Source organism: Neltuma alba, unplaced genomic scaffold (genome assembly GCF_004799145.2).
Source record: "Neltuma alba isolate B1F8T4 unplaced genomic scaffold, ASM479914v2 tig00012185_pilon, whole genome shotgun sequence".
Lineage (NCBI taxonomy): Eukaryota > Viridiplantae > Streptophyta > Magnoliopsida > Fabales > Fabaceae > Neltuma > Neltuma alba.
The window spans coordinates 599,129-727,214 of record NW_021636727.1 but is presented as its reverse complement, the minus strand read 5'-3'; the positions used below and the strand labels follow the sequence as shown (position 1 = coordinate 727,214).

At 32.9% G+C, this 128,086-nt stretch overlaps 14 protein-coding genes and 1 pseudogene across 15 annotated transcripts in view; 6 read left to right on the top strand and 9 right to left on the bottom strand.

Moving 5' to 3' along the window:
- Positions 1-10,400: 10,400 nt before the first annotated feature.
- LOC114724372 (isoflavone-7-O-methyltransferase 9-like) lies at positions 10,401-11,546 on the bottom strand. The gene is made up of 2 exons (XM_028910711.1): positions 11,328-11,546; positions 10,401-10,742 (listed from the first exon to the last, which is right to left on the bottom strand). The coding sequence occupies exons 1-2, from the start codon at positions 11,544-11,546 to the stop codon at positions 10,401-10,403; spliced, it is 561 nt and encodes a 186-aa protein (XP_028766544.1).
- A 12-nt stretch (positions 11,547-11,558) lies between these two features.
- Positions 11,559-12,095, bottom strand: LOC114724371 (trans-resveratrol di-O-methyltransferase-like). Its single transcript, XM_028910710.1, has one exon. The coding sequence runs from the start codon at positions 12,093-12,095 to the stop codon at positions 11,559-11,561; it is 537 nt and encodes a 178-aa protein (XP_028766543.1).
- Positions 12,096-22,855: 10,760 nt separating this feature from the next.
- LOC114724370 (isoflavone 7-O-methyltransferase-like) lies at positions 22,856-24,998 on the top strand (annotated as a pseudogene).
- A 2,424-nt stretch (positions 24,999-27,422) lies between these two features.
- LOC114724369 (probable glucan endo-1,3-beta-glucosidase A6) lies at positions 27,423-28,285 on the top strand. The gene is made up of 3 exons (XM_028910709.1): positions 27,423-27,468; positions 27,563-28,062; positions 28,235-28,285. The coding sequence occupies exons 1-3, from the start codon at positions 27,423-27,425 to the stop codon at positions 28,283-28,285; spliced, it is 597 nt and encodes a 198-aa protein (XP_028766542.1).
- Positions 28,286-32,900: 4,615 nt separating this feature from the next.
- On the bottom strand, positions 32,901-34,127 carry LOC114724368 (isoflavone-7-O-methyltransferase 9-like). The gene is made up of 2 exons (XM_028910708.1): positions 33,738-34,127; positions 32,901-33,110 (listed from the first exon to the last, which is right to left on the bottom strand). Exons 1-2 carry the CDS (start codon positions 34,125-34,127, stop codon positions 32,901-32,903), a joined length of 600 nt encoding a protein of 199 aa, XP_028766541.1.
- Positions 34,128-37,676: 3,549 nt separating this feature from the next.
- Positions 37,677-39,356, bottom strand: LOC114724314 ((+)-6a-hydroxymaackiain 3-O-methyltransferase 2-like). Its single transcript, XM_028910645.1, has 3 exons — positions 39,026-39,356; positions 38,583-38,800; positions 37,677-37,982 (listed from the first exon to the last, which is right to left on the bottom strand). The coding sequence occupies exons 1-3, from the start codon at positions 39,354-39,356 to the stop codon at positions 37,677-37,679; spliced, it is 855 nt and encodes a 284-aa protein (XP_028766478.1).
- A 6,766-nt stretch (positions 39,357-46,122) lies between these two features.
- On the top strand, positions 46,123-46,653 carry LOC114724367 (isoflavone 4'-O-methyltransferase-like; the record flags this gene model as incomplete). Its single annotated transcript, XM_028910707.1, has 1 exon — positions 46,123-46,653. A coding segment is annotated over exon 1 (531 nt), but the record flags the coding sequence as incomplete, so codon positions are not given.
- Positions 46,654-46,655: 2 nt separating this feature from the next.
- On the top strand, positions 46,656-47,935 carry LOC114724366 (isoflavone-7-O-methyltransferase 9-like). The gene is made up of 2 exons (XM_028910705.1): positions 46,656-46,895; positions 47,450-47,935. Exons 1-2 carry the CDS (start codon positions 46,656-46,658, stop codon positions 47,750-47,752), a joined length of 543 nt encoding a protein of 180 aa, XP_028766538.1. The 3' UTR covers positions 47,753-47,935.
- Positions 47,936-50,647: 2,712 nt separating this feature from the next.
- Positions 50,648-52,039, top strand: LOC114724365 (probable glucan endo-1,3-beta-glucosidase A6). The gene is made up of 2 exons (XM_028910704.1): positions 50,648-50,672; positions 50,769-52,039. Exon 2 carries the CDS (start codon positions 50,861-50,863, stop codon positions 52,037-52,039), a length of 1,179 nt encoding a protein of 392 aa, XP_028766537.1. The 5' UTR covers positions 50,648-50,672; positions 50,769-50,860.
- A 3,389-nt stretch (positions 52,040-55,428) lies between these two features.
- Positions 55,429-61,205, bottom strand: LOC114724309 (glycerol-3-phosphate acyltransferase 9). Its single transcript, XM_028910641.1, has 14 exons — positions 61,074-61,205; positions 60,760-60,958; positions 60,172-60,325; positions 59,921-59,978; positions 59,179-59,297; positions 58,839-58,938; positions 57,680-57,775; positions 57,224-57,320; positions 56,988-57,075; positions 56,816-56,912; positions 56,564-56,649; positions 56,349-56,468; positions 56,130-56,228; positions 55,429-55,629 (listed from the first exon to the last, which is right to left on the bottom strand). The coding sequence occupies exons 3-14, from the start codon at positions 60,291-60,293 to the stop codon at positions 55,581-55,583; spliced, it is 1,131 nt and encodes a 376-aa protein (XP_028766474.1). The 5' UTR covers positions 60,294-60,325; positions 60,760-60,958; positions 61,074-61,205; the 3' UTR covers positions 55,429-55,580.
- Positions 61,206-68,210: 7,005 nt separating this feature from the next.
- Positions 68,211-70,222, bottom strand: LOC114724364 (serine/threonine-protein phosphatase 7 long form homolog). The gene is made up of 3 exons (XM_028910703.1): positions 69,507-70,222; positions 68,926-69,418; positions 68,211-68,840 (listed from the first exon to the last, which is right to left on the bottom strand). Exons 1-3 carry the CDS (start codon positions 70,220-70,222, stop codon positions 68,211-68,213), a joined length of 1,839 nt encoding a protein of 612 aa, XP_028766536.1.
- Positions 70,223-77,297: 7,075 nt separating this feature from the next.
- LOC114724382 (histone H3.2) lies at positions 77,298-77,921 on the bottom strand. Its single transcript, XM_028910718.1, has one exon. It carries the CDS (start codon positions 77,858-77,860, stop codon positions 77,450-77,452), a length of 411 nt encoding a protein of 136 aa, XP_028766551.1. The 5' UTR covers positions 77,861-77,921; the 3' UTR covers positions 77,298-77,449.
- Positions 77,922-86,654: 8,733 nt separating this feature from the next.
- LOC114724336 (14 kDa proline-rich protein DC2.15-like) lies at positions 86,655-87,161 on the bottom strand. Its single transcript, XM_028910676.1, has 2 exons — positions 87,026-87,161; positions 86,655-86,908 (listed from the first exon to the last, which is right to left on the bottom strand). Exons 1-2 carry the CDS (start codon positions 87,159-87,161, stop codon positions 86,655-86,657), a joined length of 390 nt encoding a protein of 129 aa, XP_028766509.1.
- A 31,918-nt stretch (positions 87,162-119,079) lies between these two features.
- On the bottom strand, positions 119,080-119,424 carry LOC114724362 (uncharacterized). The gene has a single exon (XM_028910701.1). It carries the CDS (start codon positions 119,422-119,424, stop codon positions 119,080-119,082), a length of 345 nt encoding a protein of 114 aa, XP_028766534.1.
- Positions 119,425-127,060: 7,636 nt separating this feature from the next.
- The window catches only part of LOC114724381 (transcription factor VOZ1), a 5,059-nt gene continuing 4,033 nt past the window's right edge, over positions 127,061-128,086 (top strand). The window contains exons 1-2 of one of the 2 annotated variants that reach the window (XM_028910716.1): positions 127,061-127,148; positions 127,760-128,019. In XM_028910716.1, the coding sequence (XP_028766549.1) occupies positions 127,792-128,019 (228 nt within the window). In that variant the 5' untranslated portion in view covers positions 127,061-127,148; positions 127,760-127,791. The remainder of the gene's footprint in view (positions 127,149-127,759; positions 128,020-128,086) is intronic. The other variant, XM_028910717.1, reaches the window with a different exon arrangement.

Genomic DNA, 128,086 nt, shown 5'->3' with positions numbered 1-128,086 from the left:
TTCCCTTCCTCATCTTTTTTCTTGCTCTTCTTGCAAGTCCACATGTAGTTTTGATAAAGTAGACTTACTATGCGATGTGGAAGCAGGGGGAGAATCTTTAATGATAGCTTCCTCCTCATCCTTTGAAGCATAGGTAGTGACGGCATCTGCGGAGGTAATTGAATTTCTGCTTCTGAGAGATATAGCATTAACTCCACCAATGTTAGGATTCTGCTGGGTGCCAACATTAGGGTTAACTACTACTTGAGATGGCAGCTTCCCTGAGCCTTGACTTTGCATGTTACTAAGTGTATTAGATAACTGCCCAATCTGAGTTTGAAGATTTTAAATTTCTTGGCTTTGTTGCAAATCCTTTTGTTCAAACTTATCCATCAGGAGTTTCATCATGCCTTCTAACTTTGAACTCTCATCTTGATTGGGCATAGTTTGCCTAACTTTTGCACATTTTACCACCAGAAAGAAGTTGCACCTTTATTGAACTGTGATTATTGAGGCTGGCCACTCCCATATCTGAGATTTGGATGGTCACGCCATCCAGAGTTATAGTATTTGGGTAAGGATCATATTTCTGGCCACCTTGAGTCATAGGCTTAGTGTTATATTGCATTTACAAGAGTCAACTCCATCATTCAGGTAAGGGCAAGAGTCAGTGGTATGAGTAGCTAAAGAGCAAATAGAGCACAGCGGTCCAATTAAAGCTGTAGAGTCAGCTTGTGGGATGAAAAGGGAAGAAGATCTCACAGAAGGAGCCATATTTTGGGAGTTTTTCATCTGAAATACAATCATTTTCTCCATAGTAGATGCTAACTTATCAATTTTGCTCTCAAGGTGAGACTCAGAATAAGATGAATGTAATCCAACTTCATTTACTATAGCTTGTTGCCTAGTACCAAACTGTTGGGTATTTTCAGCTTTCTTTTCAATCAATCTCCAAGCAGCTTCAACAGTCAAGTCAAGAAGAGTACCTCCAGCATCAAAATCTAGTAAATCTCTCTCAAGAGGCAAGAGCCCTTCATGAAAATATTGAATCAGCAATGTATTTGAAATTTGGTGGTGAGGGCAACTGGATAACAATGCCTTAAAGCGCTCATAATACTCATATAAGGATTCTCCAGACATTTGTCGGCAGCCACAAATATCCTTCCTAATGGAGGAAGTACGAGATGCTGGGAAATACTTTTCCAAAAACAGCCTTTTTAGCTGGTCCCATGAAGTAATGAATCCAGGAGGTAATCGAAGAAGCCAATTCTTCGCAGAACTTTCCAAAGAAAATGGGAAGGCACACATCTTAATATGATCCTCAGACACACCAATAGGTTTCATAGTAGTACATATCATATGAAAAGTCTTCAAGTAATTGTAGGGATCCTCACCTGCAAGGCCATTGAATTTCGGAAGTAAGTGAATCAATCCAGACTTTAACTCAAATCAGTGTCAATATCAGGATAATTAATACACACACCATTTTGAAAATGCAAATTAGGTGAAACCAATTCCTTGATAGTCCTAGCAAGATTAGCCATGCTACTGTCAGAATGAGAAGAGTCAGAAGAATTAGAGGAATCAGCAATTAACTTAATAAAAGAATCACTTTCTATAAGATTGCTAGCTTGAGCTCTCCTTCTTTGATGAAAAGTCCTCTCAATCTCAGGATCAAATTCAAACAATTCTTTGCTAGAGGATCTAGTCATGCACTAAGCAACTATCACAAATCAAAGTGAAATGAAAAGAAAAAAATGAAAAGCATAAAAAAAAACGTAGAGAAATATGCAAAATCACCTAAAACTCAAACCTAAAGTTTAACCATTGCTCCCCGACAACGGCGCCAAAATTGATGATGCCTCTTATCGTCAAAGCACTCAATTAAACTAGGTCCTAATTAATTTGTAGCTTAGGATCGACCTAGGTCATTACTTCCAAGGAGCAAGTTATGGGTTTCTTTAGGTAAAAATTTAGGTGATGAAAAATGTAATAAAATGGACCTAAACTAAAATGCAAAATTCTAATTCTAAATGAAAGATGCAAATGTCCTAAAATCTATATGAAAATTAAAGTAAACTAAATGAATGCAAATGTAATTTGGAGGGGGGGTTTAGAAGGAAAATAAAAATGATGAATAAAGAAGATTAACTAGAAAGCAAAGAAAATTGAGAAGTAAAAATTGAGAAGTTCTCTTCGGTAAGGTAGAGGGGACAACTTAGGATTCGCATGGATTTGACCTTCATAACCTTAATCAGTTAATTAGACCAAAGGGAAGTGATAAGAGAGTGGAATTAATAAATTTAATTACCTATTTGAAACAAAAGGAACCCTCAATTTCAAAAAGCCTTAAACTATTAGAGAACTCATAACAGTATAAGGTTGGTTAATTAAGCTTATTAAACCAATGAAAATAATTAATTCTAGAAATTATTTTTGAAATTATCCAATTAAACAATCAGATAATCAACCAACTTAATTAAACAATTAAGAGGTAAAAGAACCCAAATTTTGCAATTAAAACCACACTGATAATTAAACTCATCATGAAACTCAAAACCAATTATAAATTCAATTAACAATGCAAAGGTCTAAACATAAATTCCAACAAGTGTCTCAATACAAACAAAATCCAAATATCAATCCAATCCAAGAATAAAGTGACAATCTAGAACTAAATTGTCTCACAAAAATACAAGTCAAAATTATTTAAAAATTAAATAATCTCAAGTCCTTGAATTAAAAAGATAAATGGAATATCACTCCCTTGTGGTCTTCAAGTGCTAGCCCAAGGCTCAAGCCTCCTCCATGCTCCTCCCAAGTTGCCTCCCTAACAAGCTTAAGCCTCCATGAAAATTATCTTCCCTCCAAAATCATTAGATGCCGCAGCCATGAGGAGTAAAAGAAGAAGATGATTATTATGTGGAATGTACGTGGATTAAAAGAAGAGGATGTGAAGTAATGATGGTGAAAGAGGATGGTGATTTTTTTGAATATAGGACGAAGGAAATAGGGTGCAAGGCGTCAGGTTGGAGGGATTTTGTTTCGGAAGTCAAGGACGTGTTGCTCCCCTTGTGACCGTGGAATCTAGCAAATATATGAGGGGATATATCGGATATATGGCGTTGAATTGTCCTCTCAAATAAGGAAAATATTTTAATGGGAGAAAAGGAAATTTTTATGAATCCAAACTCAAACCCATTAGTAATTAATTGACCCACTTGATATTAGTCATTGATTATGCTTAAACTCCAAGAAACAATCTTGGATATATCGGATATATGAGGGGATATATCGGATATATGGCGTTGAATTGTCCTCTCAAATAAGGAAAATATTTTAATGGGAGAAAAGAAATTTTATGAATCCAATCAAAGCTGAAGCCCATTAGTAATTAATTGACCCACTTGATATTAGTCATTAGATTGTGCTTAAACTCCAAGAAACAATCTTGCACCATTGGATTTCCCATATGCTTTTTCTTGACCTACAAGAATTTAAGTACATCCATTAATGTAGATTATATCCAAATATAATCTCTATCAAAATTAAATATTAGATATGCACAAAAATTAGGCAAGAAATTGCAAAACTTTCTAAAAATAATCTTTCTAAAAATATGAGACTTGTTTCCAAGAAATAAGAAAAATTAATTCCAAGTCAAAAATAGGAAATCACAAAATATCTATATTTTTAATTCAAAATCTCAATTTTTATGCAAAATCCAAAAATCAACCAATTTATCCAATTATGCATAAAAATCCAATTAAGCTCAAAATCATCATTTAAATCCTAAATTAATGTGGGATAAAATATATAAAAATTGGGCTTTATCAGTCATTACCGACAAAATTAGCAACGGAAAATTATTCTGTCACTAATTTCCTACGGATTACCAATGAAAATTCTGTCACTAAATTTAGTGATGGATTAGCAACAGAATTTTTTTTGTCGCTAATATTAGAGACAAAATTTCTATTTGTTGCTAAATTTTATTGCTAATCCGTCAAAAAATCGTCAATAAATAATTTAGTGACTGAATTTTTTTTGGTCAGAAATTTTCGACTCTAAATTGTTTTTCACAGAAGTTTCCGTCACTAATTCCGTCGCTAATTCTATTTTGTTACAATTCCATCGCTAATTTTAAATTTCATTATTTTAGATTATAATCTTACAACAATCTTGATTATTAATAATTAAAAAAATATAATAAGAATATTAATAACTTTCTTATATAAACTGATATAAGAAAGAAAAATTTTATCATATGTACAATATATTGAAAGACAAAATATATAATAGAAATTCAAAAACTGAAAAATGAATTTATATGAACACAAACTTATATTGAAGCAAATTTTGAATTTCAATCATTAAAAAATAAAATTTAATCATGATATAAGTAACACCCATGATATAGATTGATTTTGGTCTTCAATATAAAAACAAATGGTATATACAAAGAATTTTGAGAAAATAAATTACAGAGGATACATATACAAGTAGAAGAATATTGTCTATCATAATCTATTCAAATCATTTAATTTTTTATATAGAATAATTTATTAAATTTTATTATAGTAGTTATTTTAACAAGATTTTTTGACTAATTGTAAATAGTTTTCATCAAATATATAAAACACACATAGATAATATAATATAATGTAATATAATACATATATAATTAAATTGTATTCTCAACATTAATTAAAAAATAAATTTAAAATTATTTATAAAAAATTATTTATGATTTAAAATTCAAAAATAGTGTCATTAGAAACTAAAATTATATTTAAATATTTTTTAAAAATAAAAAATTATAAAATAAATATAAAAAAATATTTAAAAAATTATTTTGTCATTAAATAGTTATGATTAAAATTATCATATAGTTTATTTTAGTTTTTAATAATATATATTTATATATAATTTTTGTGTAAAATAATATTATATATTTAATTTTACATAATAAGTCAATAGGTTCATTGCAACTCAACTGATAAAACCGCACGCACGCACAGGTGAGGTCTTGGGTTCAAGCCAGCCATGGAGAAGTCACTTTGATGAAAGAATTATATGATGGCGACACATGATATGCAAAGGTAAGGTGACAGCAGACGTGGCAGACAGAGGTGAGGTGGCAATGACATATAGAAGTGCCATGTGGTGGTAGTTTGTGGGTTAAATGGAATTATTGATTTGTGAGTGGGGTTTTGATTGTTTCACGTTTTGAATTGTATTATATTGTTGCTATGTGTTTACACTGTTTTGATTATGATCGTTAATAGTGAATGGTTAAGAATTAAAAAGAATAGCGAAAGGGATAAGAAATGATGGGAATGACATTGTTTTAAACTCACATGAATGATAATTTTATGTGTTGGGTTTTCTGACTTGAAATTGTTTTGCTAGTTTGGTGTTTAATGATTTATTTCTTGAAATTAAAATAGTAGAAAGGGAAGGTTCAAGGCCTGGGAAGTACTTGTTTTAAGCCGTTATGCTATAGAATTTTTTCTAATAGAAATGGAGAGATGACTGAATTTAGATGGCATTATTTCTAAATTCAATGGCTTTTTTTTTAGTATGAAAATTAAAATTTCATGTAAGTTAGTTGAAATTCAATCCTCTCCTTTTCCTTTGCTTATAAACACTATGAGAACTTCATCTCCTGGATCCCTCTCGTTGGCTACTGTTGGGCGTTGGTGTGGTGGTTATTATTAGTGTGGTAGATTCGAGTGCATGGCAGTTAAAGTGCTGTCATCGCTAATAAATCAGAAAGGTCTTTCTTTCCTTTCCTTGCCTTCTTCAGCTTTTTCTTCTCTATTCTTCCTCATCTCTTTAATTTCCTTCTTTGTCAGATTCAGTTCTGAGATCTTGCCCCGTATGAATTGCTCGATTTGGACCAAAAAAATTCAAGGAAGGAGGAAAAGCATGAGATGAGAGGTTTCAAAGGTGGGATTTTTTTTTAGTCTTTTTATGTTCTCATATTTTTTATCTTCTAAGGTCTGCTTGCTACTCACTCTCCCTAACTAATGTCTCTCAGATATTTTTGACTTAGAGAGCATCAACCTCGGTTTGCTTGACACTAACATCAACTAAAAATGTCTTTTTTCTAGAACACATAATTTAGAGAATTAAAAAGGAGGTATAAGAAATTACTTTGTAATTTGGCAAATATGAGTATTGCAATAATTCATTTTCAAGGCCTCGTAACAATTCTACAGAATGTTTGTTGTTTTACTTTTCATGCTTCCTTTATTGTGTTCCACATCTGTTACACATGTTGACATTGGTTAGTCTTTTATTATCTACTGTGCTCATATCTAGCAGAATGTGAATGTTATAATTTTTTTTTTACCCTTTTTGTAAGTATAAATTTGAGGCTATCATTTTTCTTCCTTGGACTGCTAAAGGTATTGAGCATGGTATTGGGTAATATCTGCAAGGCAATGTGTTAATTGGTAAAGTTTATTTGCCTGGCACTTGGTGATGTGCAGCTTTCTTGTGCGTTTCGTGTAAGCAAAAGATTTATCCCCTACCTTTTTATTCAAAAGTTCATGTTGTTAACCAAACTCGGGATGTAATCATCAAAACTCAATGGCACTTGCCCACTGGTTCCAATGTTGAACTAGGAAGTTGAAGATAAGGAAGAAAGTCTACGTACAAAGCGAAACAGAGGATGGTCCTTGGGGTGGTTTAGGTTCATTAAAGTGGGGGGCACAGCAGGACAGTGTAGGCCGCCACACAAACCAACACGATATCACTATTCACATACTTCCAGTTAAATGCGCCGACCCCTCCTCACTCAAATTTTTGGAACTACTTTCGATAATTTTTCATATGGGAATCTTCTTAGATGGTTGTAATTTAATTTAATTTTTTATTTTTATTTATTCAAAATAATTATTCTAATATAAATAGAATTTAAAATAAAGATAATATCTTAATTATAATTCTGTCAAAAAAATATTTTTATTTAAAAATAATTAATTAAATATTCTAAATTTAGACTGTTCAAATTAAATATAGACGATTCAAATATGATGAGCTTAGAATGCTTATCAAAGTGATAAGCAAGAAACTGGTTGACACATTTTAAATTCTTCCTGTTTATCTCAAAGGGAGTCAATTCTAGTTTCTAAAAAGAATCAAGTTTATTATTAGCGATTATTATTTTCAAACGATTGAAATGCCCTCATGGCCTTTAAAAAAGAGGAAAAAGTAATTGAAGCCTTTACCTATGGAAAAAGTTGACAAATTATTGCATATTTTATACGAGATCTTGTTTATTATAAAAATTGCTTTCCATGATTTACGAGGGGTCTTGGACAAAGTTTAAACACTTGGATTCATAGGAAGAAATCGTAAGAAGTACTCTTGCTTGATTGCAAAAGTACTGCACAAAGTTTAACACATTTGGAACGTAACAAATTTATTAGAAACCTCACATAATTTACAAAAGCCTTGCTTGCTTTACAATGTGTCAACTTCCAAGAGTTACAAGTGGTCTTACATCAAGTTTAAAATATTTGGAGTCCAAAAATTCACATGAACATAGGCGGTTAAAGTATTCAAAAAGAGCATTTCAATTGTGATTTGTAGTGTATGGAATAAGTATATGAAAGGAGTTTTGTCTCGACTTACATAAAAACACTTATAATAAGCAGCTCCAAGCCTCTAAACAAGCACTATATCTTTTAGAAATAAAAACGTATCTTAACAACATTTTTTTAATGGATACCGAAGTTTCAATAACTTACTCGAAACCTCACTTTTCCTTATATAGATCAATGTCTTTTCAACTTCCTTATTATGATCGACTTATATGTAATTAGTCCATGAAATAACTGTAAGTGCTTATCTCATAAAAATATGGCAAATAATTAAAAGAACTGGACCAAACTTTATTCACTTAATTACTCTCTCACATCACCAATATAGGTAATGTGTGTAACATCCTAAGTTTAATCGGGTTTTGATAGCCTCTTTTGGGTTGATTTTGAGGATAGATTAGTGATTTAATCTTGATCTTGGTGTTTAGGTTGGATTTGAGGTTGGTTGGAGGAATAGGTGAACGTACCCCTCTCAGGGTATGTTCGCCGCGGCGAACCGGGGGTTTCAGAGGGGAGTGTCTTCTCGGGAAGGTTTGGCCGCGGCGAAGTCTTGGGGATGCCGCGGCGAAGTTGTTCTAGTGAGCGAGGCTTCCCTCTCGGGAAGGTTTCGCCGCGGCGAAGGTAGGGTATGCCGCGGCGAAGGTTGTCTGGGCGAGCGAGAGTTTCCTCTCGGGAAGCTTTCGCCGCGGCGAAGATTGAAGTTCGCCGCGGCGAAGTCGGTTTTTCAGGCGAGTAATCCCTCTCGGGATTAGTTCGCCGCGGCGAAGATGGAGTTCGCCGCGGCGAAAGGTCGCGATTCTATATAATCGCTGAAGGGTTCAGATGTGCGAAAATTGGAAAATCTGAAGGAGGAGAGAGAAGCTCTGCTAGGGTTTCGTGGAGGAGGCTTGAGAAAGGCATTTCTAAGGATCCATTACCTCAAGTAAGTGATTTTAACCTCTAATCTTCTTTCTTTCTTGAAATTCCATGGAATTTATGAGGATTTTTGGTGGAACCCTAGGATTTTCTAGGTTGTGATGGAATTGAGGTTTTTGACCGATTGTTTTGAGTTTAATTGATTGCATTGGGTTAGTTTAAGTATTTAATCGGTGTAGTTTTCTTAGATTTAAAGAATCTTGAATTTTGGAGTTAGGGTTTATGAAATTGGATGATTTGGGATTGAGGATGATAATGTAGAGATTGATTTTTGAGTTTTGTGAATTGGGTTATGTTAAGGAGGGTTAATTGGATGTTTAATCGGTTTAGATTTGTTGTTGGGACCTTAATTGCTCAAATGGGTTGTTGGAGGTTGAATTCCTATAGTGGGCCCTTGAGGTTTGAACTATAATTGATGCTTGGAAGGAGACTTGATGTTTTAATAGACTTTGAGGACTTTGGAGTGTTGTTTTGATAGTTATACCCCTTGAGTTGGGTAGAGTTTTGATGGGAGATAGGAATTTTGTGTCCCCAAGTGTTGTTTTGGCCACATTATTAGTTTGAATGCTAATATATGTTGGTTGTGTGTTTGTGTGCTTGTGTAGACCGGTTGTGAGTCTTGGTGGTGCACGGGGCCACTTTGTTGATTGTTATTCCTTGCTCAGGCGAGAGGTAACCACTTTCCAATCCTTAGTACTTGCTTCTGTGGTATTGTGAGTAGATCTGTGTTTTGTGCTCCAAATAGTAATTGTGTTCGAACTATATGTTGTATATAAAAATGGAAAACCGTCTTGTGGGGTTTGGATTTATGATGAATGAAATTGTGGAATTGTGAAAGATATGCCACCGAATGAGATTAATTGTGAAATGATTATTACTCTTGATTATGATTTGAGCATGATGCATTAATTGGGAAATTTGGTGAGAGTTTGATAGTTACTACCACGTGGTAAGGCCTCCATTAATGCATGATGGTTGGCTCTTTTACGTCCCCCATAGTGAGGGATAGGCCTTCGGGCTCATTACGTCCCCCAGAGTGAGGGATAGGCCTTTATGGCTCCTTACGTCCCCCATAGTGAGGGATAGGCCGGGTTCGGCTCCTGAAAATCCCCCAAAGTGAGGGATTTGGTTGATGGGATTGCATCATTGCACTTGCATAAATTGTTGTGGCTATCATTATGTATTATTTGTGAACTGCCCCACTTGACACCTCGCGAGCACCTATTTGTAGTACCTAGTATTGGAAAGGCTGGTTACTGGGACTTTGTCTCACCCCGTGGTTTACAATATTTTCAGGTGAAGGTTCTAGGCGTGCACCTTCGGGAAGAGACGCAGAGGCTTGAGCTGGGTTAGCTTTAGGCCTCTAGCATTTGTATATGTATGAGTAGTAGTTATATTGCCACATTTAGGACCGCTTTTTGGTATCTTTGATTTCCCGGCCTTGTTGTAAACTGAATAGAATGTATCTCCCTATTTTGGTTGGCCGGAGGCCATTGCTATTGTTTTATGGAATTGTTTTACTTGGTGGAAAACCAATTGAATGGGCTGATTTTTGGGTGTATGTTGTTACCCGGGCCAGAGGCTCGGAGGCCCAGTGAATATGAATGGATTATTTTAGCTGCGTGCAACGTTTTACGGGTTGACCCGAGTTTGAAAGTTAATTTCTAAAAATATGAAATTTTCCTTCTACTATGGTAGCTTGTTTTAACAATCTTCCTTTTCTACCATAGTAGTGGTGTTATGATGAGATTATAATGTATTGAGGTTAGGGGTTTTACAATGTGCGAGCCTATGCATGGCATTATTATTACAGAAGTACGTAGCAGAAAACATACAATTTTAAAATACTAATTAAATTTCATCCTAGAAATTTCGTCAAACCACAGATAATGGTTAGGGATAAGCCTCAATGATTGACCTAAAACTAAAAAGAGGAGTAATCTTATGATGTTTGAAGCCTGCAGAGACAAGAAGTTTGTTCCATTCTTTCTCAGTTCTCTCTTTTCCATTGAGAGTACTCATCATCAAAATGTCAAACAAGAGTTTCACTTGTGCCATGTCATTGTCATCTTCCTTTTCCTTTAGCACTGCGTCAATGATGATCACTTTTCCTCCTTCTTCATCTTTCTTTGAAATTGCCTCCTTACATTGGTTCAATATCTTTATGGAACTTTCATCATCCCAGTTGTGTAATATCCAGTGCACAACATCAACAACAGGTAATGTTACATCCCTCTGTTCGGTGATTAAATTAAATATTAGTCAATATAAAGCATTATTATTAATATGAAATCTAAAATCTATAGCAATTATATATATAAGAAGAGAATTTATTAAAAATCTGATTTGCATAACTTTATACCTATGTTTGCTCTGATCTGACCGGTTTGGGACTCAATATATCTTTTGAAAATGGGTTGGGATAAAAACGAATTTAAGAAATTGCAGAATTTTACACCTATGTGTTATGACTTGGTAGATTATGGGGTGTTTGGATTAGCTTTTTCTTTTCTTTTCTTTTCTTTTTTTAGTAAAGTTTGGATTAACTTTTTGAAAATGATTTTACAGACTTGGAACTAAATATATGAGAGAAGTTTTATTTCAACTTACGTGAAAACACTTTTTTAAGTGCTTTTGAGCGTTTTCAAATAATTTATCTTTGAAAATGGTTGCGTTGATATCAGAAAGAATTTAAGAAACTAGTTAGTAAAATTTTACAACTATATGGTCTAATATGACCAATTCGATTTACATTAGTTTGGAAAAGGGTTATTTAAAAAAGGAAGAGAATTGAAGAAAACAACTTGCTTTCAACAAAACAGCATCAGCAGAAGGGATGGATTCAAACATGCTGCCACCAACATAGCTCAAGTTATGGCTTCCTGAAGAGTTTTCAACAATTTGTGGAAGATCAAACACTATGCACTTCAAATTAGGATATCTCTCAGAGATTATCCTACGAGTGGTTCCTGTGCCACCTCCAACATCAACCAGGGTTTCAAGTCCATTGAAGATTGACTTGCAATCTCTAAGTGCCATGTTCATCATCTGTCAATCACTAGCCATTCCCTCATTAAAAGACTTCATATATTGATGATCATGTTCGAGCAGATCCCAAAACCCTAACCCAAAGGCACTCTCAACTATCGTCTTCTCCTCCCCTTTAAACCACCTTCCCAGAAAATCAAACGAAGCCATGAGACCAGTGTCGAGACACCCTAACACCATTGGTGCTAGGTTAGGTTCCAAGCCATTGATGAGTAGTTTAGAAGATGGAGTGAGAGAATATGCCTCTTTTTCTTCTTCTTCCTCCTCGTTCACCTTGGTTTGTGCTAAGAAACCATTGTGCACCAGTAAGCGAACAAGCCTCTCAATAGAGGCAGTTTTAGTTGGATGAACTTCAAGTTTGGAGGCTAATTGAGGAATAGTAAGGGGTTGGCCATGGCTATGGATTATGTCTGGAATTCTTAGCTGAACAGCACACTTAAGAATTGCACCATTAATGTGGCTGAAAATGTGTTTATACAAGTGAGCTTGAGCTTCAAAGGACTCACTTGCTGGGTTGGCTTGAATTGAACCCTTAACCATGCAATGATTTTTTTGGGTAATGAGCTCTTCTAAATCTGTATGCTCAGCTAGTAGTTGGGGCTTGAAATAACTTACTTGGATGTTGTTTCAATAACATAAAGAGTACCCTACTTATATAGAGCAGATTGATCAAGAAAATTCAAATAAATAATTGAGTAAGAATGTTTCTTCGTGTGTTTGCGGAATTTATTTCTTGCTCGGTTCATCACTGTTCTTTTTCAGTATCTTTTTCTTACTAGCTTTAATTTGCTGCACATTCTTGACTCCTAGTTTCTATGTCCCCACTATAGATGGCTCCAGAGAGTGAGATGATTGTGCTTTTGTATTGCTTTTATCATACTTTTAAGGAATAATACCATTATCAGTCCTTTTATCGAATTTTAGTTTTAACACCTATACTTTCATCGAATTTTAGTTTTGCATTGTTGTAGTTTCATTTCATTGAATTTTAGCTTGAATTCAAATGTTAGAAAATAAAATCTAATTTCCAACATTTGAATACATGATATGTTTTCTCACTTTCAATTTGAAATGGTGCAATCATTTTTATCCAATATAACTAAAATAACTCTATTTCAGCTATGCGCAATATATGTTTAATTATGTGCAAATGACTTTCATATTGAAAGCATTTACACAAAGTTAGAGATATGTTGTATACAATTGAAAAAAGTTAAACCCATTAAAAATGATTGCATTAAGGTCCTCTAGACCAAAAAAAATTTGCCAAATGGAAAATTTCACAATTTTCCCTAAAAAGGGAAATTTTTACTTTTTAATGAGTTTTGGTTCTACTACACCATCTACTTTTATTGAATTTTGGTTTTAGTCCCTATGAGTTTTAGCTTTAATCCTTATATTTTTAATAAGTTTTAGTTTTGATCCTATGCATAATGACATCAATTAAAGTTAATACCGTTAAACTTAAATCAAGTTCCTATAAAACTATAGGAACTAATGTTTTGGATGAAAGAAATTTTAGGGAGAAGAAACCACAATTTGAAACTACTGGAATCAAAATCAAAATTTGATTAAGCTGTAAAGATCAACGTATTAACCCTACTTCTAATTTGTTAATTCTCTAACATAGTACTTAAATCCTTTGATATATGAACAACTTATGCTTACTATTTTTTAATGTAATTATTAATCATCAGTTTTTAAATTATTGACCATACCTTTTTTATTTTACGTTGCCACATTTTGAAAATATACTCCATCTATTTCAAAATATGAGAAGTCTTCTAGAAGAAAATTTTAATCCAAAATGTAAGAAATTAACAGGACATTTAACGACGATCTTCTACTTTTACCCCTTGTTAAAGGGGAGAGGGTTTTAGATACAAGAGAGAGAGAACAAAGGTGATATATAGATAATAAAAGCATGTTGAAAAAAGCAATTTTATTATATTTTCCTATAACATTTTCTAATAAGGGGTAAAATAGGTAAATTTTATCAATTTAAGATATATTTAATGACTTAGCTAACATTTTTTGGTGGGTGTGAATATTAGTTAGGAATATCTTATATTTTGGATTGGAGGGAGTATTTTCAATAAAATTTAAATGATGTTCGTTTATAATGAGATGGTAGAACTTATTGTGTTAAAAAAGATCCTAGAGCGCCCACTTAAAGATAAGATATAAGAGGATTATAGATAAGTCGGTCATTATCAATATAAAGTTGTACAATTTGTAACAAGTCATAGTATCTTCAAGCGACGATGAATAATGTAATTGACCTCTAACTTTGTTGAATATATTAAAAGGTATGTCTAATTATAAGAAAATATTAATTTACTATTATATAAATGGTACGAGTAGTATCCTAGTTTAATACTCCTCCGGTCCTTAATATAGGACCCAATTGCTGAGTTGGTTTTGGTCCTAAATATAAGACCCATTTCTCATATTTATCAATTTTCTCTGAATTACCCCTATGGATACTCCTTCAACCATAATTAAGTAGAAGAGGAAGATAGGGTATTAAGAAAGATGATTATGGTATTTTAGGAAAAACGTGTCACATTTCTTATAATTAACTAACTTACCTAACTTCCTTAATCTAATCAAATTAGTTAAATGGGTCTTATATTAAGGACCGGAGGAGTACTACATTTGGTCCTCAATGTAAAAGTTAGAAAAAACTAATTTACAAGTATTAAAAAAATTAGTTGAGTTAGTTATTTATAATAAATGGGTATTATTTTTTTCAAAATACTGTGTTGTTAACATGTACAATAATTATAGAGATTATCTGAGTGCCAAATGAATAAATATGAGAGAAAAAATAATATAAATTGAAGACTTGTATTTGAATCATGTAACATCCCACTCTATATACCTTTATGAAAGCAGATTTAAAAACTATGGTTGAGAGTTTACACTAAAAAGGTGGTATTTTTAAAACCTTTTTATCTACTTTGACTCAAAACTTATAACTTTAAACTTTGAAAGTTTTATATGATATAATAAGACATGAAATCGTACTACCGTGATCTAATAGCAACAACAATTTATCAAAGCTGTACAGATGTTTCTACAGAAAACTCTACTTTCCTGTTTCAGCTCTAATAAATCATACTTGGTAAATCCTAAACCATTCATACTATAGAAAGGTCATTAATATATGCATATATGTATGCTAAGTACCCAGTCATGCTAAGTTACCCCCAAAACGCTACTCCTTATAGAGGTACATACATCCCATAAGTGGAAATTACATAACCTCACAAAATGAAATATAAGCATAACAAAAGGAAGGGGAAAACAAACACAAAAACATTCCAGATTAATTAACTAACTAAACACTAAGCTCTTCTTTCCTTCCAACTTAGCTAAGCTTCCACCAGCTCCTCTTTTCCTTTGGATGAACTGGGCCCTATAGTTAAATAGAAAGGAGGGGTGAGATTCAAAGAATCCCAGTAGCAGTAATCATATTTCATATATTATGCATGGTATAAAACTGAGCATGCAAAATAAGCCATGGAAAACAACGCCTTACAAAATAACTGAACTGAGTAACTAACTGAGGCATATTCGCTGTTATTTAACTGAATCTCATATAACTGTTGCGCATAACTGAGTAACTGAATAACTAAGCAGCTGCTAACTGATTAACTGAATAACTGTGCAGCTGTTATCTGATTAACTGAATAACTGTGTAGCTGCTATTTGATTAACTGGATAACTGTGCAGCTATTAAATGTGCATATACTGGACAGCGAAATGCATGCACATGGCCATGGCAATTTACATGTTCTCATGCTTAGCTATAGCATTATGGCACAAACAGACATGCAACCAAAGCAAAACATATAAAATAATGATGAAAGCTACCTTCCGCCTGCTCTCCTGTGCGAGTACCTTGCTCTTGGTTTCTTCTTAGTAAGCTAGGACGCCAATTAAATTCTAACATTTCAAGTACATATATAGGATGAGTTAAAATTGGGATTCTGGTTAACCCATAACTAGCTAAATCTTTTTATAACCCCTGCTCAGGTGTACTCTCTTCTCTTAAGGTAGCTGGTCATTTTGGCCCAAAATTTACACTTCATCTACGTATTTCTAAAAGTTTCTAACACTTCCCCTTTCTTATGTTTCTCTTAACTTCTTATTCTATTATGATTTAGCTAAGACAATACGATTTAACTTAGTTATTAACTCTTCATGCTTCTTAAATAATTGCTTAGCATACAGGAACACAAAACAACAAACTTAAATCATCATTCAAATACTCTTCGATCATAAATAGCTATATAGAACATTAACTTGACATTTAGAGATATTTAAAAGGAAATTCAAATTAGTTCCTCAGGTCTAATTCACTCTTATACATTTCACAAACATGGATGGTTTCATCAATCATTTCGGTTTCCTTTATTATCTGTTTTGAACATTTAATCTCACTCACATAGCTAAGAATAACAGTTTAACATCTAAACATATAATTCAGCAACTATACTTGAGCATTTGTTTAACACTATATATCAGCAACTTTATCTTTATAATACCAAACAGCAACTTCTGTTGGATCTTTAGCTCTAAGCCTTTTACTCTCTTCATTATATTAAGCCTTTAATAATTCACACACTGTCATTCTTAATAAAACAGTGACCGTTTTATGTCCTTAACCTTTAAATTACAAAACATGAGATTGTAGGAGTAACATAATCAATTCTCACGCAGCAATCGTGACTACTACTCTTAATAGAATTGAGAATTCCTTACTTTCAGTTATCACATATCACTCTAACCATTATAAATAGCGGGTAGCATTTATCATTGGTAATAGCTACAACAAGTTTATATCAATTTCCAACATTCAAATTCAATGAGCAAGTATCGGCACATCCATTATGTCACATTCATACAACTTTATAATCATCTCATTCAAGTACGTTGCGCATTTCTCATTCATCAAGTATTTTCCAGATTATTCAGCAAACTTTTCCAAATTTAATATCATTCTTCAAATTGCCAATTAGTCATATGTTTTAGTTTTCTAAATGTTAGTTCTTTCATGAACAGCACCCATTTTAATATCTTCAAACACACAAAGCTGTCATTATCATCTACCAGCAGCATATTTAACAATCTGAATACTCATCTAATATTTCAGGTATTATATAGAAATTTATCACCACTTTTCTTGCTTCAATTACAAACTCAAAACATTAGAATAGTTCAAATGTCCACAGATATAATAATCCAATTTGAAACACGAATCAGCAAAATTCACATCAATAGCATTCTCAACATATTTCAACTTCCAAAACAGCAATTAACAAGTTCAAATCAATTTTCAGCATCCATCTCATCCAGCAACAATAATAAAACACGCATATATTTATATATATACATATATAGCTTAGTTATTTGAGCTTCAATAATTTAGTTTGGCCTCATGACAGCATCCTTGTTAAATCTGAATTATCATCCTCATTTACTAGCTATCATCATTTTCACTTAGCTTGATTATCATCCAACAGTCTCACCGGTTCCCTTAAGAAATCTAGCAGCATTTTAATAGTTTAAACCACTGTTGTAATATCAATAATAGCAGCATTTTGAAAGTTATATCAAAATACTCCAGCTTCACGTATCCAGATCACACAACCATACACATATATAGTTCTTATTCCTACGCTTCCTTGAATTGAAGGTGATGGCGCGCACATAGACAGCAACAAAGACAGTACATTCTGCTATATTTTCAACTTTCAAAGTACTTACATATATAATATATATACATGTACACACCGATTCAGAAAGTGGCAAGTTGCAACACAGACATGTATACCAGTTTAAATTCACATGCAATCTGAGAGCATAGATGAGCCCAGATTTCAATCAGTAATCCTTCAAAGTATTCAATAATGCAATTTCAGTTTCAGCAACTTGGACACCGCAGAAGATCAAATAGGGGTGTCCTTGCTATGGCTAAATACCAAAACAGATTTAAAAACACAAAGCTTCAATCTTGGCAATATGACCCAGAATTTGAATGACATCTACCATCAGTGTTCAAATCTTTTCTTAAGTTTACTCGGTAAATTATTTTCCTTTAGTTTTAATCGCCTCTAATGCCCCCAAAACATCACCTAGAATCCCATGGCCCTCTCCCAACTCAGACCACTCTAATCAAAGAAATCAAGGACGGGAAGAGGCTGAACGGCTTACCTTGATTAGACTCTAGTGTTGCATGTGGAATTCGGCCACTCTTCTCTCCTCCGCTGCACACTTTGATCTCTCTCTCTCTCGTTCTTAATCTCTCAATCGGCCTCCCACTGTCTCTCAGACTCTCACTCCAATATACACCATCAAGCTTATTGGATACGATTCTTGTCTGACAAAAAGAAGGGAAGCGTGTTGAAGGAAATCTGATGCAAGGAAACAGGTGTTTGAAGGTAGTGAAAAGGAGGCAGAGAACGTGACACGGAGGTAAAAATTTGGGAATGACCATCGAGGGGAAAGACACGTATAATTGGGGAAAAAGGCAAAAATTTATTTAATTTTTATTTTCACAAGATAACTTATCTTAATTCTCCCCTTTTCTAAATTTTTACTCTAATCTTAAATAGTTTTTAAAATTGATCTTCAGCATTTTGTAGGAGTTTTCTTTCTTTTTAGCTTCTTTGCTCACTAAATAACTTTTCTAAATTTTGGAGGCTGAAAATTAACCTATAACTATTTTTTTTTATTTCTCAGGAAAATAAGCCTTTTATTTAGGAAAATAGATTTTAAATTATCTCTACCCTTTTATTCATCCATAAACACATTTATCTCCCAAAATAGTCATCTATAATTCTTTTCTTAGTTATTTTAGGTCACTATATATTTTTAATAATTATTCCTTCTTTATTTTCCTATATTTCTTACTCAATAGTAGACTTCATAGAATAATTATTTTCCTGAGGCCTTAACTAAATATTTATGCCTCTCAAACATCTTATAAATTTGTAGCTACAAAATTTGGGATATTACAAATCAAATTAAATCTATAATTATTTCTTATATTAAGGACTAGAAGTAATATATTAATAAGTAATTATAAGAAAACCAAAAAAATCAGGCCTACAAAAAAGAAATTAAAGAAGAACAAAAAGGAAAATGTTTAATTTTCAGCGTCTTTCTTGCAGTAGGAAACCAATGGTTCGTGGGGTAAAAAGAACAAAAACAAAAATCTAGACGCAGGGAGCGGGAAGAAACCTAGAAATTTCAAATGGGCATGTGTGGGTATTAATCAAATCCGTTAACCTAATGAACATGGTCAACAGATAATGACTGAATATTTTTCAATCCTTATACTTTGACTAACATAATGTTGAATAAAAGGACATTTCCATTCAAATTTCTGGAATTCCAATGTTGTATTAATTGAATGCAGACGTTTTCTATTCACATGAAAATGGTTGGCATATTTTCTAGCGATCTATGCAAATTAAACCCAAGGTAAGCTGTATATATTAATGGTTTCAAAATAGTATAACTTGTCATAGATTTCTTTTTTTTAAAAAAAAAAAAAAGGCGAATGACATTGATGATGATTAGAATATTAAAATTTTCAATTTTTTGGTAGTTATTAATGCATACCAATTCAACTAACTCGTTACGGATCAAATTCTTTTATTTAATTTTCATTCACATGAACTGGAGTTCAACTATATTTTAATGACAGGTTTACTTTATTCAAATTTAAACCTTTATAGTATAAGAATATTGTTGGCAGGTAAATTATGAAAATGTGGAAATTTCTAGAGAATTCGTACAGGACCACGGGGTTCATGTTTCCTTGAAAAGCACTTCGGAATGTTGAACCCTGTGAAGTTTGCTTAACTAAAAATATTATGGTCATTTTTCTCACGTCACTAATTTGTTGTCAGGCTCTTGCTCAGTAATTGGCCCCACCTTTTTTTTTTTTTACCAGAATTGGCCCCACCTACTTGCTAGGCTGTTGAAATATTATTTCCATGAATGACAAAAAAAAACAAAAAGAAAACCGGTCGAAATATGAGAATTGTATATAGGGACCAGTTTAAAAAAATTATCATCAAAATCCATGCTAATGTAATGTTTTCATGGGTCCTAATTTGTAATCTTTTTATTTTAATGTCTTCTTTTGCCATTTTTCCTAAAAATTAAGGTGATTGATATACTAAAAATAATATTAAGGTACTTGATGGGCTATCAACAATATTAAAATACTTGATGTGCATGAAAAATAAAATCAAGATGCTAGATACATCTTCAGCTTTATATTTAATTGTTATGACTCATGACACTAGGACCATGTTGTTTTATTTTTCCGTTTAAAATATTGTTAACAAACCAAATTGATACTTTGAATTATTTTGGATAGTTTGTTGTTGGATTGGTGTCACTACGGCAAAGTCCCTAAGCTCTTGTGAGATTTGGTTGATTGAGTTGCAAGTCTACATGCCGTTGAATGAGGGTGTTACAAAAAACATGCTTAGGATTTAATCATTTAATATAATTTCTTTATATATTGAAAGATGAGTCATTGATGTTAAAAATCAGACAACGGTTTTATTTTAAATATTTTTCAATTTGCAAATTTTTAATTAAAAATTAATATGTGAATATTTAATTGCAAATTACGTTGTTTAAATTCATTGAGTCAATAATTTTTATTAACCAGACAAACAGTGTTAATATTTTTTTCACCACCAAATAGTGTTAACATTAAATGATTAAAAATACACCTTACAAATTAAAGAAACTAAATTAAAACTTGATATAAATTTAAAAGACCAAACATATACATTAATTTATTACCCATAAACTTATTATTATTGTAATAAAATTTAATAGATTATTTTATGCCGAAACTGAAAAAAAAAATTAAAAAATATATAATATTTGATGCACTTCCACGAACAGATGATTTGATAACAGTAGCATGGCCCAACCACAAAAGGTAACGATGGTTATGTAAATTCAATGATTGTGTCATTTTTAATTTTTGTTTTGATTTTACAAAATTTATGGGTATTTTTATACCTTCAAAAAGCATATAATGTTGCGCGCACTTTGAATAAAACTTTAGGATATTTTTACACCTTTACCAAAAAATTACTCATAAATAAACTTAAGATGTATTAATTACTGTATACTTTTTGAAAAATATAAAAATAAGCATGAAAGTGCAAAATTAAAAAAAAAATGACACAACTATTAAAAGTATCATAAGGGATGTTACTTTCTATGATAGGATACGTCATTTGAAAAGATAAAAAGACAAAAAGACCTTAGAAATTGATAAATTGTGTACAGGACCCGTTCAAAAAAATTATTATCAAAATTTATATTATTATTATCAAAACTAATACTAATATTATTATAGACCCTATTTATAATTTCTCTGTTTTAGTGATTTTTTAACGTTTTTTTCGTAAATAAATCTTTAGTCAAAACACCACTTGAAAGTACACGGATGAATCTGACTATGTTACACTGTTACTGCACAAATATCTTCAAGTCATTGGAAAAAAACCCAGAAGCTTCAAAATATGTCCAAGTCATTGGAAAAAAACCCAGAAGCTTCAAAGAAAGACAGCGACAGTTGAAGATGAATCAGCAACTTCCTCTACTTTCCGCCATGCCCTCCATCTTGCTGCCTCCAATCAAGACGATGTCACCGTACTCCTCTTACCTGATTGAATCCAATGTTTCATCAAAAATAGTATAAGATTAATTTTTATTTATATTAATTGGAATTCAATTATAGTATAAGATTGTTGGCAAGGGAATTCCGAAAATGTGGACATTTCCAGATAATTTGTACGGAGTTCATATTGCATTGAAAAGCGCTCTGCAATATTGAACTCTCAGAACCTCTTTTGCTTGACTAAGAATTTAAATTGGCCTCGTTTTACATGTTAGGTTGTGGAATCCGCTCGCAAATTAGGTGAGGCATAAGAACAGTAATTAAAAAAGAAAAGGGGAAGTGATAAATAAGGATTGAATAAGACCGGTAATTACAATTTAGAACCTCGAAATAGTGGAATTCAATTTAAAGATTAAGATCCTTAATTGTAATTAAGAGAATTCCTATGCCAAAAAAATTAGGTTACTAATACGTGCTCCTTGCAATATAATTTAGGGCCAAAAATATATACTTTAACACTATTTTATATTGGTTGACTTGTATGCCTATGAATATAATAACATTGAATCATACTAATCATTGGCTTTTAAAATTCCAAGGTTCTTGGTTCTGTCAATCACACTTTCTGTGCAAGTTAACTTTTAAGAACTATGCAACCTGAAAATTCACGTAGCATTTGCTTGTTTAATTTTCACAAGCATATATAGTTACACATTATTAATTTTGAATTAAGAAAGTAAGTTTGACACATTCAAAATTTTTTATGAGATTGTAAACGATTTATGTTTAATTTTTAATTACTATTTTAATATCATTTTCCAAATATTGATCGTCAGAAAAATACTTTTATTTTATTTTCATTACTTCTTAAAGGAATAACTTTTTCAAAAGAAATTATTTCTTTTTATATATTTAATAACTTTCGGTCATGGTTTAGAGGAAGTTTTTGTTTTTGGCCAAAAGTTTAGAGGAAGTATTGGGTGTATTGAAATTGCTACTACTTAATTTGAATTATTAATGTGTATATATATAGAGAGAGAGATGCCAGGAAATACCTGCGATGCTAGAAAATCAAGCATGACTAATTGCTTATTACATAGGATTCAGCAAATTCATAGAAGTAGAATTGGGAAATACCACTTCCCCCCATGGTATTCCTCAATCCTACATACATGGGTTTGTTTAATTCCAGGTAACAAGAAATTTATCATGCTAAAAACTTGTTTAATAGATTTTTTTTTCAATCCTAATCCCAATCCTTAGCTCTTATTTTTCAATGTTTCATATCAAAAGGTACCAAACAATTCTTCCTTTGAATCCCCTTTCAATGGAGACAGAATAAAATGGGTGAAAATTAGAAGTTAATAATTTTCATCAAGTCATAACAAAAACAGTAACAAACAAACTAAAGTGGCGATGGTCTACCCAAGAATTATGAATTCCACACAAGCATGTATTTAATTATAAAAACGAATTTTCTTAGTCAACATTTAGAATTCTCTTGCTTTGTGAATCTGCTCTATATAAGGGAACTCAATCTTCGCCATTAACGAAAAGCACCATACAAGTATAGAGAGTTCTTTCAAATCAAGTTTGAAGAGCTCAAGGAAATCCCTATATGGTTTTATATATGGATTCCATTATTGAAGCCAACCCAATAACAAGTGAGTTCTTTGAAGCTCAAGCTCACCTATACAAACATATTTTCAGCCACATTAATGGAATGGTTCTGAAATGTGCCATTCAATTAAACATCCCAGACATAATCCACAACCATGGCCAACCCATTACTATTCGTCAATTGATCTCCAAACTTGAAATTCACCCAACCAAAACTGCCTGTGTAGAGAGGCTTGTTCGTTTCTTGGTTCACAATGGCTTCTTATCAGAAACCAAAGTGAACGATGAGGAAGATGAGGAGGGAGAAAATGAGGCATTCGTTCTCACTCCTTCTTCTACATTGCTTGTTAAGGGCTTGGAACCCAACCTAACACCAATGGTTTTGGCAACTTTTCACACTGATATGATTGCTTCCTTGGATTTGCTAGGGAAGTGGTTCAAAGGGAAGGAGAAGACAGTTTCTGAGAGTGCCTTTGGTTTAGGGATATGGGATCTGCTTGAAAGTGATCCTCAAAGACTTAAGTCTTTTAATGAAGGGATGGCTAGTGATTCCCAAATGGTTGACGTGGCACTCAAAGACTGCAAGTCAATTTTCCAAGGACTTGAAACCCTAGTTGATGTAGGAGGTGGCACAGGCACAACATGTAGGATCATCTCTGAGAGACATCCTAATATGAAATGCATAGTGTTTGATCTTCCACAAGTTGTTCAAAACTCTTCAGGAAGCAATAATCTGAGTTATGTTTGGTGGTGGCAGCATGTTTGAATTCATCCCTTCTGCTGATGCTATTTTGTTGAAGGCAAGTTATTTCTTAAATCCCATTTTGCTCAATATGTTTTCATATACTATATGGTTCTAAATATACAAGTTATCTAACTAATTTATAAAGATTAAAAAAACTAATTGAATTAGTTATTTGACTTTGGTTTAGGGATATGGGATCTGCTGAAAAGTGATCCTCAAAGACTTAAGTCTTTTAATGAAGGGATGGCTAGTGATTCCCAGATGGTTGACGTGGCACTCAGAACTGCAAGTCAATTTTCCAAGGACTTGAAACCCTAGTTGATGTAGGAGGTGGCACAGGCACACATGTAGGATCATCTCTGAGAGACATCCTAATATGAAATGCATAGTGTTTGATCTTCCACAAGTTGTTCAAAACTCTTCAGGAAGCAATAATCTGAGTTATGTTGGGGCAGCATGTTTGAATTCATCCCTTCTGCTGATGCTATTTTGTTGAAGGCAAGTTATTTCTTAAATCCCATTTTGCTCAATAATGTTTTCATATACTATATGGTTCTAAATATACAAGTTATCTAACTAATTTATAAAGATTAAAAAAACTAATTGAATTAGTTATTTGACAAAAAAAAATTGTGTTAGTTTTCATGAAATACACCTATATCATCTGCAACGAAAACTATTCATTTAAACTCTTTCAAATAGAAGTGGTTTTGGTGCAAATCAACGATGAGCACTATATTAAAATTACTCCTCTATAATATGTGTGATCATTGGGAATAGTTAAAAGGAAAAAAGTTATTAATTGAAGAAATAAAATAAATTAAGATCTTACAGGATTAAATCAAAATTTTCAATTAACTCCTATATTAAGAACTAAAGAAAGTATCAAAGTGAGTCTTGACTAATTTAGGTATCGAGTACTCGATGAGATCACTTGGGTGTAAGACTTTCCAATCAATTTCCTAAAATAATATATTGATATATTAGATATTGAAATTAATAGTTGAAAAGGTTTGTAACATTTGTTTGTCATGATTTGATTTTGTGCAGTGGATATTACATAACTGGGATGATGAGAGCTGCATAAAAATACTGAGCAAATGTAAGGAGGCAGTGACAAAGAAAGGTGAAGCAGGAAAAGTGATAGTCATAGATGCAGTGATAAAGGAGAAGGAAGAAAAGAATGAAATGAGAGAAGTGAAACTTTTGTTCGATATTATGATGATGACTTCCTTCAATGGAAAAGAAAGAACTGAGAAAGAATGGAACAACCTTCTTGTTTCTGCAGGCTTCAAGCATCACAAGATTACTCCTCTCTTCGGTTTTAGGTCAATTATTGAAGCTTATCCTTAATTAATTATTACTATATATATCCTCTGGTTTTCACGACTTAATTCAGAAATTAAAGTTTGCGTTTAAAATTTTATATTTCGTTCTACTTTTGTAATAATAAGTAGCCATGCAGTGTGTGCTGTTGGTGAGAGATATTATTCATTTGCAATTGCAAGGAAATAACATTGTTCGTCTATCTTTAATTGGTCGCGTACGTTTTCTTTTGATTTTTTTTTTTTCAATTTATGACTCTAGATCTAACATTTCAAATAAGCACGTTCTGTTATTCAGTTAAGAAAAAAATTAATATGTAGGTGTTTACCTTATTTTTGATTCGGTTCTTATAGTTGTTTCCCTTCTTTATTGAGCTTCTCAATCATAAACATTGGTTCATATTCTCATAATTTATTAATTTGTAAGAAAAAACACATTTAGTCTGTTCCAACGTACAATTGAATTAATTTTGCCACATGGATCTAAATAAAATAAAAACCAACCAAATTACACGTTATACATAGATGCAAGGAAATAACTATGAGCATATAATAGTTTTTACTATGTTGATACTAATAAATTTAATTATAAAAATCTCTTTTTCATTTTATATATATTTTGTGGTAACTTACCTATCATGTATCAACCTTAGCATCAGCCATATTTAATGGATTATAAAGTATAAAAACTAATGCCTATAATTGAACAAACTATATATGTGGGCTCAATACAAAAAATTGAACATAATTAATTATCTGGTGAAACTATAAGTGTTTCCGAAGTATAATTTTTCCTTTAATTAATAGACAACGGGATGTTAAGGATATTTTCATGCCATAAATTAAAATATTTCACGTTATATATTCACAATTATATAGAGTTTATAATAATCTTTTTCGTCTTGTTGCATTACATACTACAAGCCCATCACAAAGTCATTAAAGATCAACTAAGATTGGTTAATTATTTAGGCATTAAAAGGGTTAACATATCATTTGGAAAACGATTATTCAAACCTAATTCTAATTGAATGTTTAATTGGTGGAAAACCAACAGAGTTGATTTAGTGGTATAAGGCGTTGTTAGATCTTTCTAAGTCCCAAGTTCAAATCCCAAAAGAAACACCTCTGTTTAGAGTTGAGAGGAGAGGCCACGAACCTCAAACTGGATTAATTGGTTGCTCAGATATTTGGTAGTAGGACCCAAATAAAAGAGCTAAATACCGGATAATAATATCAAGAAAAATTGATGGAAAAAAATTGGCGGTCAAAACTGATGGCAGCCCTCGCCTGCTTATATACTACTAATGTATTTTTAAATTACAAAAAATGAAGAGTTAATATCATTGTTAATTATTATAATTTGATCTAATTTTGGTTTCTGGCTTCCATAGTTAATTTCATAAGGACTTAGTTCTCATGGGAGTTTTTTTTTTTTTTAACTTAACTATTTTTAACAATGTTCTTGATATAAAATAGTTAATAAATCCACGTAACAACAAGAGGCACAAGAATTGTATACATTTCCCCGTTTCACAACTGATGCGTGACATCATTTATTTGGGTCACACGCTACGTTCCTTCAGATGTAACTACCTTTCTTGGCCTTAACCCCCCCCCCCCCGGGGGGGGGGAGGGAGAAGAAGCCAAGTCAAGTTTTACAACAAAAAATTAACCAAAGAACCTCACACCCTTTTCTCTTCAGCCAGTATTACTAGCTCAGGAATTAGATGTCAACTTTCTTTCTGTTTTTTTGAGTAAGAAAAATTTAATTTTTTACTAAAATTTTTTATTAATTACACATATTAGAAGGAGTTTTTATTTCTAAAATTAATTTTCAATGTAAATAATTAAAAAGAATATTATAAAGAAACCAACACATATTTATTACAAATATCTAATTTTAACTGATTTTTTTAATATTGATAAATTAGTTACTTGGCTCGCGTTCCTACATCTCAAAGTGGAGGGAATACACAAAAATGCAATATATATATAATTAAAAATTATTTTCTGTTTTAAAAAATAATTTTTCTTTTTCTTAATTTTGTAAAAAAATACAACAAATGTATAACAAAAATGTGGACCTTTTCTATTGTTATTTATTATTAATTTGAAATTAGATTATCATTTAGGTGGATTTAGGCTTGTTTGCATTTTTTTATCACATATTTATTTCATATTCTGCAAATTACAATTTGTATTAAACAGCCTGCCGAATGAATTGCATGGACATTAAAGCAAAAGATTTCTTGGTTTTACTATTTTTTTCTTTTTAATGTCATCCTGAAGATGCTTGACTTTGATGCAGTCTTTATTTCATTTTCTTCTTTCTATCTATCCCTCTCTGTTTTTTTTTTTTTTTTTGTTTGGGTAGGACCTCATTTCCTTTACATCTCATCTTTCTCTCCCCTTTTAAAGCATCTGAATGCATTACAAAATCAAATCGTTGTGTCACCAGGCGGGAAAGCAATTATCATAAACCTATAGAACTACAAGTTAGAATAATGGATGTTCTGGCTATCTCTCTCTTCTCTTTACTCTCAATATCAAGTCTGAAACATTCCCTTCTTCTATATTTTCATCAATTTTCTTCAAAGCAAATCTTCTGCACTATGTAACACCAGTTTCTTTTTTCATTCTACAGAAGCAGAAATCTCAACCAAGATCGGCGTAAACTATGGCCGAGTCGGGAACAACCTGCCTTCTCCAGCTCAATCCATTGAGCTACTAACAACAATGAAAGCAGGACGTGTGAAGCTGTATGATGCAAACCCAGAAATTCTGAATCTTCTATCAGAAACCAAGTTTGAAGTTTCCGTTATGGTCCATAACAGTGAAATCTCAAGCATTGCTTCAAACCAAAGCATATCAGATGAATGGGTGAGGCAGAATGTCTTGCCTTACTACCCCAAAACCTTGATTCGCTTTTTGCCTGTAGGTAATGAAGTGCTGAGTGATTATTCAGTACAAGGCCAAAAGATATGGCTTCATCTTGTGCCAGCAGTGAGAAGGATCAAAAGGTCTCTCATTTCTCAGAGCAGTACAAATATCAATGTTAGTACATCACTAGCCATGGATGTTTTAGAGACAACTTTCCCGCTGTCATCTGGGGCATTCCGGTCCGGGATAAGAGACACTGTGGTGGTACCAATGCTTGAGTTCCTTTACAGAACCAATTCATTCTTCTTCATTGATGCATATACTTATTTTCCTACAAGAGACATTATATCAAATTGTATTTAAACATGATATTACTTATCCATATATTGTATTATGTCTGATCCTATGTATATGTGGGCTTCCTTATATTATGCAGAAAACCAAAAGGAAGCAATGGGAAAGGAGGAAGAAGGACTTGCCTGCATGATTCTTTGAACCCATTTATTTCTGTTATGGTTCTCATGCCCCATGCTTGTAGTGTGAGGAGGATGAAGGTACCTCTATGAAGGAGATATAGGTGGTAACCAAGCATGATGAGCAATCCCCAAGGGACCAGAACCAGATCAAGGTGCTCCTTCTGGGAATGGAACTCCATGATTAATTATTATTCGACAGCTAACCAGAGCCATGAAATTTACTCGTGCCAATGCCTTATGGTAACTCGAACTCTGTAAGTCCAAATTCTGTTTCTTTTCCTATTTCTATAGTTTCCTATAGACATATAGAGCGGGTGATTAGTGTGGGTTAAGCTTATATTTATCTCTATGCTCCTCATTTTTTCCTCTATGAATATATTTTAGTTTTTAAAAATAAAATTATTAAAATTTATTTACTTTTTTTCCAGGCACATGTATCTTCTTATTAAAAACAATCTTGTTCGAGATAGTATCTAGCACTACACGTAAATATTTTTCTCAGCGAGGTTTCAAAGCTTATTAATATTTATTTTGAACGTTAAATTATTTAATAATCATATTTGTTAAAAATCAATTTAGTTTCTCAGTGTAATAATGATAATGATTATAATAAATCAATCGAGATGGACCAAGTATTACGGAGGAAAATGGATTAGCCCCATCAATTCAGTCTTCACGTGGCGCAACTCGGTCAAGCCGACGATTTAAGCGATTCAAACGGTTGGTGTTTATGTTTTTTTTTTTTTTTCCTTGAACACTGAAATGATGTGTTTTGGCCAAGTTAATATTACATGTAATTCTTAAAATAAGAGTTGGTTTGATATAAATATAAGATCCTAGCTAATCCACTTTGTCTCTTATATATATGTATATATATTTTTTTAAGGTGGTCATCATAGTAGTTGTACATGTTAAATATTTCATCAAATGGTAGTTCTAATACACATAACTAGCAAAGATATTTTAAAAAAATATCTATTTATTACAAATAACTAACTTAACTAATTTTTTTAATTCACTCAAATTAGCCAACTAGCTCTTATATTAAGTGTCAGAGATAGCAAATTTTTTTGGGCTAAAAATTTGTGCTGAATTTAAAATAAATTCATGGTAAGATTATACCTTACAAATATAAATTGCTTTTATAATTAAATAAATATCTTCTGATCTTTCAATACCCTGTTTAAAATACTAAATCTACATCCTCATCATCAATGTTCTTTTCTTTACCAGTCCTGTTTCGTCCTACAGTGATTATTGTGGGTCTCTATCAAAGTGTTTGTAGAGACAAAAACTGTTGTTTTAAAAAATTCCAGAGATAAGGACTTGAGCCCATTCTCATAGAGCCCACAGGAAGAAGACCCAGCCCAATAGTGTTAGCAAACTTCATAATGAACTATCGTCTGTTACCCCCATTGGACTTCGATCCTCTATCTTCTTTTCTCCTCGCTCTCCCTTCTTTGTTTCAGTTATAATAATATCATTAAGATTTGAATTAAACATATAATTATATTTCATTCACTTTTATTACTTAAGTTTCAATAGTCTACCTTTTATTTATTTATTGATTTACAATTTAATTAAATTATGTTTTTTTTAAAAAAGGATAATCTTTTTAGGGTATTTGTGCTTTGATTTTTAGTTTTATCAAGGAAATATAGTACATTCACCAATTCAAAATACCAAAGTGTCGCCATTAGGGGTGTTGAAGGGACGAGAGGGGGGCATCCTCTTGGTCTAGTGGTGCTGAACGTGTTCCTGGTGGCAAAAGAACACGGGTTCGATCTGCTCTCTTGTAATCTGAAAAAAGAGATGAGAACAAAATAATCCTGTTCTGTAATCAAGAAAAGACGGTCTTTTCATCTCATGTCTCATTTCATATCGATCAATATCAAAGCACAATTAAAAAAAGAAATTTAGATTCCACTAATTAAGACTTAAATCATTAATAATGTCAAATATAACATTTACATAAAATTGAGAACATAATAGTTGTGTCTTCGAATTCCATATAATTAACACACGAGAGTTGATTTGACTCAAGGATAAACTTCAATGAGGGACCTTAAACCCAATAGAGGTGTAATCTTGTAGTGACTAAATCCAGCTTCTAAGAAGAGCTTCTTCCATTGTTTTTCATCCCTTTCTTCTCCATTCACCAAACACATCATCATCACATCAAAATAAAGATTGGCTTCTGTCGTTTCCTGCTTGTCTTTCTCTTCTTTGATGACTATGTCTATTATTATTACTTTCCCTTTGCTTGAAATGGCTTCTCTGCATTTCTTCAATACCTTCTCGCACTTCATCATTTAATGTGTGCAAAACCAGCTGCCATTTAATGGCGATTTAGATTTTCATCACTCATGTGAACATGTTTTATAAACAAAACTCATAAAGCACAAACAAAAGAAGCCATCCTGCTGGTCCTAAATACAAGAGATAGATAACTAATTTGTAAAAATTAAAAATATTAGTTAAATTAGTTATTTGTAAAAAAAAAATATTCATCTCTCTAATGTATCCATTTAATTGTCATTATTTTCTTGTAGTGGATCATTTTGTTTACTTTAATTTTCATTAATTTATAATATCAATTTGATCAAATATGCACACGTCGTTATTTAAATAGTGGAGTAGTTGAAGACAAAATCTTTTGTACTTTTTTCCCCACCAAAATATGTCTTCATTTGATGATTGGATTAATTTAAAAATATATATTATCTTTAAGAAGCAGCCTAGAACAAGGTGTGAGTTCATAACCCTGTTCTTCTTCTTCATCATTATCATCTTCTTTGGGGATTTTGGTTGAAGTGAAGATTCCAGAGTGAACCAGTAAGCGCATGAGCCTGTGGACATGGCTGGACCTTGAAGGGTTGATTTTTAGGGCTGAGACTACCTGAGGAAGAGTTATGGGTCTGCCATGGTTGAAGATTGTGTCTGGTATGCCAATCTGGATGGCACTTTTGAGGCACATAGATCTTACAAAACTGAATATGTGTTTGAACAAATCTGCTTGAATGATTGTATGGGATCTGATTCCCCTGAGTTTTAATTTTCCTTGTTGGGCTTAGCCCTCTTTTGTACCAAAAAAAAAAATCTGCTTGAGCTTCAAATAACTCTACTTCTCCTTTGATCTGCTCTTGTTTGCCTTCCATTTTCTTGCAGATATTTTCACTTTCTGCAGATGTGTTTGTGTTCTTGCTACTCAGTTTCTGTTTATAGTGGAAAAATGGGTCAATAAGTTGGGAGAAAAATTCAGAAGTGTTGAATTATTTTGTGAGTAGAATATCACCATTATACCCTTTGCTTTTTTACAAGGCACGTCATAGTTAATATAATATTTCAGGATTAGGATTTGTGTTTTCCGTGCAAAAGATTATTCTTCGTGGGTAAGTGATAGATTTTGTTGTAATATTTTATTTTCTCCATGGAACACATTTTAGTGATGCTTGTCTGTCCCGATTCTTAAATTGTCGCCTGGTTGATTACTTTTCATTGCCATTTTTTTTTAACAGAATCTTTACGGGTCAATTCGAAAGATTATGTGCTTATTAAAATAAGATTATTTTATTGGCTAAATTAATATGCATCCAACATCTTAATTTTTTTTTTTTATGGGCATCCAGTGTCCTGAATTTATTTTTTTGTGCATTCAGTACTGTAATATTATTTTTAGTGTATCCCGCACCCTATAGATTATATAGATTAGGATGTTGGATGTAACTAAAAAAATAATATCAAGGTATTGGATGCACAAAATTTAACACATTTGAAATGTAACAAATTTATTACAAATCTCGCATAATTTACAAAAAGTCTTTCTTACTTTACAATGTGTCCACTTCCATAACTTACGAGGTGGTCCTACTCAAGTGTAAAACATTTGACTCCAAAAATTTACATGAATATAGGACTTGTTTGGAATGGCTATTAAAGCCTTCAAAAATAGTTTTTCAATTATGAGTTACAGTATACAAAGTAAAAGTGTGCAAGGGGTTTTATTGCAATTTACATAAACATGCTTATAATAAGCAACTCCAAGCCTCCAAACAAGCATTATATCTTATCTTTTTTAGAAACGGGAACATCTCTAAGTGCAACTACTCTTCTAATGTTCATAATAACTATGTTATGCTATATTAATTAATAACTACATTTTTTCAATGGATGCCGAAGTTTCAACAACTTACTCAAGATCACTTTCCCTTATATAGATCGGTATCTTTTCAACTTCCTTATTATGATCAACTTATATGTAATTAGTCCATAAAATAATGGAACGTGCTTATCTCATAAAAATATTGCAAATAATTAAAAGAACCGGGCAAAATTTTATTCATTTAATTACTAACTAATATCTCACATCACCAATATCAGTAATGCGGTAAACTATGCATGGCTAATTATTATTTTTATTACAGATGTACATAGAAAAAAGCATTCAATTTTAAAAGACAAAATTTCGTCTTAGAAATTTCAAACCAGATAATGATTAGGCATAGGCTTCAATGATTGACCTAAAACCAAAATGAGGAGTAATATTTTGATGTTTGAAGCCTGCAAAGACAAGAAGTTTGTTCCATTCTTTCTCAGTTCTCTCTTTTCCATTGACAGCACTCATCATCAAAATGTCAAACAAGAGTTTACTGGTGCCATGTCACTGTGATCTTCCTTTTCCTTTATCATTGCGTCAATGATTATCACTTTTCCTCCTCCTTCAGCTTTCTTTGAAATTGCCTCCTTACATTTGTTTAGTATCTTTATGGAGCTTTCATCAACCCAATCATGTAATATCCACAGCACAAAATCAGAAACAGATAACTTTACATCCCTCTATTCAATAATTAAATTAAATATTATTCAACACTGCATCTGATTCCTAATATAAGAGCTAGTTGACTAGTTTGAGTAAATTAAGAAAATTAGCTAAGTTAGTTATTTGTAATAAATAGGTATTGTCTTCCCTAAAATACCCTTGCTAGTCATGTATATTAGGCAGAATTGTCATTTAATAAAACATTTAACATGTGTAACTGTTACAACAACTATCTTGAAAAAATAAGAATAAATATGAGAGATAGTGGATTAGAGTCTTATATTTAGGACCAAGTTGAATGTCAAACTAGTTCTTATATTAAGGATTGGAAATAGTATGTCATTATTAATATGAAATATAAAACCTGTAGCAATTATATATATATATATAAGAAGCAAATTTATTAAGAGTCTGATTTGCATAACTCTACACTTATGTGTAGTCTGATCTGACCGGTTTGATTTAGATTACCTGGGACTCAATATATCTTTTGATAATGGGTTGGTATAAAAGGAGAATTTAAGAAAATAGTTAGTAAAATTTTACTGCTATGTGGTCTTATTTGAACGATTCGTTAGGACCCAGTTTATCTTTTGGAAATGGGTTAATTTTAAAAAGGAAGACAAGTTAAGAAAATGACTTGCCTTTAATAGAACAGCATCAACAAAAGGGATGGATTCAAACATGCTGCTAGCAACATAACTCAAGTTATTACTTGCTGAACAGTTTTCAACAACTTGTGGAAGATCAAACACTATGCATTTCAGATTAGGATATGTCTCAAAGATGATCCTACATGTGGTTCCTGTGCCACCTCCAACATCAACGAGGGTTTCAAGTCCGTCGAAGATTGACTTGCAATCTCTAAGTGCCATGTTGATCATCTGTGAATCACTAGCCATTCCCTCATTAAAAGACTTTATATATTGATGATCACGTTCGAGCAGATCCCAAAAACCTAACCCAAAGGCACTCTCAACTATCGTCTTCTCCTCCCCTTTGAACCACCTTCCCAGAAAATCAAACGAGGCCATGAAACCAGTGTCGACAAACCCTAACACACCATTGGTGCTAGGTTAGGTTCCAAGCCATTCACGAGCAGTTTAGAAGATGGAGTGAGAGAATATGCTTCCTTTTCTTCTTCCTCGCTCACCTTGGTTTGTGCTAAGAAACCATTGTGCACCAGTAAGCGAGCAAGCCTCTCAATAGAGGTAGTTTTGGTTGGATATGAACTTCAAGTTTGGAGGCTAATTGAGGAATAGCAATGGGTTGGCCATGGCTGTGAATTATGTTTGGAATTCTTAGCTAAATAGCACACTTAAGAACTGTGCCATTAATGCAGCTGAGGATATGTTTATACAAGTGAGCTTGAGATTCAAAGAACTCACTGGCTAGGTTGGCTTCAATTGAATCCACCATAACTGTACAGTGTTTTTTTTGTTTGTTATAGCTTTTCTAAATATGTATTATCAGTTTGGGCTTGAAATAACTTACTTGGATGTTGTTTCAATAATGTAGAGAGTACCCTTATATAGAGCAGATTGACCAAGATAATTCAAATAAGTGACTAAGAAAGTTAGGCGTTTGTGGAATTTATTTCCTACTGGGTCCATCATTTTTAATTTATTTGTTAGTATTTTTTCTTGACAACTTTAATTTGCTACACATTCTTGATTTCTAGTCTTGATGTCCCCACTAGGAGGCTCTTGAGAGGAAGAAGAGTTATGTTCTTGTATTTCTTTTATCATACTTTCATGGGGTTATACTATTGTTAGTTCTTTTATTGAATTTTAGTGTTAACTCACTACTACAGATTTAATATTTGATGTCAAATATTTGACAATTATTTTAAAAAATGTCAAATAAGAGGAGGCGCTAATGAGCGGAATAATACTTAACATTTATTCTTAATAACTGTCAAGTATCTGTTTCAAATACTTGACGCTTTTTTGGTTATTGAGAATAACCATTAAGTATTTCATTTTAAAATTCTTAATATGTTCATTTCACCGCAACTCCATTTGAAATTTCTGTTGTAGTTTCTCTCTTGTGTGCTCTCCCCACACGTTTGAACAGTCGAATCTCTCATCCCCACCTAATGTTCGCACGTTTCCCATTAATTTTGTGGTGCTCTTCCATTGTGGTTGCATTTTCTGCTTTGTTCTCACTTTTTTTGGGTTATGCTTGTTTTCTTCTTCCCTCTCAGCTGTCTCTCATGCTCGTGTTTGGTTCTGCTTGTTACTGCAGGCTGGTCACGATTCCTCCTCTTCTTTAGAGTTCATGGTGGGTGGAATGACCGTTTTTCTCATTCAATTTATGGTTCTTCTCTTCTTTGCTTATGCCTTGTTGATTATTGAATGTTCTGAGTTGGTCTTTTGCAGGTTAAATGAAATTATTGATTTTTGTGAGTGGGTTCTGATTGTTTCTAGTTTTGAATTGCATTGTTGCTCTGCATTTACACTGTTTTGATTGTTCTAATTGTTAATGGTGAATGGTAAGAATAAAAAAGAATAGAGAAAGGGAATAAGAAATGATGGGAATGACATTGTTTTAGATAGTTTTAGGTTATTTAGATTTAATTAAACTCACATGAATGATAATTTTAGGTATTGGGTTTTCTAAATTAAAATTGTCTTGCAAGTTTGGTGTTTAATGATTCATTTCTTGAAGTCAAAATAGTGGAAAGAGAAGGTTCAAGGCCTGGGAAATACTCATTTTAAGCTGTTATGCTATCAAATTTTTTCTAATTGGAATGGAGACATGATTGAATTTAGATGGCATTATTTCTAAATTCAATGGCTTTTGTTTTTAGTATGAAAAATTAAACTTTCATGCAAGTTAATTGAAATTCAATGGCTTTGTTTTTCTTCAAGAAATCACTACTCCTTTTCCTTTGCTTATAAACACTATGAGAACTTGGAGTTTGCCATCTCCTGCGTCCCTCTCGTTGGCTACCGTTGGGTGTTGGTGTGGTGGTTATCATTAGTGCAGTGAGGAAGAAGGAAAAGCATGAGATGAGAGGCTTCAAAGGTGGGATTTTTTTTATTCTTTTTAAGTTCTCATATTTTTCATCTTTCAAGGTCTGCTTGCTACTCACTCTCCCTACCTAATGTCTCTCATATATTTTCGACTTGAGAGCATCAGCCTGGGTTTGCTTGACACTATCATCAACTCAAGATGTCTTCTTTCTAGAACAGATGGTTTAGAGAATTAAAAAAGAGGTATAAGAAATTACTCTGTAATTTGGGCAAATATGATATTGTATTGCAATAATTCATCTTCAGGGACCTCGCAACAATTCTGCAGAATGTTTGTTGTTTTATTTTTCATACTTCCTTTATTGTGTTCCACATTTGTTACGCATATTGGTTAGTCTTTTATCATCTACCTGTGTTCATATCTAGCAGACTGTGAATGTTATGATTTTTTTTATAATCCTTTTTGTAAGTATAAGTTTGAGGCTATCATTTTTCTTCACTGGACTGCTAAAGGTATTGAGTATGGTATTGGGTAATATCTGCAAGGCAATGTGTTAATTAGTAAAGCTTTATTTGCCTGGCAGTTGGTGATGTGCAGCTTCCTTGTGAGTTTCGTGTAAGCAAAGGATTTGTCCCATACCTCTTTATTCAAAACTTCATGTTAACCAAATTGAGTAGGTAATTATCAAAAGTCAATGGTACTTACCCACTGGTTCCAATGTTGAACTAGGCAGTTGAAGAGAAGGAAGCTGTACGTACAAAGCGAAATAGAGGATGGTCCTTGAACTAGGCAGTAGGCAGTTAAATTATTGCATATTTTATACGAGATCTTGTTTATTGTAAAAATTGCTTTCCGTGATTTATGAGAGGTCTTGGACAAAGTCTAAACACTTGGATTTATAGGAAGAAATCATAAGAAGTACTCTTGCTTGATTACAAAGATACTACACAAAGTTTAACACAGTTGGAAAGTAACAAATTTAAATCTCACATAATTTACAAAAGCCTTGCTTGCTTTACAATGTGTCAACTTGCAAGAGTTACAAGTGGTCTTACATCAAGTTTAAAATATTTGGATTCCAAAAATTCACATGACGATACGTGATTAAAGTATTCAAAAACAGCATCTCAATTGTGATTTGTAGTGTACGAAGTAAGTACACGAAAGGAGTTTTGTCTCGGCTTATATGAATATGCTTATAATAAGCCACTCCAAGCCTCGAAACAAGCACTATATCTTTTAGAAATGGGAATGTTTCTTAACTACATTTTTTTAATGGATACCGAAGTTTCAATAACTTACCCAAAACCTCACTTTCCCTTATACATATCAATGTCTTTTCAACTTTCTTATTATGATCAACTTATATGTAATTAGTCCATAAAATAACTGTACGTGCTTATCTCATAAAAATATTGCAAATAATTAAAAGAACCGATCAAATTTTATTCACTTAATGACTATCTCACATCACCAATATGAGTAATGCGCCAGCCTTTGCATGGCTAATTATTATTATTACAAAAGTACGTAGCAGAAAACATACAATTTTAAAAGACTAATTAAATTTAATCCCAAAAATTTCGTCCAACCACAAATAATGATTAAGGATAAGCCTCAATGATTGACCTAAAACCAAAAAGAGGAGTAATCTTGTGGTGTTTGAAGCCCGCAGAGACCAGAAGTTTGTTCCATTCTTTCTCAGTTCTCTCTTTTCCATTGAGAGTACTCATCATCAAAATGTCAAACAAGAGTTTCACTTGTGTCATGTCATTCTCATCTTCCTTTTCCTTTATCACTGCATCAATGATTATCACTTTTCCTCCTTCTTCATCTTTCTTTGAAATTGCCTCCTTACATTTGTTCAGTATCTTTATGGAGCTTTCATCATCCCAGTTGTGTAATATCCACTGCACAAAATCAACAACAGGTAATGTTACATCCCTCTGGTCGGTGATTAAATTAAATATTAGTCAATATATAGCATTAGTATTAATATGAAATCTAAAATCTATAGCAATTATATATATAAGAAGAGAATTTATTAAAAATCTGATTTGCATAACTTTACACTCATGTTTGCTCTGATCTGACCGGTTTGGGACTCAATATATCTTTTGAAAATGGATTGGGATAAAAAAAATTTAAGAAATTGGTTGCAGAATTTTACACCTATGTGTTATGACTTGGTAGATTATAGGGTGTTTCGATTAGCTCTTTTTTTTTTGGAGCAAAGTTTGGATTAACTTTTTGAAAGTGATTTTACGGACTTAAAAGTGAATATGTAAGAGATGTTTTATCTCAACTTACGTAAAAACACTTTTTTAAATGCTTTTGAGCATTTTCCAATAATTTATCCTTTGGAAATGGTCAAGTTGATCTCAGAAAGAATTTAAGAAACTAGTTTGTGAAATTTTACACCTATGTGGTCTAGTATGACCGATTCCATTTAGATTAGTTTGGAAAAGGGTTATTTAAAAAAAGGAAGAGAACTAAAGAAAATAACTTGCCTTTAACAAAATAGCATCAGCAGAAGGGATGGATTCAAACATGCTGCCACTAACATAGCTCAAGTTGTGGCTTCCTGAAGAGTTTTCAACAACTTGCGGAAGATCAAACACTATGCATTTCAAATTTGGATATCTCTCAGAGATTATCCTACAAGTGGTTCCTATTCCACCTCCTACATCAACCAGGGTTTCAAGTCCGTCGAAGATTGACTTGCAATCTCTAAGTGCCATGTTGATCATCTGTGAATCACTAGCCATTCCCTCATTAAAAGACTTCATATATTGATGATCACGTTTGAGCATATCCCAAAACCCTAACCCAAAGGCACTCTCAACTATCGTCTTCTCCTCCCCTTTGAACCACCTTCCTAGAAAATCAAACGAAGCCATGAAACCAGTGTCAACAAACCCTAACACCATTGGTGCTAGGTTAGGTTCCAAGCCATTGACGAGTAGTTTAGAAGATGGAGTGAGAGAATATGCCTTTTTTTCTTCTTCTTCCTCCTCGTTCACCTTGGTTTGTGCTAAGAAACCATTGTGCACCAGTAAGCGAACAAGCCTCTCAATAGAGGCAGTTTTGGTTGGATGAACTTCAAGTTTGGAGGCTAATTGAGGAATAGTAAGGGGTTGGCCATGGCTGTGGATTATGTCTGGAATTCTTAGCTGAACAGCACACTTAAGAACTGCACCATTAATGTGGCTGAAAATGTGTTTATACAAGTGAGCTTGAGCTTCAAAGGACTCACTTGCTGGGTTGGCTTGAATTGAACCCATAACTATGCAATGATTTTTTTTGGTAATGAGCTCTTCTAAATCTGTATGCTCAGCTAGTAGTTGGGGCTTGAAATAACTTACTTGGATGTTGTTTCAATAACATAAAGAGTACCCTACTTATATAGAGCAAATTGATCAAGAAAATTCAAATAAATAATTGAGTAAGAAGGTTTCTTCGTACGTTTGCAGAATTTATTTCCGGCTGGGTCCATCAATTTTCTTTGTTAGTATTTTTCCTTGATATCTTTAATTTGCTGTACATTCTTGACTTTTAGTTTCTATGTCTCCACTAGATGGTTCCTGAGAGTAAGACGATTGTGCTTTTGTATTGCTTTTATCGTACTTTTAAGGAATTATACTATTATCAGTACTTTTATCGAATTTTAGTTTTAACACCTATACTTTCATTGAATTTTAGTTTTGCATTGTTGTAGTTTCATTTCATTGAATTTTAGCATGAATTCAAATGTTAGAAAATAAAATCTAATTTCTAACGTTTGAATACATGATATGTTTTCTTACTTTAATTTCAATTTGAAATGGTGCAATCATTTTTATCTAGTATAACTAAAATAACTCTATTTCAGCTATGCGCAACATATGTTTAATTATGTGCAAAATGACTTTCATATTGAAAGCATTTACACAAAGTTAGAGATATGTTATATGCAATTGAAAAAAGTTAAACCCATTAAAAATGATTGCACTAAGGTCCTCTAGACACAAAAAAAAGTGCCAAATGGAAAATTTCCCAATTTTCCCTAAAAAGGGGAATTTTTACTTTTTAATGAGTTTTGGTTCTACTACACCATCTACTTTTATTGAATTTTGCTTTTAGTCCCCATGAGTTTTAGCTTTAATCCTTATATTTTTAATAAGTTTTAGTTTTGATCCCATGCATAATGACGTCAATTAAAGTTAATACCGTTAAACTTAAATCAAGTTCTTATAAAACTATAGGAACTAATGTTTTGGATGAAAGAAATTTTACGGAGAAGAAACCACAATTTGATACTATAGGAATCAAAATCAAAATTTGATTAAGCTGTAAAGATCAAGGTATTAACCTTACTTCTAATTTGTTAATTCTCTAACATAGTACTTAAATCCTTTGATACATGAACAACTTATACTTACTATTTTTTAATGTAATTATTAATCATCAGTTTTTAAATTATTGAACCATAATTTTTTTTATTTTACGTTGCTACATTTTGAAAATATACTCCATCTATTTCAAAATATAAGTCTTCTAGAAGAAAATTTTAATCCAAAATATAAAAAATTAACAGGATATTTAATGACGATTTTCTACTTTTACCCCTTGTTAAAGAGGAAAGGGTTTTAGATATAGGGGAGAGAGAACAAAGGTGATATATAGATAATAAAAGCATGGTCAAAAACACAATTTTATTATATTTTCCAATCACATTTTCTAATAAAGGGTAAAATAGGTAACTTTTATCAATTTAAGATATATTTAAGGGAAAATTCCAGAAAAAGCCCTTGGAATATAGAAAATTTTATATTTGGTCTTGAAATTTTGAAAATGACAGAAAGGGTCAATGGCTCAATCAGTCATTTGCAAAATCAATAGGAATTGACAACTTTGCCCTCATTTGTATTTACTACAATGATTTAAAGAATCACTATAAGGGTTTAGGTGTTACCTAGATTTGTGTAAGAATAACTACTCACTTTTGTTATTAACTATAAGGCACTTAACTACTCACCAGAGATAATATATTAATAACTAATTATAAGAAAACCAAAAAAATTAGGCCCGCAAAAAGAAATTAAAGAAGAACAAGAAGGAAAATGTTTAATTTTCAGCTTCTTTCTTGCAGTAGAAAACCAATAGTTCGTGGGGAAAAAAAAACAAAACAAAAACAAATATCTAGACGCAGGCAGCTGGAAGAAACGTAGAAATTTCAGATGGGTATGTGTGGGTATTAATCCGATCCGTTAACTGAATGGACATGGTCGAAAGATATTGACTGAATACTTTTCAATCCTTATACTTTGACTAACATAATGTTGAATAAAAGGACATTTCCATTCAAATTTCTGGAATTCCAATGTTGTATTAATTGAATGAAGACGTTCTCTCTGCAAATTAAACCCAAGTAAGCTGTATATATATTAATGGTTGCAAAATAGGACAACTTGTCATAGATTTTTTTCTTAAAAAAAAAAAAGGCGAATGACATTGATGATGATTAGAATATCAAACTTTTCAATTTTTTAGTAGTTATTAATGCATACCAATTTAACTAACTCGTTACAGATCAAATTCTTTTATTTAATTTTCATTCACATGAACTGGAGTTCAACTATATTTTAATGGCAGATTTACCTTATTCATATTTAAAGCCTTATAATATAGGAATATTGTTGGCAAGTGAATTATGGAAATGTGGAAATTTCTGGAGAATTCGTACGGGACCACGGGTTCCTGTTTCATTGAAAAGCAATTCGGAATGTTTAAGTCTGTGAACCTCGTTTGCTTGACTAAAAATATTATGATCATTTTTCTCACTTGCTCAGAAATTGGCCCGACGTACTTGCTGGGTTGTTGAAATATTATTGCTATGTAAAGATTAAAGTGATTAATGTACTAAAAATAATAAAAATAATATCAGGACACTGAATGTATTATTAAAAATATTAAAGTGTTGGATGCATATGAAAAATAAAATCAAGATGCTAGATGCATCTTTAGCTTTATATTTAATTGTTTTCATGACTCTAGGACCATGTTGTTTTATTTTTCTATTTAAAATATTTTTAACAAACTAAATTGATACTTTGAATTATTTTAAATAGTTTGTTGTGCGGCAAAGTCCCTTGGCTCTTGTGAGATTTGGTTAATTGAATTGTAAGTCTACATGCTGTTAGATGAGGTGTTACAAAAAACATGCTTAAGATTTAATCATTTAGTATAATATTTTTATATATTAAAAGATGAGTCATTGATGTTAGAAATCAGATGACATCTTTATTAGGTTTTATTTTAAATATTTTTCAATTTTCAAATTTTTAATTAAAAATTAATATGTGAATATTCAATTGCAAAGTACGTTGTTTAAATTCATTGAGTCAATAATTTTTGTTAATGAGACAAAAAATATTGTTAACATTTTTTCTCACCAACAAACAGTGTTAACATTAAAAGACTAAAAATACATTTTGTAAATTAAAAGAAGTAAATTAAAACTTAATGTAAACTTAAAAGACCAAATATACACATTAATTCATTAACCATAAACTTATTATTATTATTATTATTATTATTATAATATAATAAAATTTAATAGAGTTTTTTTTGGCCAAAACTAAAAAAATTAAAAAAACATATGATATTTGATGCACTTCCACGAACACATGCTTTTATAACAATAACATGCATGGCCTAACCACAAAAAGTAACAATTGTAATGTAAATTTAATAACTGCGTCATTTTTTTTATTTTTGCTTTGATTTTATAAAATTTATGTGTATTTTTATATTTTCAAAAAGCATATGATATTGCACACACCTTGGGTAAAACTTTAGGATATTTTTACACCTTTATCAAAAAAATACTCATAAATTTTTACTTAAAGCGTATCAAACACTATATACCTTTTAGATGTATAAAAAAATACATGAAAGTGCAAAATTAAAGATAAATGACACAACTATTAAACCTAAAAAGGATCGCAAGGGATGCTATAATAGTCAAAACACGACGTGAAAGTCCACTGATCTACACAAATATCTCCAAGTCATTGGAAAAAACAAGAAGCTTCAGACAAAGACAACCACACTTGAAGAGGAGTCTAGCAACTTCCTCTACTTTCCACATTGAAGATGATGTCACCGTCCACCTCTTCCCTTATTGGATCCAATGTTTCAACAAAAAGCGAAATTCCTTTTTTTTACTCCGAATATTTTTTTCGGGTAGCTGGTATATTCCAATTAAACTAACTAAATGTGGATCAAATTCTTTTATTTAATTTTTATTTATATTAATTGGAATTCAACTATATTTTAATGATATATTTACTCTATTCAAATTTAGACAATTATAGTATAAGATTGTTGGCAAGGGAATTCTGAAAATGTGGATATTTCTAGATAATTTGTACGGAGTTCATATTCCATTGAAATGCACTTTGCAATATTGAGCCCTCGGAACCTCTTTTCTTGACTGAGAATTTAAATTGGCCTCGTCTTACATGTTAGGTTGTGGAATCCACTCGCAACTTAGGTGAGGGATAAGAACAGTAATTAAAAAAGAAAAGGAGAAATGATAAATAAGGATTGCATAAACCTGGTAATTACAATTTAAATCCTTAATTGTAACTAAGAAAATTCCTATGCCAAAAAAATTAGGATACTAATACGTGCTCTTTGCAGTATAATTTAGGGCCAAAAATATATACTTTAACACTATTTTATTTTGGTTGGCTTGTATGTCTATAATAACATTGAATCATAATTATTGACTTTTAAAATTCGAAGGGGCTTGTTTCTATCAATCACACTTCCTGTGCAAGTTAACTTTTTAAGAACTACGCAACCTAAAAATTCACGTCGCGTTTGCTTGTTGAATTTTCATGAGCATATATAGTTGCCCATTATTAACTTTGAATTAAGAAAGTAAGTTTGACACATTCAAAAAATTTTATGAGATCGTAAACGATTTATGTTTAATTTTTGTAATTACTATTTTAATATCATTTTTCAAATATTGACTGTTAGAAAAATCTTTTTATTTTATTTTCATTACTTCTTAAAGAAATAACTTTCTTCAAAAGAAATGATTTCTTTTTATGTACTACCTCCGGTCTTATTTATAAGACCTCGTTTGTAAACTACAAACGAGATCTTATAAATAGGACCGGAGGTAGTATTTCATAACTTTTGGTCATGGTTTAGGGGAAGTTTTTGTTTTTGGCCAGAAGTTTAGAGGAAGTATTGGATGTATTGAAATTGTTATTACTTGACTTGAATTATTAATGTGTGTGTGTATAGAAAGAAAGAGAGATGCCAGAAAATATGTAGGATGCCAGAAAATCAAGTATAAATAATTGCTTGTTATATGAGATTAAACAAATTTATAGAGGTAGTACTACAAAGAAACATGGTTTTAGCGACGGAATTTAGTGACGGAATTAGCGACGGATTAGTGACGGATTTTCCGTCGCTAATTACCGACGGAATTTTTCCGTCGCAAATCCGTCGCTAACTCGATTTTTTTTAAAATAAAATAAAATGCCACGTGGCACCTTTACCAATTGCCACGTCATCACTGAGAACACCTCCACGTGTCGCTGCCACGTCACATCTACTGCCACGTGTGCGCCACGTGTCACCACCACATAATTCCCTTCTTAAAGTGACTTCTCCATGGCTTGAACCCAGGACCTCCTCCGTGCGCATGTGCGGCTTTACCAGTTGAGTTGCAATGAACCTGTTGACTTATTATGTAAAATTAAATATATATTATATTATTTTACACAAACAATTATATATACATATATATTATTAAAAACTAAAAATATACTAGATGATAATTTTAATAATAACTATTTTAATGAAAAAATATTTTTTAAATATTTTTTTTACTATTTTTATAATTTTTTATTTTTTAAAAATCTTTTTAATATAATTTTAATTTCTAACGACACTAATTTTGAATTTTACATCATAAATAATTTTTCATAAATATTTTTTAAATTTATTTTTAATTAACATTGATAAGATATATAATTTAATTATATATATTATATTACATTATATTATATATGTATATGTGGTTTATATATTTGAAGAAAATCATTTACAATTAGTCAAAAAATCTTGTTATTCAAAAATTCAAAAAATAACTACTATAATAAAATCTAATAAATTATTTTATATAAAAAATTAAATGATTTAAATAGATTATGATAAACAGTATTTTCCTACTTGTATATATATCCTATGTAATTTATTTTCTTAAACTTTGCGACGGAAACAAATTCTGTTGCTAATTTCTGACGGAATTGCGACGGAATTTCCGTCGCTAATTTTTTTGCCAGATTAGCGACGGAATTATCTGACAGAAAAAGATTCCGTCACTAAATACGGATTAGCGACGGACAGAAATTCCGTCGCTAATCTGTCAAAAAAATTAGCGACGGAATTTCCGTCGCAAATTCCGTTGCAAATTCCGTCGCAAATTAGTGACGGAATTTGTTTCCGTCGCAAATTTCGTCGCTAATTCGCTGTTTTTTTGTAGTGTAGGATTGGAAAATATTATTTCCTCCCACGGTATTTCTTAATCTTACATACATGGATTTGTCTAATCTCATATGACAAGTAATTTATCATGCTAAACACTCTTTTAATAAAAAAAATTTTCAATTTCAATCCCAATCTCTCATTTTTCAATGCTTCGTATCAAACGGTACCAAAAAGTTCTCCCTTTGAATTCTCTTCTAATGGAGACAGAATAAAATGGGTGAAAATTAGAGGTTAAAAATTTTCATCAAGTCATAACAAAAATAGTAACAAACAAACTAAAGTGGCGATGGTCTATCCAAGAATTATGAATTACATGTATTTAATTATAAAAACGAATTTTCTTAGTCAACATTTAGAATTCGATTGCTTTGTGAATCTGCTCTATGTAAGGGAACTCCATCTTTGCCATTAACGAAAGACACCATACAAGCATAGAGAGTTCTTTCAAATCAAGTTTGAAGAGCTCAAGGAAATCCCTATATGGTTTTATATATGGATTCCATTATTGAAGCCAACCCAATAACACGTGAGTTCTTTGAAGCTCAAGCTCACTTGTATAAACATATTTTCAGCCACATCAATGGAATGGTTCTGAAATGTGCCATTCAATTAAACATCCCAGACATAATCCACAACCATGGCCAACCCATTACTATTCCTCAATTGATCTCCAAACTTGAAATTCACCCAACCAAAACTGCTTGTGTAGAGAGGCTTGTTCGTTTCTTGGTTCACAATGGCTTCTTATCAAAAACCAAAGTGAACGATGAGGAAGATGAGGAGGGAGAAAATGAGGCATTCGTTCTCACTCCTTCTTCTACATTGCTTGTTAAGGGCTTGGAACCTAACCTAATACCAATGGTTTTAGCAACTTTTCACACTGATGTGATTGCTTCATTGGATTTGCTGGGGAAGTGGTTCAAAGGGAAGGAGAAGACAGTTTCTGAGAGTGCCTTTGGTTTAGGGATATGGGATCTGCTTGAAAGTGAAAGACTTAAGATGAAGGGATGGCTAGCGATTCGCAGATGGTTGCCATGGCACTCAGAGAGTGCAAGTCAATTTTCCAAGGACTTGAAACCCTAGTTGATGTAGGAGGTGGCACAGGCACAACATGTAGGATCATCTCTGAGAGACATCCTAATATGAAATGCATAGTGTTTGATCTTCCACAAGTTGTTCAAAACTCTTCAGGAAGCAATAATCTGAGTTATGTTGGTGGCAGCATGTTTGAATTCATCCCTTCTGCTGATGTTGTTTTGTTGAAGGCACGTTATTTCTTAAATTCCATTTTGGTCAATATGTTTTCATATACTCTATGGTTCTAAATATACAAGTTATATAACTAATTTATAAAGCTTAAGAAAACTAATTGAATTAGTTATTTGACAAAAAAAATTATGTGTTAGTTTTCATGAAATACCCTATAATCATCTGTAACGAAAACTATTTCATTTAAAGCTCTTTCAATAGGAATTGGTTTTGGTGCAAATCAACGATGAGCACTATATTCAAATTACTCCTCTATAATATGTGCGATCACTAGGAATAGTTAAAAGGAAAAAAGTTATTAATTGAAGAAATAAAATAAATTAAGATCTTACAAGATTAAATCAAAATTTTCAATTAGCTCCTATATTAAGAACTAAAGAAAGTATCAAAGTGAGTCTTGACTAATTTATATATCGAGTACTCGATGAGATCACTTGGGTGTAAGACTTTCCAATCAATTTCCTAAAATAATATATTGATATATTAGATATTGAAATTAATAGTTGAAAAGGTTTGTAACATTTGTTTGTCATGATTTGATTTTGTGCAGTGGATATTACATAACTGGGATGATGAGAGCTGCATAAAAATACTGAGCAAATGTAAGGAGGCAGTGACAAAGAAAGGCGAAGCAGGAAAAGTGATAATCATAGATGCAGTGATAAAGGAGAAGGAAGAAAAGAATGAAATGAGAGAAGTGAAACTTTTGTTCGATATTATGATGATGACTTCCTTCAATGGAAAAGAAAGAACTGAGAAAGAATGGAACAACCTTCTTGTTTCTGTAGGCTTTAAGCATCACAAGATTACTCCTCTTTTCGGTTTTAGGTCAATTATTATAGCATACCCTTAATCAGTTATTACTATATATATCCTCTGGTTTTCACGACTTAGTTCAGAGATTAAAGTTTGCGCTCAAAATTTTATAATTCGTTCTACTACTGATAATAACAAGTAGCCATGCAGTGTGTACTGTTGGTGAGAGGTAGTATTCATTTGCAATTGCAAGGAAATAACATTGTTCGTTTATCTTTAATTGCTTACGTATGTTTTTCTTTTTTTTTTGTTTTTGTTTTTATTTATGACTCTAGATCTAAAATTTCAAATAAGCACGTTCTGTTATTTAATTAAGAAAAAATTAATATCTAGGTGTTTAGCTTATTTTTGATCTGGTTCTTATATTTTTTTTCCCCTTCTTTATTGAGTCTCCTCAATTATAAACATTAGTTCATAATCTCATGATTTATTAATTCGCAAAAAAAAAAAAAACCATTGGTCTGTCTTAACGTATAATTGAATTAAATTTGCCACATGGACCTAATAAAAACCAACCAAATTATATATTATTATATATAGATACAAGGAGATAATTATGAGCATATAATAATTTTTACTATTTTGATCATAAATAAATTTTATTATATTATTTTACTTCTTAAAAAATCTCTTTTTTATTTTATATATATTGTGTGGTAACTTACATGTCATGTATCAACCTTAGCATCAGCCCCATTTAATAGATTATAAGTACAAAAACTAATGCCTATAACTGAAGAAACTATAAATGTGGGATCTATACAAAAAATTGAACACAATTAATTATCTAGTGAAACTATAAGGTTGCGTTTAGCAGGAAATATTGAAAATTAGGGATAGAAATTAATATTAGAATTGAAAAAAATCTATTAAAAAGACATTTAGCATAAGAGATTGCTTGTAACATGTGATTAGTCAAACCCCATGCATGTGGAATTGGAGAATACCATGTAGGGAAGTGGTAATCTCCAATCCCACCTCTATGAGTTTGCCTAATCTTATAGAACAAATAATTATTCATGTTAAATATTATTTTAATAATTTTTTTTAATTACAATTCTAATTTCTATCCCTCATTTTTAATACTTCATACCAAACGGGACATAATGTTCACGAAGTATAATTTTTCCTTTAAGTAATAGATAACGGATAAGTATGTGTGGCAGTATAAAATTGCAACTCACAGAATGTTAAGGGATATTTTCATGCCATAAATTAAAATATGTTCCCGTTATATATTCACAATTATATAGAGTTTAGAATAATCTTTTTTGTATCGTTGTATTACGTACTATAAACCCATCACAAAGTCATTAAAAGATCAACTAAGATTGGTTAATCATTTAGGTATTAAAAGGGTTAACATATCATTTGGAAAATGATTGTTCAAACCTAATTCTAATTGAATGTGTTTAATTGATGGAAAACAAAGAGTTGGTTTAGTGGTATAAGGCCTTGTTAGATCTCTCAAGTCTTGAGTTCAAATCTCAAAGGAGACACCTCTATTGAAAGGAGAGTCCACAAACTCTAAATCGGATTAATTGGTTGCTATCAAAACGGGTGGTGGCCCTCACCTACTTATATACTGCTAATGTATTTTTAAATTATAAAAAATGAAGAGTTAATATTATTGTTCATCATTATAGTTTGTTCTATTTTTTATTTTTGGTTTCTGTACATAATTTTATATAATTCATTTTGGTACCTATAATTTCATAAGGACTTAGTTCCCATAGGATTCTTTTTTTAACTTAACTATTTTTAACAATGTTCTGGATATAAAATAGTTAATAAATCCATGTAACAACAAGAAGCACAAGGCTGGTCCAAAAAAAAAAAAAGAAGCACAAGAATTGTATACATAAATTGCCCCATTTCACAACTAATGCATGACATCATTTATTTGGGTCACATATGACGTTCCTTCTGATGTAACTACCTTTCTTGGCCTTATCAGAAAAAAAACTACCTTTCTTGGAATCTAACACACAAGAAGCCATGTCAGGTTTTACAACAAACAATTAACCAAAGAACCCTCACACCCTTTTCTCCACAGCCAGTATCGCTGGCTCAGAAATTAGATATCAACTTTCCTTCTTCTTTTTTTAAAGTTAAAAAATTTTATTAATTAAAAAGAGTTTTATTAATTACACATATTAGAAGGATTTTTTATTTCTAAAATTAATTTTCAATGTAAATAATTAAAAAGAATATTCTAAAGAAACCAACACATATTTATTATAAATACCTAATTTTAACTGATTTTTTTAATACTGATAAATTAGTTATTTGGCTCTCATTCCTACATCTCAAATTGGAGGGAATACACAAAAGTGTAATATATACACACACACATAATTAAAAATTATTTTATGTTTTAAAAAATAATTTTTCTTGTTCTTAATTTTGTGAAAAAAAATACAACAAATATATAACAAAATGTGGATCTTTTCTATTTTTATTTATTATTAATTTTGAAATTAGATTATCATTAAGGTGGATTTCAGCTTGTTTGCATTTCTTTATTTTAAGAGCTTATAAGCATTTTCATGTAAGTTGAAACGAAACTCTTCTCACATATTTATTTCATATTCCACAAACTACATTCGCATTAAACACCCTACTGAATGAACTGCATGGACATTAAAGCAAAAGATTTCCCGCTTTTACTATTTTTTTTCTTTTTAATGTCACTTCTAAAGATGCTTGAATTTGATGCAGTCTTTATTTCATTTCTTTCTTTCTTTCTTTCCTGTTTTCTTTTTTTTTTTTTTTGGGTAGTGCTTCATTTCCTTTACATCTCATCTTTCTTTCCCCTTTAAAAGCGTCTGAATGCATTACAAAATTAAATCTTTGTATCACCTGGTGGGAAAGCAATTATCATCAACTTACAGAACTACATGTTAGAATAATGGATGTTCTGGCTATCTTTATCTTCTCTGTACTCTCAATATCAAGTCTGAAACATTCCCTTCCTCTTTATTTTCATCAATTTTTTCTTCAAAGCATATCTTCTGCACTATGTAACACCAGTTTCTTTTTTCATTCTACAGAAGCAGAAATCTCAAGTAAGATCGGCGTAAACTATGGCCGAGTCGGGAACAACCTGCCTTCTCCAGCTCAATCCGTTGGGCTACTAACAACAATGAAAGCAGGACGTGTGAAGCTGTATGATGCAAACCCAGAAATTCTGAATCTTCTATCAGAAACCAAGTTTGAAGTCTCCATTATGGTCCCTAACAGCGAAATCTCAAGCATTGCTTCAAACCAAAGCATATCAGATGAATGGGTGAGGCAGAATGTCTTGCCTTACTACCCCAAAACCTTGATTCGCTTTTTGCTTGTAGGTAATGAAGTGCTGAGTGATTATTCAGTACAAGGCCAAAAGATATGGCTTCATCTTGTGCCAGCAATGAGAAGGATCAAAAGGTCTCTCAATGCTCAGAACATTACCAATATCAAAGTTAGTACACCAGTAGCCATGGACGTTTTAGAGACCACTTTCCCGCCGTCGTCTGGGGCATTCCAATCCAGGATAAAAGACACTGTGATGGTACCAATGCTTGAGTTCCTTCACAGAACCAATTCATTCTTCTTCATTGATGCATATACTTATTTTCCGTGGTCATCCAACCCCAACAATATTAGCCTAGATTTTGCCCTTCTTGGAGGAAATTTCACTACCACTGACCCTGTCAGTGGCTTCTTCTACACCAATTTACTGGACCAAATGCTTGACTCAGTTATCTTTGCCATGTCCAAACTCGGGTTCCCTGGCATCAGGTTGGTGATATCTGAAACCGGGTGGCCTAATTCCGGCGACATGGATGAAGCCGGTGCAAATATATACAATGCAGCAATGTACAACCGGAATCTCATCAAGAAAATCACAGCAAAACCACCCCTTGGGACCCCGGCTCGTCCTGGTGTTGTTATTCCAACCTTCATCTTCTCCTTGTACGATGAGAACCTGAAGAATGGGCCAGAAATAGAGCGACATTGGGGACTGTTACATCCAGATGGGACACCACTGTATGAAATTGACTTAACGGGTAAAAGGGCTCCATCAGATTTTGCACCATTACCTTCTCCAATGAACAATTCATCATACAGAGGAAAGGTTTGGTGTATGGCAGCAAGAGGAGCAAACCCCAGTAAGCTCTCTCGTGTCCTAAAATCCTACACCAAAAGAAAAAAGCTAATAACTTGTATGTTCGTTTGCTGTCATTTTGCAATTTTGATGTCTCAGTTATTTTGGTTGATGAAGCAGGTCGTGGATCTTGCAACTTCCCAAATGTCTGAAGACAATGAAGCAGAACACTAAAGGTGGAAACAAATATTTCCGAGATATTGCAATTTAAAACTACCCTAAATAAGGGCTAACACAATTTCTCAACTTTGTTCTTATGAATAAGTTACCTTATTCCCGATCATCGGTGATAAACAAATGTTTGAAGCATCCTGAATAAGATATTTTGATGCGCCTACAAGACCAACCCACAGAGTTGTGCTATAATACCTCCTGAGCAGAACTAATCTGCACTGTAAAGCCAGCATGATTGTCACATCAAGATTGCTTCACATAACATAGCATCATAATGATGGCCTCAATGGCCATGTACATGTATTTTCTTGTCATAAGAAATGATGATTTAACTTCTGTTCTATGGACACGCTACTAGAATATTATTAACAACTACAAGTTATGATTATCAATTTTTTCGCATTCCTTTAGGACAGTCGAAAAATGCATGAATCTAGAATAGAAGTCTAAGAAGGGCATAAAATTGAAATCTCGCTCAATCTCACAATCAGAACATTGCATTTCATCCAACCATCAATCACACAAATAGCGCTGAATTTCACTCCCACCCCGACTTTGAGGAGTTGAAGTTCAACCATAGCAAGCACAGCAGGTGGTCACTTTAGTGAATCAAACCAGAGCAAACAAACCGCAACACCAACAACTCCCGACGTCCAATATGATTAAAGAAGTGAAATCCCATTATGGTATGCATTGTGATCGTGATCGCTAATTTAGGGTAAAAGAATCAAAAATTATCGAAGAAGAGAGAAGAACCTTTGAGAGAAACATCGATGTTTTGGTCGGCTTTAAGGAAATTATGTGAAAATGACCCCAGCCTGCCAAAGGGAAGGGATAATGGGGCTTCCATGCATAATACTAAGTTGCGAGTTCGAGAGGGAGGCCCCTCCGGTGGGTCTCGAATAAGTACTGTAATCAACTAAACAACCAAAACAAAACAAAGAACATAAGTCTACTTGGACAGGGATACAAAAATAATTAAAATTATGTGTCGTCCTGGCTAGATAATCAGCAATAATAATGTTTTGTCTAGAAGTGGGTTTAGGGGGGAAAAAATTCAAATGGGATTATAGTATTTGAGTAGGTCGAACATCAAGAAGGAAAATTTCCCAACTTTTTTAAATCAACACTCTCCCCGCTTCGGATCTGGTGAAAAGGAATTGATCACAAACAAGTCACTACAGCTCGTCCGGCTTCAAACGGACAACAATCATTGCATAATGAGAGGCAATAAATTAAAGGGAGCCAAAAATTAATATTATTAGTTTATTTTTTAAGGAGAAAAGCCTATTAAAAATCACATGTAATTGGAAAAGTATAAATATAAATCAATTGATAAATATTCCAAATCCCTAATTAGTGCATGGACGTAATTTGGGATTTGAAAATTTAGGCATTTTACTTCATTGTTTCTTTTTTTTTTTTTGTCCAATGACACTCTTGTTAATGAGGCAACGATTGGCTGCCACTTCGTCAGCGATTGGAGCTCCAACAACAAAGATTGAACTCTAACAATAATGGCTAAAGCTCTAACGACAACTTTATTACAAAATATTTTTATGAATAGCTAATAAAATTTAAATTGTTAAATTGTATTTGCTAATTTTTAAGCCTATATTGTGATTAAATTACAACAAAAGTTTATTAAAGAATTGCAAATATTTTGTTATAAATAACTAATAAGAACTTTGAATTACTAAATTGAACTTATTAATTTCTAGATTTGTTTTGTAGTTGAATAACAGCAATTTTATTATGAATAGTTAATGGGGAATTATGAATCTTGTTAATTTCTAAAACAAGCATAGAACAGCATAGTATTCACATTAATGATAAGTACAAATTATGAGCATAGAAAGTAGCTGTTATAATTAAAAAAAATCAATAAGGATTAGGATATTAATTATTTTTATAAAGCAATAAAATCAATTATACTCTTCATTCTTTTTCTTTTTGCTTTTTGTGCTGGGTATAGATAGAACATTGAAATCAATGTTTTAAAAGCTGGACTGAAAGTCAAGCCAAAGAAACTAGCGAATCATGATTCAAACAGTCGGATCAATCAGACCGGTGCGATAATTAAATAAAAAATATTATAATTTATTGAAAAAGAAAAAAAGGGTAAAATGAAAAAGGAGGTTTTATTTTTTTTTTCCGCTTTATTCTTTTTTTCTTTTCAATTTTTGAGATGCTCTAGTGCTTTTTGACCTTCCATGGACGCTTTTGGGATTTGTATTTATTTTTAAGTATTTCAAGATACCTCTTCCTTTTAACCATTGAATTAAACTATCATGTAACATCTTGCAGCCATCGATATATTTTCAATTGAAAAAGTTTTCAACTCCAACCATTCACTTCAGTTTCGGCGACCTCAAGATCCACCTTCGACTGTTCTTTATATCTTACGCTTCTGGTGCAGATTTTTTTTTTTTTTTGCTACTATTTTCAAAGATAGATCAAGGTTTGTGGCTGAGGCTAAGTAGATTTGAGTAAGTTATTTATCATAATTTAAACTGAATTTTCTCATATAACCTTCTAAATATTTTTATCTTTCCTCAACCCTCTTCATCTTCTTTTCCATTTGACATTTGACGATGGTGACGCATTCCTGTCTGGCCTGTTCCTGTCTAACTCCAACTCCCGGCTAAATGGCCATCCAGAAACGGTCCAAAACGGCCTAACTAATTAAGTAATCAAACCATAAAAACGAGCCGAAAAACTCTCCAATCACTGACAGGACCAGTCCAACAGTCCGGCTTTTAATTCATTGATTGAAATACAAAGAGAGGCAACGGACATGCAGCAGAAAGGAAAAATACTACTATTTTTCTATTAAAAACCATAGATGCAGTGTCAGATATTAAAGGTGAACAATTCTTTTGATGAAAATTTGAACATTTATTCCCTTCCGTTCGACTCAACCTACCCCAACTTATTGGTTAATGCAATCAATCTCTCATGTACTATTTAAACAAGAAGAAAAAAAACATGATATGTGGACATTAGATCCCCAATATTGGCGGGTTATGCATGCTTCTTCAACCCCTCTACTTGGGCAGCCTTGCTCTTCATGATGCTTTGAAAGAAATTGGAGTACCTACTCATTCATCCATTTAATGGAATAATTATCAAAAAGAGAGTATGGTTATTGGGAGAAAATTGACCAGTCCTTAGATTTCTAAACATCAACGTTTTTTAACAAAACAAAGAGTTTAAACGATAATTCTGGAACGAAGGGAGTATATCCTCAAAGCCAGTGACTATATTACATGATAAAAGTCAAATTAAATATAATATATGATAAAATTTTCTAGGGTGTCAACGATTTAAATGACATGTAAATAGTCAAAAGACTTTCAAATCAAGCTTGGTCCTGCACAATATAGCAGTTCCAAGACAGAGCAAGCATCATAAGATTAAAGGCAACTTATTCATATCAATCTGTATATATGATTAAAGGTGAATATAAAGTTTACGTCAAGGGAAAAGAAAAACAGGTTGAAAGAGTACAAAGTAAATGCGATATACAAAATGTTGCGCATCATTTTTCCTCCAGGCGCCGTAGCATTGACTCAGCAAAGTTTTGTTGCCTACAAATGCCCAGTAACCAACCAGTAAGTGCCATGACTCAGATTTCTCAAAACCCATATTTTTTTAATCTAATTTAGTATCATGATCCAGCATTTGCCAAATATAGAAAGCACAATCAATTAATTACTCTACAAAGTAACCATTTCATTTGAAACACCAAAAAGCGCAAAGTAAGAAGCAATTTACAAATCTTATCTAATATTTATGCATTCAACACATCTTACCAGTAATACAAATAGATAAAACAGTGCCAAAGCAAGAGATTTGCAACCTAGAAAACCATAAGTGCAAAAAAATAGAACAACAAACTAACTAAATGTATACCCCAAACTAGGTGGGCCCAATGTATTCATCCACACTGTTAACGACTAATGAATTGTGAGAATTTTCCTAAATTAGATGGTTTCTACTGATATTACTATCAACTATAACACCTAGATTATCGGCCATATTATAGCAAAAGGGTGCGCCCCAAGAGAAACTAAGAAATAGAACTTACTTTCCTTCTTTCAGCTTTGGGCTAGGACGAGAATACTTCAGATATCCATCCCAAGGAACCTTTTTAAGACCAGCTCGAACTGAGATTATGTCTCTCACCCTACATTAAAGTAAAATACAGACGGTCTCAACACATTAAAGATGCCAAGCATAGACTTTCATGCACAACCGTTTGCACTACACAACTTTCTTCTTATAATTAAAGAGGAAAATTATTTACCTCTCAGCAAACTCAATGGCTGTTTCTCCTGGCTTCAGATTCTGTGGCTCCAAGTACCAAACATCACAAACAACAGCCCAAGATGTCATTAGCTGCAGCAGATGCATAGTGAATGATTGCCTGCAAATGAATGAAATCCAACCATTACTCCTCTAATACAGCAGTGGGATCCATGCAAGTATAGAAGTAATTAACATCAAAAGGCATAACCTTACTTTCGACTATTCCAAAAAGCATCCACAAATATTTTATTGTATTTTATTGCGACTGGGCAAACTGTGCAGTCAAGCTCAAATGCACCCTAAACATCAATAAAAAGTTAAATGCTTTGATGACAAATTAAGAATACAACTAGAGTAGAAATCAATGTGGGGGTGCGGGGGAGTATTAGAAACAAAAGAAAGAAAGAACGCCCATTGCATAAGCCTATATGTGTACACAACTGCATTTTTCACAGATTCACGTACCTTCTTGAACATGACTGTGTAGTGATTATTTACACAAGTTCCCTCGGGAAATATGAGAAGAGGGTTATTGTCAATTCCCTGGACATGATCCCTCAATCTGAAGAATGTAAAACAGAAAAGTCAAAACAAATGAAATCAGATAGACGTTTCCTCAGTTTTCAATTAAGCTCACTTCTTGGCAACAATTTCTCGATCCTTTGCCTCAGAACGATTGAACCAGATACATCCTACACTCTCCAAAATGGTGCTCTGCAATAATCCTACACAAAACAGCCAATATTTATGAAATACATGAATTACTGAAACCAAATTACCCAAATATGGCTTGTCATAATACTATATATGCATAATAAATTATCATATTACATGTGAATAAACAAACAGGTTTTAATTTAGCAAGATGCTTACCAACCCATCCAGGATGCTTCTGCATAATTACAGCAAATGCAGTCATCTGTTCTAAAATAATGAAATCAATCATGGAAGTATGGTTGGCCACAAAAACCTGTTCAAGGAACTCATATTATCAGTCAATAACATTCACATTTACTTAAATACTACCTCCAATCCTAATTATAAGAGCTAGTTGACTAATTTGAAGAGATTAAGGAAAGAAGTTAAGTTAGTTATTTGTCATAAATAGGTATTGTCTTTTTTAAAATATCCTTACTAATCAAGTGTATTGGCTAGAACTACTATTGTTAGAAAGACTATCTTGAAAAAAAATACATAAATATTATGGACAAAGTAAATTGGGATCTTATATTTAGAACCAAAATAAAAGTCAAACGAGGTTGTATATTAAGGACCAGAGGTAGTATACAGATAAGGTGACATCTGGCAATCGATATATCTTAGACATACCTGCTTTGGTCTTATGCTAGGACGTGGCCCATGATATTTGACAACCCCAGTCCATGATGCAACAAAAAAACTGCACATCATCTCTACCAAAGATCTCTGAAGGACAAGTTCAATTTGCATCATATCCAATTTGATGTATAAAAGTCACATCGGAATTGTACAACAGGGAGAAAATATGAAAGACAGCAATTTGGAGTCTTGAGACAGTATGTGCTATAATATCACAGGTTGGACTACAACTAGTCCCATGCATTCCACTGTATACAGCATCCTTCAAATAGATGAGTTCATGAAAAACATAAACTATTAATTGAAATTATGTCCGCCAATAAATTGGCCAACCTTTACAGTATGAACGATATATTATAAAAATGACAGCCATTCACTTGTGTTTGGTTTTGTACAAAACTTTAGATTAGTCTGATTAGTAATATAATTGTATAGGCACTTGTTTAACAAAATTATCTTCTCCCAGTAGTTTAAATTGTTAATGGAAAATTCTTCGACTTCAATGGAAGCAATCAGAAGTGAAGAAAATATACGTGCCATGTCTTTCATTCTATGCGGAGCAAAATGAATTGAAGTCTACCAGGCAATAGGTACTCAAAATTAACAGAAAATTAAACAAATATTCACTAAATATTCCAATAAAAGTAGAGGCGCGTACCTCCTCAAATGAGTACTTTTAAAATATAAGCCAATTGTACATCGTTTCTCATTTTTTGCTAAAAATATAAAGGCATTCCCTCTATTTTCAAAACATACACTTGTCCAATTTTTATTTTTTTTGGAGTTGAATAAAAACAATTTGGACTAAAATAACCTCCATACAAAATAGGTAAGCGTGTCCTTTTGCCAGAATACATGAAAGGATTGATGGAGGACATTTTAGTCCAGAAAAACAATTAAAACTGGATTAAAGTGTATACTTTAAGATTAAAGGGGATGCTTCTGCAATTGCAGCTAAACTTGAGATGCCTATGCCATTTATTTTTGAACTATGTATTTTAAGAACTACAAACCAAAAATTATTTTGTGCTTTAAAATTATTCAAAACAACAGTTTTAAGCCTTCTTCGTTCTTTTTATGGCATATATGAAAAACGAGGGAGAAAACTACAAATTGGATGGTATAACATTGCATGTGGGTAAATAGGCACCTCAATCTTTCTCCTCAACTTGTCATGTCTCTTCAATAGGAAATGCACAGGAATGAAGGATGAAAGAAATATTATCCATCCTATTGTCAACACTATGACCCTGTAAGTTCAAATAAAAAGTATCAGAAGGCCAGACGTAATCAACAGTAAACGAGTTTATGAATGAGAGACACAATGGAGATCCATAAATCAGGTTTAAAATGGAAATTTGATGTAATCAAAGTTGAAATTCAAATTTTATATAATATTTAGCCAAGTGGACTCCAAAATAACAAGACTCATCGTTACTGCGCCATGCATAACATGATTGCGACTAAATATTGCAAAGGTGTACGCTAACCTTGCAGGGAACAGTATCAAATATCGAACGAAGACTCCAAAACACCACAAAGGGAACAGATAAACATTCCAATTCCAAGGTTCAGGAGGATTTGACTTGAAGCATCTTGTGAATGAATCCTATACAACACAGAAATTTTCAACCTAGAGCAAACACCCGAATGTAACAAAGGTCAAAAACAAGGGATTGAAAAACATCTCCATTAGTGTGTGCGTGTGCACATACCCACACATTTTATGAGCTTCAGAATAAATTGCAGATTCTTAACGCAAGCCTAAATACCTGAGAACAGAACCCAAAAGAAATCCTAAGGAGAAGCAGTACACAAGCTAGTCCATGTGCTATTTTTTAAGCCTCAATCTGATGTGTCAATCAAAGTAGACATGGGATTAGACTTTTATTAGGTGGTTATGGTAGTTATCAGGTTAAGAGGTAGCTAGTTAGTTATGGTTGTCAATTGGCCATCAGAAAGCTTTGCCTACAAAAGGAAAGCAACTGTAAGTTAGATGCTATGCTTATTATGAGCTATTCAGCACACTATCCAGTTAGAACCCCTCTCTCTCGACTCTCTAATCCCATCCTCCCTCTCAACCCCCCCCCCCCCCCACAAAAGGGCGGGGGCAGCTTTCCTTTTCTTTCCTCATTCTTTCTACCACACAACACAGTGCCTCATGATTTTTAATATCCGGTAATCATTCATCTAAAAATAATGGTGGGGCACCAAAGAAAGGGCAAATCTTACATCTACAATGGCACCAGCTGCCTCGGATAAAGTGGGAGAAATGTTGAGCAAGTCACGCCTGAAAACCAATAATCAAATAGCAAAATCTAAAAATGTTGAATGAACAGAGAGGAGGAGTTGAAATTTTACATGAGCAAGTAAATCTCAATGCTTCAGCAGCATCAATTGAATAAAAACTGCTCCTATCTAACAACTCGCTCTTATTTAACATCCAACTAAACAGTAGTCACACTAAAGAGAAAGAGGCATACAGGCAAAGCTTGCCATGAGGTTCTTGTTGAATGGTCGTCCCAGAAGGGAGGTAATCTTCGATGTTGGGTCGATCAAGGTCCAATTCAGAACTAGAAGATTTGAGCTTCCCAGTAGTACCCATCGCTGTTTGGCTTTCACCACTGCCAGAGATTTCTGAAAGATAAAGTTAAGGTTAAATCAGTTGATCATTAAATCAGAAACCTTATCAATCGAGTTCACCCGATAATTAAAGATTCTGATTGGATCCTTGAAAATTTTCAATCAGATTCAACTCCAGATGGAACATGTCAAGTGCCCAAAAAAAAATTGCTTACTTTAGAAGAAAAGAGTTGGTAACTTGTTTTGTTGTCCATTTACCAACTTCGACGCTAAGGTGACGAATTTCAAACACACAAAACTCCTTTCATCTTGGGCATAGTCAAAGTTCGAAGTTCGTCACAAAGTTGGTGAGCGAAAAGCACAAGTTAACAACTCTTTTCTAAAGTAAGGCATCAACTTTTTGCACTTAACATATTCCATTTGGAATTGTACAACCGGAAAGTAGATGATGCTAGGAAAAATTCTGCTGAACAAGTAAACAATTTTACCAGTGCTCAGCCGCAAATAACTTCTACGAGTCAGAAATCTCGGACGAGAATCAAAGAAATGCTACCACTCAGTCGAGCAATCAGGCATCGCATCCCAGAGATTCACCGTCGGAGGAAGAGTTCTGCGAGATGATGATTGTTCGAAGGCAGATCAAAACCCGGCACTTTCACGCACCAACGGATAAATTTGAGAAACAACCTGCAACGAGCCCAAGGAACGATACTTGAGGCAATGTTTCAGACATCAAAATCACGATGTGAAGCAATTGCTGATCTTAATCATGAAACCATGCAAGGCATTAGGGAAGCCACACCTAAATCCGAGAAACACCCATCCCACGACAAGAAGGCGAAGAAGCAGGTTTGAGAAAGAGTGAGCAGGTACGAAGAGAAATCGTCATGTAGAGGCTGAAATGTCAGACAAGATGATGACAACGGCTAGAGCTAGCAAAGTGGCAAAGGGGAAAGCGAGACGCAACAGATTGAAGAGGATTGATTCAACGAAAGCCTCAAATGGAAAGACCCAAAAGACTTTGTCCAAAGCCACTCACATGAAAATAAACCAACAATTGAACAAACAGCTCTTGATCATAGGCCCAACGTGAGGAAAACGAAGGCTTTAGTGATAGTTCAGGAATTGGGCTCAAATAGGCCCATTGGATCAAAATAACAAGGAAAATCAGAATAGGCTTTTCTGGCCCACTGGAGTTCGGGCATCTGGTGGTGTCAATAGCCGCCAACCAGTAGTGGAGGAAATTGTTTTTTCTTTTACATACAAGAGCAATTAGGTCACTTCACAAAACATTTAATTTCAAAATAGTCGTTAAAAGACTGAATTAGTTGCGTTTTTATCTAAGGATTTGAATAAACTCACTCACCCATGTGGTTATTAGGTTGAGTTCGTCTTGTTATCAAAATTATGTTTTTTCATATCTTTCTTTCCCCCATTGATGGCAGAAAAGCTCGTGATTCTCAAAGCCGAAACCCAAGAGGACGAAAACAATGTTTTTTCTATGGGATGAGGCGAATTAGATAGTCTTGGAATATGGGCCAGCCCGCCCGTTGCACTGAATTGAAGTAGCCTGTGACAGTGTGACTTGAAGAGCCGGCGGGTTAGCGAGCTGCTACCAGTGCGTCAGTATTTTTCTTAAAACCTGATTTTTTTTTTTCCATTCAAATTTATCAAAATCCCAAATATACACGAGTCTGCATCACATTTTTTATTGGAAAAATCGCAAAAAAATCTGTCCAAATAAAAAAATTGCAAATAGAAACCCACGACAATATTAGTATGTTTTTTTTTATAAAAAAACATTAGTATGGGTTTTGAAAATAATTTTTATGAATGGGTCTTTATATGCAATTTTTTAATTTTGGTGATCTTTTTTTGTAATTTTTTCTTTTTTATTCATTACTCTATAAAGTTATATAGGGGTTGAGATATATCCAACACCCTGAAATATTTTTTCGGATACATCCAATACTCTGAAATATTTTGTGGTGTATCTAGCATCCTAATATTTTTGGGTGCCGGATGCATCTTAGAAAAACATTTTGATGTGCTGAATGTACTAAAAAAAAAATACTCACGGTGCTGAACGTATCTAAAAAATATTTCAAAATATTGAATATATCACAAAATATTTTAGGATATTGGGTGCACCTGAGAAAATAGTTTGGGATGCTGAATGTACCTTAACCAATTATAAAAGATTAATACAACTTTTATTCTTTTAAATTTGACCCCTTTTTTTTTTTGATACCTCATGATCTTTCAAATTTTTTTCGGTCTAAAGAATTGATCCCTACAAGTTAATAAAAATTTGCACCATTTTTCTCTTGAACCAAAACTCAATTTCAGCAGTTAAAACCAAAATTTATACAACGATGAAAGATTATAGTTACCCAATTATAAAAAGCAACAATATTGTAACTGAAACAGAGAGGATAACATTCTAATTCCTTAAACAAGCAATGATGCATGTATACATGAGCCTAGATCAATTGAAACTAAACAAACCCCATCCTAATCTAATCCCAGTGATTAAGAGCCCATCCTAATAATTAAGAACCTGTTTGAAACACCTTATAAATAATTTATAAGAAATTTTTTTAATAGTAATTTACGAAATACGAGATAAATATGTGAGAGAAGTTTTATCTCGACTTACATAAAATGTGTTTATAAGAACTTTTTACCGTGGTGCCAAACAGGCACTAAATAGGATAACTTTCTAATTCCTTAAGCAGAAAGTATATTAAACATGATATAGTTTGAGTTAAAATAAATCAGACTACCAGCCAAGGATATCCTTAACTTAAAAGAATGATGAAACGAAGAGGAACCGATCAGGAAGTAGCTGGCCTAGTTATCACTGATCAGCAAATAAAAAGCAGAACGGGGTATGACTCGAGGAGCACACTTACACGATTGAAGATGTAGGCTAAAGGAAATGAGATGAGATTGTGGACCTCACTGAGATTCACGATCACCCATCAACAAAGCCGTAGAACCATTACTAGTTTGAGCCATTGAGGGAATAGGACGAGGTGGAGAGGAGAGGCCGAGCAAAGCAATCCTTTGCGGCGTCAAGCAAAGACAGAGCACGCTGCGACTGAGAGAGGTGGGCGACGGCTGAGAGGCGAGCTACGGCGTGCCGCGTGCGTGAGCCGTGAAGCCGTGAGGTGTGATTGTGCGTGAGGGTGAGGGACGACGGCGTGAGCCGTGAGCCGTGAGGCAGCTGTGAGATGAGAGGTGAGATTGAGAAGGGGACACTCGGAGACGGAGAGAACCAGAGAGGGGCCGCCGTGAGATTGAGGAGGGAAGAGTCGGAGATGTAGAGAGGGGTTAGGGATTGCGGGGAGGCAAGAAGCAAGATGCAGTAAGAACATGGAACAAGATGATGCTCCTCGTGAGGGCGGCGCAAGCGACCAGATTCTTGCCATCTTTTTTCTTTTCTTTTCTTTTTTTTCCTTTTTTTTAATTATTTACTCCTCCGGTCCTTATTATAAAACCCAATTTGACTTTTTATTTGGTCCTAATTATAAAACCCCAATCCATTTTATCTCTTATATTTATGCATTTTTTTCCAAGATAATCCTTATAATAATGATAGTTTTAGCCAATATACTTGATTAGCAAGGATATTTTAGGAATGACAACACTTATTTATTATAAATAACAAACTTAACTTACTTCCTTAATCTCCTCAAATAAGTCAATTGGGTCTTATAATTAGGATCGGAAGAGTATTATGAATCGTGAATAGTCTTAAGGGAAAATTGGGGATGACTGGTAAATAATACTTGCAGAATCTGTGTAACTTAACTTTTCTCATGTGCAATTTATCTTTCCTTATATACAATCACATTTTTTTGTGTCACATATTTTCTTGTGTGCAACTCATTTTTTTTTATGTGCAAGTTATTATCTTTATGTGTAAGTCAGTCTTTTGTATCTAAATATTGTTTTGTGTAAACCATTTTCTTTATGTGCAACGCAACTTTTATGTGCAACCTATCTTTCTTCTTATAACTCATTAAATTAAAGACAATTTGCCAATTAATTTTTCAATAAGAGATTTATTTCCAATTTTTCTGTCTGTTAATTAAAAATAGAGCTACCGATGAGATTATTAGAAAACTAAGAATTGTTTAGTTTCTTATTTTGAAAATATATTTTTTTTTAAAAACTTGTCTATTGATTTATTTTTAATTAAGTGTTTCAAAAAAGCAGTAATATATTTTTAAAAAAATTTTAATTCAGTTATTTTTAATTTTTAATTAAGTTGTTTTTGCATTTCTAATTTTTTATTTTGAAAAATTGGGGGGAAAAAAATTTTCCCCACGCACTTACTACCCATCATGTGCCCTTACTTACCACTACCATCTGACCACTAACAATGGCTGCTGCCCGCCATGTGCCCTTGTCGACTGTCATTCTCTCACCGCTAACAGGCGGAAGATGGGGTAGGAGCAGGTAGCTGTCGCAGAATTTTTCTAGTCAAACTCTGCCTTTTGTTCACCAAGAAACAATTGTTTTTTCAGTAGCAAAATTGTAAGTATTTCCCTTTTTAAATCTGTGTCTGGTACTAAATTGGTAAATTTATAAATACTTTTATATGGTTCTGAAATTATAGCATGCAATGTTTCATTTAACAATCACTTATTTCTTTCACTGCAATATTTTATAATTTTATTTTTCTGGATGTCGAAAATAAGTTGTGTCTTTTTCCAATGTAATTTTTAAAATTATTATCCAAACAAATTTTTGTTTTTTTTCCAAACCTTGTTTTGAAAAAAATTAATTTTGTACAATTGTTTTGAAGAATTAAAATTAAAAAAAAGCCCCTACGTTTCTCTGAGAGGATTCGCTTTGAAGCTACTGGGTTCTTTGGGGGAATTGGGTTGCTCTGTAATGATCAAAGTCGATGTGATTATTTTTATTCTCTGCTCCAATATTCAAACTTTATTGCAAAATTTATTTTAAGTCTGATAGTACTCAGTATCTTCTTTCTTGCGTTCATGGTGACTTGCAGCCTTATCATCATAGACTTCTTTAGGATGCTATTATGAATTTGGTTGCTACTATAACTGAGCTCTGACTTGTTCTTTGAGATTTCTCGCACCCCACCTGCCGACAAACACAGACGTATCCTTGTAACCTCAGCTTTGTGTCCTCTTGCAACTTTGATGCTTCAATTCTCAATATCTTCTTCATTTTTGATGGATGGATCAGGTCCACGATCTTGCAAGTTCCCCTGGCGTGACTGTCTGGTCAGAACTAAGCAGAACACAAGGTGTATACACAGAGTTCCGAAAATATTGCAGTTTAAAATTACTTCTTTTTTTTTCTAGACATGAGTATTCTCTTATTAAAAGCAACATGTTCAAGACATTATCAATACTAAACGTGGACAACTCTTTTAATGAAGATTCAAAAATTGATTTGTTGTGTTACGAGGAACTAACTTCCTCTACTATAGCTTTAAAATTATTGTTTTAAAAATACTATTACGATGTACGAAATAAATATGTAAAGGAGTATGTTTTGATTTGCGAAAAAATATTTTTATTTTTTTAAGTAATCCAAACACCCCAAAACCAACCCCTTTTGATGGTTCAAAATTGCTTTAAATTCAAATTACTTTCAATAAAGGGATGTGACACAATTCTACAACTTTGCTCTCATGAATAACTTACCTTATTCTCCATCATCTGTGACAAGTGTTTTAAGCATCTCAAATAAGATCTTTCGATGGGGCATAAAAACTAGCCCAGCAAGTTATCCAATCTGCCGTGGCTACTTTACATCTTGATTTTTGAAAAATGTTTTCTTCATCTCCATCTATCAATTCGGCTTCTTCCTCTTCTTAGGCCAATCCTTTTGTCCACCAGTGCTTCCTCTTCCTCTAATTTTATATCTATCAATAATAAGAACTATGCTACTATCTTCTGAGAATTAGTTAGAAATTCAATTTAGTGTTACATATAAAATTTTAATTTATTTTGTCTCTCCAATTTATTGATTTTTTTACAAATAATATTTTAAAAAAATAACACTCATTTATTACAAATAATTAATTTAACTAATTTTTTAATATTTATAAATTAATTATGTAACTTCTATATTAGAGTTAAAGTGCAATCCACCCCCGAGGTTTTTCGTTTGTCGCAATTTCAACCTAGACCTATTTTGAGGTGCAATTTTTGTCACGTCGTATTTTTAAATGGGAAAATGTTCAGCCTATTGGACGATTTGGCTACGTTGACTGTGAATACTTGAGAAGACCAAAGACTAGTTCTTGAATATGTATTCGAGAAAACCAATTCTCAAATATATATTAGACAAAAACAGTTTAGAGAAAAGTAATTTAGCAAAATGTAAGAAGCTTCTCAAATATGTACTCACGAAGACCAAATCTTGAATATATAGTAGAGAAAACTGATCAAGAAATATTCTTAGGCCATGGTTTTGCTAAAAATTATAAATTTAGAAAATACATTTGTCATCAGTAAAACATAAATTCTGACAACTCATACATATCCCAAATAACAAGTAACAAACAAAGTACAATTCCCAAATCTAACCAACAAAATACACATCGAAAATGCAATTTTGATTCACTCCAACATGGGCTTTTTTACCAAAATACGATAAACAGTAAAACTTTTTACCAAAATGCTACACTTTTAAAACTATTTACCAATATGCTATACTTAAAATCGTTCTTGGGAAGAACGATTTTCAAATTACACACAAGTCGTTCTTGGCGTGAACGATTTCACTTTTAAATTTTTTTAAAATCAAAAGGTGAAATCGTTCTTGGCGTGAACGATTTCAGAAATCGTTCACGCCAAGAACGATTTCACCCTTGCATGCAAAAATAAAAATCCCTGATGATGCTCCCGCAAGGCTACGACATACTCCTCTGGTCCTATTTATAGAGCAGAGAGAGAAGGTATTTTTTGGTCCTATTTATAGGGTACTAAGAGAAATTTTTTATATGGATGTACAATTTTACCCCTCATTTATTATTGTGTTGACTTTATTTATATGAGGTATAATGTATATTAAATAGGGATAAAGTTGAAAATTCATTAAATTTTAAATAAGAGTTAATGAAGTTTAAAGTTTTTCTTGGTCTGTGTGAAACATGTTGGAAGTGCCTTATAAATAGGACCAGAAGAGTATATAGTAAATTTTACTTCATCTAACTTATATTTGATTAAAATTTGAAAACCCCGGTTTTTTTTTGAATTTTTTTTCAAATAGAGCTTGATGAAATTTTCTATCATTTCCTCTTCTTTTTATCTATCTCATACCAAACAGTACGTAACAAAAAAGGTTATGTTTTGATTGTAAATTTTTAATTGTAGCAATTAAGTTGTAAGACTAAATTATTATTATTATTATTTTGGTCATAGGCATAAAAGGCCCATGCCCAATACTTGATTTCTTGTCAAACCGAACAAATACCACACGACAGGCTTTTTTACCAAAATACTACAAACTGTAAAATTATACATCAATATGCTGCACTTTTAAAAGTATTTACTAATATATTACACTTAAAATAGGTCTTCAGGTGAATAATTTTTAAAGTCATTTATCTGGTGAACGACTTCTTCATAATCCGTCCTTGATGTGCATGAGGTGAATGAAAATCGTTCTTCTGGTGAACAACTTCAAAACTTCATCTGCTGTTGAATGACTTCTCCCCTTCTCTCTTGATTAAAATGATTAGTATAATGATTTATCAATCATTTGAATGACAAAATCATGACTATATAATGAGAGAAAAATGTTATAATGATGTTAAAACTAATTGTGAAATAAGTATAAGATTAAAAACAAAAAGTAATAAATAAAGTTTAAGTTTATAAAGAAAAAATTATCCACCTCACTGATAGTGACTTCCAGTACCACATCTTGGCCTTCTTCTCCTACGTTATGGGCGTTGTTGTTGTATGTCAATTTCTTGAGCTTCAAATGTCTCATTTGTTTGTATAGTTGGCGTGTTCAAATCAAACCAGGGTGATTCATTTAAATGTATAGATTGTCGAGGAGTGACAAATGCTTCATTTGATGGTCCACCATGTTCAAAAGTAGAAGCATTGTATTCAGCTGAAAATAATGCAGGATTATCTAATAAAGTCATGAATGGTTGAAATTGAGAAGGATTGGCTGAGTTGGAAGGGGATGATGATGAGGGTGCCATGTAACGAGACTCAAGTTGTGTAGGATCGATAGAGATGAAGGGGGATGATGGTGACAGTGATATGTCAGAAGCCTGAGTAAAAATTGGAGGTTCCTGTTCCCTTGCATTTTCGTTTTCAATTATAGGTTGGGTAGACAAGTAACCACCTCGTCGCTTGCTTGGTCTATCACGAGGAATTTGTGGCCGAGGCAACTCAATTGTTGGTGGAGCAGGCTGAGGGTTTACATTAAAACATTGTTCTCTAAGTGCAAGTAAAATGTTACGCTGGTCGTGAGCAACCCTATCTCGATAATCAACACAACTAGGGCATGTTGAACGAGAATTAATTGAAAGCCTGTATAGCTCCTCTGCTATGTCAGACTGAAAAAAAATAATAAGATATAAGATAATAAAACTTTTTGTGTAAAATAAAATAATATTAATGGTGAAAAAATGAAAAACTTACCGCACGACCTGTATCACTACTGATACGTTGAATCCATCGTCTTGTATGTCTCCAATACCATTGCATGTACTGAGATATTCGATCAAGTTCATCAAATGCTATAGGAGCATTAACAATTACATGTGGCCATCTATCCCATGCTTGAATGAAATCTGCGTATTTGTCAATCCAATTTGTAGTTGTTTTACCTCGTAATTGGATCGTGTGGTAATTTCTCAAATGAACAGGCATGGAAGGAATTGGTTGCTGACGACCAAATTGCTGTAGTACACGGTCAGGATGATGCCATTCTATAATATTAAAACATATTAAAGGAACTGAAGCACGCCAAATTTCGGGTATTGTCAAGCAATACTCAGGAATCAATTGGCGCACATAAGGAGATTCATATGGCTGCCATATTATCTCATCATCGGTCATTTTATCCAGAAAGCTCCTATATCGGATTAAAGACGCAGCAAGTGGACGTGGGTTTTGTCTAACATTTTTCCATCTGTTATTACAAAAAAGTAATGTTAAAAATTATATAATTTTAATAATATAAGAGCATAACAAATAGTTAGTTAATAAATTTAGCATACCTAAAACCCAAAGGAGGTAAGAGAGGGTAGATATCAGATTGTGGATCTGGATACCTAGGTTGTTGTGGTGCTAGCATAGGAAAACGATCCCATGCCCATAAATGAAGTAATGATAAGCATCCTCCAATCCCATCCTCAGTTGGGTTAGTAGCATTACACAATTCTCTGTATAGGTGAGCTAAAACTGCTGATCCCCAACTGTATTTTCCAGCTTCTTGAAGATCATAAAGTAGTGGAAGGTACATTAGATACACCCTGCTACCCGATCTATCTGGCATGAGATATCCACCAATCAACCTGAGGATATATGCACGAGTGAATTGTTGAACTTGTACATCATCCGCATTATCAGGTAGGTGATTAAAGTTCTCTTCCAACCAACTTATAAGTAGTCGCTGCCCACTTAGTCTATCTGCAGATGGTCTAATACCTAGAAAACATTCACATATGTCTTGCCAATTAAAGTCAGTTCGGCCAATAACTGCCATTCCTTCACATGGAAGGCCCAATTGTTTAGCTACATCCTCTAATGTTATGGTGCATTCTCCACGTGTAGTGTGAAATGTATGAGTCTCAGGACGCCACCTCTCAACTAGTGCTGAGACCAAACCTCGATCATAATCAAACTGTCCTACTCGAGCAGCACCATAAAATCCAGCTAATATAAGATATTCAATTATTTGATTAGGTGGGTTAATCATTTGATTAGAGTGCATGACTCGTCTAGTGTGTAGGACCCTGTTAACCTATAGTGGAAAAGGGAAAAAATATTATTATAGAAACATCAATGAAATAATATATAAGAAATAGATTTTACTTACATTATTATTCCACACATGTTCGGAAATATGTTGGGTTTGCAAGTACAAAAGAGAGTTATCCTCTGGGCCAGGATTTATCACCTCTTCTGGAAGTTGTGCCATTTTAAAATGTCTCTGCATAAGGTAAAGGACAAATTCCAAATAATATAAAAGAAATCAAACTAATTATAATATAATCTTCATAAAACATAATGTTTTTATTACAAAAGTGAAATACATAATTTATTGTCGAGATGCTACACTTTGTGGACAAGTAGAACGGTTATGACCAACTTGTCGACATAATCCACACTTGTTAGGTTCATTGGGTGTGGTCCAATCCATCTCATTTCTTATGCGACTTGAGCAAGGACGTCCTTTATCTCTAATCATTGATGGGTTAGGTATTAGAAGACAATCAATCTGTGGCCAGTACATCTCATCTCCCACTGGTTGGAACTCATTATTATAAACCATTTGCATAGTTTCCAACCGAAAAACAGGATCCACATATTGTAAATGGTCTATGCCTACTCGTGCACAAGCAGCAATGGCATGCATACATGGAAACTTTTCTGCTTGAAACTCTCCACAATCACATTTTCTGTCAATCGAATTCACCTTGCAACACCGACGAAATTGACGACATCGAACATTATATGGCTCCATAACCTCAAATGATGTTGCTATTCTGTTAAAATCTTGAACTATACAAGCAGATGCACTTTGTGTTGCTATATCTAACTTCTTTGTCATTGTCTCGGAAAATACCTTACCAACCATAATTTGAGCATGAACTTGTTGGGCACGTTTGACAAAATAATTATTGACTCTATACATGGTTGCCTTAACTAAACCTGTTATTGGTAGACTTCGAACACCTTTAAATACATTATTCATGCACTCTGCAAGATTGGTTGTCATGTGTCCAAAACGAAGACCTTCAAAGTCATATGCACGTGACCATTTCTCTTTTGGGATGGCTCCGATCCATCTAGCTGCAGGAGTATGGTGCAATGCTATTTCTGCTAATTCTCTGTCAACAACATGACGTTCATAAGCATACCCTACATATTATTATTAGCACTTGTTAGAATGATTATAAAATCAAATAGTTATAAGATCATAAAAAGCACAAGGAATCTCACCAATATTTATAAACTTCTCTTTTAACCAATTTGTTCCATGTGCTTTGTGAAGATTTGAAGCCACGTGTCATAGACAAAAAACATGATGTCCATGTGGTGGTTGCCATCCAACTTGGGGTTGAGCAACAGCAGCCAAAATTGAACGATGTCTATCTGAAATTAAGCAAATTCCTGTTCTATCTTTTACAACACATTGGCGTACAAGGTGTAAGAACCATGCCCAAGCAGATCTTGTTTCCCCTTCAACTATAGCAAATGCAAGTGGCACAACATTTCGATCGCCATCTTGTGATATTGCCATAAGCAATGTGCCCTTATATTTTCCATATAAGAATGTTCCATCAACTTGTATAATGGGCTTTAAATACGGAAACGCATCTATGCATGGCTTGAATGTCCAAAAAACACGATGAAACATTTCAATCGGTTGACCGTTTGTATTGACTTGAGAGCATTGTTTGTTTGAAAAATATATGCATGACCCAGGCATGAAGTGTTGAACTGCAGCTAACCATCTTGGGAGCAAGGAATATGAGGTCTCCCAATTTCCAAAGGCAATCGCAATTGCTAATTGTTTTGCCTTCCATGCTTTCCTATATGACACAGTATAACCAAACATTGATTGCATCCTCTCAATAATTTGTGACACTTTCACATCTGGTTTGTCAGTTACCATTGCCACAATGCAGGATGATATAACATCTGCGTCCAACTTTGGATGGTCTTGAGTTAATGACGTGCTCAAGCATACGTGAGGCCCCCCATATTTTGTAATTTGCCAATAGTTCTTGCTTTCCTTTTTGCAAGCCCTCACTCTCCAATTGCAATTATCTCCATAGTTAACACAACGATATTCTTCATACTTTTTACAAGAATAATAGACCTTAAATGTATGATGAACACGAACAGAATATAGCTTGACTGCACGTCTTAAAACTTGGACATTGCTAAATATTTTCCCAACATTTAACTCTTCATTATCACTAACATGCAGAATATCTTCTAATTCACCAAATTCAGGAGTTGTAACTGACTCAACATGAATTTGTGACAAGGAAGCATTTGTAACCTGATTTTGCTCATTCATCTCGTCATATTCATTGTCATTGTCACCATTATCATCCCCATTACCAGCATTTAAATAAGAATCATATTCTTCCTCATCCTCTGATTCATCCATGATATCTTCTACGTGAGGAAGAGAACATGATGATATAATGTTCCCACCATCTATGGGGAGTTCAAATGGTTGGAAACTTTCCATGTCATCACTAAACATAGATTCTTGTTCCATCATGTTCACCCTATTGCTACTTGATGGGGGCATATTTTCGACATAATCACCTATGGGTTGTGACTCAATATGGTGATTATCTGGTAAATCACATATGTTAGCATACAACTCTGCACATGTTAATTGAGTTGAAAATCTTCTAGTCACTTGCCACATTTGTTTTATATCTGTATCATCTTCCAAATTGCATGCTTGGTATTGTGGTGGATTTATGCATGTAGGATACCTATATACTAAATTTGTCACGTTTTGATAGGGAGGAAGTCGCAACTTTCGTCCAATAACTTGCTTCAATTTGCCCAAGGTAATGTTTTCATCAACTTTGATAATTTTCACATTATCAGATTCAAATGTTACACCAGCTGGGCCATTAAAAATTCGTCCATTTGCGAATACACACACGAACTCCTTTCTATGATCCATTCTACTTCCTAATCATTTCATTATAATCATTAGTCAAGTAAGATTAAATTATACAAATAAATTAACTCCACTATACCATTGCTTTTTTGTAAAATCAATATTTATTATTAGCTCAAATATCCTATATAACCAAACACATAATGAAATCCATATCTAAGGGGAAAAAATATATAATGAAAACTGCATAAATCCAAATTAAAAACTACTATAAAAGATGTGTTATTGCTATTATTGTCAAAATCTGTTAAAGTATAGTAAACAAACTTGATTACAAATTTAGTAATTTTCAGAACTTTTTAATCATTTTTTGTAAATTATTTATTTGCAATTAAAATAAATAAATAAGTTTAAGAAATAGATTTTTTTTCCTTTTGTTTCTTTTTGTATTTCTATAATTTTATTTACATCAAGTATTAATTAATATATTATTGCACTATATAAAATACATTAAACATATTTTTTTTAATATTAAATTCTTTCTTGTAATATTATTTTAATAATAACATATCATGAAGATTTTTTTTTCATTTTACACATATATATTATTTATACCTTATAATACCTATTTATTATTTCATTATTTTTGTAAAATTTAATTTAATAAATATTAATTTATTGCATGAAATTAAACATTTAATTGGACTAAAATCTTTTAGACCATTGGGTTGAAATGAAGGGTTCAAAAATAAAGATTTTTTCTCTAGTTTATCACATTCATTAAAAATTATTTACTTTAATTTCTTTTAAATTGTAAAAATATATTTCAAATTCCTAGTTTTTATTTATCATAGAATTTAAATGATATAAGTTTAAAAGATTTTATAAGTTATTTCAATTTATAATTCAAAACTTTTAAACACTTCTTTATTACAAAGATTTATAAACATACTTAGTTAAATATATATATTTATTATAAAAAATTAGTTAAAATTTTAATCAAATCTTTTATGTTTGCCTTAACTGATTGAAATTAATGTAACTATAAAAATATAATTTAAGACTTTATTAGAATCAGAAGTAAAATAGTAAATAAATTTTATTTTAATATAAATTTCAGTTAAAAATAATATTTTTAGAATCTTTTTAGAATACTTCTATTAATAGTGTTAACTAATTGGACTAGATGTATGCTTTTAAAATAGAGGAAAGATCTATGTAATTGATGCAAACTAGAAGAATAGTCAGAGTATTTTATTCTTGATTCAAAACACTCATATCATGACATGTCATCATCAATTAAAAAATACAACATAACAAATAGCATGGAAAAGGCAAAATGAAAAAAAGAAATTATGAGTGCTCTTCATTCATTTCAATTTTACTTACACCTTATTTTTACCTACAAAATATATGAAAGCAATGGTTCATTAGAAGTGGGTAGAAGACTTTTTTTTTTTAATTTACCAACTAAATATATACCACATATTTGATATTTAGGGCGTATATATAATTATTTTTCAATTTTATCTTACCAAATTTAAACTTCTCGAGAAGTATACTTTCATAACAAAAAATAATAATCATATACCAAGAAAAAATGAAGCTTATATCAAAATCTTAACATCTTAAAACAATATAACAGATGATAGTTTTACCGTTAAAATAAGAGGCACCTAGCTTAGAAAGAGTACAAATATTCCAGATTGTTGAACCCACCACTCACTTCCTGAAAATTAGAACAATGAAATATTAACTCATCAAGGATAGTATGGATGAAAAATCAAATTGTATATCACAACTGTAAATTTTTTAAAAGAAAAAATAGAAGAGAAACAACATACCTACAGCAGCAGTAAAAGAGCTTGTCTTGTTTGGAAACAAGAGTGAAAAATTAATAGTACAGGAGAATAATGAAAATGAAACAACAAGTGAGAAGAAGAAGAAAAGAGAACTCGGCGAAGAAGAAGAAGAAGAAGTGAAGAGGTGTGAAGGGAAGGAATTCACGTATCATATATATAAAGCCATAGTTGTAGCCTCACGGGATTCTCGCATGCTATGTCAAAATGTTTACAGAGCACACATAATTGGTTGGTCTTGCACGCATTATTGGTGGAAATTCATACGCATAATTGGTTGGTTTTGCATGCATAATTGGTGGAAATTCAGACGCATAATTGGTTGGTTTTGCATGCATAATTGGCAAAAATTCAGACGCATGATTTTGCACACATAATTGGCAGCAATTCAAATGTATGGGGAAAGGAGAAAGTGAAAAAGTGAAATCGTTCTTGGCGTGAACGATTTCAGAAATCGTTCACGCCAAGAACGATTTCACTTTTTCATTTTAAAAAAAAATTAAAAAGTGAAATCGTTCACGCCAAGAACGATTTGTGTGTAATTTGAAAATCGTTCTTGCCAAGAACGATTTTAAGTGTAGTATATTGGTAAATAGTTTTAAAAGTGCAGTATTTTGATAAAAAGTTTTACTGTTTATCGTATTTCGGTAAAAAAGCCCTCCAACATGGTTACGTTACAAGTACCACAACATTACTGACTTGAAATGACAAAAAAATAACACCCATGATATGATTAGATCCATTGTTACTATGTCCAGCTTCTTCTTCAAGAGCGCTAGCTCCTTCTCTTGTTGCATCTACACTTTCTTCATTTCACCATACACCGCAATAATACCTTCGTTTCTTTTGTTTAGACTTTCTTCCCTCGCAATCTCTCGCATCGGCATCCTCACATTTTCAATATAAGTTTTTATCTCATGTTCCACAAGCGCATTAATCACAACCTTCAACCTTTCATCTACATCTTCCTCGTGCCACGCAAAATACACACATTCCCCCACACAATATCGCAAAAAATTACAACCCCTTTTACTAACCCAACAACATAAAACACACATGCATCCCAATAGTTAGGGCACCCACAGAATCTTCTCCCAGGGTTCCTCTCTGTCCATGAAGTCCAGCGTGGGACAGCCAAACCGCAGTGACAGTACCTCTAATCCCTTTTGTATTCCGACTCCGCACCCTCCCTCAGCATCAACGCTCTCGTCCTAATGCTTCTTATCGGGGGATGACACAGATTCTTCCATCACCTTTGCCACATAAGTCCCCCGAACTGGTTGCTCTCCTGATAATATTTCGCATTTCGTGTGCCCTCGACTGAGTTTCAAATGGCATCTGTCTCTTTTAATGAGTTCATCCGACAAGGCCAACCTGTATATTTGCTGTGTCCCCTATTGAATGACGTGTCAATTAGTTTCTTTCCAGCATGGGAGCTTTTTGACACCATTTAGCCAAACCATCTAATAGGCCGAATATTGCCCCACTTGGAAATATGCATGACAAAAATTACAACTCAAAATACTTCTGAGTTGAAATTGCGCAAATAAAAGACCTTGGGAGTGGATTACACTTTAACCCTTTATATTAATAGCTTGAAATAGTATTAGGAAACTCAAATGATATCTATGTCTCGCCAATGGAGCACCAAATCCAAAACATCTCCCTTGGTTACAAAAAAATCAAATGGTCGACTCTAGTTTGATTGTTCACTTGTTCTTTGACAGGTCAATGGAATAAAAACAAAACTGCCAGATCCATGACAGGTCCTTATAACTGTTCGCCCAAAAAATTCAAACTAGGCTTCTTCATCTTCATGAAAACTCGCTACGAGGTCAGAAAAGGCCTAGCACGTTATGCCACATTACCTCCTGAGCAGAGCCAGTCTAAACAGTAAACCAGGAACGAATGAAAGATCAATATTGCTCCCCCTTACAATAGCATACTTGAGAAGACCTCAACGACAAAACATTTTTACAGTCCCGATTAATTGCAGTTCTACACAATGCTGTTAGAATTTTAATACTAATTCCGTCCGGCACTGATTACCAATCCTAATTATAAAATTTTTTTTTTTTTTACTTATAAAACCCTAGATCTTATTAATTAAAACCAAGTGTAGTAACAATCTTCTTCCGCAAATCCTAGAGGAATCTTGAAGATGCACGAATCCCAATTAACTAAAAACAGAGGTACAAGCAAGAGACAAAATTGAGAATCCTTACCCCGGCTTACTGATTCACTATCACCAGGTTGCATTCCAGTCAACGATGAATCATACTAAAACCCCCGAATTCTTAAATTTTCACATAGCAGAAGAACAGAAGAAATTAACTGAACAGAACATCTTGTTTTGATTCATAAGGAAACTATTACACCGGCACTTGCTTACAAAAGCTCCAAAAGGTAAATCCATCTAAGTCAAATTAACTATGCCAATTAAGCATTAGGCAGGCCACGCTATACAAATCTAACTGAATGCTCAAGCACGCTCACCCCTAATACGCCTCGCCAGCTGAATATCCTTAGGCATAATAGTGACTCTCTTAGCGTGAATAGCACAAAGGTTAGTGTCTTCGAAGAGTCCGACTAGATAAGCCTCAGCAGCTTCCTGAAGGGCGGCGACGGCGGAGCTCTGGAATCGGAGATCCGTCTTGAAGTCCTGAGCGATCTCACGAACCAGACGCTGGAAAGGAAGCTTCCGGATCAGAAGCTCAGTGCTCTTCTGGTACTTTCGGATCTCACGAAGCGCCACCGTACCGGGCCTGAAACGGTGAGGCTTCTTCACACCACCAGTGGCCGGAGCCGACTTCCGAGCAGCCTTGGTTGCCAGTTGCTTCCTAGGAGCCTTACCGCCGGTGGACTTGCGAGCCGTTTGCTTGGTTCGTGCCATTGCAAGGATTCAATTACAATGCTACCTTGAAAGTGGGATGCGATCAATAAGAGGATGGTGGCTCTACTCTTGCAAGAGTGTGGTTTTTATCCATGGTTTTATACACGGCATTCGACCGGGAATTTTGCGCGCCGAGTTCTAGATAATGCAGACCGTTGATTCCATTAATCAATCGACGGCCTTTGTTTACTGCAGGGCTGATAGCTGCGGATCACGGCAGTGTGCTTGTTATTGATGACCGTTGATATATTTCAATGTACGGTTTGGATGAAATCTTGTCATCGACAAGGATCGATGAGTTGGCATATGTGCCCGCTCGACCAAATCGAGGAATCATTTTTCTAAAAGAAAATCGAATGATCAGTTGGGTAAATTCTGAAAAAATTATCTAAATGTATCTAAATTTTCAATTTCGTTCTTTTTTTGGCCAGATCTAAATTTTGTTCTTATAATTATGCTTTCAATATTTATAAGCTTTCATTTATGAAAATATTTAGTTAATATGTGTAAGCTAATATAATTTTTTTTGGCCAAAGTAAACTAATATAATTTGAATGCCAATAAATTTTGAATCAGCAAAATCTAGTTTATAATTTAAGCCGATCTAGATAGAGTATTACCTCCGGTCCTTAATATAAGATCTTAGGTTATTTTTATTTTGGTTTTAAATATAAGATCTCAATCCACTTTATCTCTCATATTTATATATTTTTTTAAGGTAATCCTTCTAATAATAGTAATTCTAGTCAATACACTTGATTAGCAAAGATATTTTAGAAAAGCCAACACTAACTAACTTAATTTATTTTTTTAATCTCCTCAAATTAGTCAACTAGATTTTATAATTAGAACCGGAAGTAGTAATATATTAAGAAGCGGGCAGCTTTTTTTTAATTCAATAATTTTTCAATTTAAAAAAATTACTGATTTGAGCCCATGTTTGATTCCATTGACAAAAGAAAATAATTGAATGATTTTAATCTTCAAATAAATTATTGACTAAAGAAAATTTTCATATTACTCAATATAAAATTTAGAATTACCATATTCCAAAATAAAATATGAATATTCATCGGGCGTGTAACTATGCACTATACAATACTTTTATAGAATAATGATAATACTCTCAAGGTCCTTAATATAAGATCCATTTAACTAATTTGATTATATTAAAGAAGTTAGTTAATTATAAGAAAAGTGACACATTTTTCCTAAAACACCATAATCATCTTTCTTAATACCCCATCTCACTCTTCAACTTGATTATGGTTGAGAGAGTTTCCATAAGGATAATTTAGAAAAAATTGATAAATATAAAAAATAAGTCTTATATTTAAAATCCAAACTAATTTAAGAATTGAATCATAAATTAAGGACCGGAGAAATAGTTATTAACTCAAGACCAAGGAGTGCTAAATTTTTAGAATCATGGGAATAATTGTGTAACTTTTAAAGAAGGGACAGAGTCCTAGCATGAAAGTAAGAATAGTCTGTCATAGCAAAGAAAACAATAAAATATAGCATTCTGAATATTATATTTCTTGATGTTGATTGCTGTACAGTGGAGTGTATATATAGTTAAATGTGCGCAAGTGACGTGGGTGAGAAAGGTGAGAAAAGAAAGGAGCCAAAGGACGCGTAGTCCTAGAGAACTAATCAGAATATTATAATAGACCATATCATCTTTTATCCATGATGGGCTTGGGCTCTTGTATTGTTACTCTAACAACTTTTACGGTTTTTCTGATGGCAAAAGAAAACACTTATACGATTTTTTCAAAAAGAAATTATTTTCTTTAAATTTAAAAATAAAATTGGTAGCCGCTTATACAACTATTCACATAATTTGTACTAGTTTTCATCTTAATATAAGAACTAAATCACTAATCTATTTATAAATATTTAAAAAATTAGTTAAATTAATTATTTATAATAAATATTTCTTCTTCTCTGTAAACTATATTTCTAAGCATCTCCATTTAAACTATTTTTTGAGCGGGAGTCTCAGTAATTAATAAAAAAATTTTGAGTAAAAAATTATAAATTTGAAAGACAAATTAGATTAAAATATTTTTTTAAATCAAACTAAATTATTTATTTAACTTGTATATTCAAGACCGAATGTAATAATCAAGTGTAACTAAAGAAAATCATGTGTAAAACTTAGAAATATAACAATTGCATGCAATTGAAAAAAAGAAAAAGAAAAAAGAGTTATCAAAATAAATGTATTGTTGTATGATAGAGTTGATCTATAATGGAGCTTTATTTTGGTTTCTTATCAAAATCTTCCATATGAAACATGCTTCCAATGCAAGCGTGCCAATTTTCCAATTGACAGTAACACTCCTTTCGTCCTTGTAAGAAGCAGTTAATCCAAAAAATAAAATAAAAAACCAATTTTAATCATATTTAATAACATGAGTTACATTCAAAAAATTATAGAAATTGTAACCAATTAATAAGATTTTTAATAGGGTAATCTCGAAAAAATGTAATTAAGATCTTATTTAGTGGCTTACAATAAGTATTATCTCCGGTCCTTAACATAAGGGTGAGGTGAAAGATTATGTTCTGTCTTAAATATAAGATTTTAATATATTTTATCTCTCAAATTTATAACTTTTTTTTCTAAAATATTCCTATCAACGGTAAGAAATTCTCACCAAATAGTAGTTTTATTGCATATGATTAAAAATGGTGGTTTAAGAAAATCAACACACATTTATTATAATTAACTAACTAAATTAATTTTTTTAATCCTCTCAAATTAGTTATGTAATAACGTTTATATTAAGTATCAGAAATAGTATTATTTATTTCTTTTGAAAGATGTCATATAAGAAAGATGAGATTTTAAGAAGAAAAATGATGAAGAAGGATACATGATTTGTAGTTTTTTTTTCCCTTTTCAACAAAATAATATAATTAAGGATCAATAAATATAATTTTCTTTTATTTCAACAAAATCATCGAAGGATTTTATTTCCTTTCAACATGACCTTCTAAATAGTTAAAATATGCATGATAGATTCCGCGTGAATTATTATTTCTTTTGACAACCATGTCTAATTTCAAATACCATCCAATGGTTGTGTGGAAATTGTTTGGTAGTGTTACCTTGGGACCCTTCAATTAATATACTCCCCCAATTCTTAATATAAAAATTATTTAATTTATTTGCATAAATTAAGAAAGATAAATAAAAGATTATGCAAACTGGTAAAGCCCAATTTTTATACATTTTATCCCACATTAAATTAGGATTTAAATAATAATTTTGAGCTTAAATGAATTTTTTATGCATTATTGAATTAATTGGTTGATTCTTGGATTTTGCATAAAAATTGAGATTTTGGATTAAAAATATAAATATTTTGTGCTTTCCTATTTTTGACTCGGAATTGATTTTTCCTATTTCTTTGGAAACAAGTCTCATATTTTTAGAAAGATTATTTTTAGAAAGTTTTGCAATTTCTTGCCTAATTTTTGTGCATATCTGATATTTAATTTTTAATTATATTTGGATATAATCTACATTAATGGATGCATTTAAATTCTTATAGGTCAAGAAAGGGGCACATAGAAAATCTAATGGTGCAAAATTGTTTCTTGGAATCTAAGCACAATCCAATAGCTAAAATCAAGTGGGTCAATTAATTAATAATGGGCTTGAGCTTTGGATCTACAAAAATTTCCTTTTCTCCCATTAAACTATTTTCCTTATTTGGGGAGCAAGGATTCAGGGGGAGGAGGACCTTTCTTTTCTTTCTCCATTCTGCCGCTAGACATCAACAACTTCAATATATTAATTCGCGGTTAGACTTTAGGTTTGAGTTCTAGGTGATTCTGCATATTTCCTATGCATTTTTTTGTGCAAATTTTTTTTTTTCATTTCACTTTGATTTGTGATAACTGCTCAATGCATGACTAGATCCTCTAGCAAGGAATTGTTTGAATTTGATCCTGAGATTGAGAGGACTTTTCATCAAAGAAGGAGGGCTCAAGCTAGCAATCTTATAGAAAGTGATTCTTGTGTTAAGTTAACTGCTGATTCCTCTAATTTTCCTGACTCTTCTCATTCTGACAGTAGCATTGCTAATCCTGCTAGGACTATCAAGGAATTGGTTTCACCTGATCTGCATTTTCAAAATTGGTGCATTAATTATCCTGATATTGACACTGATTTTGAGTTAAAGTCTGGATTGATTCACTAACTTCCAAAATTTAATGGTCTTGCAGGCGAGGATCCATACAATCACTTGAAGACTTTTCATATGATCTGTACTGCTATGAAGCCTACTGGTATGTCTGAGGATCAGATTAAGATGCGTGCCTTCCCATTTTCTTTGGAAAATTCTGCGAAGAATTGGCTTCTTCGGTTACCTCCTGGATTCATTACTTCATGGGACCAGCTAAAAAGGTTGTTTTTGGAAAAATATTTCCCAGCATCACGTACTTCCTCCATCAGGAAGGATATTTGTGGCTGCCGACAAATGTCTGGGGAATCCTTATATGAGTATTATGAGCGCTTTAAGGCATTGTTATCCAGTTGCCCTCACCACTAAATTTCAGATACATTGTTGATTCAATATTTTCATGAAGGGCTCTTGCCTCTTGAGAGAGATTTACTAGATTCTGCTGCTGGAGGTGCTCTTCTTGACTTGACTGTTGAAGTTGCTTGGAGATTGATTGAAAAGAAAGCTGAAAATACCCAACAGTTTGGTACTAGGCAGCAAGCTAGAGTAAATGAAGTTGGATTGCATTCATCTTATTCTGAGTCTCGCCTTGAGAGCAAAATTGATAAGTTAACATCTGCTATGGAGAAAATAGTTGTATTTCAGATGAAAAACTCCCAAAATGTGGCTCCTTCTATGGGATCTTCCTCTGCTTTCATCCCACAAGCTGACTCTACAGCTCTAATTGGGCCACTTTGCTCTATTTGCTCTCTAGCTACTCACAACACTGACTCTTGCCCTTACCTAAATGATGGAGTTGACTCGTGTAATGCAATATACCACACTAAGCCTATGACTCAAGGTGGCCAGAAATATGATCCTTACTCAAATACATACAACCCTGGATGGCGTGACCATCCAAATCTCAAATATGGGAGTGGCCAGCCTCAACAATCACAGATCAATCAAGGCATAAACTCTTCTGGTAGTAAAATGTTCTAACAAGTTAGGCAAACTATGCCCAATCAAGATGAGAGTTCAAAGTTAGAAGGCATGATGAAACTCCTGATGGATAAGTTTGAAAAAAAGGATTTGCAACATAGCCAAGAAATTCAGAATCTTCAAACTCAGATTGGGCAGTTATCTAATACACTTAGTAACATGCAAAGTCAAGGCTCGGGGAAGTTGCCATCTCAAGTAGTAGTTAACCCTAATGTTGACACCCAGCAGAATCCTGACATTGGTGGAGTTAATGCTATATCTCTTAGAAGCGGAAATTCAATTACCTCTGCAGATTCTGTCACTACCCATGCTTCAATGGACAAGGAAGCTATCATTAAAGATTCTCCCCCTGCTTCCATATCAGATAATAAGTCCACTTTATTAACTTGAAAATTTTTGCTCAGGAGCAATGTTATTTTAAAAGTTTTTTTTTGTTTAATGTCACCCCGAATATTTTAAAATGTAATAATATTATCCCATTCCCATTAAATAACTAATATTGACAATTAATATTTTTAACAGCAACATGCAACATTGTTCTATTTTGAAACTTTTAAGGTGACATTCAGTTCAAAAAAACTTTTGGGGCAACATTGCTCCTGAGTAAAAGTTTTCAAGAAAAATTTACACTTTAACCCATAAATAAATTGCTAAATTTTAATAAATATGACATGATATTTCTAAAATATCCTTACATAACATTGGATCATATATCAATCTATATGTTAGATAAATCAATTTAGGAACGAATGATAAAATATGATAGACAAATAGGTTTGTTGTACATATAGGACTAAGAGTAACTCTTACATTTAGAACGAAAAGAATATATATAATAATCATATTCTGGATCTACTTGTTTCTCTCATGCCTTTACCAGTGTCATTTTCCTTCATGATTTAGGGGGTGTTTAGGTAGAATTAAAATTATTATTAAAAGTATTTTTATGATATATGAAGTAAATAAGTGGATGAGTTTGTCTTGATTTTCAAAAAAGTGTTTTTGGGGACACTTTGCTGGGTACATGACTCGTGCTGGCCCTTTGCTTGCCAATACGTTATTCATATACGTACCGTATGCGTATTAAACCTTAGAATACACATATATTATTAGATTTTGTTCATTCTTATGTCTATGTGCTACGTGGGTCGGTCACTTACCTTGTCGTGCCATATCAAGAGATGTAAGTAGAGCTTCAAAAGTAACTGGAAGATGCTGGGGGTAGTTTGTGGTGTTGTGTTCATATAGGTCATGTTTGGTAACGGAGTATTAAAAATAAGGGATATGGATTAAGATTGAAAATACAAAACTATATTAAAAGGAAGTTTTTTTTTTGTCTAAACCATCCGGTATCCAACCGCGCTTTTTTTTAGCCCTATTACTAGGTGCCCGAGCGATCGACTAGTCCGGATTCGGGCCGGGCGGCCGGGCGACAAGTAAAGCCCTCCCTGGTATCCTTTTTAACAAGTGAGGATTCGAACCCCCGCCCTCAAAGAGCAGAGACTCGCCTCACTTGTGACCTAGCCAGCCACCACTAGGCCAGGAGTAGTCAGGTATATTAAAAGGATGTTTAGTATGAGTAATTGTATGATAGACAAACTCATATATGTGGGATTGGGCAATACCATGAGGGGAGATGGTATTCTCTAATCCTATCTATATGGAATTACCTAAACCTAGGTGATAAGAAATCACTCATGCTAAGCATCCTTTTAATATATGTTTTCAATCCCAATTTCAATCCTTATTTCTCATTTTCAATGCTCCGCACCAAACCTAACCATAATTTATATGTTGCTACTTCCTATTTCCTCGTGTTGCAATGCACTTATGAGATAATGGATTATTTGTTATTGTATAATGACATCAGGAGCGGGAAGAGGCTATCCTTTAGCTAAATAAATATGAGCTTATAACAGAGATCTAAAGCCTGAGTCTATATACAGCGATTGGCTCAATAGAATATTTAATAAAACAATTGGCTTAATAAAATAATATTAAATTAATAAATAATTAATTTAGTATTTATTAAATTAAATTAACTGAATAAAAAATCATATTTGAATTTATCTTATCAAAATGCAAGATGTTATATTTGATTAAGATATTATAATTGAAAAATATTCTTAATATCAACCTCTTATGCAATATTGGAATGGTGGAAAAAATATGTTATATGTCGTGAGGTGCATCTCTCTGCATTTTGAGTCTCTTGACTCTCTTGACTCTCTTGAGTCTTGACATGGTTTTGAATCCAATTTTTTATCCTAAGTAGAAATTTAAAAAAATTAATATTTTAATAAGCAAAATTAAGAATTAAGGGGAATATAGAAAAAAATTTTCAAAAAGGTTTACAAAATTCTTCATTGTAAAATTTTGTGGCAACTCCGTTTCATTTGATTTTCATTTTGGAGATTAAGATTACATACGACACCTAATAAGCCAATTTAGTCAATGCAGGGTGCTTATCTAGTACTCATTACTTAAAAGTTCTCAATTAATCATATTTAAATTCTAAATTTATCTTTTTGAAAAACATGATAGTTAGCTAATTATCTTTATTTTAAATTATGCATCTATTTAATAAAAATACTAAAAGTATTGCGCGTGTGAGAAATCAATTATATTGAGGGAAACTATATGCATGGAGCCATATATGAGTTAATGAGTTACATTAAATTAAATGTTTTCGAATATAAGATTTGCCCAAGTAAAGTGAAATAGTAAGGAGGCAGGGCAGACTTTTGTCTTTTGATGTATTCAATCCTTTTTTATAAAATCGAAACAATTATTTCTACATGAATTTCTTAATTGCTCCCTCTGGTTTAAAATATAAGATAAACTTTGTTGGAGGGGCTTATTTTTATAAGATAATATTCACTTTTGTCTAAATATTTAATGATTTCTTTTCAATTTTGTCCTCATATAGTCTCTTTCCTCTTTAATTTATTTATTGCATCTTTCTTTATTTTCTCATTGATAAGGATATATTTGAAAAAAAAAATGCATTACAGATTTATTGTTTTAAAGTGATTTTAATTAATTTCTTAATAAACATAATATATAAAATTTATGTTATATTTTGAACCAGAGAGAGTATTAAGAAGCCACAAAAGCACACATGCACATAAGCATGACAAATGGCGTGGTTACTAGAGCAACTTGCCATTGACGAGGAACAGTCAATATTTTAATTTAAGTGACATTTTTAAAAATATATATACAATAGAGGATTACAATGAGGAGAAAAAATAATTTTGAAGTTAATAAATATGAAAATACGAAAAGTTATAATAATGATATATGATCAAGAGTGAAATGAATTCTAATCGAATGAATATAAAGCATAAGAAAAATTTAAGCTAATCGATAAATAAATAATGATGAGCACAATATATATATATATATATATATATATATATAGAGTATATAAGTAACTAACTTTATTCCAGAAGTTATCAGAAGTTATGATAATGATTATTGGCATTAATTAAAAGGGCCTGCAGCAACGGGACCCTATACCCAAAACACACAACAAAATAAGAAAAACAAACTTAATGAAACAAACATCCACGACAAACTATATATAAAACAAGATTAAGTATTAAAAATAATTAATTGCACTGGAAGCCAGAGTTGTTCATTCCACAGTTGTTGAGAATCACACTCAATGAGATTGGAATGTTGAGGTTGATGCCAAGAACATTAGCTTTAAGGGCAGTGCAAAGGCATGTAGCAGCTTCAAAACCAACCATGCCAGTAATAAGACTGCAACATGGGATTGTTGGTGGCGATCCTACAGTAACATTGAACAAGTTCAGCAAATTGGTACACACGCCAAATTTAAGGGCATCTATAGGACAATGGGCCTGAGAGCAGGAGGAAGAAGGGGGGCAAGAAGAAGGAGGAGAAGGCTTTGGAAACATAAGGGGCGGTCGGAGTTCCCGGTGTCGGGGTCGGCATTGGCGGTGTCGGGGTCGGCATTGGCGGTGTCGGGGTCGGTGTTGGTGGTGTCGGGGGAGTCGGTTTGGTGGTGTGCATGGAGCACATGAGGTAACCATGGTGAGGAAGACAAGGTTGAGAGTGAGAAGAAGAGAGGTTGCAAGAGGCTTTGAAGCCATCTTCACAGCAAGGATAACACTAAATGTGGTTATTTATGAGTATTGGCTTAAGTGTATGAAGATTGAGAAGGCAATGGAAGGGTATTTATAGTTGAGGATTTTTGTGAGTTTGTGCTGTATTTGAGTGGAGACCATGTGAACATGTTAGCATTCAAAATGTAGTGCCAACTTCTAGAGAAAGGTTAATATATGATGATAATCAAAATTGTCGTCTAGTTTTATTGTTTTTTTTATATTTCAAAATTACATTTATTTATTTCATGCTTTAGGAACAGGAAAAATAGGAGAAATCATTATAAGATTCCAAATAAAAAAAATATAATTACCAAAAAATAGTAATAACAAGTGATGTTATTTCCTGAAATGAAATTTGTGATTTACTTATAGGATTTTTTTTTATAATTATATTCTTTTTCATGGACCACATTATAATTTTCCTGTAAAAAATATTGCCTCTAGATTTTGATTTATGGATTTTTATGTTGGACAATAAACTTCTAGAGAATTCCGTCTATACAGTTTTTGGATATGATAAATACTTTTTCAGTGCTAAATGTAAGAGTTAGCAAAAAAAATTTGCTCTGGTCTTTGAAATTTATAATTTGTTCTGCAAATTATTCCTATTGGTTATTAAGAGGATTTGTATCAGACGTTGTTTCGTCTGTTTTTCAAACAACCTGCAATTAATATCAAAACGCACCGTTTTATACTGGAAGAACGATGCGATTCATAGCCTTTGATCAACACCTAGTTGACTTTCATGTTTCGAAGCAAGAATAACCAAATTAACTTGACGATTATATTTTTCCAATTTTCCATCCCCTTTAATCATCATGCATATATAAAATAAAATAGGGTTAAAATGTAATTTTAACTCTGATCTTATTTTTTAGATACAATTTTACCGTTGATTTTTTTAATAGTACAATTTTGACTCCTACAGGCAAATTGCACTAGAAGATCAGAGGTAAAATTGTACTCAAACAAAAAAAATCAAGGCAAAATTACACTTGAGAAGTAAATCGATGTCAAAATTGCATCTAAACTCAATAAGAACTACCTTTACTCCTTGATATTGGGAATTAGATTTAGTCATAGATATAGGATCTAATTAAATTCATTTTGTCTTTCAAATTTTAATTTATTCTTTAAAGTATTCATATTGATTATACATGTTAGGGGTTTTCATCTAAGAGTAGTCATAATTAAAAGGGGTACTTTGAGGAATCAAGTTTGATTTGTTACAAATAACTAACTTAACTAATTTTCTTAATATATTTCAATTAGTTAAATTATTTTTATATTAAACATTGGAGCTAGTACTTTCTACTAATAGGAATTCATATGAAAAATATGATGGGGGAGTTGTTTTGGAGTTTTTTGTTAAAATATAAAATCAATGACCTTGTAATTTAGTGACGAAGGCGCGTGTTCATTATCGTAGATAGTACGAATCAAAGACTTGACCCTGGCATTAGTAGTCCCCTTCAAGCATGGTGTGTCCCTTTCCTTCAAATCAGCTTCGTCATAACTTCATCCACCGATTCTCTAAAACAAATGGAAGTACCATATGACTTGAAATTCATGCACCTTTTGCTTCTCTCTCATTTTATTACCCGCCACCTCCTTTCAAAGTTGCCCTTGTATAAGAAACCATCATGGTGACTTAGCACTTGACTTGATGAATATTATAATTTCTTCTTTCTTCATTTTCGGTCAACAACTAACTCCTCCTCCTCATTTAACAACTTAGGAAGTTGCATATATAATATATACATGTCAAGAGAAGGAGTAGTGATTGGAATGACTAGGACATTATATTGTAGCAAGCTAAGCATTACTCATTTTATAGGATGCGTTAGTGCATTATTAAATTATAGTTGTATTTAATTATTATTGAATGAGAATTAATAGGGATAGTTTTAGGAAAAAAATACATATGAGAAATAAATCTTATATGTAGGATCAACACCAACTCCTTAATTAAATCCATATTAAAAGACTAGAGGTGTAGACCGTTCTAATGTTTAGTTGAATAACTAATTTAATTAATTATTTTAGTTTTTACAAATTATTTATCTAGCATTTATAGTTAGAATCAGAGAGAGTTTTAAGTTATATTTTGGACAGGGTGAATAAGAGGTAAGTATTTAGTGCATTGTGAGCAGTATTACAAAATATGCTATTTTTGTCTATTATAGAGCCCAGTATTTGTTTGTTTAGGGATAGCATTGATTGAAAAGGTGTAGATAGTAATCATATATTTATCTATTTTAAAATAGATTAATATGAGTACCCTTATATTCTTCTGATCTGAAACAGATAAATATGGGCATTCATATTCATCTATTCTAGATAAAACATACGAATATGTTGGCTCCATATTCGTCTGTTCTCTAAAACAGATGAAAATAGACATATGTTTTTCCCAAAAGAAAAAAGTAGAATATTTGCATGGACAATTTTTATTCGACCTGCAACTTAACAATTCAGCAAAACCAAAAGTAGAACAAAAATAGACTACAAATAATGACAGTAATTTGGCAGAATTAAATCTATCATGTTATGCTTTCCATACAACAATAATATTCTAATTAATTCCAAATAAGGTTAGGCTAATCATACATGAAACATATAATATCCACACTCTATAATTCTTGGTTGGCAATGACACTATAAATCAAAAGTGTATTAGTATAGATGAATAAAGGTATATATAAACACTTACCATCGATTAGTGCTAAGTCATCTTCCATGTTTGCCTGGCACTTCTTACCCCGTATACAATATGTCTTCAAAAACTTATGACCAAATGGAAATGATGACAAGACATTAAAATAATTTAATGAAGTAAGAAAACCAAGTATATGATGATAAAACTCACGTGTTGAAGACAACTTCGATTTCACCACTTAGACATTCACCCAAGAAATCAAACTAGTAAATGACATTATCTACGGGGCAAACAACGTACAATGACCAATGTTTACTGCCATATGAAAATAAATGAAACTAGTAAATTCTTTGAAAATTGAATATATACATATATATGTATATATTTATATATTTATATTGATATAACCTAGTTATTCTTCAATAATTTGTGCAAAATAACAAAGCAATTGGGTCTCTTCCATCGTCGATGTAAATTCTTTTAACAAATATGGTTATATACAATCACATTTTAAAGAAGTCATACACACACAGAGAGGCACACACATACATATATATATATATATTAAAATGACATATAAAGCTTTCTAAAATTCAATATATACATTAAACATTGACAATACTCAATTAATTATTATATTTTAATCAACACATATACACATATATAAACACATGTTCAAATAACATCTAAAGCTTTCTAAATTGAACATAGAGATTAAACATTGACAATACTCAATTAACTATTATGTTATATACATGTTCAAATAACATCTAAAGCTTTCTGAAATTCCATATAGAGATTAAACATTGAGAATACTTAATTAACTACCATATGCCAATCACATTTCTCTTCTAGACATTTTCACAAACACCTCATATGCATTAAGATTCAAACAAGTTTACCAAGTTTTTTAATCTTCAAATGCAACCCAATCAATGTTGAATACTTCTTAAATGCAATTCTTACCAACAATCAATGTAAATAGAAAACCTAAACACCCACATGACACTTACATTGATCTATTTCAAAACCCTTAAAACCCATATAATATACAAGCCACAAACCTACATACTTTGTGTGGAAGAAGAGGAGCTGGTGGGCATCGTTGTAGAAGAAAAGAATGTGTCTCCACTACTGGAAGAAAGAACCCACTTTCATGCAATTTAAAGAGCTCTGGGCATATGGGTGTTAGGCTAGAAGACGAGAAGTTGCAAGAATATGGAGTCTTAGTTCGTGGCGAAAGTTGAGAGGTTGTAGGAGAAGAGAAAAAATGAAGGAGAAGACAAGGAAGAGAAGAGAAAAGCAAAAGGAAAAGAGAAGAGAAGCTATTAAAAGAGAGGAGCTTGGGGCAAAGAAGAGAATGGCACTGCTGTGTTACGGCAATATGATCAAAGATACTGAGCAAAATTTAAAAAAAAAGTTTTTGAAAGTTGAGAGGTTGTAGGAGAAGAGAAAAAATGAAGGAGAAGACAAGGAAGAGAAGAGAAAAGCAAAAGGAAAAGAGAAGAGAAGCTATTAAAAGAGAGGAGCTTCGGGCAAAGAAGAGAATGGCACTACTGTGTTACGGCAATATGATCAAAGATACTGAGCAAAATTTTTTTAAAAAAAAGTTTTTGTCTGTTACTTTAAGTAACAGACAAGTATTGTTACTCATACTCATCTATTGCTTGTAATAGATGAGTATGTGCTAGTAACTAGGAGTATTCAAATTGTCCCATCCCAGTGGGTTTGTCTCAGTCCTGATCACTTTGGGACGGGACAAGACAAGACAACAATTTTTAGGATAGGACAAAATGCTGAACGGGACGGGACATGGACGCAACATCATTTTGGTCTCATCTCGAGATATGTAATTTTAAAAAAATTGTAAATGTTAAAATATACAAAGAAAAACATATGCCTGAAATTCTAATACTATTCCATCTCCCTCTTGACCTCTCAATTTCCAGACTCCAGGCCTCACTTGTGACTCCTTCTCGCCTTTGCTCTGAACTGATTGTTAGTCTCCCTGTCGTTGTATCGCTGTGTAGGCCTAGTACTCATTATCCTTCTTGTCTTCGCTTCGCTCTGTTAGTGTCATTGCATTGCCATGAAATTTCTCATCCTAGATTATTCTCCCCGCGTCAACATGAATCGCCACTCCCCCAGCCGTCGTGTCACAGTGAGTAAGCTCATTCCTTCTTGCCTTCACTCTGCTATCTTTAATTGTGTTGTCATGATTCTCGCCCTGTCTCTCCCTATAATCGCCTTTGCTTTGAACTCCCCGTGAGCTTGCTGCCATGATTCCTTCTTGCCTTCGCTCTGAATTGTCCCCACATCACGTGATAGATTCTTCTCGCCTTCACCTAACACCTGAATCAATTCATCTCGGCTTGCAAGTAGAGGTCTGAACTCTGTTCACACATTCCATGTTCTTTTTTCTTTTTTTAATTCGGACAACTGTGACCTTTTTGTCTCTGGCTTCATTAGTAAAATACAATAAAGACTTAAGAGACGGAGGATATATTATCAGTTAACGGAAACATCAGTTATCCATGCATGATTCAAATTGAGCATGGTTATTGATATGCATTGTGTTGGTTCTTCTCTTTGTTGTCAGGAGGTAAATTGATTAGTTATTGAATTGTAAATTATTTGTGTTCTTTTTCCTATTTATGCAAAAAAGAAGTTTAATTTAATTTTAAAGATGTCTAATGCATAAATTGCTTAAGAAGATTGTGGTGAAACTAAAACTAGAACTATAGGAACGCCCTTTGTTAATGAAAAGGAAAAAGACATAGGTTTGACAAGTATTGAAGGTGAAGGAGGAGATGAACCAAGAGTGAAGAGATAGAAATCTATGGTTTGGGGATCACTTTGACAAGCTTCCTTTGAGCCAAACAAATAGAGAACTGCAAGCAAAGTGCAAGTATTCTCCAACAACAATTACTTGTCACTCCTTCTATGGGACAAGTGGATTAAGAAAACATATAGAAAGGTATGTCTTAAATCCAAACTGAGTTAATAAGAGGACAAAATCTTTGTTGTCAGGCTCTCAACTAGGTTCCTCTAAAACATTGAGTCGTTATGTATTTAATCAAAATGAATGTAGAAAATCTGTTGCATTATTTATTATATTGGATAAAATGCCTTTTCGAGTTGTGGAAGGTGATAGGTTTAAACAAATGATGAATAAGATAAAACCTCATTTTCAAGTCCCATCAAGAGCGACTGTCACTAGGGACTATTTTGGATTATATCTTGAAGAAGCAAGGAAGTTGAAAATGTATTTCAAAAGAACCAAAGTTCGTGTTTGCCTCACTACAGATACATGGACTTCTTATCAAAATTCTAACTTTATGTGCATGACTGCTCACTGGATTGACAAGTAATGGACATACCAAAAGTGAATCTTGAATTCTTGTGTAGTTGAAAATCATAAGGGTGATATAATTGCATCAGAAATAAAGAAATGCTTATTAGCTTGGGGTATTGCGAAAGTGTTTACTATCACAGTTGAGAATGCATCTTCATATGACAATGTAGTGGCAAAATTGAAAGGTGTTTTAAGCCATTTGAATGGTCTAGTATGTAATGGGGACTTCTTACACTTGAGGTGTTGTGTACATATTTTAAATTTGATTGTTTGTGATAGTGTGAAGAATATGCACAAATCTATTGAAGGTATTCAGAATGCCATTAAATATGTGAGATCTTCTCTAGGAATGTTGCTTAAATTCAAAGAGCTTGTTGAGAAAATGAAAGTTGACTTTAAGAGTCTACTAACCATGGATTGAGGTGGAATTCAACTTACATCATGTTGGAGAATGCCATTAAATTCAGTAGCGTCTTTGAAACAATAGAGAAAGAAGATAATGATTACACAAACTATTTTGTGGAGAAAACATTAATTGGTCCTCCTGATGCTTCAAATTGGAAAGATGCTAAAGAATTTGTTGTGTTTTTAAAAGTGTTCTATGACATCATTTTGCAATTTTCAGGATCACTTTATGTTACCTCAAATGTATGCTTCCAACACATAGCTGATGTGTTTGTTATCCTGCATACAAGGGCAAATAATCCTAATTTTTTGGTGTCTGATATTGCTAAGAGGATGCAAGGCAAGTACGAAAAGCATTGAGAGGTTGGAAAATCTCAATCCTTTGTTGGTGATAGCAATGGTTCTTGACCCTAGGTATAAAATGAAGTTTTTGAAGCTTGCTTTTAATGAGATATTTGCTGATTCTACACAACGTGAAGCTATGACAAATAAAGTTACAAATGCCTTGTATCGTTTATATGACTTCTATTCAAGTAGGCATGAAACAAAACACATCTTAATCTCAAAACCAAAGTCAGACACAAGCATCAAGTGATCCTGCCTTTTTAACTCAAGTTCATATGGCAATGTCAGAATCTAGGCCTCTACTGCAACTATTTATTACCCAAACTGAGATTGAGGTTGAAACAAATACGTATGCAGAAGTGGACAAGTATCTTCCAGCTGAGTTAGTTGATGTGCTTCATCCTAACTTTGACATTTTGGCATGCTAGAAACTAAATGGTTCCAAGTACAAAATCCTTTCATTGATTGCACGTGATGTCTTGGCCATGCCTATATCCACCGTGTCTTTAGAATCTGCATTTAGTATAGGAGGTCATGTTATTGATGAATTCCGAAGTTCCCCATCATCAAAGATAGCCGAGGCACTAATTTGTGCACAAAATTGGTTATCTTCATCTACATCAAAAACTAAAAAAGACTTGATACTGATAACTTCAACGATATTGACATTGGTAATTTCTATTCTTTATTTTATTTAATTTATTTTTTCAACTTTGTTTAAATACTACTAACAAATTGTTCTTTTTCTTGTGTTTTTTTTGCAGAAGAGCAATTAACAGCTTCAATTTCAAATATCTTAGAATGTTAAATTGCTTTGTGGTTGCTTTGATTTAGCCTTAATGTCATGGATTTAAATTTTATATTATTGTGTTTTGCTTGTTTTGGTTTGGACTCAAATGTTATGGATTGATACAATTATGTTATGACTGTCTTGGACTACTTGGAGTGTTAATTGTGACTTGTGATTGGGATTGGCTAACAGTTATTTTGGTTTTGACAACAAATATTAAGTGTTGTGGTTTAAAATATTAAAGGTTTAAACTTCAAATAATTGATTTTTTTCCTGTATACAAGTGCGGATGATTGTGATGTTAATGTTCCCACATTTCAAATGGACCAATTAGGAAATTATTTAAATGAAGAAATTAAAATATATATGCACAGAATTCGAGGAAGATGGACAGATACTTACTTTTAGCATTTTCTTTGCTTCTCTCAATTATGTGGGGTCAGGTTGATTGGCAGCATAATTAATTTTTTACCTAAAAGTGTCCAATTTGTCACAAGTTATTAAAAGTATTGTTCATTTTCAAAGGCTCAAACTTGTCCCTTTTTTTGGCTCAAAGCAATCTGTTAGACCCAGAAAAAAAAAGGAAACAAGAACAAATTTTAATCAACGAAATTCGACAGGTCTAATAAAAAAAACTGAATTGAAGGCCCAAAATTGAATTTTGGAAGGAAAAAGAAAGAGGGACAGGATGGGACACCGGACAAAAATCCCGTCCAGTCCTATGAACACCCCTACTAGTAACAGATGAGTATGGTTACTCATTCTCATCTATTGTATGCAATGGATGAGTATGAGCTAGTAACAGACAAGTATGAGCACTCATACTCGTTTGTTATGAGCAACAAATTAGTATGTGTGTTCATACTCATCTGCTACATGGTAACAAACAAGTATGGAGGATCTTTCTAGTTTATAAAACAGACAAAAATAGGGGATAAAAATGAACCATTTTGTAGTAGTAGAGTAATATTTGGAAATTAAAAGTCTCTAGCTAGTCACTCTTTGAATATTAATGAAAGATGATATGTGAATGTTTCTCTATTTTGATTATTTTTAATCCTTCAATGTTGCCTTAAGCACTGTGTAATGCTTGTTTTTCATCTTTTTCATGATTTTAACACATTAACTTTATGTTAATGTTAGATATAATTAGTTTTGATAATATTAAATATTAGAGAAAAAGTTTGAATAATATATATAGCTCATTATTTGACTAACTACTATATTTAATATGATTATCCTGTGTAGTTTGGTCAATAAAAGAAAGGATATCATATCAAACTTCATAGCTAATCATGTTAGATTGTGAAGAATGATAATGAAGAAGAGATTAAAGAAAGAAGAATTTGCAAGATCAAGTGGAAATATCAAGACTCAAGTTCTAGAAGCTCAAGTGCCTATCTATTCTGCTCTATGCTTTAACATGCATTAGATATTTCTACAATATACCATAAATAAAAATTTGTTTGAGATGAAATTTGATTCATATGAAACTAGAGTTAAAAGGTGGTTTATGGACACTAAGATTAATTTCAAGGAGTTTCATGTGAAGGAGATATGCCATTCAAAACATAGTGCTTGCATTTCACATCTTGATCCTGGCCTTTAGTCACTATGATGAAGATATCTTTGATTTTACAATGCATTTTGGAATGATTCTTATTGCATTGAAAAGTAGATGCAAAGAGTTTTCAAGGGTAGATCACTTGCTAAATTCGAAGCTGCATTAAATAAGTTATGACCATTCAAAATTGAGTATTGTGCCAAATTACTCTATCCAAATCAAACGAGCTTCTCATGTTACCTGACTCCATTACGCCAAGCATATATTGTAAGTCAAATTTGACTCCAATCTTATTCGAGTGAGACTAAGCTTGTCATGGTATATATTCTTTCATCATCTCCAATATACCAAAGGCATGCTACAATTTGAAATTGACTCCAATTCTATTTGAGTTAGACTAGAGCTAAAGTTTCAAAAACTTAACATCGTTATCAAAGAATATTCTTATGAGTATGAAATCAAGTCAGAACTTCTCCTATATTTGGTAGGAGATTAAACAAAGATTGGAGCCCAACAGGCATACAAAATTTAAGAGCACTATTTGTCAAAAGTTTTCAATGGCCAGAAAGAAAAGCTTAACAGCAAAGATAATATGCTTCATTGTCAAATGCTTAACATCATCTGTAAATAGCAGAGCATTCATAATAGAAAAAGTGTTGGAGCTAGAGTGAACAAAGCCAAGATGCTAATATTTTGAATCCATCATATTTAAAGCTCCAAGTTGAAACTCCCACCTTGTGCTTCAGAAATTATACATATGTAATTATGAGTAAGAGGAGAGTTTTTAGATGTGCTTGAGTGATTAATCCTGTAACATTCCTTTTTTTTTTCTTTATCTTATTATAGGATTTAGGTTATATGAGTGAGATTAATTCATAATATTTAACATTAAAGCTTATTGAATAAATTGTAAATCATAATTTTTGTGATATACATATAAATTATAAATAAATAAATAAATAAAAATTATATTTAAAAAAATTATTTTTTATAAAAAAATTAAACAAAAAAATTATATATATATAATAAAAGGCAAGTGGGTGGCACGTGGGCCACCCACTGCCAGCGGGAAGGAGGGGGTTGGGCCGTGACCTTCTTTTAATTAAAAAAAAAAGGCATTTCAAGTGGGGGTCATGTGTACCCCCACTTTCAAATGCTTCCCCCTCCCCTTTATGCCTCGCGTCGTATTCCTTTGGTCCGTCGTCCTGTTCGTCTGCCGCGACAGTGAGTGATTGTGAGAGGTAGTTTGAGTGTGTGAGAAAGGAAGGACTCTACTTGGGTACATATAAGATATTTAGGTAAGCAATTTTTATCCTATTATTTTTATTTAGTTTTTTCTTTTTATCTATAAGTTTATGGCAGAAAATAAAGTTTATTAGGGCTTGTTAGATTTTTAATTTTTAAGGTTTCTAATTTAGTATTAGGATATTAATGGAGCTTTTGTGGTTAGAATAAGAGTCTTATGACTTAGATTTTAGTTGGATGGTTGATTTGAGACAATATAAGTTAGGGTTTGGTTGGGAAATTGTGATTTGTGTTAATGATGATATTAATTTTGAAATTATCTCTTAGTTGAGTTCATTTGAGGTTATATTGAGGATCCAATGCTTACACTTTAAGGATTGTTGTTGAAATAGTAATGTTGATGATTCTTGGAGAGACTTTAATTAGTGGAAGTTGGGTGTTTGGAGGAAATTGAGGAAAATATCATAAGTTATTGATTCTAATGAATGGGAAATGATTAATGGAAGAAGGGAATATGATTTTAATAACGATTGAAGGCATAGTTGATATATGGTTATTTTTCTAAGAGTTAAAGTAAGCACTTTTTGGAGATTTTTAGATGATTTGAAGGGATTATTCTTATTAATAATGTGAATGAGAGAAATAGAGTTGGGAAGTACTAGAAATTGTCACTTGGAAGAATAGATGAATGATTATTTTTCCTAAAGATAAATTTTTTAGGTAAGCCAATTATGGGGATTTAGTTAATAAACTATTTTAATGCTATATTAATTAGTCTTTTTATATTAATATATGTTTATCAATTTATTATTGTAGAGTGAGCTTGGTTTGGGCTCTTGGGTTTGAATCCTCCTACTTTTAGTTCTTGTGTCAAGAACTTGAGGTAACCACTTTCTAATTTACCTTGTATGCTTGTTGATGTGATTGTAAGCATGTGTTGATATTATAAATGTTCTCAATATGTGTTATGGTGGTTTTTGTATGAAAAGTAATTTATATATCTATATCAAGATTTATGTTTTGATAAATTTATTAGTTAAGTGGGTATGAATTATTTCATCTTATGAATATCTTGTTGATATTGAGCGAATTTGATTATTGAATCTGAGAATACTCTATGGATATTGAGTTGTGTAGAATTGGATGGTTGGATTGTGCTGTATTGGTTGTGTTGAAATGTAATTGTGGGAGGTTTGATTATTTATACCACGTGGTATAGCCGCCACTTGGCACCCAGTGGTTGGCATTAACATTCTTAGGGCCCTTGGTATCACCCTTCCTTTGGCCGGGTCAAGGGTCAGCCCAAGGGACATGACACCTTTCCATATTCCAAGGAAAGGGAACCCATGGTCCGATATGAGCTCTGTAACTTTTGGCCGAGTTACACTTCATTATTGGAGAGCTTGGTGCAGTCTTGTAAAAGACGAATCCTGTTATGTGTGAATAGCCCATGGGTTCTGTCAGAGGTTATAAGGATGGTTGATGAAGTTCTATGCATGCAAGGTACTTTTTGAATTATTATATATTGTTTTCTGTAAAGATGTTTAACTTATATGTTATTTGAAATTGTACTTTGCCCACTTAACTATCTTGTAATCACTCCTTGGATACTTGTTGAATTGGAATTGTGGTTACTGGGTCAATTTGACTCACCCCGTGGTTATTTAATATTTTTCAGGCGAGGGTTCAGGTGTTGGTCCCAAGGGGAAGGTGTCCGAGGCTTGAGTTTTCCTGTCCACTCTATATAGCCTCTACTTTGGTATACATGTTTTGACTGATGCATATTGCTAAACTTTAGGGCCTTTTTGTTATACTTAACATAATCATAGCCTTTCTGCTGCATTCTAGACTTGTACTACTGGGCGGAGCCCTTTTTGGACATATGTGATTGTTATTTTGATTGCAATTGATAATGGGCAGTAGTGGTAGTTATTTTGGTGGACTTCAAATGCCCTAGCCCATTTACAATTGGTCTTAATTGCATTTGAGATTCCAGATTATTGCTGATGGATTTGATATATACATGAAAAATCAAATGTTGATCCTTTCTTATTTGATTAACTATCTTTACTATTCTAGAATAGTAGCTACTACTCTGTTAAATATTTGGATTGTTATTGACTATGATAGATTTCTATTTGATTGGGCTTATCCTTCCTATCATGGTTAGCCGTTTAAAGTAATTATGGTTTTGAAAATGTTTATTTACCATGAATTACGGGAGTTGTTACAAATCCCTTCTATAAGAGAAGATGATTGTTACTCTTACATGTTATAAGAGAGAAGAATTGCCTTTGGTGTAGGGGTATTGCCTCAGGTGTTGAGGTGATTGAAAGGTTCTCAAGTACTGATAAAACTTGAGGGATTTGTAATAGTTCTCAAGTACCCATGTTAAACATAAGGGATATAGTTGATTGAAATCTCAAATATGTTCTAGGGATTGGACATAGGTCTGTGGAGAGATCGAACCAATATAAATCATAATTTGTATCTTCTTATCTGTTACCTTTTTATATTTCCAACTAAAGACTTTTACATCTTTGTTTGAACTTTTGTTGTTCATTGTTGTTATGCTTAGAATTTCTTATAGTTTTCACTTTATTGTAAACAAGTTTTGGATTTTAATTGACACTCAATTTACCCGCATTCTGGGTGTTTAATCATAGTAACAATTAGGACTTCTTCTAATTTTAATGCAAAAAACAAAAAACCGGATCGGACTGACCAATTCAGACTGGAAACTGGTGAACCAGTCATAGGTCCAGTCTGGTTTAGTGACAAAATTGGTGGAAAAGTGAACTGTATTGGATCAGATTAAACCGCAATGAACCAGCCACAAACCGAATAAAATGGCAAATTGAGCAGATGAACTGGATCAGCCACTTTTTCTAGAGTTTAGGTGCAATACCATATCTGGGGTTAGAAAAGGGAAGAAGGGGGAGAAATGGAAGTGGTCCAACGAATAAAAGATGGAAAAGAGGAAGAAGATAAAACATATACTAAGTTGAAAAATAGTAGAAATAAGAACAAAATCAAGAATTAGAGAAACATGAGTGAAAAAATTGAATGTCTCACTTGTCTATCATCTTAATCGCGCCTCTGGTTGTTTCTTCCACTATAGTTGTGTTCTGGACTTCTAGCCAACACCAAGCAACCCAAAAGAACTGTAACGACAACATTTTTACCTTTGTCTAGTGAGAGAGAGAGAGAGAGAGAGAGAAACGCCCAGGAGCAAAAGAATTTGAGAAGCAAAGAAGAGGCCATTCAAAGAAGAAGCAACCCAAAAGAACTGTAATGACAGCATTTTTGAATCTTGCTATTTATTATTTATGAATTTTATTCTATTTTAATGTTATGAATTAAATTATATTATTTTAATATGGCTGGTCCGACCCCCGGTCTGACCAGTGACTCTGGACCCATTGCCTCGACCGGTTTAGTCTCTGGTCCGGTTTTTTGTTCATTGCTTTAATGTAAGAGCTACCTAATTAAATATATTGAAAAACCAAATAAATAATCTAATTATAATAAATGTGACATGATCTCTCTAAATTATTCTCTTATAACATTATATTATTATATCTCAATTTATAGGTTAGGTAAATTAGTTCAAAAAAATCAGAAATGTGAGATAAAAATAAATTAAGGTCTTACATTGAGTACCAAATTCAACCCAAACTAGATTTCATATGAAGGACAAGAGGTAGTATAATCTATCTTGCTTTTTGTTTCTGGGAAAATGACTATGTAGTACTCATGAGAAAAGAACATAATAACTAAAAAATTCCATGACAAGTTAAGGACAATGAGATTCATGATACTCTCTTATTATTAGGATTTTTTAGTGAATATATGTTTTCTTTAAGACCATAGAGTAATTATCTTTGTTTTTCTAACTGAGTCGAATTATTTTGATCTCACTGATGGCAGATTTTGCCTTTGTATTTGTACAAGAAATGACATTTTAACTGCATTAGTCCATTATCTGCATTTAAGTTTATATTTTCTTCTATATTCTACCTTCTCTTATAATAAAGTTAGATAAAGGCTTCATTTTGATCATAAATATAAACTTTTCAATTCACTTTACCTCTCAAATTTATAATTTTTAACCAAAAATATTTTTATTAATTACACATATTAAGATGGCTCTTAATCAAAAGATAGTTCTAATTAATTCGAGAGTAATTTAGAAAAATCAAAGTACGTTTGTTACGAATAACTTTTGACTAATTTTATTAATATTTATAAATTAATTATCTGGCTTTCTTATTAAGCATAGGGGATAATATTAAACCATCTGATAAGCTTGTGGACCGCATTTATGCCGTTCTGTAGCATGGGCTTAAGATTGAGCCGACGGAAAGACTTAATGCCTCGTTTGGTATGATGGAAGAGTTTTTGATGGAAGTGGAAGTGGAAATAGAAGTGGAAGTGGAGGTAGAAATGGAAGTGGAACTGAGATCAAAAGTGTGTTTGGTAAGATGATGGAAGTGGAATATAAATTTTAATGAATATATGTAATTTTTCTGTTAAAAGACCAAAATACCCTTATTGCTATCTCCACTCCACCCATCATCATCACCCTTCACCATCGGACCAGTACCCATCCACCACCATGCTTTCAAGCCACCGTCTCCTAGAACTAAATAGCATAGTCTAATCACCCAAAACTCAGACACCATAAAAAGGAAGCAAGAAACAAAAAGTCCAAATCGAAATGGCAAAATTTTTATAGCCAGAATTAAAACGGCAAAATCATGGAGAATTGCCAGCGTCAATCAAAATCGAAATACTCCTTCTTCTCTGTTGGATTCTGCATCATTCTCCATATCACGGCATCCTCATTACCAGAAATTTCCATCAAATGGCTAAAAGGGATAACCTCCTCCTGCCAAGACAGCCTCCAAACATTCTCCGGTTGCGTCAAAGGCTCCAAGCTTTTCGTCAGCCCCATTGACTCGGCGGAAATCATCACCATCCGCGTCTTCTATGCTGAATATGAAGAATGCCACCTACGACGTCGACTCCGGTGAAGACAACTTCTCAGAAGGATGAAAGCTCACGACAAATCTGGATCTAGAAGAACTCGCGACAGATCTGGAATTGGAAGAGAGGATGCGATTTTGCAGGGAATGAAGGCTGTCGTCATCACCGGAGTCGTCGCTGTATACCGTTGTCCTCGCCGGAGTCATCGTCCTCGCCACCGTCGCTGTAAAGGACCATCATTGCTGGCGGAGGGAAGGAGAAAGAGCAAAGGGTAGAGAAGGAAAATGACTCATGGAACTGGAGGTGGAAGCCGGTTCCATGGGGTTAGGCAGGGAACTCACTTCCATCGATTTTGATGGAAGTGAGTTCCATCTGGAACTGGGTTCCGTCACACCAAACAAGTTAAAATATGGGTTCCACTTCCACTTCCACTTCTCAGCCTTCAATTCCCTGCTACCAAACGGGGCATAACTAACACCGCAAGATGTAACGCCGGGATTTTTGGCGCCTAGGTGGAGAAGATCTTGGCCGTTGGTTCCATGATCAAGGGTTTTGTTTCCTGAGTTGCGGGCTGCAGCGAATGGAGGAACAGGCTATTGCAAGACTTCAAATTTGGTTGCTATTGACTTAAGAAGTAAGATCACCTTATACTTCATAATATAAAACTTCTCTCACGTATTTATTTATTTTACACAGCACAAAATCATTTAAACTAAGCTAAACCAAATAAAGAATTATTTGACCAAATGGAATATTAAGTTTTTTTTTTTACAAAAATTTTAGACATGTTCAGGCTTAACCCAATTTAAGGGAATGATGCTTGATCCAATTCCTTCTAGATCATACTGCTTCCGATTCTTAATATAAGAGCTAATTGACTATTTTAAATAAGTTAATAAAACTAATTAAATTAGTTATCTATAATAAATGTATACTGTCTTTTTTAAAATATCTTTACTAATCAAATGTACTGACTAGAACTACTATTATCATAAGAACTATTTTGAGAAAAAATGGATAAATATGAGATACAAAGTGGATTGGGGTCTTATATTTAAGATCAAAATAAAAGTGAAATAAACTCTTATATTAAGGACAAAAAATAGTACCATGTTAGGTAGGGTTGCCTACAACAAAAGACCCTTAGGTGTTTGCCTTGGTATTCCAAATCTAAGATGTCTTTCCAAACATGGCAACGAGAAGTCGAACTCCTCTTTTTTTTTTTTTGGTTGCCCAAAATATTTTCTCACCCAAGGGTAAGAGACTAATCTCTCGGATTACTGTCAGGTACCGTAGCGGAGACTCCTCCCAATAGTATTTTTTTTATACACACTATCTTAAAAATTAAACTCAGGATATGATATTTAAGGTATCTCAGTTTTTGTGACTTGGATCAATGCTTATTGGCTCGAACTCCCCCATTGTTGGTGAGGATGTGCGGCTGTTACTACTAAACCCACGGACAATGAGTTGGATTTTGGGTAGCCTTGCTTATGTTTGCAGTTTGCACTAGAATATGGGCCGGCCATGATGGGTGACTCATGATCCAACCCAACATAAGGGTTAACATAAGTTGAGGCTTGACATAAGCTAAAAGATTGATACTTGATCCAATTCCTTATAGATCATAACATGTTAAGTAGGGTAAACCTATAACAGACTCTCAGGCGTTTACTTGGGTGTCCAAAATCTAAAACGCCTTTCCAATAGAGTTAGGAAAATGGGCGGAGTCTGTTAGGTTGGCCTGTTTAGGCCTTGAAATTATGAGAACCGGGCTTGATATTTTTCCATTCAAATGGGAAATAAGCCCTGGAGGGCCGAGGGCTTAAAAGAGCCAGTCCTGAAGGGCCGCAGGCCGGCTCGTTTAAGTCTTTTTATAATTTTTTTTGTTTTGTAAATATTTTTATATAATTCTAATGTTATTAAGTTTTTACATTGTTAATAATATTTCAAATATTTAGTTATTATTATCTTTTTAAAATTAAATTTAGTTTTAGACAATAATTTATCCAATTAAATTTTTTAAAAAATGGGTTAATTTGGACTTTAATAATGATTTGATTTATATTATATGCGTTGATATTTTTAAACTATATATATTTGATAATAAAGTATTTTTATACTTATATAACATGTGATTCTATAATTTGAATTAGAAATTCATGAGTTTCAACAACAATATTTCTCACATTAAAGAAAATAATATCTAGATTGAAAAATTTAAAAGTAAAATTCCTATAAAGAAGAAAAACTTAATATTTTTGTTACGAAAGAAAAACATACTTATGAAGAAGAGTAATTAATTATAGTGATGATGAAATTTCAAGAGATTAATAATAGTGTTTATTTATTATACAATTGCACTATAGATAAAACTTTTGGATGTTGTTATCTTGTTAATAAATGTTTTAGATGTTCTTGGATGTTGATGGATATTTATAAATGAGGATATTTTATATTTGTGACTTAATTTTATTTATATTTATGTCTTTTATTAATAATTTCATTGGTTTATTTTTATTTTTTTTATAAAAAGATTATAAATATAAAAAATAACATTTTTTCTTAAACGGGCCAAAAGCCCGCGGGCCGGCCCTGAGCCCTGTAGCTTAAGCCTTGAAGGGCCGACCTTTTTAAGCCTGCCAGTCCGGAAGGGTCGGCTCTGATTCTCAGCTCTACTCTCCAAACATTGCAACAAGAGACCGAACCCTCCCCTTTTGTTGGTGAGAAAGTGGGGTTGTTACTTCTAAACCCACAGACGATGAGTTGAATTTTTGGTAGTCTTGCTTATGTTTGCAGTTCGCACTAGAAAATGGGCCGGCCATGATGGATGACTCATGATCCAACCCAACAAGCGAATAATATATAAATTAATCAATTAGACAGTGGCGTTGATTAATTAATAATTAAGGAATGAATTCGGATTTTAAAAAGGGGATTAATTACAAAGAATATTAAAAACTGACCGTGAAACTTCGACGTGCCTTTTTCTGTGGAAAATTAAAGGAACCCTGTGCTATTCTTTCTTTTGGGCTTGAGTATATTTCTTTTGCTGGGAAAATCAGACCAAAAACTCCTTTAATGATTCGATGAGAACCACAAAAGAGCGAAAATTTGAAGATTCATTCTGCTGCATAATTCTTGTGACCTATGCTCGCATAGAACTTGCGAACAGATACAATTTAAGGCTTAACTACTTCTTTAGTATTTTATAGTTAAATAATTCACATAACTTAAAATAAGTTATTTGTGAAAAGATGTATACAAATTATTCTAAAATATCATTTTTAATTATGTGTATTGGAGTGCTTTTAATATAATTTATACATCATACACCAATGTAACTATAGGACTAGTTTTGGGGAAAAAAAACATAATACATTTGGAGATAAAAATTAATGCCTCCTTGGTAATAAATGTTTGGAGGGAGAGAAATGGAATTGAAACTAGAATCAATGATTTTGTTTGTTTGGGAGATTGCCACATTGGAAGCTAGTTACTTACGGAACCTAGTCCCGTGAAAAATGATGAAACTACCCCTATCCATGGAACTGGTAAGAATGGTGGGGCCATGTGGATGCAATGGAATGGGACATTTTGTTTGAGAGTATTTTGGTATTTTCATATTATAGATAGGTATTTTAATTAAAAATTATATCTCTCACTTGCATTCCCACTTTCATTCTCATTCCCATCCCCTTCCTTCACGTATCCTTCCTCATACTAAACAAGGCATAAAGTGACTGTGATTGAAATAAGGACGTTAAATGAAAGAAATAGATCGACGAGAATATTTTGGGAAAGAATTTCTGTTCAAGCTTGTAGGATGACGTGAAAAGCCTAGTGTTAAGAGTTCGTTTTGATTGTCACAGCATTTATTTGTACTTAATTGGGTGGTCCATTGATGGCATAAAGAGTACTAATGCTTAGACTAGCTTATTTTATTTGGCCAAAAAAAAAAAGATTAACTTATTTTATATAATTTTAGTCAATAATATTCTATTTTAGCTACATGAAAGTTTTTAAAGTCACATGCAAAGCTATCAAACTTACGAGTTTAAATAAACTTATGACAAAAAGTGAATTTGGATCATGAAGTTGGGTTATAAACTTGTGAGAGTTCACCTTCATTAATAAATAATTATTAAAACTATATGATTAGATAATTAAAATATAAAAGCGGCAATAATTTGTTTTCAATATATTTTAAATCCAAACTTCTTTCTGGGTTTTTCACTTTCTTCTTGAGCCTAACTCTCAACAAGAAGGCAAAGGCTGTGGTGACAAAACAGAGTAGAAGACAAAAAGAAGGTGGCACAGTGTGACCACTTGTTTTTGGTATTTCTTATTTTGGTGTTAATATTAGATTTTTTTTAGTTTTTATTTTTGTAGACCAAGTCTTTCTACACCTTTTGTAAATTGAGTTTTACCTTCATAGTTTTAATTCAACTAAAAAATATTAGCAAGTTACCACGATTTTATAAACTAGGAATGCAAGATGCGGCAAGCTTAATAAGTCTACTTACAAGTTCAACTGAGTTTGCAGCTAACAAAAATTTCAGAGTGAGTACACATGATTTAATAAATTAGAAATTTAAAAATAAAAAACCTGATAAGTCAACTTATGAATTTGACAAAAATAGTATATTAGATTTGATTTCATTTCTAATTTTAAACCGTTAGTATTTACTCCTTTAATTTTTTAAAAAAATTATTTTCAGTGATTTCTATGAGATATAGGAGAATTTTATCTCAAATAGGCACTAATTAAGGGTGTGAACAGAAATCTCGATCTTATACCCACCACTTGATTCAACTTGTTTGTTCCCTACCACTATTAACGAGTAGCAAAGGAACTTGAGAGGGTTGCTAACACTGTTGTGGAATCACTTGGCATTCTAAGAAGAAGGTTAATTATTCATTCCTCTTCTTTCTATATGACTTTGTCAGTCTTTTATTCACATAAAAATTAAAGATGTTAAAGGGTTTTATGCGTCCAAATGTACTACATGCTTATCGCTAAGATAAAAATCTTGGCTATATTAATTAATCTACTTTATACATTATAAATAAGGATTTTATTTTTTAATAATAAATTCATTTTTTAAAAAATTAATAGTAAATATTGAATATTGTCAATATTTTAAATATTTATTAATAAAGTAAAGTTAAATCTATAGCAACGAATTTTAATTTAAACGCCCCAAATAAGCAAAAGGAGTGACTGATATTAATTTAGTTAATTATTTTTAATTAATATTAATTTTCTTTAAACATTTATTATTTAGTATGAACCTTTTTCTCTTGCGAACGGAATCAATTCCTCTTTTGGTGCCACAAATTCCTGACTGCATTATTGTTGGCCAAGGGTGATGTATCATATTTTGAGAACTTGATTTAATTAACATAATTATGCTGAAATCAGAAACGATATGAAGGATTTGAAAGAGGTTTCTGATACACCTTTCATGGCCTATCGGCAGGGTTGTTGTCAATGTACTTTAGCTGAATATTGAGTGAATAATTTTTTAAGTTTGATATATGTATTAAGTATATAATAGTAGTATAATACAGTATATATTGTTAGGTACATATATTTTTCTATTGGAGACAATATTGTTTAGAATATTGAATATAGACACTTCACCCAACAAAATTTCAAACTTTAGTTTATCATATTGTGATAAACTAGGGCTGACTATTCTGCGAGACCCAACTCCTGTTGTCAGTATAATACATTGTATAAAATATTAAAAAAACTAGATAATACAAGTTGGAATCTGACGAAGTGCACTTGTTAGGAGTGACGAAAACCCTTTGTACTCTAAATCCCAAATGAAAAAAACCTTTGATCAAATTGAAAAACAAAAAACAAAAAGCAAGCATCCACCGGTGGCCTGTGATGCCTAAAATAGAGGTGGTCCCGTCTCAGTAAACAAGGATGAGACTCTATTTCTATCATATTTCTTCTTCCGTTCCAATTTCAACAGGGCCAGTATGGGAACAAATGGCCTATTCCTCTTTAAAGAAAAAAACACCGCAATCATGGGAATGGGTCTTCTTTTTATATTATAATGTTTGTTTTTTATTAGGCTCCTGAAAATAAAAACACTAAATAAAAATTGTTTTGCAAAAAGTCCAATTATATAATATAAAAAAACAGGGTAAAAACAATGCCATGAATTATTTTAAAGAAATTTTTTTTGTTGAGATGGCATTGCAACTTAAGACCTAAAAATCACTATAAAGAATACTAGTAATAAGTATTAATAAGTAAACTAAATAATCTAATAATAATCATTAATAGGTATTTTTTCCCCCAAAAAAGTAAATACCTCGGGATGGAATGACCCTGTCCCACATCCTGTCTCGATAATCATTTTGTCCTCCTGAAATTTTTTTTGTCTTATCCTATTATGAATTGACCAAGACTAACACAGAACAAATTGAACACTTCTAGCATAAAATGCTATATCGATATATGGGACAAAGACTGTTAAATGCCCTTGAAAATATCAAGGACCAAAATGAGTATCTTAAATTGATAAAATGATAGGCAAGTGCAAGTGCTCTCATTTGAGGTTTTAGAATTAGGAAAATTATTGTGATATCTTAAGAAAGGAATATAAGTATTAACAAATTCCAATAACAAATAAGTAGTATGGATTTTGTTGTCGTTTTTTATATTAAAACTTGTCATTCACTTATTATAAAATGTTTTGATAATTACATGTCTTTTTGATTTTCCCTTTAAAATTTGGTGATGAACTGACTTTGGTGTCTCTCACATACAAAAGAAAAAAAATTCCCACCTCAGCAAGAGAATTTTTATCCAAGTTTATAACTATTGAGATAATATACATCTCCATTCTTAATATAAAATCTATTTAACTTATTTGATTAAATTATGAAAGTTAAGTAATATAGTTAATTATAATAAATATGATATGTTTTTTTTTGTCTAAATCAAATCATCTTCCTTATTTCCCCTCCCTTTCTCCTACTTGTTTATCACCGTACAACAAGAATAATTTACGAAAAATATGATAAATATACAAAATAAGTCTCACATTTAAAACTAAAATCAATTCTTTAGTTAGGTTATATATTAAAGACTCGAGAAGTAATGCAAAATAATATATAAGCTAACTACTAAGTTTTAAGATTATGAAATGACTAGAATAGCGAAATGAATAACAGGTTTCACTTAATAAATGGAAAAAAAAATAGCAATTTAGCCAATAACAAGTTATCCGTGTTGCGCATTAACAAATTTAAGTATGGAGCTACATATGAAAAACTAGAATAGCTAAGCGAACAATAACTTTCGCTTAACAAATTAAGCAAAATTATTGTAAAGGGAGAATACATTTTCTGGGAAATTACCCATATGTCTAGTATGAGAAAATTAAATACAAAGATGGAATAAAAAAAATTTCAAAATTGCAAGTTAAACTTGCATATTTATAAGTCATGCTGCATCATTTATAAGTTAAATATTATAAGTTATATGTTACAATACAAATCAAAGGTGTAGAAAACTAAATTCCTTATGACATGTTAGCATTTAATTTTCTTACATGGGAGGATCTATATATAGATAATAATAATATTTCTTATAGTGATGATTAAGTATAACCATACTTTAAAAAAATGGATTATGGGTATCTCATGTGGTTGGTTTGGATTATAAACAGAGAGATGCGGGTAATCTTAAACAGTGTCTATTTCCACAGATTAATAATTAATTATCATAATATATAATCTCCTTTTAAAGCTCTTCCATATATATAAGAAAAAGAAGCATCTAAACAGGAAGGAATATGGCAGATGTTACGTTGTTGTTAGTGGAAGTGACAATTTATTCCTTCCTTACCCACATCATCCTTCACTCCTCACCACTTCAACCTATCAAACAAACATAAATTTAAATAATTATATGTATAGAGTATTAATATTTTAATTTTTATTCTTAGCAACAAAAAAGGAATCGCCCTTTTATTCCTCTTTTTCTTGTGCGTCCTATCCTCACTCTCAGAGCTTTCTTCGCCCTTTTTGATTAGCGAGAGTATTCTCTTATCTTTCAGCTTCACTTGGCCAAAATAATTATAGGGATGAAGTATTTAATTTTAGATAAATATATTATTTTTTAATAAAAAATCTATCCAGCATCTGATGCCACTAATTTTGATTTGGTTTATAGGCCCTAACAAGAAAAAACCGTGCCAAGATAAATTTCTTTGTTCACAAGGCTCAAACTCATGACCTTGCTTAGTGAGGGCGAAATGCTTCACCATTTTCTCTTATTAATGTTTGATTATTCTTTTGTTTTTTCACAAGAAAAATTAGACTTACCCTATATTTGGTACTACCTCCCTATCTTTAATATAAGAGCAAGTTTAACTTTTAGTTTGATCCTAAATAGAAGATCCCAATCCATTTTATCTATCATATTTATTTATTTTTTTTAAAAGTAGTATTTGTAATAATTGCATCAAATGGTAGTTCAGACTAATACAAATAATTGGCAATAAAAGTATGGAAAAATCACAATTAAAGACCCTGAAATTTGAAAAACACAGATAGGGACTCTTAACAATTTCACTATAGCTTTTGACAATAATAATATGTCATGAAGTTGTCAAAACCCATAATAAAGTTGTCACGGGTCCTTATCTGTGTTTTTCAAATTCCAAGGTCTTTTTTTGTAATTTCCCCTAAAAGTATTCTAGGTTAGACAACACCTATTTATTTAATAAATAACTTAACAAACTTTCTTAATCTACTTAAATTAGTCAACTAACTTTTATCTTAAGGATTGAAGGTAGTATTAGGAAAATGGAAGAAAAAGGAAGGGATGAGAAAATTTTAACGAGTTCGATTTAGAAAATTCAAGAAGTGAGATTAAAAATCTTCGAATCAACTTTTTCCTCCCCTTCTATACCAAACAAACCATTAGACTGAATTCATAAGAAGCATCTCTAGCTAAGATTCTGTGTAGTTATTTAGAATTTTAGATGCTGAAGTGCTTGATTATTCTATCAAACTGTATTGTCGGAAATAAATTTAGTCTTAGTTACTACTTACTATACTATCCATCCCAAATTTAAGGCATATGGGATGTTTTTCTTTGTGTAAATTATTCAATGCTACACTATGCTCATATGACATGTTTTAGTTTAAAACATAAAATTTAAATATCAGAAAAACGAGACACATAGTGGATTCGAAACCTCATGGGTAAAGCATAATAATTAATACGTCAAAACAGCTACATTCGAGAAAAATTGGGGGAAAATCCACATAAAAGATTTTATGAGCAAGAAAGATTTGGTATATTTTTATACATAGAAAATAGGAAAAATTTCGTTTAAGGACCGTAGTACACAATTAAGCCCCCAAAACTTTCTGAAACCTCACTGCAAGACCAAAGGGCCAATCTGATATTAATTCCACAAACGAAATGATGTTTTTGCCCCTCATTAAACTTCCCCTGAAATTTGAAAATAAGGGCCAAAATACGATGGTCAGATTGTCCTCCCTCTCTCTCTATGTGAAGGTGATCCCACTGTGCGAAAACTCCTCCCTCTCCCGCCTTGCGAACATGCAACCACTCTGGGAAAACTGTTGGCTCTCCCGATCTGCCAATGTGGTACCACTTTGCGAAAAATCTACCATCTCCCTCTTGTAAACGTGCTACCATTGTGGGAAGATTCTTGCCTCTTCCAATCTGCCAAAAGTGTTGGACGTTCCCCCCAAAAATTGTATCACCTTCATTCTATGGATTGGTGGTAGTCACTACAACCAAAATGAGAACAAGACGAGGAGGAGGAAGGAGGAAACATGCAAGACTATCGACAAAGAAGGAAGAAGCAGGGTGAGAAGAAGTCACTGATTTTCTTTGGTAAGCTTCGCGGTCCACATTAAATGCAGTCATTCAATTTTCATGGTAGGTTAAGGAAAAATGACCCACTGAAAGGTGGGTGTGTTTAGTAATGACATTTGGGTTGTAACTGAGGAATGGTTACAATGTGTGACATAGTGTTTGGCCGCCACCCCTTTTGCCCTTTATCAAATCCTCCTGGTTTAGTAAGAGAAGTCTTGTGAGTGCAGTGTTAAGAGTTTGTGTGGGGGTTAAGTATGACATTGACGATAAAGGGAAAAATTAGTGTTGGTAGTTAACTGTATTGCTATACTGTTTGTAGGCATTTTGCAGGAATTGAAAAAAGAATTGGGAGGGGCAACTGTTGTGGTATGGATTAGGCAAATGAGTTTGTTTTCTTTGGTTTATCCCGGTCATTGTTGGAATGTGACATTTAGTGGGCTAACAATGATAGTTAGTCAATTGACGCAAAGAATTAGTTGAATAACCACTTACATATAAGAACGTCACGTTTGCTGGAATATGTGAAGTTAGGCAATTTACATGAAGGATCAATAAATGACCCACCATGTTTGTTGGAATATGATCTGTAGTGGTCTCAGAAGGAAAATTAGGCAATTGACAAGGGAGATTAGGGGATTATCCACTTAGCTGTTGTGTAATGGTTTCATTTTTTGTGGAAGCTATCGAGTTAGGCAATTTACATGAAGAGTCAGTAAATTACCCACTATGTTTGTGGGAATATGGTCTGCAGTGGCCTGACAGGGAAACTTAGGCAATTGACATGCGCAATTAGGGGATTATCCACTTAGTTGATAGGTAACAGTTTCATGTTTGCTGGAACCTATAAAGTTAGGCAATTTACATGAAGAGTTAGTAAGTTAACCATGTGTATTACAGGAATTCATGTTTGTTGGAAACTGATCTGTAGTGGCTTCAGAAGGAAAATTAGGCAATTGACACGAGGAATTAGGGGATTATCCACTTAGCTAGTGTGTAACAGTTTCCTGTTTGCTAGAACCTGTCAAGTTAGGCAATTTATATGAAGAGTCAGTAAATTACTCACTATGTTTGTGGGAATCTGGTCTGCAGTGGCCTGACAAGGAAAATTAGGCAATTGACACGGCCAATTAGCTGAATTTGCATTTATCTTTTGTGTAACTGTTTGATGTGTTCTAGACTCTTAAAGTTATGAAATTTACATGAACAGTCAGTAAATTTACAAGCTGCATTACAAAATTTCATGTGTGTGGGAATCTTGTCTGCAGTGGCCTGACGGGGAAAATTAGGCAATTGACACAGCCAATTAGCTGAATTTGCACTTATCTTTTGTGTAACTATTTGATGTGTCTTGCACCCTGAAAGTTAGAAAATTGACATGAAGAGTCGGTAAATTTACAACCTACATGACAAAATTTCATGTGTGTAGGAATCTTGTCTGCAGTGGCCTGACAGGGAAAATTAGGCAATTGACACGGCCAATTAGCTGAATTTGCACTTATCTTCTGTCTAACTGTTTGATGTGTCTTGCACTCTAAAAATTAGAAAATTGACATAAAGAGTCAGTAAATTAACCACATCTATTGGATAATTTCATGTTTGTTGGAATCCGATCTTTTGTGGCCTCACAATGAATGTTAGGCAATTTACACGAAGAATGGCATCATTATCCACTTAACTTGCATGTAACAATATGATGTCCTGTCGTATGACAAGTAAAGTTAGGGATTTAACAATAACAATTAGTGTACATAAAATTTTGGTGTTGATGTGCTGTTTAATTACTAATTCATGACTTTGTGATTATTGGATAAAGGGTTAAGAAGATGGGAAAAAACAATGCACAAGTTATCGGCTGGAAAGTATTCAAGGGAGAATTTTGGGAGCAAAAGAAGCAGGAGATGCATGGAAATATGAGAGCAATCATAGATGCGGCTTCAGTAATTTGGAAGGAGATGAGTGATGCTAACAAGGAGCTGTATAGGAAGAAGGAGCAACAACTGATAGAGGAGAAGAAGAAGAAGGAGAAATATGTGTTCCCATTTTCTACCCCCTGCTCCCCCACAAAATTCAAGGAAGTGGCAAACTTTATAAATGGTAAAGAAAATTTAAAGCGCAAGGTAGAAGAAATGGGCTTTGGCCATCTTCTTGGTATTACTTTGAATAAGCTGCCCAAAGATTTATGTCTGGAGTTGATTCATGCATATGATCCCCTAAGTAAACAAATTACCATAAGGGGGAAGACAAATCGGGTAACTGCTACAGATGTTAGGAGGGTGCTTGAGTTACCAGATAAAGGCTCCAAAGTGAAGTTGGATGGCTTCAAGGATGAAGTAAATGTGCTGAAGAAGGACTATACTCCACTGGCATATTCTCAAATTGCGGACAAGATAATGAGTGAGGAAGAAGATGGAAAGTTCGAGTTCTATTTTGTTCTTTTCACAGTAGGAACTCTTCTTTGTCCAACAAGAAGTGCAAGTGTGAGTGAGAAGGTGCTAAAGGCAATGGCTTGCACAAAAAATAAGTGGCAAAATTTTGACTGGGCTTTGTTTGTGCTTCACAAACTCAGTGAAGAAAAAAAAAGGTACAATAGGAGCAGTAAGGATGGACAGACTGAGGGTGCCAGAGTTGTCGGAGGGTGCATCTACTTTTTATTGGTACTTGCATACTTGTTTACAAAAGAAATGATACTGTATATGGTTTCACAATTAAACTGTTGTTGTACTGTGTGATATGATTTTTGAGTACTGCTCTTTTTTTTTTTTTATAACTGTACTTCCTGCATAGGTTCCCTTTGTAGGGAGGTGAACCAAAAGACAAAGATGTTATCAAACATTGGGATGATAAGGCTGTGAAGAGTAGAATTAACATGGAAAAGGAGAGTCGGCATGGCATTTTCTACACTCCACCCTCTGTTGAAGTGAATGAGTCAACACAGCCAGGTTATAGTAGAAGTTTCCATCATCCAGTGAGTAATACCAAGGTGGTCATGTCAGTTGGTGACAGTTAATATTTGTTTGATCATATACATTTCCAATGTGCAGGACATTAAGGAGTTTTGGGTTAATTTCAATAACACATTGAACAATGAAATGGCCAAGATTCAAAACTTTGTTTGTGATGAACTGGTTAAGTTGGAAAACAAAATTCAAGGAGCCAGTGAAGAAGTCAATAAGGAGTAGTTGGATGAAAGTGACAAAGATGAGGATGAACAAGAAGGAGAAGAACATCAGACTGAGGAGGATGAAGATGACTAGCCACGAGATGATGAAGTTATGACTGTGGAGGGTAGATAAGAACATCAAAGTGGTGAGAAATTGCATGATGATGAAGAACAAGATGAAGAAGAGGAAGGTGCTGACGAGGATGACAATGTTAGTGAAGATAAGCTGCATAAAAGATGCTGAAGGTTCACAGGATGCTGAAACTGAAGAAGGGAACGAAGAAGAAAAAATAATGGGAAAAGCAGTGCAACTACCCATAAGGAGGTCAACTAGATGTAAACATCCAGCAGTGAAATCTCCATACATGTCTACTAGTTATGGCAGAAAGGTGAAAATGAGTGACAAGAATGCATTTTATACTATGTGTACTGAGTGGTGTCAACCAGATGAGCCTCAAGAGTAAGTGTAGTTAGTTATTATGGAAAAGATAGCCTATAAATGATACTAGTATGCAATACTGACAATTTATTTCCACTTTCGTATCTGTTGTAAGGTCATAGTAGATATGTTTGGATATTTGGCAACACGAGCAGACCTACAAGCACTGGGTCCCAGAAGGTGGATAAGCAATAGGGTACGTGCACCTGTTCAATTTACAGCAAAGTGGGACATATATGGAATGTGCCAGATTTTTAATTGTTCCACCTCCTTTTATTAACAGATCATGACTCTGATTGCCCACACCATCAATGCTGACTAATAGGGAATGCCTCTGTGGTTAAAAGACACATATTTGATGCAGATTTCATGGTTAGTGTTATGTCCTGTTAATGGGTAAATGCTTTAAATTGTTTGGCCAAGTTATCAGTTCAGTTTCTTCATTGACAATTTTCATTGCTATGCAATTTTCTTCTATCATAGGCAAGGATGGTGCAGGAACACACAGCATGGCAAGTGGACAAGCATCTCAAACAACTACTCCCAGAACACCTGGGGTACAATTTGGGTGAATGTGAATACATTTTTGCACCTATTTTGTTTGCATTGCATTGGTTTTGCTTTGTGTTTGAACCCAGCACACTAAAGTTTTATGTGTTGGACTCTCTGCGTGGTGGCGAGGATACTATGAAGCAACGAAAGAAGAAGAAAAAGTTTGATCCAGCATTAAGGGGGCAGTAAATGATGGCAGAAACTTGTGTAAGTGATGTGATTACTTTTCTGCTTTTCTAGACAACCATAGTATTCCCTGTGTGATTATCATTTGTAATTGTGTATAAGGCACACTTTATTGAAATATTAAGGAGAGTGAAGCTTGAGCTGGAGGCTTTAGCCAACCCATATTCAAATAATGTCATTTTGCATCCCATGGTTCATGTTCAGGATAATACGTGAGTATTTTATTAAGTATAAGTTATTTGTCATAAATTATCATCGAAATATATGAGCTAATATTGTCATGTGTTGATTTTTCAGTGACGATTGTGGGGTTCATGTCATCACATATTTAAGAGAGTGGCCCCACCCACAAGAGAAGGATGGAGTTGAATTCACCATGCCTTATTATATAGCAGTAGGTGTTGAATTATATGTTGATGACTTCATGCATCTGTGTGAACTTATTGAGAAAACTTATTGTCGTCCTATAGGATCAATACACATTTATACGGTGTGAGCTGTTGTGGTGGCTCGTGACTTATCCAAGAAACAGTAAGGCAGCTACCGTTGCCAAACACATTGCCCAGATTAACACATAACGCAAGAGGAAGCGATAACATTGCAAATTCTGACATTCAACATGTAGTTTTTGCTGATTAGCACTGTAATTCATGTTGTGAACACTTTGTGCTGATTCAAATGTTGTGCATACAAAAGATGTTGGGGGAATGTCTGTTTTGATGGAATTCATATTATCAGCACTTGTTTACTTGGATTATACATACCATTGACCACAGAAATTAGGGAATTTGCGACAGTGATACATAAATTAACACCAAATGTTCGTCCATTTCCAAGTTAACAACCTACACTAATGATTAGCCCTTTGCACGAAGGATTAGACAATTTGCAAGAGAGACAACAACATTAACAACAACAACTAGACCATTCACATATAGCGTTCTTCACCTAAACAACATGTCCTCTTACATATGCAAGCACCCTGAACAGGTTGTAAGTGGGACTAGGGAATTTGTAACAACTATATATTCACAACAAGAATCAGTCCATATACATGTGCCCTCCTTGACTTGAACAGGGTGTCCAGTTGCAAGTGGAAGTAGGGAATTTACAAAAGACATACATGGCTTCACATCTGGAATCAGTCCATTTACACGTTGACTAATTCACTTGAAGAATGTGTCCGTGAGTGACCAAGTATGCGGGATAGCCCGTTTTCAAGTGGGACTAGACCATTTGCAACATTCATACATTTATTCACAACAATAATTAGTCCATTTCCATGTAACTTGCTCGTCGTGAATGAGTGAACCAGTGAGTGAAAAGGTGTGCCACAGCTCATTTTGCAAGTGGGACTAGACAATTTGCACGACATATACAAAAATTCACATCTACAAATAGTCTATTCACATGTGCCCTGCCTAACCTGAACAACGTCCCCATTTGCAAGTTGGAGTAGGGAATTTGCACCAAAAAAAAAAACCTGGATTCACATATGGAATCAGTTCATTTACACGTGGGTTGATTCACCTGAAGAATGTGTCCAAGTGAATAAGTGTGGGAGAGCTTATTTGCAAGTAGGACGAGACCATTTTCAATATAAATACATTTATTCACAACTACAATTACTCCATTTGCAAGTGGACTGATTCACCTGCAGAATGTGTCCAAGTGTAGGGGAGCCCATTTGCAAGTGCGACTAGAAAATTTGTAACATAGATACATATATTCACAACAACAAATAGTCCATTTGCATGTGACCTACTCGTTCTCAGTGAACAAGTGAGTGAACAGGTGTGTGATGACCCATTTGCAAGTTGGACTAGACAATTTTCAATACATATACGGAGATTCATAGCCAAAAATAGTCCATTCACATGTGCCCTCCTTGACCTGAACAACGTGTCCATTTGCAATTGGGACTAGACAATTTGCAACATAGATACATATATTCACAGCAACAAATAGTCCATTTACATGTGACGTCCTTTACCTGAAGAAGGTATCAGTGAGTAAACAGGTGTGTGAGAGCCCATTTGCAAGTAAGATTAGATAATTTGCAACGTACATACATATATTTTCAACTACAAATAGTCCATTTGCATGTGGACAGATTATAGCCTAACATAACCTGTGACAACTATAGTCACCTACAGTCATGAAATATTTCAACTATTCTTAGCACTATACAAAATATATTCCAATCCACCATCAAAAAATCAAAATGGGTTATGATAGCTATTTCCCCAACCCAATACATAGTGAGGCTCATTTACATACAAAAGTAGCTATGTATTGAACAAAAAAAGACTATTTTCAGCATCAAAGTCACCCGAGGTTCGGGTTATTGCAAGTCTTTCTAGTGTGACCAGCTTCACCACATCTTGAGCAATGATATAGTTTCTTCTGCTGGAATTGTGATTCAATCCTCCTAACTCTGGGTCTTCTAGCACGGCGAGTTGTCACTGGTGGTTGTAGGAAGATAGTGGACGAGTAATCTTCATATCGAAGCGAATCTAGCCTAGGGATGTCATGGATCTCAACTGGAATCATGAGTTTGGCATAAATTTTCTTTTGCGCTGAGAGTAAAAAGCAATCCTCGACATATGCATATATGTCACCATATATCTTCTTGATTGCAGCACATGCATGTGGGCAAGGTAGTCCTGACATTTGCTAACCTTTACAGGTGTATTTACGTAACATAAGATTTACTCGCACATCTAAGTTTCCCCATCTGACCCTGAAATTGTTCATTCCATAATCTTGCACATCTATTCTTTCTGATCTGGCCACATGATCCATCAGCTTTTTCTTAATATTAGCTCCCACACCGTTGGTCCAATTCCTCATGGCCTGTTTGCTATTGTGCATCTTTTTTGCTAATTTTTTCCTATGCTCATGTATTAAGACAACTATGTTGTGCTTCCTCTCACCAACAAGCCAAGCATTAAAGGATTCAGCTAGATTTGGTGTGATATTGTCCCACCTCTTGTAAGGAAATTTGCTTTGTGCCCAACGCTCAATATCTCCATTTATTTGAAGCCATTGTCCCAATTTTGGACAAAATCCCATTAGCTTTTTCATACTGCGATCAAAGTCTCTGTCAAGTCTTGCATACGCAATAGAATCAAGTAATTTTAGTGCAACTTTCTTGGGCTGTGTGCTAGTCCTCCTCTTTCCCTTGGTTATCTTCAAGAACTCAACACTGTAATTCTCCTTGACATGACGGTAGCAAAAAGCATGTCGATCTCCTCCAAATACGGCTTGCACTGCACCTTTTATTGAGTCATGCCTATCCGATACTATTATCACTTCTAATGATCCTATAATATCCTTTGTGTTACCAAGAAACCATACCCACTCATCGAGAGTCTCACCTCCAACAATTGTATATGCAAATGGGAATAATTCATTATCCCCGTCATACGCTTATGCTCCCAATAACGTACCTTTGTATGGACCGCTCAAATGGAATCCATCCACATATAATATAGGTCTACTACCTTACAAAAACCCTTTTACACAGCAACAATATGTAATAAATACAGCTTGAAATCTATTACATGACGATGCAACCCACTTTGCTACCGTTTCTGGACATATCCAAGGGATTAACATATAAGACTCCTCTGGACAACGATGAATTTGTGCCAATGCTTTTTCTTTTGCCCTATATGCTTGTTGGTAGTTGAGGCTCACCCCATACTCTCTTTCTAAATCCTATCTAATGTCATTTGGAGATTTGTGTATGCAAGATATCAACTCATTTGCTATGATTGCTGAAGTAAGTTTGCACCTCTTTTTGTGAGGGATAACTTAGTTGTCTTGTGCATAATGCAAGTGTTCACTATTAAATCTTCTCACAACTAGGAATCCATTCTTGTCATCTGCACCATATGCTAAAATTTCCCAGGGACAACCACATACACAGCACTTCACAATCATCTTATGCTTATCATTCTTTACATATCAGTAACCAAAGTTGTGTGCAAGGCTATACTTATATAATGACTCTCTAAAATGTCCAGCCCTAACAAAGGTTTGCCCTTTTGACTTCAACAAATCTACCCACTTTAACGAATTCATCACCGCTATTGGGGTTGGTAGCATTTCCATAGCTAGACTTCCTATCGGTGTTGGCACACCGTGTACAGGAGATATGTTTATGTTGTCTGTGTCTAGATCCAACTTAGTTGGAGATACTGACTTTCCACAAGGACCGACTAAATCGTCTAACTTGCATAAACAAATACAGCTACTGAGTCTTATAGTTCAATTTATCAAAATTGGATAGATTTCTTATCCTATATACACAATCTCAATAAAATTAGTTGAAAACAAATTACTCTTGTGCACTATCCAACTGTGACACTTGTGTGAACTCTTTCTCATTCTCATAAACATAAACATGGCCACTGCTATTGTTGTACTCAATTACCTGTCTAACACCAATATCGTCAACAAGATCCAAGAATGTGTCCCGGTTAAAGCTAACTGTGAACTTCATTTTATATTCACAGATTCCTGCCCACACATCATGAGCTACCAGGCATTGCAGTTCTTCATATGTCATCCCTTCTTTAATCAATCTTCCAGTAATGATGCCCCCTTCATAAATGAGTTTTCCTTCAGAGGTCTTTACAAAGTGCCCTCCGACATGAAAGATGCAAAATAATTGTTTCCCACTACTGCTAGCCATTTATCCTCTGCTGTTGCACATCATTCAAGTATGACTTTCAATCAACTTTTACTAATTAAGGACGGTGTATGTTTACATCAACAATTTGAAAATTGACAACAACAGTTAGTATTTTCACAACTCTAACTTGCTTTTCCCCCCTGCACAAGTAGAATCAGCAAATTTACAATCCTAATACATATTTTCACCATTCCTCTACACATCTACCTGTCATATTACCCATTCCAGCCCACACCCCCATTTCCCTTTCATTTCGGCCCACCCAACTTCCTTCAGCGGGACATTATACTCAATGTGCACCCACTTTTCAAAAATCACAAACAACACATCTTTAACAACTTAAATCAGCAAGAGCATAAATTTCTTAAACTTAAAACCAAAAATACTGTCAGATTTGCAAGTCACTCCCAACCTACATACCCATACACTAAAATACTCATTTCTCCCTTATTCACCCATCGCAACCCACCTATGCTCACCGAATCACATGAACAAAACTAAAATTTTGAAAGCAAAATCTTACCTCCCACACTAAGCTAACTCCACTTCCAGAGAAGACGCAACACCATAGGGAAGACTTGCGATTTCTCTCTCCTCCACCGAATCACATGGACCTCAAAAGTGAAGCTCCGCCACTGCGTTTTCTCAACTCATGATTGTCAGCTATCTCCCTTCATCACTGGTGTGCTGCATGGGAGAGGTAGGAAATGGCGCCAACTCCCCCCTTTCAGTCTTTCTTCTCTCTTTTACACAGCTGACAATATGTCTCATTTTCGAAAGGAAATGAGTATTTACTAGGGTCAGTGGCATCATTTTGCTTCTGGAATTAATATCAGATTGGCCCCTTTGTCCTACAGTGAGGTTTCAGAAAGTTTTGGGGGCAGTTTGAGATTAATTGTGTACTGCGATCCTTAAACAAAATTTTCCCTAGAAAATATCGATACTTTGCAAATTTTGTCTGCAAAGTATTGGTACTCTAATTTATATCCTTATCACCGATAATTTGGATGCCAATACTCAATTTAGATTAGTCATTAGTATAATACCATATACTAGTTCCGGTGTTTAATATAAAAACTAGTTGACTAATTTGAATAAGTTAAAAAATTAGGTAAGTTAGTTATTGGTAATAAATATGTGTTGTCTTTCCTAAAATATTCTTGTTAATCATGTATATTAATAACAAAATAAATTGTGTCATTATCATCTTTGACCAAAAATAAAGAATAAAACATCGGACTAAACAGTAAACCGATTGAGGTCGTAATTCAAGGGATAGTTGGTTAGATCTAGGTTAACTCAGAGTCAAATTGGTTATATTAGAAAAATACAATTTAATTAAAAATAACAAAATACAACAACATTAATAATCACTAATAACAAAATACAAGGAAATATAACAATAGTTTGATTATGAGAATAACAGTATACAATAACACTAAGAATTTTAATTTTTATGATTTATCAATAACTAAAATTAATAATTGTTGATACCAAAATTATCATTAAAATTTATTCAAATTTATAGCAAATGAGATATTAGGAGTTGAATAAGAAAAAATAGGACAAATAGCAACACAATCATTCAAACCGATTTATTTGACCAATTCGATAACGTTTCAACTTTTGACCGGTTCAATACCCAAACCAGACTAGACTACTGGCCCATTCACCAATTTTTTTCCTTGACCAAAAGTGAAAAGTATACATTTTAAACAAGTTTGTATCCGGGCATAGTTTTAATACAAATGATTTAATAGGATATTCTTGGAAAAGTAGCCCATATTTTTAACAAATATTTAATTTAACTAGTTTTCTATTTTTTAATATATTAACATTTATTAGTATTTAATTATAAATCCACATTAAACAAAAAAAATGACCATAAGTGATCGGAAAACTTGACATAATGAATATAAGGGAATGACTTAAGTTTTTCCCCCCCTAATATACTTAAATTAGTTTGGTAGGTCTTATATATTAATGAGCAGAGGTAGTATGTAAAATTCTATTTTGATCTCTTAATTTTATAAAGTGTTTTTTTTTCAATCTTACACCTCTAACACTACTAGTTTTACAAAAAAATGCCATTAACATTTTAAATGTGGACAAAATATTTATAAATATTAAAATATTAAGTTTAATTTTTTTGCGATAACAATGATTGGCATATAAAATCATTATTTGAAACTAACAATATTAGGGTTAGAGAACAAAAAAGGATAATTTATAAAAATTAAGGGATGAAATTGAAAATTTGCATAATATTAAACCAAAGTTGCATTTTTGCCTACATAATTTAAACTCAAGAGATAGAGATCATATTCTAACTACAGTTTTTTTAAAAGAAGTTATCTTTTTATTTTAGCAATTACAAGTTTAAAAATTAATTAAATTCTAGCTCAATTAAAACTAATTTAGATGGTATATATTTCATTGCACTGCAACATATATTCATAGTTAAATACTGAGTTGAACCAGGAGTTCAATACAAATATGTCAACTAGACTCTCAAGCAAGGGGAAACACATTCCAGTCAGACTTGGATATAATGATCAATATCATATTAATATAAAATAGGATTAAAATGCTCATTTATCCTGAAAGTGTCATTCAGGAGCTCTAAGTACGTGGATAATTTTTTAGGTGCAAATTCTTTTTGGAAGTTTAAAATTTTAGCAATAATGGTCCATATTAGTTTTTTAGCAGCAAAGGACAATATTGCTAGGATTTTAAGCTTTCAAGACAAATTGACATTTTAAAACTTTTAGGTGCCTAGCATTCATGAGTGAAAACTTTCGAGATAAATTTGTAACCTAACCTTATAAAATATAAAAAATAAGATAAACTTTAATGTGGGATTATTTTATGTTTTGTATATCAAAGCATGAGGCTAGTATTGTTATTTGTAGTTTGTGAATAATATGACTTTTTATACATAGGTAAATACGCTTTCTATTACCCGAATACTCCTGGTCTAGTGGTGACTGGCTAGGCCACAAGTGAGGCGAGTCTCTGCTCTTTGAGGGCGGGGGTTCGAATCCTCACTTGTTAAAAAGGGTACCGGGGAGGGCTTTACTTGTCGCCCGGCCCGAATCCGGACTAGTCGATCGCTCGGGTACAACTGGCCCAAAGAGGCTGGGGCCCAGAAAAGGCGCAGTTGGATACCGGATGGTTTATATAAAAAAAAAAACGCTTTCTATTTGAGATCAACTTTAGTAGACATAAACAGTTTAATATCAGACTAAAATGATATTGACTTGCTTTCTATTCATAATATATATATATATATATATATTATAAAATATACGTAGTTCTTTCCAGGTCGAAATAAGACGCATGTAACTCTTTTTTTTTTTTTTTTATATACCAAAACATACGTAACTCTGCTGGTGAGAGGGAAAAAAAAACGTGCAGTTCTATCACCGTTACATCTCTGGGTGTAAATATAAGTAAAAACCTAAAATATAAGGCTGGCAAAAAGAAAAATAAACCCAAAATATAGATAAATAACCATCAATATTATTATCATTAATTAATTCAATATTATTAGTATATTTATAAATTGTGGAAAGTGGGGGTGCAGGCAGCTTTCGTTGGTTTTCAAATTTCAAGTTTCAACCAAGGTAAATTTCTTCTTCTTTTTTTTCCAAGTTTCAACAAATACAAGAGTTTTAGGGTGAGTTTGGTTGGAGGGGAGGGGAGGGGAGGGGAAAGGAGCCCCTCCCCTTATTTGGTTAAAAATTTTGAGGGGAGGGAAGCCAAAATGTTCCCTCCCCTTTCCTCCTTCCCCCCATTTTAGCTCCTCTCCAAATTGGGGGTTTTTGGAGGGGAGTTAAATTTTTGGACCATTATGCCTTTATGATTTTTTTGATATTCCACAACTATCCATAAAATATGTTATTATAATATTTATTTTAAATAAAAAAATATATTATCTTAAGTAAAAAATAAAAAATATTACAATTAAAAAATATATTATAATAAAAATTAATATAAATTATTATAAAAATAAAAACATTATTTAAATAAAAAATATAGTATTATAAAATTATTTTTTTATAAATATATTATTTATTAAATATATTTTAAAGCTGAAAAAAGGCATAGCCTAAAGAGAGTAAAATTTCAATTTTTTTAGAGCATATAAAATTTGTTAATTTGATTATTTCAAATATATTATTATATTAATTAGAATTTAAAAAAATACTGTATCAATTTTTTAATGCACATATTAACATGATAAGACTGAATTTTTCTTAAATTATATGATTTAAATTAAAATATAAACTAATTTATATAATATATCAATAAAAAATATAAACTAATATGTAAGGGTAAAATAGTAAATTGATTATTACTATCCCTCCCCTCCCCTTCTTGAACCAAACAAGGGATCATTAAATATCCTTCCCTCCCCTCCCTTTTAATCAAACCAAACAAGGTGAGGATGAAACCTACCCTCCCCTCAAACCAAACAGGCCTTTAGAGTTGTGCTAATTTTATTTTATTTACTGTAAAACAAACGGTCTTTAAAAAGAACAAAAGTAAAAAAAATTAGAGCCGGTTTTCACCGTTGCTTTTGCCAACAGACAAGGGCATGTTTGGTTCAAAGGTGCTGCAATTCTGAGTCTGGATTTATTTTACGCTGTAAATTGTAATGTTTATTTTTTATTGAGCTTCTAAAGATAAAAATATTATAAAAATTATTAAGCAGAAAGTCTAAATATATAATTAAAAAATGGAATAAAAATAATACTGTAAAAAATTACTGGTAAGAAAATACTATATAATAATGACTTTATGAATTATTTTATTAAGAAAGAAGATTTTGTTAAGAGTAGACTACAATTTAAGAATTAAAAATTATTATTAAAAAATAATTATTATTAATAGATCAATTGAACAATCTAATATTAATTATTAATAAGTAATTTTTTTAAAAATGAAAATACTTTGGATAGACATTCTGTCTCATCTTGAACTTTTTTTTTTGTCTCGTCTCGAATTGATTGGGATGAAACAGTGGAGAGGAGACAAGTTGAACACTCCTATCTAAAAACACAGTGATATTAATTTTTTAGTGAACGTTTATTAAAATTTTCGCAATAAATTTTATTTTAGTGTATTCAAATGCCACATCAAACTCACAAAATAATGCTTCTGATTTTTAATATAAAATTCAATTTATTAATTTGGAAGGATTAAAAAAATTACTTAATTATAAAATATATTACATAATCTTTATAAAAATACTTATGTGGATCATCATATTATATATCAATTTATAAGTAAAAAAAATTAATTTGGAGAAATTCAACAAATATAAATTAGTTTAAAGTAATTTAATAACTTTTTAATTTTTTAAATTAATTAATTGGATTTTATATTAATTAGTGAGGCACTATTACGTGGCAGTCTATTCTTTGTTATTATACTCGTGTTATACAGTATCATTACCTTCTTTTCTTAAAGCGAACCAAACATGTCCTTAAGTTCTCGAGAAGCCTATATTCCTTGCAGAAATATGACTTTGTGCCTTTTCCCTCTCCACTGACGCTGATTTCAGCGAGAGACGGGGATGAGGGACGTCGGTGAGATAAAGCGGCTTCTTTCTCTTTTCCTCTCTCTCTTTTGATATGAGCGAACTTCTCTGGCCGACCACAGAAACTACAGTAAAATTTGGAACTCTGAGGTAAGCATGGTTCCTTTGCTTTCAGTGAGCAGAAAATCACACATCTCTTCGATCTCGAATGCTCTCTCGTTTTTTGTTCTCCAATTCTTATCTAATTTAGGCTGTAGGGTTTCCATTTCTCACTGAAAGCTTTGGTCTCGACTTGGGGCAGTCGTACTCCCTTGCCCCTCGGTGGTGCTCCTTCGAGCTGATGTTATTATTTGGTTTAGGATTGGAGGATTTTTTATGATGCTTGGCTCTTAATTTGTAAATTTATTTAGTGGATTTTTGTTTCAATTTGTTAGAACGGCTTCAATATAATTTGATAGCCTTTATTGATATTTAGGTTTATGTTTCTGCAAGAGAATTGGTGTATTTCTACTCACGTCTTTTTACTTGCTTTTAAAATGCGATCCGTTATTTTACTATAATTTGATTTCATCCTCAACTAAAAACAAATAGGTTCTTAGTGTTGTAATTTCTGGCCTTCTTGGGTAAAGGGGTGTCAAATGGGATATGCTACTGTTTGCGATAAATTTATCTGAACCATGGATGTATTCTTTGGGATCGTCTCTTCTGAAGATTTTATAGGTGGCGTTCTAAAACTGTTTTGTTCCCATTTATGATTCCAGGGTTTTGTAGGATAATTACTTGAGGCTTAGCTATGAAAAAGGTTTCGAAGACCAGCTGCAAGTCAGCCTCACATAGACTCTTTAAAGACAAGGCGAAGAATCGGGTTGATGATCTGCAATTGATGTTCATGGATCTACAGTTTGCCAGGAAGGAAAGTCGGACAGTTGATGCTGCTGTTCTTGAGGAGCAGGTCCATCAGATGCTTCGTGAATGGAAGGCTGAGCTTAATGAGCCTTCTCCTGCTTCTTCTTTACAGCAAGTAAGCTAATATACCTTGCTATGCATCTTTGTGGACACACTATTCCGTTCATCACGGACACGTGAAC

Bases quoted from the DNA above. Each gene is read 5' to 3' on its own strand.
- LOC114724364 (XM_028910703.1), bottom strand. From the start codon at position 70,222: ATGCACTCTAATCAAATGATTAACCCACCTAATCAAATAATTGAATAT. The intron at 69,419-69,506 runs GTATGCTAAATT...TTGTAATAACAG, and splicing joins TTACCTCCTTTGGGTTTTAG to ATGGAAAAATGTTAGACAAA. The intron at 68,841-68,925 runs GTAAGTTTTTCA...ATTTTTTTTCAG, and splicing joins GTAGTGATACAGGTCGTGCG to TCTGACATAGCAGAGGAGCT.
- LOC114724372 (XM_028910711.1), bottom strand. From the start codon at position 11,546: ATGGCACTTAGAGATTGCAAGTCAATCTTCAATGGACTTGAAACCCTG. The intron at 10,743-11,327 runs GTTTTGTTGAAA...ATCACCGAACAG, and splicing joins CCATCCCTTCTGCTGATGCT to AGGGATGTAACATTACCTGT.
- LOC114724336 (XM_028910676.1), bottom strand. From the start codon at position 87,161: ATGGCTTCAAAGCCTCTTGCAACCTCTCTTCTTCTCACTCTCAACCTT. The intron at 86,909-87,025 runs AATGCCGACCCC...CCTGCTCTCAGG, and splicing joins ACACCGACCCCGACACCGCC to CCCATTGTCCTATAGATGCC.
- LOC114724368 (XM_028910708.1), bottom strand. From the start codon at position 34,127: ATGGCCTCGTTTGATTTTCTGGGAAGGTGGTTCAAAGGGGAGGAGAAG. The intron at 33,111-33,737 runs GCAAGTCATTTT...ATTATTGAATAG, and splicing joins TTGATGCTGTTCTATTAAAG to AGGGATGTAAAGTTATCTGT.
- LOC114724371 (XM_028910710.1), bottom strand. From the start codon at position 12,095: ATGGTTAAGGGTTCAATTCAAGCCAACCCAGCAAGTGAGTCCTTTGAA.
- LOC114724309 (XM_028910641.1), bottom strand. From the start codon at position 60,293: ATGGGTACTACTGGGAAGCTCAAATCTTCTAGTTCTGAATTGGACCTT. The intron at 56,469-56,563 runs GTAAGGTTATGC...ATTCATTTGCAG, and splicing joins GCTTTTTGGAATAGTCGAAA to GCAATCATTCACTATGCATC. The intron at 56,229-56,348 runs GTAAATAATTTT...ACTTTAATGTAG, and splicing joins GCCATTGAGTTTGCTGAGAG to GGTGAGAGACATAATCTCAG.
- LOC114724369 (XM_028910709.1), top strand. From the start codon at position 27,423: ATGGATGTTCTGGCTATCTCTCTCTTCTCTTTACTCTCAATATCAA. The intron at 27,469-27,562 runs GTCTGAAACATT...TTCATTCTACAG, and splicing joins CTCTTTACTCTCAATATCAA to AAGCAGAAATCTCAACCAAG. The intron at 28,063-28,234 runs GTACCAATGCTT...TATATTATGCAG, and splicing joins GGATAAGAGACACTGTGGTG to AAAACCAAAAGGAAGCAATG.
- LOC114724314 (XM_028910645.1), bottom strand. From the start codon at position 39,356: ATGGGTTCAATTCAAGCCAACCCAGCAAGTGAGTCCTTTGAAGCTCAA. The intron at 38,801-39,025 runs GCTTGGAACCTA...TGGCACTTAGAG, and splicing joins TTCTAAACTACTCGTCAATG to ATTGCAAGTCAATCTTCGAC. The intron at 37,983-38,582 runs GCAAGTTATTTT...GATTTTGTGCAG, and splicing joins CTGATGCTATTTTGTTAAAG to TGGATATTACACAACTGGGA.
- LOC114724366 (XM_028910705.1), top strand. From the start codon at position 46,656: ATGGTTGCCATGGCACTCAGAGAGTGCAAGTCAATTTTCCAAGGACTT. The intron at 46,896-47,449 runs GCACGTTATTTC...GATTTTGTGCAG, and splicing joins CTGATGTTGTTTTGTTGAAG to TGGATATTACATAACTGGGA.
- LOC114724362 (XM_028910701.1), bottom strand. From the start codon at position 119,424: ATGTCAGGACTACCTTGCCCACATGCATGTGCTGCAATCAAGAAGATA.
- LOC114724365 (XM_028910704.1), top strand. From the start codon at position 50,861: ATGAAAGCAGGACGTGTGAAGCTGTATGATGCAAACCCAGAAATTCTG.
- LOC114724382 (XM_028910718.1), bottom strand. From the start codon at position 77,860: ATGGCACGAACCAAGCAAACGGCTCGCAAGTCCACCGGCGGTAAGGCT.